Here is a 127,500-nt window from a genome sequence, read left to right as displayed (position 1 = left end):
TAACACACACACATATATATCCTTTAAATATTTTTATATGACCTTATTGATCATATATATGTATGTATGTATGCATGTATGTATGTATATAAAAGAATAACAGAAGGGACCTTAGAGGTCATGTAGTCCAACCCTCTGCTCAAGCAGGAGACCTTTTAACCATTTAACACAAATTGCTGCCCAGTCTCTTCTTAAAAACTTCCAGTGTTGGAGCATTCACAATTTCTGGAGGCAAGTTGTTATATTCGGGCACCAGGGACCAGTTATATGGAGAGAGGTTTTTCTGCAGACCAGAGGGGGCATGGTTTTGTGTACTGCCTGCATCCCATGGATGGGGCTTTGCTTTTCTGTGTGGACCGGTTGCTGGCATGCCGCAGCCCAGTACTGGTCAACAGACTAGGGTTTGGGGACCCCTGTTGTAAAGGCTGGCTGGTTGGGGCTATGTGTATAAGAGCCACTATTTTCCTCTCTGTGGAGAGCTGTCAGCATTTCCACTGGCTAGGGGTAAATGCACCAGGAAGACAGCAGAGTGACTTTGGAGGTGGATTGGGCCCTCTTTCTCAGCCCAGCCAACCTCCCCGGTTTATAGCATTTTCTAATTTTTCAGAATTTCAGAACCTTTCTGTATACTTCTTTCAAGGACATTTGAGGGGGTTTTGTTTTGCACACACACCCATCCACCTGTTTTGTCCATCGCCACCTTGGGTTTCAGAAAAGGACAGGTCTTCTCCACATACAGACACATCCTTCTTGCTCCTATCCCCTTCAATTTTCCTCCTCGCTTTTCTACCTTCCGAATCATCCCAGCAGGTCTGGACCGCTTCCAACCACTTCAGAGATGAAGTCTCTTGAAGAAGGTCAACAGAGGTTGACCTCCACCTGACCACAACACACATTGTTTGAAGTTCTTCCTGTTAACATTCCTCAAGACTTTTTTTTTGTCAAGTCTCTCCCTCTCTCTCTCTCTCAATGGGTACTTCCAATTTCTTTTTCAGTTCAGCCCTCTCCTTAATCATGGTTAATGGGTTAACCTCTTGACCATTAAATCTCATCAGGATGTTCCCTCTCTCAGTGCTACTCTGATGTTTTTTCCATTGTTTGTATGATCCTATTGATTGTAAGGTTGACCTAAGTCCAAGGAATGCATACGTCTTTGTATCTGTCTGCTGTCAGACAAAGATATGGCAAGGTAAAAGAGAGAAAGATCTGTGTTGTCCTTTTCCTGCACATCTTTGAGTTGCCAAGCCTGGCAAACCCTGCCATACGCAAACCCAACTCTCTAAATTCCTTAGTTACCTCTGATCTTTTCTCAAGTCTAAACACAACCACTGCCATCCTCTTAACAATTTTTCTGATCTGTCCCAAACTGTTAGCAAACAAATTAAACCTTAAAAGCCTTGTTCCTAAGTTTCCTTAAAATATTCACCTAGTTCTTTGTGCTGGGAAAATTGCCTGAAATTTTAACAAAATGCATTTTTGTGCATGGAAAGGGTGTGGGGGAAGGAAGTAACCACTTAAGGAACTGTTAGTTGCTAGGGTTCTTCTTCCTGTCCAGGTAATAGAAAATTTTAATGAAATCTCCTGGACTCTTAAAAAGAAAATTTGCAAACAGTTTAGTCTAGTAGTTAAGATATCAATCATCATCATCATCAACAACATCATCATCATCTGCTACAAGAAGATCGCACAGACTGACTACAACCAGCGGCATGACAAAGTAGCAACAATGGTGCATTGGAACATCTGCAAGAAATATCATTTGCCTGTAAGCAAGAACTGGTGGGATCATAAAATAGAGAAAGTCATAGAAAATGATAATATTAAACTGCTCTGGGACTTCAGAATTCAAACAGACAAGCACCTGCAACATAACACCCCAGACTTAACAAGGATAGTACTAACAGTTAGAGATACCTTGGGTGCAATCCCAAACAACTTGCAATCCCAAGCACCATTTGAACACCATTGGCATTGACAAATTCACCATCAGTCAATTGCAAAAGGCGGCCTTACTAGGAACTGCTTCCATCCTGCGACGATATCTGTAATACCATCAAACATCCACATCTGCCTATCCCAGGTCCTTGGTAAGGACTCGATAGGTAGACAAAAATGCCAAATCCAGTCTAAACATCTGGCTGACTGTGCAATTATTATTATTATTATTATTATTATTATTATTATTATTATTATTATTATTATTATTAATAATAATAATAATAATAATAATAATAACAACAGTCCAAAAACTTTGCAAAATACATCAAGAAATTGCAACTTCCTGCAATAACTCCAGCAAAGCTACAAAAAACTGCCCTACTCGGAACATCTTACATTTTAAGGAGATACCTACCTGGTTGATACCTAGGATGCTGGCAGCAACCTGTGTCAGCCATTGGTGCCAGTCAATTTGAGTATTCAGTTGACTGAGTTTCATGTTTTATGAATAAAAGCTTTATAATAATAATATAAAAGTTGGAAGGGACCATGGAGGTCATCTGCTCCAACCCCCTGCTCAGGAAGGAAACCCTATAGTATATATTTCAGACAAATGGCTGTCCAGTCTCTTCTTAAAAACCTCCAGTGTTGGAGCATTCACAGCTTCTGGAGGCAGGTGGTTCCACTGATTGTGATGTTGATTCTATTCCTCTGTTAATGCAGTCTAGCACTGCATTGGCTTTTTTGGCAACTGCAGCACACTGCTGGCTCATATTGAAGTGATTGTCCACCAGGACTCCGAGATCCCTCTCACAGTTACTACTATTGAGCAAGGTACCCCCTGTACTATACCTGTGCATTTGGTTTTCCTGCCTAAATGTAGAGCCTTACTTTTTTCACCATTGAATTTCATTTTGTTAGATAGTGCCCAGTGTTCAAGTCTGTCCAGATCCTCCTGTATCTTAAGCCTGTCTTCTGGAGTATTGGCTATTCCTGCCAGCGTTGGTGTCGTCTGCAAATTTGATGAGTTCCCCATCTATCCCCTCATCCAAATAGTTGATGAAGATGTTGAAGAGCACTGGGCCCAGAACAGAGCCCTGGGGCACCTCATTTGTAAAAATAATAAAAGCAGAATATTAGATAGATAGATAGATAGATAGATAGATAGATAGATAGATAGATAGATAGATAGATAGACAGACAGACAGACAGACAGACAGACAGACAGACAGACAGACAGACAGATAGATAGATTTGTCTTTCTTTATCTTGCTACATCCCCCATCCAACAGCAGACATATAAAAAGAACCCATAAATTTAAATGTAAATTAAATTTTTATCTAGACGGTGGTTGGATGATCTAGGTGGGGGCTCTCCATTTATTATGCCCCTGTCATGGACCGATCATCATCTCCTGCGGCTGGTCTTCTGTTTTGCCACCCCCCGCCGTGGGGGCACGGAGCCAATTAGATGGTACCGCCCCAGACGCTTAATGGATCCTGATAGATTCCAAGCGGCGCTGGGGTCCCCACCTGCCTCCACTGCTCACAGCTCGGCGGATGCCTTAGTGGAAGCCTGGGAAAGGGCAGCCACTGAGGCACTTGACCGGGTTGTACCCTTGCGGCCCCTGACCCGGCGCAGATCCCAGCGAGCTCCATGGTTTTCCGCGGAGCTCCGGGAGATGAAGCGTCGGAAACGGGGCCTAGAGAGCTGCTGGAGGTCTAGCCGATCCGAACCCGACCGGTTGCGGTTAAGAACCTACATTAGGTCTTATCTCGCAGCGATGAGGGTGGCGAGGTGCAATTACTTCTCCACCCTCATCGCGTCCGCAGATAATCGCCCGGCCGCCTTGTTTAGGGTGACTCGCTCACTTCTTAATCAGGAGGTGAGGGAGGATCCCTTGCAGGGTCGTGCCGAGGAATTTAGCCAACATCTGTCGGATAAAATCGCTCGGATTCGGACCGGTTTGGACTCCAGCTGGGCAGAGTCAGGCGATCAGGACACGGGCGGTCTTGTCAATGTTACCTGGGAAGAGTTTGATTCTGTGACCCCTGATGAAGTGGACAGGATTATGGGGAGGCTGAGCTCCTCCACATGTTTGTTGGACCCGTGCCCTTCCTGGCTGGTTTATGCAGCTAGGGAGAGGACACGAGGCTGGCTCCAGGCGGTTATATCTGCTTCTTTGAGTGAGGGTTATTTCCCCACCGTCTTGAAGGAGGCGGTGGTGAGACCTCTCCTCAAGAAGCCTGCCTTGGACCCAGCTGTTTTGAACAACTTTCGTCCAGTCTCCAACCTTCGCTTTCTTGCGAAGGTTGTCAAGAGTGTGGTGGCGCATCAGCTCCCTCTGGTCCTGGATGAAGCGGATTATCTGGACCCCTACCAATCGGGTTTCAGGCCCGGGTACAGCACGGAGACGGCATTGGTCGCTCTGGTGAATGATCTCTGGAGGGCTCGGGATAGGGGATATTCCTCTGTCCTAGTCCTATTAGACCTCTCGGCGGCTTTCGATACCATCGACCATGGTATCCTGCTGCGGCGTCTCAGGGGATTGGGAGTGGGAGGCACAGTTCTTCAGTGGTTCTCCTCCTATCTCCTGGGACGCTCGCAGTCGGTGTTGGCAGGGGGGCAGAGATCGGCCCCTAGGTCTCTCGTTTGTGGAGTTCCTCAGGGGTCGGTTCTCTCGCCTCTCCTGTTCAACATCTACATGAAACCGCTGGGTGAGATCATTCGTGGTTTTGGAGTTGGGTATCATCAATATGCTGATGATACCCAACTTTTCTTTTCGACCCCAAACCACCCCAGTGATGCCCTCGCTGTGATGTCCCGTTGCCTGGAGGCGGTTCGGGTCTGGATGGGGAGGAACAGACTTCAACTCAACCCTGACAAGACTGAATGGCTGTACATTCCGGCATCCCGGGACATTCAAAATGTTCCATCTCTTTCTATGGGGGGTGAGCTCTTACCCCCCGTGGATAGGGCTCGCAACTTGGGAGTCCTCCTAGATTCACGGCTTACCTTGGAAGATCATATAGTGGCCGTGACTAGGGGGGCTTTCGCCCAGGTTCGCCTGGTGCGCCAGTTGCGGCCCTATCTGAACCGGGATGCCCTGTGTACGGTCACTCATGCGCTCGTGACCTCTCGCCTTGACTACTGTAATGCTCTCTACATGGGGCTTCCCTTGAAGACCACTCGGAGGCTCCAACTGGTACAGAATGCGGCCGCGAGAGTTGTCTTGGGAGTTTCCCGGTACTCCCATGTTACACCTTTGCTCCGCGAGCTGCATTGGTTACCAGTTGTCTTTCGGGTGAGGTTCAAGGTTTTGGTTACGATCTTTAAGTCCCTACATGGCATGGGTCCGGGATACCTCAGGGACCACCTGCTGCCGGCGTCAACTCCCCTCCGCCCTGTGCGTTCCCACAGAGAGGGCCTCCTCAGGGTGCCGCCAGTCAAGGAATGCCGACTGGTGGCCCCCAGGGGGAGGGCCTTCTCTGTGGGCGCTCCGGCATTATGGAACCAACTGCCGGTAGAGCTCCGGACGGCATCAGACCTCCGAACTTTCCGTCGTGGCCTGAAGACCCACCTATTTGAAATGGCTGGTCTGGCCTGACGGGGGATTATGGGTTTTAATTTGTTGTTTTAGATTTGTATTACTGTTTTAATTGGGCATGGGTTTAATCTTTTTTAATTTTTGTATTGTCTTTTTATATATGCCCTGTGAACCGCCCTGAGTCCCTACCAAGGAGAAGGGCGGTATACAAATTAAATAAAACTTAAACTTAAACTTAAATTACACTGAAGGCTAGAAAGGAAGATGGAAGGAGCAGCTCGTTCCCTTTCTGCCTCTGAAGGAGAACGAGCTCTCCCTTGATCTCTTAAATACTCGATGGACTTTTTTTTTTAATTCTACGGGCAGCCTTTCAGCTTTACCAATTTTTCTTTTGTCTTCTTCTGTGGTAGGTGCACATGCATTGGAATTTCTAACCAGTCTAAGCCACATCCTGTTTCTGATTCACACACCGTTCCTCCTGGACCTATTCTCAGCTGCTTATCTTTTTCTCCTCAGCCCCTCTCCGTTTGCAAAACCTCTTGCAAAATTGAATACATTATTGTGACTGGTCGCAGAGTCATCCCGACGTTTAGGCTGGACTTGGCACGTTTGTTAAACTGCAGGATGTAAGCTGTTCCAAGTAGAGCTGCCTTTTGTAATTGATGGCTGTAATTTCTGTCAATGCTGATGGTGTTCAAATGGAGGTCTTCTATCTAGTCCAAACCCTTGCTGAAGCAGGAAAACCTATACTAAAGTGGACAAATGGCTGTCCAATCTCTCCAGTGCTGGAGCACTCACAACTATTCTCCAAAGCACCTGAAGCAACGGATGGAAACTAGTCAAGGAGAGAAGCAACCTAGAACTAAGGAGAAACTTCCTGACAGAACAATTAACCAGTGGAACAACCTGCCTCCAGAGGTGGTGAATGCTCCAACACTGGAGGTTTTTAAGAAGAGACTGGACAGCCATTTGCCTGAAAGGGTATAAGGCAGACATGTCAAACACAAGGCCCGGGGGCCGGATGCGGCCCGCAACGTGGTTTCATGTGGCCCGCGAAGCCATCCTGGAAACAGTGAGGGAACGGCCCCCACTGCCTTGGCCCTGGCCCAGAGACCCTCAGATCTGTCCCACTCCTGCCCAGGCCCCCATAGGCACCCTTGATGCGAACGATGTAGAGCTGGCCACGCCCACCCAGTAGGCCATATGCACTCTAGCCATGCCCACCCAGTAGGGCACGCCCACTCTGGCCATACCCACCCGGCCCCCTGAGGGCAACCGCAATGCTGATGTGGCCCTCAATGAAATTGAGTTTGACACCCCTGGTATAAGGTTTCCTGCCTGAGCAGGGGGTTGGACTAGATGACCTCCAAGGTCCCTTCCAACATTATTATTATTATTATTATTATTATTATTATTATTATTATTATTATTATTATTATTATTATTATTATTATTATTATTATTATTATTACTTCTGGAGGCAAGTTGTTCCATTAATTAATTGTTCTAACTGTCAGAAAATTTCTCCTTAGTTCTAGGTTGCTTCTCTCTTTGGTTAGTTTCCATCTGTTGCTACTTGTCCTGCCTTCAGGCGCTTTGGACAATAGCTTGACTCCCTCTTCTTTGGGGCAGCCCCTGAGATACTGGAATGCTGCTATCATGTCCCCCCTCGTCCTTCTCTTCATTAAACTACTCATACCCAATTCCAGCAACCATTCCTAATATGTTTTAGCCTCCAGTCCCATGATCCTCTTTGTTGCTCTTCTCTGCACTCTTTCTAGAGTCTCAACATCTTTTTTACATCGTGGTGACCAAAACTAGACGCAGTATTCCAAGTGTGGCTTTACCAAGGCATTGTAAAGTGGTACTAACACAGGAACATTAGACTTTGTTCAATTTTTATTTCAGCTTTGTTCTTATTGTACTCTTTATAGTAAAATATGCTTTACAGTGTGAAAAATTGAAAACTGTTATCCGTCTACAATAGATAGATTATGGAAAAGCTCACAGATTCATCAGCAGAATATTAATTAAGCCATATATTTTAATACACAGAGGAGAGAGATGGCTGGGGCAATGTTATAGTTCTATAAAATTTCTAATTTTTGCTTTTAAGGTGTTTCTATTTTTTTTAATCATTTTTTTAAAATCTTGGTTATTTTCTTATTCTTTTGTGTTTTTAATTGCTTTGAGATGGGCGACTGCACCAATAAATAAATGATTTTTGTAACTTTTATGTGACTGTAGCTTTTAGAAAATAATAATAATAATAATAAATAAATAATAATAATAATAATAATAATAATAATAATAATAATAATAATAATAATAATAATAATAATAATAATAATAATAATAAGTTGGAAGGGACCTTGGAGGTCATCTAGTCCAACCCCGTGCTCCGGCAGGAAACCCTATACCATTTCAGACAAATGGCTGGCCAGTCTCTTCTTAAAAACCTCCAGTGTTGGAGCATTCACCGCTTCTGGAGGCAGGTTGTTCCACTGCTTAATTGTTCTAACGGTCAGGAAGTTTCTCCTTAGTTCTAGGTTGCTTCTCTCCTTGCTTAGTTTCCATCCGTTGCTTCTTGTCCTGCCTTCAGGAGCTTTGGAGAATAGCTTGACTCCCTCTTCTTTGGGGCAGCCCCTGAGATATTGGAACACTGCTATCATGTCACCCCTAGTCATTCTCTTCGTTAAACTACACATAACTCTTTTCTCCTTTCCCTTATTTTATCCATTGCCATCTGGGGTTTTAAAGGAGGATAGGTCTTTCGTATGGACCACCGTCTTCTTCCTACCCCCTTGAATTTTCCTCCTTGCTTTTCCACCATTTTTCCAACACATTCTTAGTTTGTTTGGATCCCTTCCCACCACTTCAGAGATTGAGTCTCTTGAAGAAGCTCAACTAAGATTGACCTCTACTTAACTACAACATACATTGTTTGAAGTTCTTCCTGGTTTTGCTCCTCAACACTTTTTTGTCATCTCTCTCTCTCTCTCTCTCTCTCTCTCTCTCTCTCTCTCTCTCTCTCTCTCTTCCTCTGATTTCTTTTTATGTCCAGCCCTCTCCTTAATCACGGTTAATGGGTCTTTCTCGGTGCTTCTCCGATATTCTCTCTGTTGCTTGTACAGGTGATCCTCAACTTATGACCACAATTGAGGCCAGCATTTCTGTTGTCAAGTGAGACATTCGTTCACCTTTTTTGCCTCGGTTGTTAAGTGAATCACTGCAGTTGATATGTTAGTAACCTGGTTGTTAAGTGAATCTGCCTTCCCCATTGATTTGCTTGTCAGACGGTCACAAAAGGGGAATCACATGACCCCCAGACAGTATAACCGTCATAAATATGAACCAGTTGCCAAGCGTCTGAATTTTGATCGTGTGATCGTGGGCATGCTGGAAAGATCATAACTGTGAAAAATGGTCATAATCATTGCCATTTTAGAATCAAAAATCAGAATAGGAGCTGGAAGGGACCTTGGAGGTCTTCTAGTCCAGCCCCCTGCTCAAGCAGGTGGACCTATACCATCTCAGACAAGTGATTGTCTAACCCAGTGATGGTGAACCTTTTAGAGACCAAGTGTCCAAACTACAACCCAAAACCCACATGTATCGTTGGGTGTGGGTGGGCGTGGCCCACTGGGTGGGTGTGGCCCATTGGGTGGGTGTGGCCCATTGGATGGCTGTGGCTGCAGTGGTAACGGCGGACTGGGTGGGACTAAAAAGCTCAATCAATCAATTCCAACTTTGCGATATCTTTCTTTTTCCTGTGAGAAGTTGAAATTGATTGATTGATTGAACCTTTTTTTTTTTTGCACACGGCAGCCTAAAGTGAAAAGGTTTTATAAAACCCAACTGAAGGCCTAGGACTGGGGCAACGGCATGTGTGCCCACAGAGAGGGCTCTGCGTGTCGCCTGTGGCACACGTGCCATAGGTTCACCACCACGGGTCTAGCCTTAAAGACCTCCAGTGATGAAGCGCCCACAATTTCTGGGGGTAAGCTGTTCCACTGGTTAATTGTCCTCACTGTCAGAAAGTTTCTCCTTAATTCCAGGTTGCTTCTCTCTTTGGTCAGTTTCCATCCATTGTTTCTTGTCCTGCCCTCTGGTGCTTTGGAGAATAAATTTTCCCTGTCTGCAAATTTCCAGAACTTCTCCTAAATCCTGCTCATTGCAGATTCCTAGCCATACGTCTACCCTGATTCAAATCAAACATGTGGCCTGTTACGAGAACATTTTATCTAACTGCATACAGGTCGTCCTTGATTTACAACAGTTCATTTAGAGACAGTTCAAAGTTACAACAGCACTGAAAAAGGGGACATATGACCGTTTTTCACGCTTACAACCATCGCAGCATCCGCATCAAAATTCAAACGCTTCGCAACTGACTCGTATTTATGACGGCTACAGTGTCCCGGGGTCATGTGATCCCCCTTTTGCGACCTTCTGACAAGCAAAATCAATGGGGAAGCCAGATTCACTTAACAACCATGGTACTAACTTAACAACTGCAGTGATTCACTTAACAAACTGTGGCAAGGAAGTTCGTAAAATGGGGCAAAACTCACTTAACAAACGTCTCGCTTAGCAAGAGAAATTTTGGACCTAATTGTGGTCGTACGTCAAGGACTACCTGTAGTCAGAAATATTTGTTAAGAGCTGTTTTAGCTCATCCCAGAGGGCAGAAGGCTGAATAATGAATTTAAGTTATAGAAAAGCAGATTTTAACACAATACTTAGAAAGCCGGGGGGGGGGGGGAATCACCAGCTTTTGCTTTAATGGATGAATCTCTATCCTGCCCCCAACCTTGACAATTTGCCCACATCATCTTGCCCTCGTCCAGTGCGCTCCCACAGAGAGGGCCTCCTCAGGGTGCCTCCGATCAAAGAATGCCGATTGGTGACCCCCAGGGGGAGAGCGTTCTCTGTGGCCGCGCCAGACCTATGGAACCGCTTGCCGGTTGAGCTCCGGACAGCCCCCGACCTTCGCTCCTTCCGGCACGATCTAAAAACATATCTATTTGAGCAGTCTGACCTGGTCTGATGGGTTAGGGTTGGGGTTTTAAATACATCTTAATTATTGTTTTAACCTTGGGCATTTATTTAATCGCTTTTAACTTTTGTATCTTGTTTTTCTATTTATTGCCCTGTACACCGCCCTGAGTCCTTCGGGAGAAGGGCGGTATAAAAATATAATAAATAATAATAATAATAAATAATTCCATGATTTTTCAGCTGGTGAAATCTATCAGGATTGTGATTCGTGCCTCCTATTCAAAGAAGGCTTCCACAGATTATGAGAGGACGTGATGTGGCATCCAGGGTGGAAGGTGGGTAGGTCCTTTGTAAGGAGAAACAGAAATGCTCATCCATCTTGGAAGACATCTGAAATCTGCTTCCAGATGGCTGCTGTGCTGAGATATATCAATCCAAGGGTTTCACAAATTCCTAGCAAAAGAGGAAATGAGCATTTTACGTGGCATCTCTGCTTTAAGCTCCTGTTTTCCTTTCAGAGGAAAGGAGAAGGGCGGGGAAAAAGAACATTTGAGTATATGGGTTATAGGGTTTCCTGCCTGAGCAGGGGGATGGACTAGATGACCTCCAAGATCCCTTCCAACTCTGTTATTCCTATTCTTATTCTGTGTATGTAAAAAGAGTGAAAAAGAAGCAAGCAAAATAAAAAAGATTCACTGAGTAAACAGAATTATAGAAGGTCATCAGCCTGTTTCACAAGGGGAGGGACCGATTAACCAAATAAAGAATAACAGAGTTGGAAGGGACCTTGGAGGTCATCTAGTCCAACCCCCTGCTCAAGCAGCAGACCCCATATCATTCCAGACAAATGGGTGTCCACTCTTTTCTTAAAAGCCTCCAGTGTTGGAGCACCCACAATTTCTCTCCACTGTTTCATTGTCCTCACTGTGAGGAAGTTTCTCCTTAATTCCAGGTTGCAACTTTTCTTGATTAGTTTCTTGTCTTGCCTTCAGGTGCTTTGGAGGATAGCTTGACTTCCTCAGATACAGAGATGGATGAAATTAGGCTGCAGGTCAAAATCACAATAGAGTTGGAAGGGACCTTGGAGGTCTTCTAGTCGAACCCCATGCTCAAGCAGGAGACCCTGGACCATTTCAAACAAGTCTTTTCTTGGAAACCTCCAGTGATGGAGCAAGCACAACATCTGAACAATTTGATTGTTCAGTTGACTGAAGTTCATGTTTAATGAATAAAAGTTTAATAAAAAATAGCAATAATAAAAATATGCATTCCAAACCCTTCCTTGTATCTGAAATGTTTCTATTTTCAGAACTTCAATTTCAGTTTTATCCTCAAAAGGTTCAAAAGCAAATTCATTCTCCCAAACCAACGGATCAATAATTTTCATTTGTGTGTGTGTCTCTCTGTGTGTGTGTGTGTATCTCAAATGAATGAATATTATTATTAATGAAAATTATTGATCTGTTTGTTTGGGAGAATTAATTTGCTTTTGAACCTTTTAAAGATACTGAAATTGAAGTTCTGAAAGTAATTTGTGTGTGTGTGTGTGTGTGTGTGTGTGTGTGTAATAAAACAAAGAATCATGGAAACGTATGTAGAAAGTTGAATGTTGTAATTAGTTTCTGGAATGACAACTTTATCATATTAAAAATTAAAATTGGAAAAATATATAAAGGGGGACTTTATATATTTTTTCAATTTTAATTTTTAATATGATAAATGTGTTTTTTTATTTATTTCTTATTTCTTATTTAGTTACATTTATATACCGCCCTTTCCCTGAGGACTCAGGGCGGTTTACAGGGAATTAAAAAATCCAACATACAAAAGTTAAAACCAAATTAAAAAAATATTAAATTGACCCTGTACACAATTAAAACCCCAATTAAAAATTTCTCCTCAGCCTGGGCCCGAGAGCTCAAAGAGCCAGGTCTTCAGGCCCCGGCGGAATGATCGGAGGTCGGGGGCAGTTCTCAGCTCCACCGGCAGCTGGTTCCAGAGGGCAGGCGCTCCCACTGCGAAGGCCCTATCCCTGGGTGTCACCCGCCGGCAATCTCTCACCGGCGGAACCCTGAGCAGACCCTCCCTGTGGGAGCGCACTGGGCGAAGGGCATTTGATGCCGGCAGCAGGTGTTCCCTCAAATAACCCGGACCCAGGCCATGTAGGGCTTTATAGGTAATAACCAGCACCTTGAATTTCACCCGGAGGGCAACCGGAAGCCAATGCAGCTCGCGGAGTAGAGGTGTTACATGGGAGTATCGGGAGACCCCCATTACAACTCGCGCGGCCGCATTCTGCACCAGTTGAAGCCTCCGTGTGGTCTTCAAGGGCAGCCCCATGTAGAGAGCGTTACAGTAGTCCAAACGGGAGGTCACAAGCGCATGAGTAACTGTGCGTAGGGCGTCTCGGTCCAGATAGGGACGCAACTGGCGCACCAGGCGAACCTGTGCAAAAGCTCCCCTGGTCACGGCTCCTATATGGTCTTCAAAATTGAGCCGTGAATCCAGGAGGACGCCCAGGTTACGAGCCCTATCAACGGGGGGTAACACCTCACCCCCCATCATTAAGGATGGAATAACTTGGTTAACCCGAGATGCCGATATGCACAGCCACTCAGTCTTGGCGGGATTGAGACGAAGCCTGTTTCTCCCCATCCAGACCTGAACCGCCTCCAGGCACCGGGACATCACGGAGAGGGCATCACTGGGTTGGTTCGGGGTGGAAAGAAAAAGTTGGGTATCATCAGCGTACTGGTGATACCCCACCCCAAAACCACGAATGATCTCGCCCAGCGGCTTCATATAGATGTTGAACAGGAGGGGCGAGAGAACCGACCCCTGAGGAACTCCACAAATGAGAGACCTCGGGGCGGATCTCTGCCCTCCTGTCAACACCGACTGCGAGCGGCCCTGGAGGTAGGAGGAGAACCACCGTAAAACGGTGCCTCTCACTCCCAGCCCCCTGAGACGCCGCAGCAAGATACCATGGTCGATGGTATCGAAAGCCGCTGAGAGATCTAATAGGACCAGGACAGAGGAACAACCCCTGTCCCTAGCCCTCCAGAGATCATTCACCAGCGCGACCAATGCCGTCTCCGTGCTGTGTCCGGGCCTGAAGCCCGATTGGTACGGGTCCAGATAATCAGTTTCCTCCAGGAACAGAGGGAGCTGATGCGCCACCACACTCTTTAAATAATAACTCTATTCAGTTTTAATGTAAAAAAGTTAAAAACTAACAAAAACCCATTAAAGATTAAGAAGGGAAGGAGTAAAGAGGATAGAATAGAGAAAAAAAGAGTAAGAAGTAGATCTGTGGAATAAAATAAAAAAATATAACAAGAAATCAAAATACACCAAAAAATAATGACTTCCGCCTCTTTTTATAGCAGATACAAGTAAACCTTAAGTTCCTCTTTAACTCTAAAATTACAACTTAACATTTTTTATGATCTCTGAACGTTGCTAGTCATTAAATCTGTATGTCATAATTTCATTTTGTAATCTCTTTCCCACAAAAAGTCCAAAAGGGCTTTCCAATCGGTAATAAATTTAGTCAATATCTTTTTTTTTAACCAAAGCTGTCAGTTTTGCCATCTCAGACAACTCCATCAGCTTCACAACATCTTTTCCATTGTGCGATGTCAATGCACTATGGATAAATACCCTTATGCAATTGTTTTGTCTCTTATCATTTAACATTTACTTATCATTATCTGGATGAATACAGTGATAAAAGGATAGCTGTTCTTGTCCTTGGAACCCAGCGGTTGTCAAGGTGTGGTTGTGATTATGTAACGCGCATAAAACACACAGGTGGAACTTGCATTGGCCACACCCTGTTGAAACTGGAAGCGTTTCGCTAAAGCATATTGTATGTTGTTAAGTAATTCTGTACCCGCTACCTTCTAGCCAAGACTGGGCACTGGCTAATATAGGTAGTCCTCAACTTACAACGGTTTGTTTAGTGCCGTTCAAAGTTACAACAGCGCTGAAAAAAGATCCCTATGACCGTTTTTCAGTTGCTACTTTGCAACATCCCACTGATCACGGGATCAAAATTCAGACGCTTGCCCAGTGGCTCACATTTATGATGGTCACTTTAGCAGCATAGATTTTGGGCTCAGTTGTGGTCATAAGTCGAGGACTACCTGTATCACTGAATACATGTGATCCTTGACATGACTGTTATCTAGCCCCAACTTTCCTTTCCTCAGCAAGTGTTTTCCCCCATTTTGCAAACTTTTCTTGCCACAGTTGTTAAGTGAAATCACTGCAGCTGTTATTTTAGCAACACGGTTGTTAAATGAATCTGGCTTCCCCATTGACTTTGCTTGTCAGAAGGTCGCAAAAGGGGAACACGTGACCCCCGGGGACACTGCAACAGTCATAAGTACATGCCAGTTGCCAAGCGTTTGAATTCTGATCATGTGACCACGGGGATGCTGCAATGGTTGTACATGTGAAAAACAGTCGTGTCACTTTTTTCAGTGTCATTGTAATTTTGAGCGCTCACTAAATGAATGGATGTAAGTTGAGGACTACTCGTTTGCCAGGGGTTAAGCCGGAACTGAGAAAGTGTTTGTCTCACTTACGTAAAGAGCAAACAACCCGATAAATTTGGCTTAATGGGTTACTTGTCTTTCAAGTATGCTGTTTGTGTCCAAAAACAAAATACGTAAAATATGTTTCTACAGAAAGTCAGGGCGGCTCCACAATTTGCCATTGCTGCTTTTGGGAATTGGAAAAGAAATAGCAAGGCAGGGATAGTGTTGTGGAATTGGCTGATTTCGTTTCAAGAGAAAAAGAAACGTGTCAAGCGTTTCTCGGGAATACAGTTTAGTCCCAGAAGATACAGCACACAACTACGGAAAGTGTGCTCTTTGCAGGTCTTTGGGAAAAAACAGTGGTTCCCCCCACCTACAGAAAAAATGAAAAATGTTCTAACCATTTAGTCAATTTATACCAATGATGGTCCTAAAGGAAATTTGGAAATGATTTCTTTATATTTTCCTCCTGCCCTCCCTCCCTCCGTTTCCCCATTCTTTCCTGCCCCTTTTTCTTTCTATTCTTTCCTCCCTCCCTCCCTCCTTTCCTTCCTTTTCCTTTTCCTTTCTATTCCTTCCTTCCTTCCTTCCTTCCCTCCCTCCCTCCCTCCCTCCCTCCCTCCCTTCCTTCCTTCCTTCCTTCCTTCCTTCCCTTTGTCCTATCTTAATTATTAATTTCTGTTAGTTTTTTATCTTTCCGGTTTACCACATTTTAGTAAAGTTATCATTAAAAAAGGTGGGGAAGAAATGGAGGTAGTGACAGATTTTATTTTCCTGGGCTCCAAGATCACCGCAGATGGGGACTGTAGCCAAGAAATTAAAAGACGCTTGCTCCTGGGGAGGAAAGCCATGGCAAATCTAGACAGCACACTAAAAAGCAGAGACATCACCCTGTCAACAAAAGTGTGTATAGTCAAGGCTATGGTCTTCCCAGTTGCAGTGTATGGCTGTGAAAGTTGGACCATAAGAAAGGCCGAGCGCCAAAGAATTGAGGCCTTTGAACTCTGGTGCTGGAGAAGACTCCTGCGAGTCCCTTGGACTGCAAGGCGATCAAACCGGTCAGTCCTAGAGGAGATCAACCCTGACTGCTCTTTAGAAGGCCAGATCCTGAAGCTAAAACTCAAATACTTTGGCCACCTAATGAGAAGGAAGGACTCACTGGAGAAGAGCCTAATGCTGGGAAAGGTTGAGGGCAAGAGAAGAAGGGGACGAGAGAGAACGAGGTGGCTGGATGGAGTCACTGAAGCAGGAGCTGTGAGCCTAAATGGACTCCAGAAGATGGTAGAGGACAGGAAGGCCCGGAGGAACGTTGTCCATAGGGTCGCGATGGGTCGGACACGACTTCGCAACTAACAAGAACAAATAGGAAGCAAATTAAAAAGACTTTGCTGACTTTTATGCAAATCTCTCCAGCTGTCTATCTATCTATTGCCTCCCAATTTTATAATGAAAACCTCAAGGGCGGAGGGAATGGATAGTCAGTCAATCGGTGTGAACTTGCACAGCCACCCTTTTTCTGCAGAATTCAGAATTTCCGCTGAGCGTCAACAAAAAAAATGCCGGTGAGTTTTCGGTCAGATCAATTCCCCGCCCCATCTAGTTCATCTCTTATCTATTCTAGAGAAGTATTTCCTTTCCCACGTCCTCCCCATTACCTGTTTTTTTGGATGTTTTTCCAGCCTGTCCATCCCTGAACTTGGGACTTTTTGCATGTTGTTTTTTTAAAAAAAGAAGTTTCTTGCTAAAATGGTTGTTTAAGTTTCATCTGATGTTTTTAAACCAGAAATAGTTGTTGCTGGTTTGGGGAAATCCATAAGAAAGAAATATAGGTAGTGCTCGATTTACACCACTTCATTTAGTGATTGTTCAATGTTACAATATCACTGAAAAATGCGACTTAGGAAGGCCTGGAGGAACGTTGTCCGTGGGGTCGCGATGGGTCGGACACGACTTCGCAACTAACAACATCATTAAAAAAGAGAAGCAGTGTTCCCCTGAAAGAGAAAACTTCTCTCTGTCTCTCTGTCTCTCTCTCTCTCTCTCTCTCACACACACACACACATATACGCTGCTTTAGATAAATGCATCTGATCAGAATTTCATGCAAAAGCTTTGGAATACCATTTAATAAGTCTCTTTTATAACACTGAATGGAAAGGGGGGGCAGGGGAAAAATGGTGAAATACCCCAACCGCAGCTGTGTCTAACTTGTGACTTTTATCCAGCAATAACCGCAGAACAGGGAAATAAGGGAGAACTTTCAAGGCTACGCATCAAAGTGATTTGCAAATGTCATGTCAGTGCTTATCTCTGCCACAGTTAATTCATCATAGGCGATGAACTGTGCATCCTTTTACCAACTTTTATTTTTATGGCAATTTATTGCCCTGGTTGCCAGCAGGTTTATTCCCCAGAAATAGCCTTATCTCTCTGGATGGAGCCCTACGTTTGCTGTAGGCAGTTTGGTTTTACAGCTGGGAAGCCGAACTGGGTGATAAGGAAACACAAAAGGTGATTAAAATTAAGCCTCTTTCAGGTAAGACCTGATGGTTAAAGTGTGTTAGCTTGGATTTCTGAAGACGGGCGGGGGGGGGGGCGGTTTCCTTTGAATTGGGGAAGGGTATCACCTCACTCAGATGCCTGCATGGAGAATTGGCGGTGGGCATGTGAATTCACACAGTGTCTGGATGAAGGCTGCACAGAATTCTGCCCAGCTGCAGGATTCTTCCCATGCAGATAGTCCTCAGCGTGCAACCATTCACTTGGCAACTGTTCGAAGATGCAACGGCACTGAAAAAAGGGGACTTGCAACTCATCCTCAACTTTGCAACTGTTGCAGCATCCCCAGGGCTGCTTGATCAATATTTGGTTGCTTGGCAACTGGCATGGATGGTTGCGGCATCCTGGGGTCGTGTGATCACCCATGTGATCACCACAGCTGGCACCAGAATTTCCATTGCTAAGCAAGACAATTGTTAAGTAAGTTGCACCCAATTATATCCCGCTTCACAGTGCTTTACAGCCCTCTCTAAGCGGTTTACAGAGTCAGCATATTTGCCCCCAACAATCTGGGTCCTCATTTTACCAACCTCGGAAGGATGGAAGGATGGGTCAACCTTGAGCCAGTCAGGATCGAACTGCTGGCAGTGGGCAAAATTAGCCTGCAATACCACATTCTAACCACTGTGCCACCATGAGAAGGAAGGAAGGAAGGAAGGAAGGAAGGAAGGAAGGAAGGAAGGAAGGAAGGAAAGAAGGAAGGAAGGAAGGAAGGAAGGAAGGAAGGAAGGAAGGAAGGAAGGAAGGAAGGAAGGAAGGAGAAATGGGGGGAGAGAAAAAAGGAAGGAGTGAAGGAAAGAAGGAAGGAAGGGAAAAAGAGGGAGAAAAAGAAGGAAGAGAAGGAAGGAAGAATAACAATAGCCCTTAGACTTATATACCGCTTCACAGTGCTTCACAGCCTTCTCTAAGCAGTTTACAGAGTCAGCCTATGGCCCCCAGCAATCTGGGTCATCATTTTACCGACCTCGGGAGGATGGAAGGCTGAGTCAACCTTGAGATGGTGAGACTCGAACTGCTGAACTGCTGGCAGCCGGCAGGCAGCAAAAGTAGCCTGCAGCATTGCATTCTAACCGCTGCGCCACCATGGTTCTTTATAACCTTTTTGCCATAGCTGTTAAGTGAATCGCTGCAGTCCTTAAGACAGTCACATCCTTGTTAAGCCAATCCATCTTCCCCCATTGACTTTGTTTGCGAGAAGCCATATTTCATGACCCAACTAGGTAACATTATCAGTGCTAGAAGGGAGTGGGTTTGGGAGGAGGAGGAGGAGGAGGAGGAGGAGGAGGAGGAGGAGGAGGAGGAGGAGGAGGAGGAGGAGGAGGAGGAGGAGGAGGACTGGGAAGACCTTGATGCTCTCTGAGCTTGGTTGTTTACTTGCAGATATTTCATGACCCAACTAGGTAACATTATCAGTGCTAGAAGGGAGTGGGTTTGTGAGGAGGAGGAGGAGGAGGAGGAGGAGGAGGAGGAGGAGGAGGAGGAGGAGGAGGACTGGGAAGACCTTGATGCTCTCTGAGCTTGGTTGTTTACTTGCAGATATTTCATGACCCAACTAGGTAACATTATCAGTGCTAGAAGGGAGTGGGTTTGTGAGGAGGAGGAGGAGGAGGAGGAGGAGGAGGAGGAGGAGGAGGAGGAGGAGGAGGAGGAGGAGGAGGACTGGGAAGACCTTGATGCTCTCTGAGCTTGGTTGTTTACTTGCAGATATTTCATGACCCAACTAGGTAACATTATCAGTGCTAGAAGGGAGTGGGTTTGGGAGGAGGAGGAGGAGGAGGAGGAGGAGGAGGAGGAGGAGAAGGAGGAGGACTGGGAAGACCTTGATGCTCTCTGAGCTTGGTTGTTTACTTGCAGACATTTCATGACCCAACTAGGTAACTTCATCAGTGCAAGAAGTGGGGTTGTTTATATACCGGGGCTTGCCCTATCATTGTTGGTGGGAGTGTTCTTGGTGGTTCCTTGATTAGGCTGTTGTTTACTGTTAGTTTGTCTGTGTTGTTAGTTCTTTCATTGGAGTATTGTTTACTGTTTGATTGTTGATCTATACTGCTCAAAAAAATAAAGGGAACACTTAAACAACACAATGTACTGTATTTAATAGTAGGATGTCTTATCTTGTGTTCCCTTTATTTTATTTTTTTTTGAGCAGTATAGTATTAACCTTGGTGTTAATCTCTGCTTATCTCCAGGGGTGAAAAGGAGCTAGGCCTCTTTAAAGAAAAGGTAGAAGAGTCCTGATCAGAAAAAGGAAAGGAGGCGAAGTTGTGGTGCAGGAATGCAAGCTAATTAGAGGGATAATCCACATGGAGCTCCATTTCCAACTGTCTTGTTGGCCATCGTTCACTCCCTAGAGACTAAAATGGACGATCTGAAACTTCAGCTGGCCACGAACAAGGAGTGTATATTGGAGGTGTTGGCCCTTTGAGAGCTGTATGCAATAAATTTCTTTCTGATGTATGCCGATTGGTGTACATTCAAAGTGACAATAAGGTTGTTGTTGTTGTTGTTATCTGCGTGTTGATTGCTGGTGAAGAGATGACAGGGCAAGGCCACTAGTATATAAACAGAGAGCTAACTGCCACCCCTTCTAGCACTGATGATGTTACATAGTTGGGTCTTGAAATGTCTGCAAGAAATCTGCCAAGCTGAAAGAGTACCAGGGACCCCACAGAGAAATTTTAATTGTGGACTTCCAAGGATGTTTGCAGGAGAAAACTCAAAACTACACCATGACAAGAATGACGTTGCCCTTACAATCTGGAAAGTGTTGACCTTCCTCATACTCTGGTATGTTGCGACATCACGGGATCCACCTACAGGCCACTTTCTACTCCACAAAATCCTAGTGTCCAAGTCTAATCTTCCTTTCTTGACCTTTGGAAGCAGAATCTGCTTTTCCTGAAGCAACCAAGAATCGAAAGGTCACGTCCTTCAAAGAAGGACGTGGGTTTTTTTTTAGATGTCAGTGCTGATCATCGTCTTTTAAGGACTGTGTGTGTCACCTCTGGGTGGACTTTCCTCCTATTGGCAAAGGACATCCTGGTTTTCAGCAAGCCCACTTCTTGGCTGAAGAGCGTTTCCTTTCACACTCCAACTGCAATGTCAGTTTTATTTCCCCAAATAGCCATTGCAGCAGTCAAATCCGACAGTTTTGATAACTGAATGAAGTCACGTAAAAAAAGCTGGTGCCAAGAACTCAGCAGTAAACCACCAGCTGTTCCGTGTATTTTTATGGCATGTCTGCTCTGGAGTGACAGGATGATTGTGACTTTGATAGTTGATCTATCTTTCCTGGGAAAAAATGTAACATTTCCCTGGGCAGTCCCAGTTGTAACAGACGGAAAAGAATCCCAAAGGTGCTTTTTCATGAGGGATTTCCTACTGGTCTCCCATCCAAATATACATCAACTTTCTGAGATCAGCCAAATTAAATAGGTGGTGCCACCTGCTGGTCCAATACAAGCATAATCTTTTGTTGGATTGTTATACAGCAGGGGTGTCAAACTCAATTTCATTGAGGGCCGCATCAGCATTGCGGTTGCCCTCAAGGGGCCGGGTGGGTATGGCCAGGGTGGGCGTGGCCTACTGGGTGGGCGTGGCTAGAGTGCGTATGGCCTACTGGGTGGGCGTGGCCAGCTCTACATCGTTCGCATCAAGGGTGCCTAATAGGGGGGCCTGGGCAGGAGTGGGACAGATCTGAGGGTCTCTGGCAGGAGGAGGGTCTCTGGGCCAGGGCCAAGGCAGTGGGGGCCATTCCCTCACTGTTTCCAGGATGGCTTCGCAGGCCACATGAAACTACTTCGCGGGCCAGATCCAGCCCCCGGGCCTTGTGTTTGACATGTCTGTTATACAGTATGCCACTCAAGAGTCACAGGTAATCCTCGACTTACAACAGTTCATTTAGTGACCATTCAAAGTTACAACGGCACTGAATAAAGTGACTTATGACCGTTTTTCACCTTACAACCATTGCAGCCTCCTCATGGTCACGTGACTTACATTCAGATGCTGGATATCTGGTTCATATTTATGACGGTTGCAGTGTCCCAGGGCCACGTGATCAAATTTTGCGACCTTCTGACAAGCAAAGTCAATGGGGGAAGTCAAATTCACTTAACAACCAGGTTACTAACTGAACAACTGCAGTGATTCGCTTAACAAATGTGGCAAAAAAGTCATAAAATGGGGCAAAACTCACTTAACAAATGTCTCACTTAGCAACATAAATTGCGGGCTCAGTTGTGGTTGTAAGTTGAGGACTACCTGCACTGTGAGATAGAAACATAGAAATATAGAAAGCTAATGGCAGAAAAAAGACCCAGTGGTCCATCAGGTCTGCCCTCTGAGTTTTTTGTGTGTCTCTTTTTGTTTTCTTGAGCAGTCACATATATTTTATTAAGACATTAAAAAAATGAAATAAAATACCAATGTTGCTCCCTTGAGTGGCTACTCAGTTGAACTTTCCAAAGGGCTACAAGATTTACATTGCTGGAAGTTTTTAAAAAGAGACTGGACAATCACCTGTCTGAGATGGTATAGGTCCTCCTGCTTGAGCAAGGGGCTGGTCTAGAAGACCTCCAAGGTCCCTTCCAGCTCTTATTCTGTTCCGTTCCGTTCCGTTCCATTCTATTCTCTATTCTCTATTCTCTATTCTCTATTCTCTATTCTCTATTCTATTCTATTCTATTCTATTCTATTCTATTCTATTCTATTCTATTCTATTCTATTCTATTCTATTCTATTCTATTCTATTCTATTCTATTCTATTCTATTCTATTCTATTCTATTCTATTCCATTCTATTCTATTCCATTCCATTCCATTCCATTCCATTCCATTCCATTCTATTCCCGATATTGGCCAGATTCCATGTAGGACTTTGTAGGTATTTTAGATTACCCCCAACATCATTGACTGTCATAAGCTAAGTTGAAGCTAATCATAACAATCAAAAGCAGAGAAGGTAGGACAAACAGGCAGAAGACTGGCAGGACGCATCCATGAACACCAGCTGGCAATCAAAAGGCAGGATGAAAATTCTTCAATTTCACAACATATAGGCTGATTTAATTATAGTTTCAATTGGGAAAATGTGACCACCCTAGACCAGGCCAAGTCCATAAATGCCAGGGAATTTCTAGAAGCCTGGCACTCTGACAAATCAGCCATCAATAGGCACATAGACACGTGAGAGGGATCTAGTGGGCAATCACTTAAATAGGAGCCAGCCGTGTGCTGCAGCTGCCAAAAAAGCCAACGCAGTGCTAGGCTGCATTAACAGACGGATAGAATCAAGATCATGTGAAGTACTAATACCACTTTACAATGCCTTGGTAAGGCCACACCTGGAATACTGCATCCAGCTTTGGTCACCACGATGTAAAAAAAGATGTTGAGACTCTAGAAAGAGTGCAGAGAAGAGCAACAAAGATGATTGGGAGACTGGAGGCTAAAACATATAGGGAACAGTTGCTGGAATTGGGTATGTGTAGTTTAATGAAGAGAAGGGTGAGGGGTGACATGATAGCAGTCTTCCAATATCTCAGGGGTTGTCCCAAAGAAGAGGGAGTCAAGCTATTCTCCAAAGCACCTGAAGGCAGGAGAAGAAGCAACGGATGGAAACTGACCAAGGAGAGAAGCAACCTAGAACTAAGGAGAAACTTCCTGACAGTTAGAACAATTAACCAGTGGAACAACCTGCCTCCAGAAGCGGTGAATGCTCCAACACTGGAAGTTTTAAAGAAGAGACTGGACAGCCATTTGTCTAGGGTTTCTTGCCTGAGCAGGGGGTTGGACTAGACGACCTCCATAGTGGACTAGATGACCTCCATAGTCTCTTTCAACATCATCATCATCATCATCATCATTGTTGTTGTTGTTGTTATTGTTGTTGTCGTTGTCATCATCATCATCATTGCCTGATACCTTAACTACTAGACTAAACTGGCTAAATGTGCCTGTTTGCAAATTTTCTTTTTAACTGTCCAGGAGATTCCATTAGAATTTTTTATTACCTGGACAGGAAGAAGACTTAACAGCCCTAGCAACTGACAGTTCCTTAAGTGGTTGCTTCCTTCCCCGCCCCCTTTTGTCTGAAATGATATAAGGTTTCCTGCCTGAGCAGGGGGTTGGACTAGATGACTTCCAAGGCCCCTTCCAACTATTATTATTATTATTATTATTATTATTATTATTATTATTATTATTATTATTATTATTATTATTATTATTATTATTATTATCATCATCATCATCATCATCATCATCACCATCATCATAGACTATGCAAAAGAGACAATCAACCAGCCCCAAGGAGAAAAAGACTCCAGCACCTCTCCACCAGTAATCAGCACCCAGATCAGCATAGATTAACTCCAAGGTCACCTTCAGATGAACAATGAAGGAAGCAATACCCCCATTCGAGAAACTTCCAAAGAGCCATTAGTAAACAGTCCAACCAAAGAATCCCTAAGACCCATCTAGACAGGCAAGACACAAGAATATAAATTGACAGCAAATAGCACACCTTACTAGCACTAATGATGTTACCTAGTAAGGGTAATGAAACATCTGCAAGAAAACAAGCAAGCTCAGAGGGCACCAAGGACCCCTCATGTCCACCCTGAGCTACAAATATTCTCCTTCATTGAAGGTAGAGATATCCAGCCTTGGCAACCTTAAGACTGGTGGACTTCAGTTCCCAGAATTCCCCAGCCAGCGTGAAGTCCACCAGACTCAAAGTCGCCAACGTTGGACAGCCTTGATCTAAGGGACATCAGCTTGGTGACAGCTGAAGGTACGGAAGGAATGGAAATATCTCTGTTTGCTTTTCATTAGCCATATTTGTCCTTTAATTAATGTCATTCCTGTGTAGGCAGCTCCACCGGGCAGAGATTAGCTAGAACCTATTGGATACCTTTGCTACGTGAGATCAACCTAGCAACCTTGGAGTAAGGAGCTGATAGCCCTCCTGATTAGACGTCTGGGAGTTAACGTTTAACTCACTGTTTGGGTGATAACAAGGAAAACAGGAATGTGTAATGTTGAGTCTTCTCTCCTCGGATCAGCAGGACAGGAGGTCATTGTGCCCATTGCCGTCGTGCTGCAGAATAGGAGATGAAAAAGAGGCTGTTGCACCAGACACAGAATCATAGGGTCAGAAGGGACCTTGGAGGTCTTCTAGTCCAAACCCCTGCTTATACCATACTGGACAAATGGCTGTTCAATCTCTTCTTGAAAACTTCCAGGGATGAAGCATCCACAACCTCTGAAGGCAGGTCATTTCACTGATAGATTGTTTTCACTGTCAGGAAACTTCTCCTTAGTTCCAGACTGGATATCTCTTTAATGATCTTCCACCCATCTTCTCTTGCTCTAAGATGCTTTGGAGAATCTTCAAATCTTCAAGTTTATCTACGTCTTCAGCTGGGTGAGTTGTGGTCCCATATGACGAACAAGGACCACGGCTTGGAATATGTTCAATGGCAGTAAGGATCCCAGCTCTTCAATCAGAAAAGTTTCCTTCCAAGGTCCAGATAGCGCATGAATAAGAATCTGTGGGTCTCCTGATCTCGCTTTTGACCTGGGTTCTTGGCTTCCGCCTTCCATTCTGACATCTTCCTTCTCAGCTTCAATGGTGGCCTAAGGCTCAGGGCTGATCCTCACCATGATCCGAAAGCATGATTGTTTATACAACATCACTGCTCCCGTATGGAACGTCCACCTGGTGCTGGCATTGGGCATCCCTCAACTTGTCATCACCTTTATCTCGGCCATCTTCAACTCTGGCGTGGTTCTTGGGGTGGTGTTCTCCAAGGACTTGCACAAACCCATCTTCATCCTTTTCTGCAACTTGGCCATCTCCGACTTCCTCTGTGGCTCTTCGGGCTTCTGGATTGCCATGCTGTTCATCACCGACCCTCAAAGCACCGTCGTGGGGTCCAAGCAACTCCTCAGAGCTTACGCCTTCTATGCCATGTCAATCCTGGCCACCATTTATAACTTAGTCGTCATTGGGATCGAACGCTACTTGGCTGTATCCAGATGCTTAAGGATGAGATACCGAATTACCAGGAACCAGATTTTGAGTACCACGTTGGTTATCTGGGCGTGTGCCTTCTCCTTGGGTTTCATGCCTCTCATGGGGTGGAACTGCTTGGAGAAGGATAAAATTTCTGCCTTGTACAGTCCGTTGTGCATGGACTACCTCACCTTCATCACCATTCCTCACTGTCTAGTGGTGCTAGTTCTACCGCTCTTCACTTATGCAAACATCATCATCTTTTTGAGGAAACACAAAGGAACTATGGAAACCCTAGGACAGTGCCAGGCTACCTACCGTCTAGCTGAAGTCCAAGTGGCCAGAACCAGTGTATTGATCTGGGTTTTAGCTTTGTTTTCCTACGCGCCTTTCTTTGTCGGGGTGGTGTTTGATTCAGCCACTCAACAGTGTCCCAGTGAGCATTCTCAAGCTATCTATATCTTCAGAAACCTCACGGTGATGATGATCACCATTAACTCACTGGGAGATCCCATCATATATTCTCTGAATATGAAGAAGCTGGGACACAAGCTCAGGTTTCTAAAACTTCCTTCCAATAACCGCATTCAAGTACAAGCCATTGAACAGACCTAATTTGGGGTGACTTTCTGGACCTGTGAATGTCCATCTCTTGTGAATTATCAACAACCGTTGTGATAGATGGTGCTGTCCTTTACAGGTCTGCTCAGAAATAAATCCCATTTTTTAAGTCCAATGGGGCTTACTCCAAAGTAATAGATTGGAAAGGGAGTGGGTGGAAGACATGTAAAACTTCGTACAAAGGAGCATGACAGAATACAGGTAGTCCTCAACTCACAACCATTGGTTTAGTGACCATTCAGGGTTACACCATCATAAAAAAGTGACTTATGGCCAGTCCTCATACTTACGACCATCGTTGCATCCCCATGATAAATTGGAAGATTTACAATTGGCATGTAATAGCAATGTTTGCTGCAGCTTCCTGGGGTTATTTTCCAATAAGCAAAGTCAATGGGGAAAACCAGATTCACTTAACAACTGTATGATTCACTTAACAGCTGCAGTGATATGTTTAATAACCATGGCAAAAAAGATCATAAAAGCAGGCATGACTCATTTAAGAATTGGAGATTTTTAGGAAGAGGCTAGGCAGCCATAAGTTCTCCTGTTTAAGCAGGGGCTGGACTAGAAGACCTCCAAGGTCCCTTCCAGCTCTATTCTATTCTGTTCTGTTCTGTTCTTTCATTATTCTATTCTGTTCTGTTCTGTTATTAATTGCCTTGTTTAGCAATGGAAATTTTGGTCCTGATTGTGGTTGTAGGTCAAGGGCTATTTTTTATGACATCTCTCTGTGTGTGTCTCTCTCTCTCAGATCTTTTGGGAAGTACCTATCAATCTGATTTATTCTGATTGAGTTTGTAGTCCTCCCTTTCTTTAAATAAGATGATTAAAGATAAAAATGGTTGATTTTCGATGGGTTCTGAATGCAGATTTACAATACAGTTATTGTACAGTTACCCAATTTCAGCACCTGAAGGGGCGGACAGTTCCCCGGCAATAGAAAACGGGAACGACTAAAATTGCTTTAAAACTTAAATCTCAGGGGCAATCAAAGAAACACAGTACAAATTCAGGTTGAAAATTCAAGATTTTCATGTTAATTACTTTAAAACTTAAATCTCAGGGGCAGTCAAGGAAATACAGTAGAAATTCAGGTTGAAAATTCAAGATTTTAATGTTAATTGCTTTAAAACTTAAATCTCGGGGGCAGTCAAGGAAATACAGTACAAATTCAGGATGAAAATTCAAGATTTTAATGTGAACTTCCTCCGTAATGAATTATTAATCAGAATAATTCTCTGATGACTACAAAAGCTTGCTTTATTCTTTTGCCTCTTCCTACAGTAAGTATGTTACACTTGGCTTTAAAAAGATCGTTGTATTGGTGGTTATTTTCCATCAATTATATCTGTTTACTCAACTAAATTGCCTGTATGATGGATCTCAGCCAGATAGCACCTCTAATGATGAGTTATGACCTACAATAGCTTACCCAATAATTACCTTTGCTGTGCCCCAAAATTGATTGCTGACATCTGAGAAAAACGGCTTGGATTGGCATCCAGTGGTGAACATTGGAGGAAAAGACAAGATTTTTTAAAAAAATAAGATTTAAATTTAAAACAGGTAACCTTCACAAAACAATGCTTGACCTGGATTTAGAAATATAAATATTGTTTTATACACGTTCGTGAACTCAAGAAATCAGGAAATGTGCATAGTGTGTTTTTATAAATTAATAAAAAGGCTTTGCTGGAGGCTGCATATTGCACCTCTGTATGATCCTCCATTCCTTTCTCATCTTTGGGGCTGCCTAATGCATCTCTGTATGATCCACCATTCTGTTCTCCTTTCTTTGGCTATTATTGTTTATTGATCGTGCTAATAATTGTGCCCCTATCTTGCATGGATTGTGACTGGCTCCCTTCATTGTGACTGTGGGAGAACACTAAGAGGAAAAAAAACTCATGCTGTGCAGTCCTCTATACAACTACTCAGAAGGAAATCCCATTCAGTGGGACCCACTGTGTGATAGGATTGTTTCGGACAGTATCAGAGACATCAGAATGGAACTGACACTTCCTACCACAAGGCAATCTTCTTCTAACATTGGAGCTCCGAACAGGGGTGTCCAGGGAGGGCAAAAAAGTCAAGATGGCAGTTGCAGCTGCCACACAGAGACATAGGGCAGAAGACCCAGCTGATGACTTTTGAATTTTGGCGTCTTCCTGCAAGTTCCTTTGAAGAGCCTTGGTGGAGCAAGTGGGCTAATGCCTCCTTAAGTAACACCAGCTGCCTGCAATTAGTGCAGGTTCGCATCCCACCAGGCTCAAGGTTGACTCAGCCTTCCATCCTTCCCAGGTAGGTAAAATGAGGACCCAGATTGTTGGGGGCAATTAAGCTGACTTTGTAATAATGCCGCTTGTGGAGGGGTGTGAAAGCCCTAATAAGCAGGCATATACATAGAATGAAGGCTACTGCTAAGCTTGTAAGCCGCCCTGAGTCTTCGGAGAAGGGCGGGATATAAATGGAATTTAAAAAAAAACTGATCTCCAGACTTCAGCTGTTTCTCTGGGCAGATTTCATTTTATTTTGATTTATACCTGCCCATATTGCTATCCGGAACAGACAGCCAGAGGAACGCGAAGGAATTAAGTTTCCCTCTGTGGAGAGAGGAAAAGAGAGAGAGAATAGTTGTTTAGTGCTGGGGAAGGAGAAAGGGTGACAAAAAGACTCAGAACGGCCCCGACTTGATTGTATTGTTCTTCAAAGGGGTAATGAAGATTTGGATTAAGCTTTCGAGATTCTGCAAACAGAGAAAATGAAAGAAGCATTCTTGGAATCCTTGAGGTGTCTGTTTTCTGACCTGGCCTACCTCAAAGGGCTGGCAGGTAAGCACCAACAAATCTGCAAGAAAGAGACCTATCAAGGCGGATCGCGATCGGCTGTGCAGGCTGCCGAAAGGCGGGGACTCGGGGTTGCGGCTTCTGGCGTGCTGTTCACAGAGTCTGACCTGGACGAGCGCGTCGTGGGGACGCAGCTCTTGCGTGTACTCCAAAGGGTGGGTGGAAGGAAAAGCCCCCTTTGGGCTTTAAAAGGGCCGGCTTTGCACCCTGCATCAGACGGGGCTGAATTGGGCTTGTGTTGTACGCGGGACTCCCACGTGTTGTGAAAACGCAGCCCGACTCCTCGCATCTTGCGGAAGCAAACAACAAAGTAATCCTCCTTCCTCTTCCTCCTCCTCCTCCTCCTCTTTTTTCCTCTTCCCCTCCTCTTCCTCCTCCCTTCTTCCCCCCCTTTAATGAATTAACTTTGTCTTTTTGCGCTTCTCACAGAAGAAAAGGTTTGGGTGTCTTTCTGTCAACGGATGCCCTCTGGATGCCCCCTCCCCATTGTGTAAATACCCCTTCGCTTCTTGGCGCTGCTTGTCTCCAGCTTGGCTAATTACGTCTGATTCCCGTCCACGGGGATTACAAGATTAGTTCCTTGTGATTCACTGTTTGAAATCCAAACTTTTTATATTCGGTGGCGGGTGGGTGGGGTTCTTTTTCCTTTTTAAAAAAATGTTGGCTGTTTATTTTATTATTATTATTATTATTATTATTATTATTATTATTATTATTATTATTGTTGTTGTTGTTGTTGTTGTTGTTGTTGTTGTTGTTGTTGTTATTATTATTAGAATAGATTCTCCTGAAATCTCTTCCCAGTCTTTTCAAGCAGCTTTTTATTTCCATCCCCATTTTTAAAAAAAAAAAAACACCCACAAACAAAATGCTTATTTCTGCATTTCAGCCAGATTCAAAATCCTGCCAGCTTCGGGAGGTGCCTGGGAATTTTCGGGGGCTGCTTGGAGCACCGCATGTTGTGTCAACTTACTACAGGTAGTCCTCAACTTATGATGTTCCCTTTAGTGACTGAAGTTACAACAGCACTGAAAACAGGTGACTTCTGACCAGTTTTAACACTTGGGACCATTGCAGCATCCCCATGATCATGAGATCACATTTTGTGACATAATAATAATAATAATAATAATAATAATAATAATAATAATAATAATAATAATAATAATAATAATAATAATAATTTATTTATTTATTATTTAAACTTGTATACCGCCCTATTCCCGTAGGACTCAGGGCGGTTTACAGGGAAAAATTAAAAATACATAACATACAAAGTTAAAATCGATTAAAACTAAAATTAAATTAAGTCCCTGAATTTAAACTAAAAACCCCATTAATAAATAATTAAAACCCCTCAGTCTGGGCCAGACAGCTCAAAAAGCCAAGTTTTCAAATCCCTGCGAAATGAGCGAAGGTCGGGGGCGGTCCTAAGCTCCGTGGGAAGATGGTTCCAAAGGGCCGGCGCGCCCACAGAGATAGTAATAATAATAATAATATAGTAATAATAATAATAATAATAATAATAATAATAATAATAATAATAATAATAATAATAATAATAATAATATAGTGATAATAATAGTGATAATAATAGTAATAATAATAATAGAAGAAGAAGAAGAAGAAAAAATTATGAAATACCACGACCTAGCCATCAAAACTATAATTATGGATGAAACGTGTAACAGTGATACCCATTGTCATCGGGCACTGGGAAATATGTCCCAAAACTTTGCAAAATACATCAAGAAATTCCAGCTTCCTGCAATAACTCCAGCAAAGCTACAAAAAACTGCACTTTTTGGGAACATCTTATATTTTTAAGGAGGCACCTGGTTGATACCTAGGATGCTGGCAGCAGCCCGTGTCAATCATTAGTGCCAGTCAGTTTGAATGTTCAGTTGACAGAGGTTCATGTTTAATGAATAAAAGCTTTATAATAATAATAATAAGGTTGGAAGGGACCTTGGAGGTCATCTAGCCCAACCTCATACCGTTTCAGAGAAATCAATAAGGGAAGCCAGACTCACCCAGCCACCTTGTTTATAACTTAATAACTGCAGTGATTCACTTAACAACTGTGGCAAGAAAGTTCATAAAATGGGGCAAAACTCACTTAACAACTGCCTCGCGTAACAACGGAAATATTGGGTTGCGCTCGTAGGTTGAGCACTACTTGTAAAGGAAAATAAAGCAAGGAAGAACAAAAAGCAAGCAAGAGCAAAAAAATCTTTTGCATATCGGGTGCAACTGGATACGCGTGCATATTGGCATAGATATTTCTCCTTATCTCTTACAGAGAAAAGCAAACATTTTAAATATCCCGATTCAACATTTCTACCCAGAACACGTCGTGTAAATGATGTTAATGGGTATAAGAAACATGGTTCATTTTGCTGATCGATGCGGATCAGTCCTGAATAAAATTTATCTTTCATTATAAGGCGGTTACATATTTTGTCTACTGTGTAATTTTTCCTTCAGCCGAAACAGTTTTCCACGGTTTTAAACATCACCGGAGCCAATTAAATAATTCATTTTGCAGCGTTGGGAGACCCTTCTCCCTGCCAGCTAGAAAGAGGAATTAAACAGATTTTATGGCTGGGCCTTAAGAAAGGCGGACAATAAATAAATTAGCAGCAGGATTTATTATCTGCCCTTTCAGGAGAGCCAACATTACTTAAAGTGCAGAAAAGAGGTAAGAAAGAGGATAAGCAAAAGAGAAATGCGATAACAAAAAGGAAATACAGTTAGTCCATGACTCGCACCCACAATTGAGCCCCAAATTTCCGTCGCTAAGCAAGGCAGTCGTTAAGTGAGCTTTGCCCCATGTTACGATTTTTTTGCCATGGTTGTTAAGTGAATCATGTGATCGTTAAGCGAATCTGATTCCTCCCCCCCTTGAATTAGATAATGTGATTAATTAGACTAATCTTATTGGGCATCTAAACAATTACTCTTGGAATACTGTGTACAGTTCTGGTCACCCCAATACAAAAAAGTTGTTGAGACCTTTGGAAAGTGTGAAGAGAGGAGCAACAAAGACGATGAGGGGGTCTGGAGGCTTAACTGTGTGGTGAACAGTTAAGGGAACTAGTTATAGCTGGTCTAATGAAGAGAAGGACAAGGGGTGACATGATAGCCGTTTTCCAGTACTTGAGGGGCTGTGACAAAGAAGAGGGGGTCAACCTATTCTCCCAAACACCTGAAAGCAGGACAAGAAGCAACTGATGGAAGATTGTCAAAGCAAGATCCAACCGGGAAATAAGGAGAAACCTCCTGACAATGAGTACAATTAATCAGGGGAATGGCTTGTCTCCAGATGTTGTGGGTGCTCCATCACTAGAGATGTTTAAGAAGAGACTGGGCAACCACTTGTCCAGAATCCCAAAGATGCTTTTTCATGAGGTGACTGGACTTTGTTTTTACTTTCATTTACAAAGTTTTATTAGTTGATAATATATGATATAATAGAAATACAAATGAAATACAAAATACTTCCTTGTTTTTACTTTGAAGATGTTTCGCTTCTCATCCCAGAAGCTTCTTTGGCTCTGACTGGATGGAGGGGAAGGGAAGGATTTATACTCCTTGCAGACAGCTGGTCATTTGCCTTCTTTTAGAGAGTCGTTGAGGCCACTTGGAGGTTTATCTGTGTCCTCAGGGTCACCTGAGTGGTGCAAATGGGTGGGGAGACTTCTTGGAACTGCTGAAAGGACTGTGTTGTAGACTGGAGATCGACAATGTCATATCCCTCCCCCTCTGTTGAGTGAGGGCTGTTCAATTTTGACATAGATGGCCTCTTTGACCCCTCTTTCAAACCCGCGGTCCTCTCTGTCCAAAATGTGGACTTTGCTATCTTTTAAAGAGGAGCCTTTGTCTTTTAAATGCAGATGGACTGCTGACTTTTGTCCTGGTGAGTTTGTTCTCCTATGTTCAGCTCCAGTCAGAGCTGAAGAAGCTTCTTGGATGCGAAGTGAAACATCTTCAAAGAGATGTTTAACCAAAGAGAGATACAACCTAGAACTAAGGAGAAAGTTCCTGACAGTTACAACAATTAATCAGCGGAACAACCTGCCTCCAGAAGCGGTGAATGCTCCAACACTGGAAGTCTTTAGGAAGAGATTGGACAGCCATTTGTCTGAAATGGTATAGGGTTTCCTGTCTGGGCAGTGGGTTGGACTAGATGACCTCCAAGGTCCCTTCCAACAACATCATCATCATCATTAGCAAGAAAGTCCAATTGCCTCATGAAAAAGCATCTTTGGGATAACTATAATCTGGATGACTGAGAATCTCCATAAACACTTGTCCGGAATGTATAAGATCTGCTCGAGCAGCGGGTTGGACACTAGAAGATCTCCAAGATCCCTTCCAATCCTATGAATATTTTAATAGAAGCGCAGACAATATAAGAAGTGAACAGAAACACCATACATCAAAATATAACATATCACTTTATTACTGACACAGAAGACACTGTAGGATGGTAGTCCTCAACTTACTACAGCAAATGAGCCCCAAATTTCTGCTGCTAAGTGGGACATTTGCTAAATGAGTTTTGCCCAATTTTATGACCTTTCTTGCTTATGGTTGTTAAGTGAATCACTGCAGTGGATAGGTTAGTAACACGGTTGTTAAAGGAATCTGGCTTACCATTGACTTTGCTTGTCAGAAGGTGGCAAAAGGGAATCACGCGACCTGGGCACAAAGCAACCGTCATAAAAATGAATCGGTTGCCACAGGATCACAGGATCATGGGGATGCTGCAAAGACTGTAACTATGAAAATGGTCGTAAATCACATCTTTCACTGCTGTTGTAACTTTGAATGGTCACCAAATGAACTGTTGTTAAGTCGAGGATCACCTATACAGATGCCTCCTATTTTATTGCATGTTAAAGACGCTGGCCTGCCAACAAAAGTGTGTATAGTCAAGGCTATGGTCTTCCCAGTTGCAATGTATGGCTGTGAAAGTTGGACCGTAAGAAAGGCTGAGCGCCAAAGAATTGAGGCCTTTGAACTGTGGTGCTGGAGAAGACTCCTGCGAGTCCCTTGGACTGCAAGGTGAACAAACCGGTCAGTTCTAGAGGAGATAAACCCTGACTGCTCTTTAGAAGGCCAGATCCTGAAGCTAAAACTCAAATACTTTGGCCACCTAATGAGCAGGAAGGACTCACTGGAGAAGAGCCTAATGCTGGGAAAGATGGAGGGCAAGAGAAGAAGGGGACGACAGAGAATGAGGTGGCTGGACGGAGTCACCAAAGCAGTAGGCGTGAGCTTAAAGGGACTCCAGAAGATGGTAGAGGACAGGAAGGCCTGGAGGAACGTTGTCCATGGGGTCGCGATGGGTCAGACACGACTTCTCAACTAACAACAACAACAACAACAAGATGCTGGAAAGATTTCATTACAATATTCTGCATTTTCTTTTCCTTGCCAATCTCTCCTTCCTGATGAATAAATTTGAATAGTGATTTCCAAAATTCAGTTCCAAAATTTCCAAAATTCATAGCACTTAAGTTTCAGCTAGATTCGACTTTCCCCGTCTCTCTTCACTACATAATGCTTTATTTTATTTTTAAGGCCGCAAACCAACCAGTGTTCTCAATTTCTTTACCGTGCCTCTAAGTTTTCTCTCTCCTCTTGTTTCCTCCTTTTTTTTGCTTCTCTTTAAATGTAACTTGCCACACTTAAAAAATGCATCTAATAATAGCGTTCAGAGCATCCACTGCAATATTCAGATGCTGCAGGATTATTAACTCAAAATTAATTTTATGTTTTCAGTGAAATTTTATCTTTAGCTCAAGTGCTGCTTAGAAACAAAAGCCATCTTCACTTTAAGCTGTAATGAGATTAACATAGTGCGTTATTGATAATAAACAGAATTTGGGCATGGTCAAAATTGCTTACTATTCCTATTGCACATCTATTAATATATGAGTGTAGCTACTGTTTCCTTAGTAGATTTCATATTAAGTAAATAAGATATGTAATATTTAACAAGGGGTGTCATGGCTCTCAGCTCCAATACGCATGAATTTTAAGCAAAGCTTGACGTTTGGCAATCCTGATTTAACCCAAAGGTGTTTTTTCAAGAGGCAGTTGGACATTCTTGTTTTTTCCTTGAAGATGTTTCACTTCTCATCCAAGAAGCTTCTTCAGCTCTGACTGGATGGTGGGGGAATGGAAGGATTTATACTCCTTGTAGGCAGCCAGTCATTTGCATTCTTTTAGAGAGTCATTGAGGCCACTTGGAGGTTTACCTGTGTCCTAAGGGTCACCTGAGTGGGGCAAATGGGTGTGGGGCCTTCTGGGAACTGCTGAAAGGACCGTGTTGTAGACTGGAGATAGATGATGTCGTATCCCTCCCCCTCTGTTGAGAGAGGGCTGTTCAGTTTTGACATAGATGGCCTCTTTGACCCCTCTTTCAAGCCAGTGGTCCTCTCTATTCAGAATGTGGACACAAACATATGAGCCTTGCAGTGTCCATACAGTTGCCCCAAAGAAGAGGGAGTCAAGCTATTCTCCAAATCACCTGAAGGCAGGACAAGAAGCAATGGATGGAAACTAATCAAGGAGAGAAGCAACCTGGAACTAAGGAGAAACTTCCTGACAGTGAGAACAATTAACCAGTGGAACAACCTGCCTCCAGAAGTGGTGAATGCTCCAACGCTGGAAGTTTTTAAGAAGAGACTGGACAGCCATTTATTTGTCTGAAATGGTATAAGGTTTCCTGCCTGAGCAGGGGATTGGACTAGATGACCTCCAAGGTCCCTTCCAACTTTATTATTATCATTACCAGGGCTTTTTTTTGTCACAGAACACTCAGAACGGAGTTCCAGCACCTTTTTTGGATGGAACCTTGCAAGGCGGGTTGTATGACATGTGTGAGTTCCGGCACCTTTTTCTTTTACAAAAAAAGCACTGATCATTACTATCATATTATTGTTGTTGTTGTTGTTTACATCATCAAAATTGGGGGGGGGGCTTGGCAAGTGGCATGTATTTTTGATGGTTCATGTGATCCCCACTTGTGACTTTCCCGGCTGGCTTCCAACCAGCAGTCAATGGGGGAAGCTGGATTCATTTAACAAATGCGTGATTCACTTAGCCATTGCAGCGATTCACTTAACAACCATGGCAAGAAAGGTAGTAATTGCAGCACAACCTGCTTAACAACTGCCTTACTTAGCAACAGAAATCCTGATCCCAATTGTGATTTTAAGGCTTTTATAGGACTCCCTGTAATGAACGTTCTATTGCTACTGTATTGAAATTGAATATCTAGTGCCTCCTGGTGGTCAAGAGTTGTCATGACTTGCTATTATGCCTTACAGGTAGTGCTCGACTTAACCACAAATGAGCCCAACATTTCTATTGCTAAGTGTGACAGTTGTTAAGTGGGTTTCGGCCCATTTTACACCCCTTCTTTTTTTTTTAATTCCATTTATATCCCGCCCTTCTCCGAAGACTCAGGGCGGCTTACAAGCTTAGCAGTAGCCTTCATTCTATGTATATGCCTGCTTATTAGGGCTTTCACACACACCCCCAAGCGGCATTATTACAAAGTCAGCTTAATTGCCCCCAACAATCTGGGTCCTCATTTTACCGACCTGGGAAGGATGGAAGGCTGAGTCAACCTTGAGCCTGGTGGGACTCGAACCTGCAGTAATTGCAGGCAGCTGGTGTTACTTAAGGAGGCATTAGCCCACTGCTCCACCAAGGCTCCTATTTTGCCACAGTTAAGCAACTCACTGCAGTGGTGAAGTGAATCATGTGGTCATTAAGCAAATCTGGCTTCCCCCATTGACTATGCTGGTCAGAAGGCTGCAAAAGGGGATCACATGATTCCGGGATTCCGTCCTAAGTACATGTCAGTTGCCAAGTGTCCGAATTTTGGTCACGTGACTGTGGGGTTGCTGCAACGGTCCTAAGTGTGAATATTGGTCCTAAGCTTTTTTTTTTTTCAGGGGAGTTGTAATTTCAAAACGGTCACTAAATAAAAGGTTGTAAGCCGAAGACTACCTATCTCTCTCTTGACAGCCTAGGAACCCCTGCAAATCCTGCATTTTCATTTGATCTGCTCTTTGCATCCAAACCGCTGCCCTGCAAGATGCTGTTTTAACCTTCTCCAGTCTCAAATTTTTTTAAATCAGTTTCTTCAACCCACCAAGCCCAGTATAATAATAATAATAATAATAATAATAATAATAATAATAATAATAATAATAATAATAATAATAATAATAATAATAAAGTTGGAAGGTACTTTAGAGGTCATCTAGTCCAACCCCCTGCTGAGGCAGGAAACCCTATACCAGACACGTCAAACACAAAGCCCGGGGGCCAAATCCGGCCCGCGAAGTGGTTTCATGTGGCCCACGAAACCATCCTGGAAACAGTGAGGGAATGGCCCCCACTGCCTTGGCCCTGGCCCAGAGACCCTCCTTCCGCCAGAGACCCTCAGATCTGTCCCATTCCTGCCCAGGCCCCCATAGGCACCCTTGATGCAAAGGATGTAGAGCTGGCCACGCCCACCCAGTAGGCCATACGCACTCTAGCCACGCCCACCCAGTAGGCCACACCCACCCAGGCCACACCCACCCGGCCCCCTGAGGGCAACCGCAATGCTGATGCGGCCCTCAGTGAAATTGAGTTTGACACCCCTGCCCTACACCATTTCAGATAAATGACTGTCCAACTTCCAGTGTTGGAGCATTCACCACTTCTGGAGGCAGGTTGTTCCATTAATTGTTGTAACTGTCAGAAAATTTCTCCTTAGTTCCAGGTTGCTTTTCTCTTTGGTTAGTTTCCCTCCGTTGCTTCTTGTCCTGCCTTCGGGGGCTTCAGAGAATAGCTTGACTCCCTCTTCTTTGGGGCAGCCCCTGAGATATTGGAACAGGGCTATCATGTCCCCCCCCCTTCTCTTCATCCAGGGGTAGACAACCTTGGCTTTTATGACTCGTGGACTTCAACTCCCAGAATTCACTCCTTCTTCTTTGGGGCAGCCCCTGAGATATTGGAACAGGGCTATCATGTCCCCCCCCCTTCTCTTCATCCAGGGGTAGACAACCTTGGCTTTTATGACTCGTGGACTTCAACTCCCAGAATTCACTCCTCCTTCTTTGGGGCAGCCCCTGAGATATTGGAACAGGGCTATCATGTCTCCCCCCCCTTCTCTTCATCCAGGGGTAGACAACCTTGGCTTTTATGACTCGTGGACTTCAACTCCCAGAATTCACTCCTCCTTCTTTGTGGCAGCCCCTGAGATATTGGAACAGGGCTATCATGTCTCCCCCTCCTCCTCCTCCTTCTCTTCATCCAGGGGTAGACAACCTTGGCTTTTATGACTCGTGGACTTCAACTCCCAGAATGCACTCCTTCTTCTTTGGGGCAGCCCCTGAGATATTGGAACAGGGCTATCATGTCCCCCCCCCCCACACACTTCCTCCTCTTCATCCAGGGGTAGACAACCTTGGTTTTTATGACTCGTGGACTTCAACTCCCAGAATTCACTCCTTCTTCTTTGGGGCAGCCCCTGAGATATTGGAACAGGGCTATCATGTCCCCCCTCCTCCTTCTCTTCATCCAGGGGTAGACAACCTTGGCTTTTATGACTCGTGGACTTCAACTCCCAGAATTCACTCCTTCTTCTTTGGGGCAGCCCCTGAGATATTGGAACAGGGCTATCATGTCCCCCCTCCTCCTTCTCTTCATCCAGGGGTAGACAACCTTGGTTTTTATGACTCGTGGACTTCAACTCCCAGAATTCACTCCTTCTTCTTTGGGGCAGCCCCTGAGATATTGGAACAGGGCTATCATGTCCCCCCCCTCCTCCTCCTTCTCTTCATCCAGGGGTAGACAACCTTGGCTTTTATGACTCGTGGACTTCAACTCCCAGAATGCACTCCTTCTTCTTTGGGGCAGCCCCTGAGATATTGGAACAGGGCTATCATGTCCCCCCCCCTCCTCCTCCTCTTCATCCAGGGGTAGACAACCTTGGTTTTTATGACTCGTGGACTTCAACTCCCAGAATTCACTCCTTCTTCTTTGGGGCAGCCCCTGAGATATTGGAACAGGGCTGTCATGTCCCCCCTCCTCCTTCTCTTCATCCAGGGGTAGACAACCTTGGCTTTTATGACTCGTGGACTTCAACTCCCAGAATGCACTCCTTCTTCTTTGGGGCAGCCCCTGAGATATTGGAACAGGGCTATCATGTCCCCCCCCTCCTCCTCCTCCTCTTCATCCAGGGGTAGACAACCTTGGTTTTTATGACTCGTGGACTTCAACTCCCAGAATTCACTCCTTCTTCTTTGGGGCAGCCCCTGAGATATTGGAACAGGGCTGTCATGTCCCCCCTCCTCCTTCTCTTCATCCAGGGGTAAGACAACCTTGGCTTTTATGACTCGTGGACTTCAACTCCCAGAATTCACTCCTTCTTCTTTGGGGCAGCCCCTCAGATATTGGAACAGGGCTATCATGTCCCCCCCCTCCTCCTCCTTCTCTTCATCCAGGGGTAGACAACCTTGGTTTTTATGACTCGTGGACTTCAACTCCCAGAATTCACTCCTTCTTCTTTGGGGCAGCCCCTGAGATTTTGGAACAGGGCTATCATGTCCCCCCCCCCCTTCTCTTCATCCAGGGGTAGACAACCTTGGCTTTTATGACTCGTGGACTTCAACTCCCAGAATTCACTCCTCCTCCTTTGTGGCAGCCCCTGAGATCTTGGAACAGGGCTATCATGTCCCCCCCTCCTCCTCCTTCTCTTCATCCAGGGGTAGACAACCTTGGCTTTTATAACTCGTGGACTTCAACTCCCAGAATTCACTCCTCCTTCTTTGTGGCAGCCCGAGATATTGGAACAGGGTTATCATGTCCCTCCTCCTCCTTCTCTTCATCCAGGGGTAGACAACCTTGGCTTTTATGACTCGTGGACTTCAACTCCCAGAATTCCGTCTGATGCAGATGGGGCAGAGCCGCCCTTTTGAAGCCCAAAGGGGCTTTTCCTTCCACCCACCCTTTGGAGTGCACGCAAGAGCTGCGTTCACACGACGCGCTCTTCCAAGCCAGACTGTGCAAACTGTGCAAACCACCAGGGGAACTCCCTAGTCCCGTCCCCCCCGCCTTTCAGCAGCCTGCACGGCCCAGCGCGATCCGGCTTTGAGAGCGGATTTGCAGAAGAAGCAGCCGCCGCGTCTGGAGCCAAGCCCCGCCCGGGAGGCGGTCGGCCAGGCGGGCCCAGAAGAGGCGCTGGAGAGCCGGGCTTGGGGCGGCCATGCCGAGGCCGGCTGGCGAGAGCCGCTGCGTGGTCTGCGGGCGAGAGGGGCGCCAGGCCGCCAAATACCGCTGTCCGGGTTGCCGGGAGAGATAGTGAGTAGCAGGGCGCGCTCTGCTTATGCTCAGATGCTGCTTGGGCGAGGGGGAGGGGCTTCCTGCCGCTCTCGGGGTCTGGCGTTTGCAAGGGGGAAGGGAAGGGGCTTAGAGGCTCTTGGGGGGGTGGGAGGGGAGGGTCACGTTGGAGGGGGGACTGGACTAAGGAGGCTTGAAGTTGCTTTGCAAGATTGATTGATGTATATAAAAGAATAATGTCTATCAGGGCTTTTTTTTCTCATAGAACGCTCAGAACAGCGTTCCGGCCCCTTTTTTTTTTTTTTGCAAAACAAAATACAACAACAAAAAAACCCCAGCTCCCTTATTGGCTTTGCTAAGCCTATTGCAGGGCTAAGCAACCTTGGCTCTTTTTTATGACTCGTGGACTTCAACTCCCAGAAATCCTGAGCCAGCCATGCTGAGGGGAAAGGGAGAGGTTTCCAAGCTGAGCCATGCTGGCTCAGGAATTCTGGGAGTTGAAGTCCACAAGTCATGAAGGGGGCCATAGTTCCCTCATGGTGGCTCAGGAATTCTGGGAGTTGAAGTCCACGAGTCATGGAGGGGGACACAGTTCCCCCATGCTGGCTGAGGAATTCTGGGAGTTGAAGTCCACCAGTCATAAAGGGGGCCATAGTTCCCCACTCCTGTACTAGACAATACCCTAAACCAGGGGTAGGCAATCTTGGCTCTTTTATGACTCGCGGACTTCAACTCCCAGAAATCCTGAGCCAGCCATGCTGAGGGGAAAGGGAGAGGTTTCCAAGCTGAGCTAGGCTGGCTCAGGAATTCTGGGAGTTGAAGTCCGCGAGTCATAAAAGAGCCTGCACTAGAGGAGGGCATTGGAATTATTTTTTACAGGATTACTTCTTTGGGAACTAAACTTTTTTAGAATCTAAAACAGCTAATTCAGAAAAGCCAACAGGAAAGGACCTCACATTTTTCATCTGCTTCTGTCTTTTGGAAGGTAAAATATAATATGTCTAATTTAGCTGATTCTAGGGGGAAAAATAGTATCTTTTGTACACTCTTGAAAACTATTTTGAATCTAAACAATTCTTAAGAATGAAATATTCTTAATTTGGACTTTACTTTTACTGTTTGGACTGTTGTGTTTTGAAAAATAGATTATTTAGAATCTAGTTATGTTGCACTTCAGTCTTTAAATAATTAACCTAGTATATATGTATATAAATATATGATGTTTTCCCTGGTGAGCTTAACATCAATAACAACATTTATTAAAAAGGCTAAAATAATTTCTGGGGGTATTATTTGTATAGTAAAATTTTGGGCAAGCAGTGATCATGTTACATATGTGCATAAGCGTAGTCAGTAGCATATGCCTTTTTAAAAATATCAAACATGCAAAGAAACAAAAATAAGTCCAAAATATCTGTATTACATCCAGAAATGCCAACTTTGCAACCAATATTTTTCATCCATAACTATGGCACCCTAAGGATACCTGCATACATGCAAATGTTTCTCTGGGATCAGTAACGCAACAGGGATTGCTTTTTCCTTCCAGTAACATACCTAAAACCAGTTTATTTCATTTGGCAATTGTACTAAAAAAAATCTCATTCATTTAATTTGAAATCAAGTGAAAAATTGCTTTAAATTATTTTATTAAAACAAATTAATGACAATTCTTTTATAAAAAGTTGCCTCAAACAAAATGAGTTTGACATGCCTGCTCTAGATAGTTGAATGCTCCAAAATAAATTCTAGACCAGGCCTGTACATGCATCCTACCAAGCACCCTTGGACAGAGCACAGACTTTTTTTTTTAAAGTAATAAAATCACCACCACTGCCCTGAAAGTCATGTTGCCTAGTGCCTCCATGGCTTACCATGACCACAAGCTCCAACACTGTAGATGCTCCTCTAGTCACCAAATCATCGATTAGCCCACCAGCATTCCTTTGCAGACCACAAAATTTTTTAATTTATCAATGTGGGCCTTTCCTTTCTACAAGATAATAATAATAATAATAATAATAATAATAATAATAATAATAATAATAATAATAATAATAATAATAATAATAATAATAATAATAATAATAATAAGTTGGAAGGGACCTTGGAGGTCATCTAGTCCAACCCCCTGCTCAGGCAGGAAACCCTATACCATTTCAGACAAATGGCTGGCCAGTCTTTTCTTAAAAACTTGCAGTGTTGGAGCATTCACCACTTCTGGAGGCAGGTTGTTCCACTGGTTAGTTGTTCTAACTGTCAGGAAATTTCTCCTTAGTTCTAGGTTGCTTCTCTCCTTGACTAGTTTCCATCCATTGCTTCTTGTCCTGCTTTCAGGTGCTTTGGAGAATAGCTTGACTCCCTCTTCTTTGTGGCAGCCCCTGAGATATTGGAACACTGCTATCATGTCACCCCTCACCCTTCTCTTCGTTAAACTACACATACCCAATTCCAGCAACCATTCCCTAAATATTTTAGCCTCCAGTCCCCCAATCATCTTTGTTGCTCTTCTCTGTACTCTTTCTAGAGTCTCGACATCTTTTTTACATCGTGGTTTACCAAAACTGGATGCAAAATTCCAGGTGTGGCCTTACCAAGGCATTGTAAAGTGGTATTAGTACTTCACGTGATCTTGATTCTATCCCTCTGTTAATGCAGCCTAGCACTGTGTTGGCTTTTTTGGCAGCTGCAGCACACTGCTGGCTCATATTTAAGTGATTGTCCACTAGGACTCCGAGATCTCTCTCAGAGTTACTACTATTGAGCAAGGTACCACCTATACTATACCTGTGCATTTAATTTTTTCCTGTCTAAATGTAGAATCTTACTTTTTTCACAATTGAATTTCATTTTGTTAGATAGTGCCCAGTGTTCGAGTCTGTCCAGATCCTCCTGTATCTTAAGCCTATCTTCTGGATTATTGGCTATTCCTGCCAGCTTAGTGTTGTCTGCAAATTTGATGAGTTCCCCATCTATCCCCTCATCCAAGTCGTTGATGAAGATGTGGAAGAGCTGCACAGACCTCTTCTAGATTTTCCTCTTGCCTTTCCGAGTTAACTCCTTGGTCTGTCATTGAGCAAGAATTGACTTTGTAGGGAAGCATATTATCATTTGATGTATATTTAACATATGTTCTACCTTTATTTACCAGTTATATAATATTTGTATGCAATCCACATGGCGAGGTTTGGGGAAACTTACAATAGAAAAAATATATTTTTAAAATCATAAGATTAAAACATCGCCCGGCCTGCACCACCTTCGCTGCCCGCATTGCGCAGCCCCACCATATAGAGTGGGCTCTGCTGCTCCCACAGCACAAGCTGCGCCGGCTCCGGCCCCAGGGAGGGGAGCCCGCCGCCAACACCCTTCGCACCTGTGATTGCAGCAGCACCGCCCCCCCCACCCCCCTGCCTCCTGCGCCCGCCAAGATGAGAGTTCTGGCACCTTTTATTTTTTTAGAAAAAAAGCACTGATGTCTATAATCTATATATCTATATCTGTCTATCCATCTATCCATCCATCCAAATCAGTGTTTCCCAACCTTGACAACTTTTAAGATGGCTGTCTGGGGGAATTCTGGGAGTTGAAGTCCATCCATCAGAAAGTTACCAAGATTGGGAAACATTGCGCTCTCTCTTTCTCTCCCACTATCGTCTCCCTTCCTTCCTACCTACCTACCAATCATCTATCACAGGGGTCCCCAACCCCTGGTTCGTGGACTGGTACTGGGCCGTGGCATGCCAGCAACTGGTCCGCACGAACAAGCAAAGTCCCATCTGTGAGATGCAGGCAGCACACAAAACCAGGCCCCCTCCAGTCCATGGAAAAACCTCTCTCCGTGGAACCGGTCCCTGGTGCCCCAAAGGTTGGGGAACTCTGATTATCATCTATCTATCTATCTATCTATCTATCTATCTATCTATCTATCTATCTATCTATCTATCTATCTATCTATCTATCTATCTATCTATCTATCTATCTATCTATCTATCTATCTATCTATCTATCTCTATCTCTATTTAGCTATCCATTTCTATCTATCTATCTAGCTATCCATCCATTTCTTTCTGTCTATCTATCTAGCTATCCATTTATTTATTTATTTATTTATTTATTTATTTATTTATTTATTTATTTATTTATTTATTTATTTATTTATTTATAAAATTTTTATACTGCCCTTCTCCCGAAGGACTCAGGGTGGTGTACAGGGCAATAAATATCAAAATGTAAATACAAAAGTTAAAAAAGAGATTAAAAAGAATTAAATAATTATGCCCAATAATACAATACTAAAAATGTGTTAAAACTTATTTAAATCCAACCCCAAACCCATCAGACCAGGCCAGATTGTTCAAATAAATAAGTTTTTAAATCACGCCGGAAGGAGCGCAGGTCGGGGGCCATCCGGAGCTCAACCGGGAGGCGGTTCCACAGGTCTGGTGCCATCCATCCATCCATCTCTATCTAGCTATCCATCCATTTCTATCAATCTATCCATCCATCCATCTCTAGCTATCCATCCATTTCTATCTATCTATCTATCTATCTATCTATCTATCTATCTATCTATCTATCTATCTATCCATCCATCTCTAGCTATCCATCCATTTCTATCTATCTATCTATCTATCTATCTATCTATCTATCTATCTATCTATCTATCTATCTATCTATCATCTATCGCTATCCATCCATTTCTATATCCATCCATCTCTATCTAGCTATCTATCCATATCTATCTATCTGTCTGTCTGTCTGTCTGTCTATCTATCTATCTATCTCTGTCTAGCTATTCATCCATTTCTATTTAGCTATCTACATCCATACATCCATCCTTTCTTCAAACATATCTAACCCACTTTCCTCCTCCTATCTGCTTATATCTATAATATCCTATTATATATGCTCAGGGGATCCCTTGCAAGGGCTGGAGGAGTATGTTGTGCATGATTCTGGGATCGCTGGCAGGACGGGCGGTCTTCCCTGCCTCTCTCCTTCGCCCATGCTGTAAAGCGATGGGAGGTTACTTGGGAGCCATCTCTTCTAAACCAGAATTGTTTCACCATTTCAAGAATGATCCGTTGGGATGTTTCAGGAGAATTGTGGGTTGATTCAGGTTGAAACATAACAGCTGTATGTTCACACAAAGGTTAGGGAGAGATCTAGCATAGTGTTTTTTATACTTAGGAAGATATGTGGACTTCAACTCCCAGAATTCCCCAGTCAGCTATGCATTCTATTTTCTGGCAAAAAAACAAAACACTCATTGGATAAAATTGATTTATCAGCTGGGGAATTCTGGGGGTTGAAGTCCACACATCTTAAGGTTCCTAAGTGTGAGACACTCTGACTTAGCAAATGCATTCCCAGAATGTGGCAGTCTTGGTTAGAGTTTTGTTTAGTTGCTCTTTCTTTTGTAAAGAAATTCCTGTGTTGTACAATTCTAGCTCTTTGGCCTAATGCAGGGGGTCTTCAAACTGGGCCCTTTTATGACTCGTGGACTTCAACTCCCAGAATTCCTGAGCCAGCATGGCTCAGCATGGAAACCTCTTCCTTTCTCCTCAGCTATGCTGACTCAGGAATTCTGGGAGTTGAAGTCCACGAGTCCTAAAAGAGCCAAGGTTGCCTACCCTTGGCCTAATTATTTTATTCTATTATTTTATTCTAATTCTATTATTCTATTCAATTCTGATTCTATTCTTATTCTATTCTATACTAATTCTATTATTTCATTCTATTATTCTATTCTAATTCTATTATTCTATTCTATTCTAATATTTATTCTATTCTATTCTATTCTACTCCTATTCTTTGTTCTATTATTCTATTCTATGCTGACTCAGGAATTCTGGGAGTTGAAGTCCATGAGTCATAAAAGAGCCGAGGTTGCCTACCCCTGGCCTAATGGATACTTTGGTTTATAATATAAATCTTGAAAAAGGGGTAAATTTGATGAGCCAATTAAGTGAATTCTGTGAATCTCAGCCTCTGGATTCAAATTACTTTTCCCCTTTAACTGGTTAGTATTTGCTTTCTCTCTTGGCATTCAGTCTTGCATCGTCTGAAGGAGCAACAAGAAGACCTCTCTGCCCATGTGCAGAGTGCATCCCTCCCACTGGATCCCGAGATAGGTTGAAATACAAAAACTTGGGATCAATCCCTATTTTTCTTATCTAACTCTTTTGCTCTTAAAACTTCTGCCCTGATGGGTAATTCCCTTGTCGTTTCAGTTGTTCCGTGCCCTGTTACAAGAAACACAAAGGTAAATTATGTTGTCTTTTCATCTGCGTCCCAATCAAATTAATCCAAATTGTAATTCTGTGTCTCAGCCTCTCCAAAGTCCATATTGGATGGGGTGTATGGGGTCTGAAGTCCCATAAATTCAAGAAGCATCAATTTTTGTTTTCCTATTTGCATTGTTTCTCCTCTGGTCACATTCTGTACTGTTTTTTTCTTGTTTTCATCCTGGGGAATCCATTGTAAATTGATCTGATTATTGACCACTGTGTTCACTTAACATCTGTGGTATTTGTTTAATGACCATTGCCAAAAAGGTCACAAAATTGGACCCAGTTAACAACTGCAGTTCTGGGCTCAAGTAATCTGTTGAGGACTGCCTGAGGTCGATTTCGATTAAAGTCTGTGAACTTTGCAATTGTGGCCTTAAGAGATGGAAAGCAGGGAGCATTATCTGTAACTCCAAACTAGGTACACTGAGGAGAATAGAATAGAATGGAATGGAATGGAATGGAATGGAATAGAATAGAATAGAATAGAATAGAATAGAATAGAATAGAATAGAATAGAATAGAATAGAATAGAATAGAATAGAATAGAATAGAATAGAATAGAATAGAATAGAATAGAATAATGAAAGAACGGACTAGGATAGGATAGGATAGGATAGGATAGGATAGAATAGAATAGAATAGAATAGAATAGAATAGAATAAAATAGAATAGAACGGAATAGGATAGGATAGAAGAGAAGAGAATAGAAGAGAAGAGAATAGAATAGAACAGAACAGAATAATGAAAGAACGGAATAGGATAGAATAGAATGGAATGGAATGGGATAGGATAGGATAGGATAGGATAGGATAGGATAGGATAGGATAGGATAGGATAGAATAATGAAAGAACGAAATAGGATAGGATAGAATAGAATAATAGAATAGAACAATGAATAGAATAGAACAATGAATAGAATAGAATAGAATAGAATAAGAATAGAATCAGAATTGAATAGAATAATAGAATTAGATTAGAATAATAGAATAGAATAATAGAATTAGAATAGTAGAATTAGAATAGAATAATAGAATAAAATAATAGAATTAGAACAGAATAGAACAGAATATAATAGAATACAGTAAAATAGAGTATCTTTATTGTCACTTTAAATGTACACTAATCGGCATACATTAAAATGAAATTTCATTGCATACAGCCCTCAAAGGGTCACCACCTCCAATATACACTACATAAATATGACCAAAAAATCATAAACCCACATGCCCACATAGATTCTATGACACAGAGAAACAGCACAGTCTAGTTCGGGTATATAGATGTACATGGCGAGAAAAACGAGTCTTGCGTGTTTACCAGACGGGTGGCATTGGGAACAAAGCCGTTACCGAATCTGGTAGTCCTGCTGGAAATCCTTCAAAACCTCCTCCCAAAGGGGAGCAACAGGAACAGACTGTGAAGTGTGTGTGTGTGCGGGGTCACTAAAAACGTATGTTTGGGATTTTAATAGAAGAGTGCACGTCCAAAGCGGATCCAACCACACGGCCTGCAGAGTCAGAGGCTTCCTACCCCATTCAGAGAGAGGAATCACGGAGGACGGAAGGTATATAATTTTTTTTAGTAGTGAGTTGGAAGGAAAATGGGTATTCTTTCTGTTCGGGGTGGGCGAGGAAACCATTTTATTTGGAGCAACGTTTCCGAACCTTGGCAACTTTTAAGATGGTAGACTCTCAACTCCCAGAATTGAAGGGTGGCTGAGGAATTCTGGGAGTTGAAGTCCACCCATCGTAAAAGTTGCCAAGGTTGGGGAAACACTTGAGTTGGAAAGAGAGTGCAACGGGAATGCAAGAACTGAAATTTTGCAGCTTAGTACTACGTAATTTTTCAAAACAAAAACGGAACATCGAAGAATAGCGCTGGAAGGGACCTTGGAGGTCTTCTAGTCCAACCCCCCTGCTCAAGCCGGAGACCCTCTATCATTCTGAACAAAGGCCTGTGTCACGATGGTAAGATCCTTGCAGATGCTTCTTCTTCTGGACCTCTTTAGTTGTCTCCTTCTTTTTAGGCAGTCCTTGGTCTCTGGATGACATTTTGACCGAAGATGACGAAGGCGATAGGGTGCCTCTGCAGAAACTTCAGCTGTTGAGTAAGTTTTCGGCATAAAATACTCAACGTTTGCCTTGCATTTGAGGAAACGTTCTTATTTCAATCCCCTGTAAAATATTTGTTTCAATGAGGTTGCTAATGAAATCCTGGTGGTTTCCTTGCCACGAAGGGAACTGATTAAAAAATAAGCAATTTCTGATTGCACAGGCACAGGAAGTCCTCGACTTACAACAATTGAGCCCAAAATTTCTGTTGCTAAGCAAGGCAGTTGTTAAGTGAGTCTTGTCCCATTTTACGGCTTTCTTGCTAGAGTGGCTAAGTGAATCCCTGCAGTTGTTTAGTAGAATGGTTGTTAAGTTAATCTGGCTTCTCCGTTGACTGTGCTTAATGGAAAGTTGCAATATCTCAGGGGCTGCCCCAAAGAAGAGGGAGTCAAGCTATTCTCCAAAGTGCCTGAAAGCAGGACAAGAAGCCATGGATGGAAACTAATCAAGGAGAGAAGCAACCTAGAATTAAGGAGAAACTTCCTGACAGTTAGAACAATTAACCAGTGGAACAACCTGCCTCCGGAAGCTGTGAATGCTCCAACACTGGAAGTTTTTAAGAAGAGACTGGACAGCCATTTGTCTGAAATGGTATAGGGTTCCCTGCCTGAGCAGGGGGTTGGACTAGATGACCTCCATGGTCCCTTCCAACTTTATTATTTTTAAAAGTTGATCACATGACCGTGGGATACTACAGTCATAAATATAAGCCAGTTGCCAAGCAAAATTCACTTAACAATTGTCTCACTTAGCAACAGAAACTTTGGGCTCAATTTTGGTCGTAAATCAAAGACTACCTGTATTTGACTTGCCTCTGATCCTCAGATATGTTAGTTGCTGAGACCTTTCCATATCTAACTCCTGAAATCATCTTTCATTTTTTTATATAAATTTATTGATTTTTTTCATACATTCAATAGTACTTGTTGAACAAACGTGTTGTCTGAGTTTTACATTCACCAATACAAATTTATTTCCTAATCCTTTATTCTTTCTCTAGCCATTGATAAGTGCCAAGTTTGATAATATTCTTTTTCTTCTTTTTCTTTCAACTTCAAAGTAAGTCTGTCCATCTCCGCATATTCTAGTATTTTTTTAATTATTTCTTCATCTGATGGTATTTCTGCATTTTTCCAGTATTGGGCAAATATAATTCTTGCCGCTGTTATTCTATGTAAAATCAAATATATGTTTTGTCCTGTCAGTCTTTTCTGGCATTATACTTAATAAAAAAAAAAGTTCAGGTTTAAAATCTACGTCTTTTCCCAACATCTTTTCTAGCCAAGTATGTATTTTCCCCCCCAATACCTCTTTGCTTTGGTATACGTCCACCAAACATGGCAAGAAGTAGCTGACTTGTGTTTACATTTCCAACATCTATCGGACATGTTTTAAAACATTTTTGCTAATCTTGCTCAGCTCATCTTTCTTCCTCCCCCCCTCCCTTTTTCTAAAAACAGAAGAATCGGAAGAGCTCCGAGACATCCTTTCGAATCCTCACCTCCGCACGCTGCTGCTTACCATTGACCAAGCCAAGGACAAGAGCGTTCTCATGAGAAAATACATGCAGGAACCGGTCTTTGTGGAGTTTGCAGATTGTTGCCTAAGGGTTGTCGAGTCGGAGGGGGAGGAGAAGGAAATTCCAGAGTGAATGTCTAAGTAGAGTTAAGTAGAGGTTTCTCCAGCCCTGGAAGACAAGCTAGCAAATTGGGAAATGCTTTGTCTTTTATTTACTGCTGACTGTGTTAGAATCCCTTGGGACAGAATGAGCCAGGCTGCGCCCAAGAACAGTTGATCCAGGCATGGTGTGTGTGTGTGTGTGTGTGTGTAATTTTCACAAGCGGAGGTTTTTTCAACTACAAATCCTTGCCGGTTTCAGAAGGTGGCCGGTTTTTGAAAGGGAGAAAGATGGCTTTTATTCTTTAATAAATTCTTTAATAAAGTCTACTTTTTGAACGTTGGCCTGATTTTATATTACCTGGGAATGGAAGGAGAGTTAAGATTTAAGATAGAATCAAGAAGTGTTAATTAACACGTGAAGTGTTAATATCACTTTACCATGCCTTGGTAAGGCCACATTTGGAATACGGCATCCAGTTTTGGTCACCACGATGCAAAAAAGATGTTGAGACTCTAGAAAGAGTGCAGAGAAGAGCAACAAAGAAGATCAGGGGACTGGAGGCTAAAACATTTGAAGAACGGTTACTGGAATTGGGTATGTCTAGTTTAATGAAGAGAAGGACGAGGGGGGACATGATAGCAGTCTTCCAATATCTCAGGGGCTGCCCCAAAGAAGAGGGAGTCAAGCTATTCTCCAAAGCCCCTGAAGGCAGGACAAGAAGCAACGGATGGAAACTAACCAAGGAGAGAAGCAACCTAGATTGAACTAAGGAGGAACTTCCTGACTGAACAATTAACCAGTGGAACAACCTGCCTCCAGAAGCTGTGGATGCTCCAACACTGGAAGTTTTTAAGAAGAGACTGGACAGCCATTTGTCTGAAATTTTATAGGGTTTCCTGCCTGAGCAGGGGGTTGGACTAGATGACCTCCAAGGTCCCTTCCAACTTTATTATTATTTTACTTCTGGAGTGTAAAACCAATGAATATAAAACCAACAAGACTTATAACAATCTCAAGTTTATTACATCTTAATTTATACAGAATATAATGTAACCCAGAAATTAGGAAGAGTACTCGGAGAATATTGTTTTGTACTTTGCCTTTTAATAATTTATTTTGTTTCCTGACATTTTAAGAAATATTTTGAACAAAACAGTTGCATCTCACAAGAAATTTTTAAAATAACTTTATATATATATATATAAAAATATGCCCAGGGCATTGGGCTTTTCCCTCATTATGTTGGTAACACTGACAAGTGTGGTAGATTTATTTTTTTAAATATAAAGTTCTCGCTACATTAAAATGGTGACTTTAGTAATAAATGAATATAATTATGTGGCCGTTAAAAAAAACCCTGAAGATTATCTATCCAAAGGAAATAGATTTGTTGTATAGGAAATCTACAGCACCCTTTTCAAATAAACATTGCGATATGGACACTTTTTAAAAATATAAATATGCACACCCCCCCCCAAAACAAGCAGGCTTGAAATTCTACTGGCTACTGGCTTTAATAAGATTTAGAGCTGTACGTTTCAAAAATGATTTGGAAGAACAATTTTGTGCCCACCCTGGTCCAAACACAGCACTTCTTTGCAATTTCTTAAGAGTCTTGTTTTGACAGGCTTCTGCAAAAACGTAAAACAAAACTGTGGTTGCTCTAAAGTTCTAATTAAAGCCAACGGATTCCTTAAAGTATCATTATTCAAAGCCTTGGGTGAAAACCTGGGAAAAAAGCTGGGCTGTTTTATTGAATAGTAGCAAAGTAAAGTGCAGTGCTTCCAGCACTTCTGAATCATTTTTAAAGCAAGCACAAGCCTGGTTAAGATTTGCTTCCAGATTCTGAAAATAAAGGATCAGACAATGAAGGGGATGGGATCCTTTTGCTGCACTAGGTTGCCGGCTGTTATCAGCCCAAATAAGGTATTGGAGGTAGCTCAGTTTCTGCTATATGCATACAACCTCCCCAAATGGGGAATACAATTTCTTTTAACAACTTGATAGATTGAATGAGTGGGCCAGGACTCTTACTTCTGCATCTAGTGCTTCTCAACCTTGCCTGCTTTTAAGACGTGTAGACTACAACTCCCAGAATTCTGGGAATTGAAGTCCACACATCTTAAAAGTGGCCAAGGTTGAGAAACACTGTTTTAGACCATTTCTGTATGTGGAAGAAGTGCTTAAGTTAAGTTTGCTGGTCCTTCAGGAAGCCTCCTAAGAAGAAGATATTACACGGAGCAATAAATACAGGACAGATCAAGGATCCCAAAGGACCCTTTGCAGACTTCACGGTATTGCACATGGATCAAGGAGAATCTGGTTGAATCCAGCCACTATGCAGCTGTGGCTGTATGGCCTGGTGTCGGCATAAAGCAGCGGGGACTTTCTGCAGTGGAACTTGATGGAGCCCTGAGGGGCAAAAAAAAAAGATACTAGGTTACCAAGCCATTATAATTTTTTTTTAAAAAGTCAATAATTGCAAAACGCCATCAGACGTGAAGCCAGTTAGATGGTTATTTACAGCGAAGACAAACTGGGGCACAGCTAGCATACTTATCTAAAACAATGCCCAGTGATTAACAGCAAGTGTGCGATCTATTTAACTATTTTATATGGATATATTCATTTGTTAAATTTATTTCTGCCCACCACCCCCATCATTAATGGGGCTACTCTGGGTGAGTCATAAAGAGATGGTAACAGAATAAAAAATAAAGAATGGAAGTACAATAATGTTAAATTAAATATGGATATGTTCATTTGTTAAATTTATTTCCCCCCCCCCATCATTACATAGGGCTACTCATGTGAAATTAAAAAGAGATGGGCGGGGGGAGGGGAACTGGGAAGCACAGGGGAGGTGGGGCCAGCTAATTAATCCAGTAGGCTCCATATATATGTACATATTCCATAAGATAAAGATAAGAACCTTTACTGTCATTTTTTTTTACTGTCGGCACAACAGCACACATCAAAAATGAAATTTAGTTGCCCACTCTCAAAGTGGAACACATACAAGACACACACCTAACCATACTATAGACACATATGTACAGAAAACAGCTACAGTTAGCCCTTGACTTACAACCATTGGCTTAGTGACTGTTTGAAGTCATGACAGCATGGGAAAAGGTGACTTACAACCATCTCAGCATCCCTGTGGTCACATGACCAAAATTCGGGTGCCTGGCAACCGGTATGCACCTATGATGGTTGCAGCATCTCTGGGTCAGGTGATTGACATCTGCCACCTTCCCAGTCAGCTTCCGCAAACGAGCATCAACGGAGGAAAATGAATTCGCTTAACAGCTGCATGATTCTCGTAAACGCAGTGATTCACTTAACAACTATGGCAAAAAAAAAAGTCATAAAATCGGGTGCGACTCAAGAACGGGTCTGTCTTAGCAACGGAAATTCTGTTGCCCATTGTCATAAATCAAGGACTACCTATACCAGGGGTAGGCAACGTTGGCTCTTTTTACGACTTGTGGACTTCAACTCCCAGAATTCTTGAGCCAGCACGGCTGGTTCAGCAATTCTGGGTATTGAAGTTCACAAGTCCTAAAAGAGTCAAAGTTGCCTACCCCTGACCTATACTATGCTAGGCAAGGCTAACATGGGAATTATTTTAAATTCACGGGGTCTCCGTGTATTAAAAATAAAAATAAAAATTGGTGGTGCCTCAGTGTTTGGTGGAAAAGGATTTAAGCCTGGCTGTTTTCCAGGGATGTGAGCATGTGAGTGAGCAAAACTCTTACGCCAAACCTGGAAGCCTGTGTAACCATCATCCTTACCTGCGGGGGAGCTCGGATGGAGCTGACACCTACTACAGGGAGCTTGGCCTCTGCCTTGGTCCAGCTCATCTTCTGTAAGACTTGGAGGCACGTTAGGAGAGCAAGGTCCCTCTGGAGCCCCCCCAGTGTCATCGGGGCGCTTGATAGAACAAGACTGAGAGGCCAGGAATGGATGATGGAATTCAGAGGCCGGGACCCATCCAATTTTCTAGCAACCTGGCTTGAGGACGCCGCTCTCCCGAGGAGAGAGGGAAGGGGATGTTCTTCCACGCCATCCAGTTCTTCTGCAGCTCTCACAGCCATCTTGGTCTACGGAAGAGGCATAAAAAATGCTCCAGTTTATCCACCCAGTCATCTTTGAGAAAGGGACGCGTCAACGTTGCTTCAGCCAAGATCATCTTTGTTTCATTTTCGGTGGCCGCAGTACGAGGAGGAGGGACGAGTGGTTTCAAAGTTAGTCTAAACCAGCGATGGTGAGCCTTTTAGAGACCGAGTGCCCAAACTGCAACCCCAAACCCACTTATTTATTGCAAAGTGCCAACACGGCAATTTAATCTGAATACTGAGCTTTTAGTTTATAAAAAAACAACTCGTACATTAACATCTTGCATCTTAAAAGTAAAACACCATAGCAAAGCTTTCAATGTTACAAACCACCTTTTCCTGAAAGGTAAAAGTTTGCCTTTGGCATGTTTTTGAACAATGAATGTGATTTTTGCTGTTGTGTGCATGCTGATAATTTGTCTAACCTTGTGTCAGAATCCATTTATATCATATTCATAAATGGAATGTTTCAAACATTATCCCATGGATTCTGTCATCTCCCGAAGAGAAGAGGATAGATGTGTATTGAACCGGCAATAGGCATTTCAAAGGAAAGGAGAAGCCTTTTGAACTGGGGAAACAAAAGGGGGGGTTAGCATCTGGTTTTTGTCACGGTAGACAGCAATAAACAAAAGGGTCCTAACTTCCTCTTTCCCACGAGATGGATGATACGAGAGGAAGGATGGGGGGACTGACCAAATGGGGATTAAGGGGGGTTAAACCGGGAACTCTTTATAAGGGTTTACATCGTGGAAATATTAAGCCCTGTCTCATTTCCTACAACCGAGCACGTCATAGTAAAGATTTCTTTTGGACTAAAATCCTGACTCCAAGAGTTTTTGTCTTCCTAAGACGTGGTTTGGGGTGGGTCCTGACATTAGACAGGGCTTGCAACGAAAGTCAACCCGGGAAGAAGAACCTTACCGGGGGATTTTGCAAATAAATATGATGTCTGACGATGAAGCAAGAAGGGAAGAAAGCCCCACGGAGAAGGAGCCTTCCCCCCAGCCGAACTCCCAGAAACATTGGGAAACTGAGGCATCATATTCCTCCTGGGAGGAAACGGCGGAGCAGCACGAACAAAAACCCCGGTGGTCGATGGGCGTTGGAAGGAAAAGTGAGTGGAAAAAGGCTTCGAGAGAAGTGACCCTGAGACGGAGCGACCACCAACCGGAATGGAAACAAGAGATGGAGAACTCCCTGCACGCCAGTGAGGAAGAGCGGATTCTGGAAAAAGCTATTGACTTGATGAAAACAACCCTGAGCTCACTAAGGGAGGAGAGAGCTGGAAACCACAACACCTGGGGTCGCAACTGGAGGGGTAACGGAAGGGACCCAACACCTGAAACCCCAGGGCTGTCCAATGGAACAGGAGCCGCTGACTCAGCGGTACCCACCCCCCCCAGACCCACAGATGGGGATCGAGATGAGGAGCGATACACTCCGCGGCGCAGACAACGATCCAGCCAAAGATTCCCACCCCTGGAAGCAAAATTCAAGGGGGAGCCATCACGACTGGGATTTTTCCTAACCCAAGTCCTCAGCTACATGGAAGAGTACGGACGGGACATCCCCAGTGACAAAACACGCATCCGAATTGTGCAATCTGCCCTGGACGGGACGGCCGCAGACTGGGTGGTGAACCTGCATGACTCCAACGCCCCAGAACTCAACGACTTCAACCGATTCATGTCATCCTTGAGGCGACGATTTGAGGACCCTTTGGCTGACCGGAAGGCCCGGGAGAGAATCAAGACGGTGAGGCAGGGCAGGAGAACAGTGGCCGAATATACCCAAGAATTCCGAGCCATCGCCAGCAAGCTGAACTGGCCAGAAGACATCCTCCTCAGCCATTTCAAAGACGGTCTAAACTACGACCTGTATGACACTTGCCTGCCTCGGGGAGACCCCTACCATCTCGATGACTGGTATGTCCTGGCAGAGGAAGTGGAAATAGACCTATTGAAAAGACAACGCAGAGGAAAACCATGGGGCCGCCCGCCACTCGAGCAAACACGTGAGGGGGAAAACCCACCGGCCACGGCTAAAAAATCAAAGGGATGTTTCAATTGCGGGAGAGAGGGCCACCGTGCTGCAGAATGTCGTTCGAAAGCCCCTCCACGCAAAACAGAGGCACCATCTTCCAAAAAGTCTCAAGGCAACCCAAAAGAATCTTCCATGAAGGGGACAGAGGCTGTAGAGTCCACAATTTCTGCCAAAACCTGGGATTGGACTCCGGCCTACACTGCAGGGGCGGTGGACACCTCGGAAGACAGCTCAGAGGGAGAACCTTTGGTAAGTGGACCTCTTCCACCCATACTTAAGACAGTAACTATATTAGCTTCCTCTGCACCAAAAGCAAATGAAATAAAAGCTTTGATAGACTCTGGCTGCATCCGCTGCCTCATCAGCCCAACACTGGTGGAGGAACTGAGCATCCCAGTGAGGAGGCTAAAACAACCAATCTCCTTCAGTCAATTAGACGGGTCTATAGCAGGCGGGGGACCAGCTACCCTAGCCACTCTACCACTCCACATGTCCCTGGGGTCCCATGAGGAAGACATAACATTTATAGTGGCCCCAGGCATGGCATGCCCAATGATTTTAGGACTGGAATGGCTGAAGAAATGGAACCCCGGGATAAACTGGAGGACTGCAGAACTCAACTTCCCAAAAGGGGAACAGGAAAACGTAAAACCCCCAAACACCCCCCCAACCCAGAGGGAGGAAAAAGCAGCAGTGGGGGAAGAGAAGGGGCTAACAGAGATACCGGAGGAATACAGGGACCTGGCTGAGGTTTTCAGTGAGGAAAGAGCAGATGAGCTCCCCCCCCCACCGCCCCACAGACTGCACCATAGAATTCAAACCTGGGGCAAAACTCCCAAAACCCAGGATGTATGCCATGAGCCCAAGGGAAATGGCAGAAATGGAAAGATTCATAAAGAAAAACTTAGAAAGAGGATTTATTGAGCCCGCCAAACCCAAAGTAGCCGCCCCGGTTCTGTTCAGGGAGAAGAAGGATGGTTCCTTTCGTTTGGTTGTAGATTACCGGAACCTAAATACAATTAGTGAATGTAATCTATACCCCCTTCCCCTAATGAAGGATATGCTATCCCACCTATCGAAAGGAAAGATCTTTACCAAACTAGACCTGAGGGAAGCATACTACCGTATTAGGATTAAGGAAGGAGACGAATGGAAAACTGCATTCAACTGCCCAATGGGGTGCTATCAATTCAAAGTATTGCCATTTGGACTGCAAGGGGCCCCCGCAGTCTTTATGCAATTAATTAATGACGTACTGAGAGAGCACCTATATAAGGGGGTCCTGGTTTACCTCGATGACATCCTTATCTTCACAGAAACCAAAGAGGAACATATCAAACTAGTCAGAGCAGTCCTGAAGAAATTGCGAGCTGCCCATTTATATGCTAAATTATCGAAATGTGAATTTCATAAGGAAAAAATCGACTACCTGGGATATCGCATATCCCCAGAGGGCATCGAAATGGACCCAGAGAAGGTCAGGGCAGTACTAGAGTGGGCACCCCCCCGCACACGGAAGCAATTGCAAAGTTTCCTGGGGTTTGCAAATTTCTACCGCCAATTCATCCCTGCATTTGGCCAAATAGCCATGCCCCTCACAAATTTGTTGAAAACGAAGGGGGGGTCACCCGTGAAACCCAGCCAGCCTCTGAAATGGTCAATGGAATGTCAAGCAGCATTTGAGAGGCTAAAGAGACTCTTTTCTGCGGAACCTGTACTTAAACACCCAGATCCCAACAAACCTTTTGTAATACAGGCAGATGCGAGCGACGTAGCAGTCGGAGCCGTATTACTACAAGAAAATGATGAGGGGGCGTTGCAACCTTGCGCATATACATCCAGGAAACTTACAGAAACTGAACAACGATGGCCAATATGGGAGAAGGAAGCATTCTCATTAAGGTGGTCATTATTAACTTGGCGTCAATTTTTGGAAGGAAATAAAATACCTTTCCAAGTCTGGACTGACCACAAAAATTTAGAAGCACTAAAAACGCCCAGGAAGCTCACTCCTAAGCAAGCCCGCTGGTCCCAACACTTTCACCGATTCAATTTCACTCTCAAACACTTACCGGGGGGAAAGAACTTCCTGGCAGATGCATTATCCCGCATGCCCCAATATAACAGCACAAGAGTTACTGACTTTAAACCACTTGTACCGGAACAACAACTGGCAGCACCAGTCACCACCAGGGCACAAGAAAAAATGAAACCGAAGGTAGATAGCCAAACTGGAATAGAATTCAGGAAATCTTTGGAAAGTGATGAATGGTTCCAGAAAAATAAACATGTGTGCACAATTAAAGATGGACTGCCGTGGGTGGGGGAGAAGCTATATATACCTGCCACACAGAGAATCAATTTCATGCAACTGTGCCATGATACAAAATCAGCAGGACACTTTGGCTTTGTAAAAACCTTACACTTAACTAAAAGGCAATTTTGGTGGCCATCTATGAAAAAGGACATAGAAAGCTATGTGGGTAGCTGTCAAATTTGCGCAATGGCCAAGAGGTTACAAGGGAAATCGCCAGGACTGTTACAACCAGTGGCGAATCCCTCAGCCCCATGGAAAGAAATAGCCATGGATTTTATTGTGGAACTACCAGAAAGCAACGGAAACACCGTTATCTGGACTGTTACTGATCTGTTCTCTAAGCAAGTCCATTTCATACCTTGCCCAAAAATTCCTACTGCAAAAACATTAGCAAAACTTTTTGTACAACATATTTACAGATTGCATGGAGCACCACTACGCATCATATCTGACAGGGGGGTGCAAATTACCTCAGCATTCTGGAAGGAATTTTTATCTCTGTTAGGAACCACCCAAGGACTGACATCTAGTCATCACCCTCAGGGTAATGGGCAAGCAGAAAAGGCTAACTCTGTACTTGAACAATATTTAAGATGTTATGTACATTTTCAGCAGAACAATTGGACAGACCTGCTGCCTTTCGCAGAAGTGGCATATAACAACGCAATTCACTCCAGCACAGGTTACACTCCTTTTCAAGTAGCCACAGGCCAGAGCTTCAACCCCATACCTGACCTAACCCCAAAAGAACCGGTAATTCCAGAACTAAAGGAATGGATTGCTCAGTTACAATACACCTGGCCTATTGTCAGAAAAGCATTAACAGAGGCTAGATTAGCACACAAGACACAGGCAGACAAGAAAAGATCTGATCCCACACCGTTCAAGGTGGGAGAGATGGTATATCTGTCTACAAAATACCTTAAGTCTCTCCAACCCTGTAAAAAACTAGGACCAAAATACATTGGACCTTTTCCAATTAAAAGAATCATAAACCCAGTAACAGTTGAATTAGAACTACCTAAAAATCTTAGACGAATACACCCAATCTTTCACTGCAGTCTAATAAAGAGAGAACAACAATCTCCCCTACGAACAAAAATTCCACCACCACCACCTCCCATCATGGTGGAAGGAGAACAACATTTCGAGGTGAAGGAAATTCTGGATTCCAGGAGACATCATGGAACAACTCAATATCTAGTGGCTTGGAAACACCTCCCCTCCTCAGAAAATGAATGGGTCAGCAAACACCACGTTAAAGCACCAAAGCTGCTTAAGAGATTTCATACAGAATATCCAAACAAACCGAGTTAACATTTACACATGTTATTTTTTCTTCTCTTTTCTTTTCTCCCCCTACAGATGGACACATCTTTCTTCTAAGGAGAGCGGACTGTCAGAATCCATTTATATCATATTCATAAATGGAATGTTTCAAACATTATCCCATGGATTCTGTCATCTCCCGAAGAGAAGAGGATAGATGTGTATTGAACTGGCAATAGGCATTTCAAAGGAAAGGAAAAGCCTTTTGAACTGGGGAAACAAAAGGGGGGGTTAGCATCTGGTTTTTGTCACGGTAGACAGCAATAAACAAAAGGGTCCTAACTTCCTCTTTCCCACGAGATGGATGATACGAGAGGAAGGATGGGGGGACTGACCAAATGGGGATTAAGGGGGGTTAAACCGGGAACTCTTTATAAGGGTTTACATCGTGGAAATATTAAGCCCTGTCTCATTTCCTACAACCGAGCACGTCATAGTAAAGATTTCTTTTGGACTAAAATCCTGACTCCAAGAGTTTTTGTCTTCCTAAGACGTGGTTTGGGGTGGGTCCTGACACCTTGGCTTATACTTTGTGAGAGTTTGAGAGCAACGCATGCACCCTTCAGGTCATCTGTTAGTCTGTTTCTGATGTCAGATTTGATATAATTCAAAGCTGAAAACAGCACGTTCGCTCCGGAGGCTTGTTTTGGCTAGGAAGGGGCTTAAAAAATGGCTTTTTCTGCGAAAACAGCCAAAGAGCGAGGTCCGCGTGCCCACAGTGAGGGCTCAGAGTGCCCCCCCGGCACGCGTGCCATAGGTTCGCCACCACTGGGACTCTAAACAATACAGTATTTTGTCCCATGGGAACCAAGGTCATTGCTGCCTGATGATGTTTGGCTGGCTGAACCTTCCGTTAGAAAGCCCACTGAAGTATTTTATTGGGGGAACCTAGTTGATTACATAGCGCTGGGGTGGGGAGTTCAACTTTGTAACATTGTTAACATCTGGGAGGGAACTCCAGACTTTGGTTTCATTTTTGACTGTGCCAATACTTTGTAGCCAATAAACATGTTCTCTAAGGAAACCTTTTGCCTTGGACTTCTGCTTTTACTGGTCTCATCTATCGGAGCCATGACAGGAAGATTTATTTCTCTTCTGGATTAAATAATCTGGAAGCAGTACAGCTGCATAATCTCAAGCGTGCGACCATTAAAAAAAAAGAGAGAGATTACAGGTAGTCCTTGACTTATAATCACTCATTTAGTGACCATTTGAAGTTGCAACAGTGCAATTCTTTATGATGCTGTTTGCATCATTTTTAGGAAAGCTCTGTCAATGCCTCTACCCAACCTCTTTATAGACTCTTCACCAACATGCTTTAATTCATTTGCAGTCATAAGGACTAGAAACTCTTGAAAAACACTTTAAAAAAAACACCCTTGCTTGGGTCTTTGCCCAGAACTGCAGCATGCACCTCCTTTTGTTTCCAGTTTTCAAAAAAAAAAAAAAAAGAAAAAAAGAAAAGTCCTGGATAATTATTTTTTTTTACCTTGTCAAACTTGTTTCTCTTACCTTCCATTTCTTCCAGGCCTGTTTTATAATCCTAACAGCTTTACGTAACTTCTGGAAATGTTTCCTAGTTAGCCACTGGCGAACAGCTACCAAAAGAGAGAGGGGGAAAAAAAGTGCTAGAGCAATCTTTCTCAACCTTGGCAACTTTTAAGACTCATGAACTTCAACTCCCAGAATTCCCCAGTCAGTTATGCTGACTGGGATTTGAAATTCCACACAACTTGAAGTTGCCTCAAGTTGAAAACCGCTGTGCTAGTGGGACACAAATAGCAACTCTTTTATACGAGGACAAATGGCTCTCTCTGACTTTCTTGGGACTTGGGAAAATAACAGAATAACACAGTTGGAAGGGACCTTGGAGGTCGTCTAGTCCAACCCCCTGCTCAAGCAGGAAATCCAGTATCGTTTCAGACAAACGGTTGTCTGGTCTCTTCTTAAAAACCTCCAGTGTTTTTAAGACTTTCCAATTGGTCCCTTTAATTTGAAATGTCAGGGATTGAACCTGCAAAGCAAACCTTTCACTCTGAGCTCTCTCTCAAAGGACATGTAGAAATTCTTCCAGACCTCTCAGTATATAAGCTTTCCCCCCTCACCTGATTGGATGATGGTTGCAGACCATCTCTGCCTGGCCATTTTCTTCCTCCTAAACCTTCTCCAACAGCATTGGATGCAGTACGCTTTCTCGGATAAGATAGAAGCCCTTTGGAATTCGAGAAGCTCTAACTATGAAAAAGAATGCAAAAAAAAAAAAAAGATTTTCTTGTTGGACCTGGGTGTAGCCAAAACAAATTCCTACACACATACTGTCAGAGCATGCACAGTCTTATTGCACTGAGGTAACATAGGAGTAAATACAGTAAACAGTGGTTTGTATTAAATGGTGGCTTATATTACACCGTATCTACAATATACACTAGAAATAAAATACATACACGTGGTGAAACAGCAAACGTAGAGCAGGAAATGGACAAGAGAAACACAGCAGCAAAAAGCCTTCCCTTTTATACTCAGACTCTTAAAGGGATACACACACCTGCTGAGTCATTCCTATTATTGCATCATCCACCTTATATTGCATTACATCATTACATAAGCTCTTTAGCTTTTAAATTATTATCCTGACACATACACACATACAACCTTATTTTTCCCCAGAGTCAACAATTAATCAGTGGAACAACCTGCCTCCAGAAGCTGGAGGTTTTTAAGAAGAGACTGGACAGCCATTTGTCTGAAATGATATAGAGTTTCCTGCCTGAGCAGGGGGTTGTACTAGAGGACCTCCAAGTTCCCTTCCAACATCATCATCATCATCATCATCATCATCATCATCATTATTATTATTATTATTATTATTATTATTATTATTATTATTATTATTATTATTATTATTATTTATTATTATTAGTCAAAGCTACATGCTCAGGGCTAAACTTCATCCTCCTTTTTTTGGTTTACAAAACAGTTATGCCAATCAAGATGATTTTGTTTTGTTTTTTCCACATTCAAGGCAGGTGGAGACGAGGAAGAATGGGAAGACCTGAACCTAAGTTACCAAAGTGCTTTGCCTCCATCTCCCAGTCCTGTGTTTCATGTATCCTCATGAGGGCTAGAAACCTTCGATGTTACAAAATTCTATCTTGCCAAAAAATAACCATGACTCCACCCCTGGCCAACATTTTCCTTTCCTTTCCAAAACTCGCTGGATGCTTCTTACCATGGAGCTGGTCAAAAATATTTTGGTCTTGCCGCAAAACATTGATAGTGATTTGGTTTCTCCAGGTTTGACAGAAGAATTACTGGGTTTCACTTGCTGAAGGATATCTTGGACATTAGCCTGCAAAATGTCACATGCTTCTTTTACAGGAGGGGTCCCCGATTTGTCTGTTTAAAAGAATTTTAAAAAATCAGGAAAATGTTGTAAAATATTAGCAGTCACTGTGGGCCAAACTACATGGGCTTGTACCTAACAAGTACTAAATAAAACAGGACTAATTAAAATGACTTGGAAATGGCAAAGCAGATGATGCTCTGAGATTTAAATATACACACTCTTTCCCCTCCGGCATAGAATGGGTGCAGCGTTTATGGATTCTGTCTTCTTTACTGAATCTACAAGTAGTCCTTGACTTATGGCTGGTTGCATAGTGACTGCTCAAAGTTACAACAGATGCCGAAAAAGGGACTTATGACCTGGATTCAAAGTTACAATAGTTCTTCCCCCCCCCCCATTATCATGTGACCATATATTGGCCATTCGCAGCATCTTGTAATCACGTCATCATAATTTATGATCCCCCCCCCTGAAACTGCCACTCACGACCATGGCATTTTATTTATGACAGGTGCCAACATGATAGTAAAACCATGTGTGACCTGCTTAACAACTGTCATGACTTGCAAGAGTAATTGCAGGCTCAGTTACCCACAACACTCCTTAGTTCTGTGAGCTAGAGTAGAGTAGAGTAGAGCAGAATAGAGTAGAGTAGAATAAAGTAGAGTAGAGTAGAATAAGAACAGAATAGAGTAGAATAAAGTAGAGTAGAATAAGAGTAGAATAGAGTAGAACAGAGTAGAGTAGAATAGAGTAGAATAAGAACAGAACAGTAGAATAGAGTAGATTAGAGTAGAGTAGAACAGAACAGGAGTAGAGTAGAATAAGAACAGAATAGAGTAGAATAGAGTAGAGCAGAGTAGAGTAAAATAGAGTAGAATAAGAACAGAATAGAGTAGAGTAGAGTAGAGTAGAGTAGAGTAGAGTAGACTAGACTAGACTAGGAGTAGAGTAGAACGGAGCAGAGCAGAATAAGAACAGAGTAGAGTAGAATAGAATAGAGTAGAATAAAGTAGAGTAGAATAAGAACAGAGTAGAGTAGAATTAGAATAGAATGGAACAGAGTAGAGTAGAACAGAACAGAATAGAACAGAGTAGAATAAAATAGAACAGAACAGAATAGAATAGTATAGAGCAGAGTAGAATAGAATAAAGTAGAGTAGAATAAGAGTAGAGTAGAGTAGAGTAGAGTAGAGTAGAGTAGAGTAGAGGAATAGAATAGAATAGAATAGAATAGAATAGAATAGAATAGAATAGAATAGAATAGAATAGAATAGAATAGAATAGAAAATAGAGTAGAAAAGAATAGTTGGGTAGAGTAGAATAGAACAGAATAGGAGTAGAGTGGAGTAAGAGTAGAATAAGAATAGAGTAGAGTAGAGCAGAGTAGAGTAGAATAGAATACCTTTATTGTCATTGTGTATCTCATAACAAAACTGAGTGCTATCCACAGTGCACACTACACACCAGTAAAAACCACAAATAATATACATACATCCTTCACATACATGCATCCTCCGCTACGTTGAGAGAATGGCCCTCTTAGAGCTCCACGGCTGAGTTAGAAAATCAGCCTTCCAATCTTGCTGAGATTACACCTTCCATCGTGAGTGACCACCAGTCATGTTGGATGGGCAATGAGAATCCCAACATCTGTAGAATAGGTTCCCCCTACCATACATGGACAGAAGAACTATGGAATACCCACCAACCTCCCCTCCTCTCCTGTTTTCTCTCATCGTTGCTTTCTACCCAACCAGACTTGGAAGTGGCCCTTGGGTTTGGCTGGAGCTTGCAACACACCACACAACGTCCCCTCCTGTTTGAATGGGTGCTACCAACCCATGTAGTTTGGCCCGTGGCACGGAAGTTCTAATCTAAGCTTACCTCTACCAGCCAGCCTTGTTTTGCTAAAGGAAGGAGAGAAGGGTGAAGCGTGTTGCTTGGAGAGAGAGAGAGAGACAGAGGCTGCCGTAGAGAGAAGCAAGTTTGGTCAAGAGTGGAAGAAGAATCCAAGGAGAACTAGGAAAATCAAAAAGAGAACCAAAACCCAAAGCGAAAAGTTGGAATGATAGCGGGCAATTCATTCGATTCGCTGACGACAAAAGCATACCAAAACTAAATCAAACGCTCAATAATCCTTCCCAAATTAGTACGTTCGGGGCTTATTTTTCTAAAAAAAATGGTGATAAATGAGATCTACGTCCCTACCAAAAGGGACCACTGATTTATTTGTAAGTGTAATTCTTCAAGTGGCCATCTGTGAAGTCATACATATTTGGCTATATTTTTCCAGAGGTTAGATTTTTTTTTTAACCAGAAACCTACTCTGCTTGTATTGCATACATGCTACTAGATGGATAGGGCCTGTGCTATTCTTCTGAACCTTGAAATTTAAAAGGGTGAATTTACAGATAACTCCAAGGATAAGACAGCAAGGGGAAAGCACTGGTTCTTCATCATGGTTTCTGATTTACATATCCAGGTGATTACTCTGTCCATTATCTGGAGGCAAGTAGATGCTATCAGGCAGAGGTCCCCAACTCTTGGTCCATGGACTAGTACCCAACCCTGCCCTGTTGGGAATTGGGCCGTCCAAGCCACAGGTGAGTGTGCAAAGCTCCATTTGTGCAAGGAGCAGGCGTGCACGTGAAACCATTCCCCCCCACCACATACACACACACACACACACACCAGTCCAGAGAACTGGAAAGGCTGGGGATGACTGCTATAAGGAAACAGAAGATAGAGCTTTTCCTGAAGCAAGTTTACTCTGGGCATGAAAGTCAGCATTGTAGATGTTTGCATTTCAGGACCCACTTAATACAATGATGGGGGATATAGTTCAGAAAAGCTAGTTTCTTACAATTAAGAAAGAGAGGCAGCGTGGGGTTGGGGTTAAGGCACCAGGTTCGAAATCAGGAGACCATGAGTTCTAGTCCTGCTTTAAGCATTCTTGGCCCAGTCACTCTCTCTCTCAGCTCTAGGAATGAGGCAATGGCAAATCTCTTCTGAAAAATGTTGCCATGAAAACTGCAGGGAGACCTAGCCAGGCATTTGGCAGGAGTCAAGACTGCCTAGCCCAGGGGTAGGCAACCTTGGCTCTTTTATGACTCGTGGACTTCAACTCCCAGAATTCCTGAGCCGGCATGGCTCAGCTTAGAAACCTCTCCCTTTCGCCTCAGCATGGCTGGCTCAGGAATTCTGGGAGTTGAAGTCCACGAGTCATAAAAGAGCCAAGCTTGCCTACCCCTGGCCTAGACCAAGAACAAAAACCCGGAAAGTGCTACAGCCCTCATAAAATGTCCCCAAATGAAAATCTGGAAAGGTTGCATCATGACAGAATATCCACAATCCATTTGGTGAAGCTCTGCAAGAAGATCTCTCCTTCTACAGCTCCAGGACTTTATGCCAGCCTTTCTCAGCCTGAGCAACTTTTTAAGCTGTGCGTATTTCAACTCCCAGAATTCCTCAGCCAGCCAGGAGATTTCTGAGACTTAAAGGTGCACACAGATTAAAATTTCCAACACTGCTCTATACCAGGGGTGTCAAACTGCCGGTCCATGGGCCGGATGCATCATGCCGAAACCGCGCCCACCCCAGCTCCGGGAATGGGGAAAAAGTCGCGATATGTCGCAACACATCACATGACGTGGCGAGTTTGACACCCCTGCTCTATGCTAACAACCCAATCGTGATACATATGCTGAAACTGTTTCGTGTTAAGTTGGAATTTTCACTCCTGAAACGTTCTCTGGATTGTTGTTGTTGTAAAGTTGTGAAGTTGTGTCCGACCCATCGCGACCCCATTGACGTTTCTCCAGGCCTTCCTGTCCTCTACCATCTTCTGGAGTCCATTTAACTCACGCCTACTGCTTCAGTGACTCCATCCAGCCACCTCATCTTCTGTCGTCCCCTTCTTCTCTTGCCCTCAACCTTTCCCAGCATTAGGCTCTTCTCCAGGGAGTCCTTCGTTCTCATTAGGTGGCCAAAGTATTTGAGTTTCCACTTCAGGATCTGGCCTTCTAAAGAGCAGTCAGGGTTGATCTTCTCTAGGACTGACCGGTTTGATCGCCTTGCAGTCCAAGGGACTCGCAGGAATCTTCTCCAGCACCACAGTTCAAAGGCCTCAGTTCTTTGGCGCTCAGCCTTTCTTACGGTCCAACTTTCACTGCCATACATTGCAACTGGGAAAACCATGGCCTTGACTATACGCCATGGCCTTGACTATCTCTGGATAGATTAACTGATTATGTGCCATTTAGTCCAGGGGTCCCCAACTCCCGGTCCGTGGACCAATACCAGGCCGTGGCATGCCAGCAACTGGTCCACACAAACAAGTAAAGCCGCATTTGCAGGATGCAGGCAGCACACAAAACCATGCACCCTCTGGTCCATGGAAAAAACTTTCTCCAAGGAACCGGTCTCTGGTGCCCAAAAGGTTGGGGACCTCTGATTTAGTCAATATCAATTCTTATCAACTATATGGGTAGATTTTCTCCATGATAATCTCTGAGTTGTCTGTGAGTTTTTAGGTCTTCTGATGGTACAGCTTTTTATAATTAAGGACTGCCATAAGTATATAAAGCATGCAAATGCAACCATTCCTTACTTATTCACTGAATTGGTCGAATAGTTGAAAAAGAATTTTAATAAACTATTAATGGATCAGAGAACTCGAAAGAATATACTATCCCTACGATGAATGGAAAAAATTTAAGAGTAATGGGAAATTTTGCACCTAGGAACATGTTGTACTTCTAATATTTTTGCATATAAACAGGAATGTTTTGCAAAATGTAAGCCAACTCACCCTGCAGCTCAATCCCGTATATACTATGACTTCTACAATCTGCAAATTCACAAATTTTTCAGAAAATTCAAAAGGAAAGGCAGGAATGTAAAGAGCAAAGAAAGTGAACAAAACATTAAAAAAAGGAACAGAAGCTTAAAGGCCTTGAATACCCCAAGCTAATAAAGTCAATTAGTATTAGAGATAATCCATGCTATTACCAGAAGATGCAACCTTAAAGAACTTACCATGTAAAAAGGTTAAGGCCTTTTGGATAAAAGTTTGGTGGAACATGCAGAAGATTTTTAAACAGAGGATAAAGTTTTGTCCGCAACTTTTTTTGTTGGGAATAATTACAGATGCTACAGTTGTGGACACTAAGTTGATGTTGAATTTAATTACGGCAGCAAGACTCTTGATAGGTCAGTATTGGAAGAAAGAGGAATTGCCGTCTATAGAAGAGTGGACTTTAAAGGTTTCCGACCTGGCAGAGATGGCGAAGATTTCGGCCTATTTGCAAGATTACTTGCAGGAACGCTATATTATGGAATGGAGAAAATGGATTGAGTTTATCCAGAATAAGTATAGGGTTAAGAAGTTTTATGTAGCATTTGAATAAGTCTTCTTTCTTTTTTCTTCTTTTTTTTTCTTTTAGTTTTTTTTTATATATATATTTAATATTACTAAGGTTTGTTTTATCCTATATAAGCTAGAGAGTGATGGATTTTAGAGCTTATAGTTGTTAGTATATGATTGTTTATGATTGGTTTTCTTTTATATATACCTTGTATTTAGCTCTGGGAAGTCGGGGGGGGGAGGGGGGGAGGGGGGAGAGGTAGGGGGGGAGGGTGAAGGGAGGGGGAGGGGGGGGTTTAAAGAAAAATTGTATGTTAAAACTTTTCAATAAGAACTTACCATTCCCTGCATCAGGCAAAAAGCCATTTTCTTGACTGGATGTGCCTTTCAGATTTTGTTTCTTTAATTTCTTCAGCAGCCCATAACGTTCTAAAAAGCTTCCGAAAGAAATCCTGTCAGGAAAACAGTAAAGGGGGGGGGGGGAATTGATCTGATGCACAACCCAATACTGTATACTTCTATACCAGGGGTAGGCAACCTTGGCTCTTTTATGACTCATGGACTTCAACTCCCAGAATTCCTGAGCCGGCATGGCTCAGCATGGAAACCTCTCCCTTTCTTCTCAGCATGGCTGGCTCAGGAATTCTGGGAGTTGAAGTCCACGAGTCATAAAAGTGCCAAGGTTGCCTACCCCTGTTCTATACAAAGAGTCCTCAATTTACTGCCATAGCCAAGTCTGGAATGGTAATAAGTCATGTCAGAATGTTAAATAGGTCACCAGGTGACGATGCCCGATTTTATGACCCTTTTTCTGATAGTTGTTAAGTGAATCCATTGTCAGGAGTGTGTGGGGGGGTTTGCCAGAAACCAGAAGCGAACGCTGGTTTCAGGCAACAAATGTAAATCATGATGACGGTGGGACAGTGCAGGTGACCATCAATGCAGGCCAGTTGCCAAACACCCCGAATGTGATCACGTGGCCAGAGGGGGGAAAGGGAGAAAAAAGTCAGAATTTGAAATCCTGGTTTTAATTAGCCTTGCAAAGGTGCGTCATAACTTCAAACAGTTCCTAAATGACTGGTTATAAGTCAAGAACTACCTGTATACAGGTAGTCCTTGACTTACGACCACAATTGAGCCCCAAATTTCCATTGCTAAGCAAGGCAGTTATGGGTTTTGCCCCATTTTATGACCTTTTTTGCCACAACCATTAAGTGAACCATGTGGTCATCAAAGCAGCCACATGATTCCTCCCCATTGACTTTGCTTGCTGAAAGCCAGTTGGGAACGTTGATAACAACAACAACAACAACAGAGTTGGAAGGGACCTTGGAGGTCTTCTAGTCCAACCCCCTGCTCAGGCAGGAAACCCTATCCTATTTCAGACAAATGGCTGTCCAGTCTCTTCTTAAAAACTTCCAGTGTTGGAGCATTCACAGCTTCTGGAGGAAGGTTGTTCCACTGATTGCCCTCACTGGCAGGAAATTTCTCCTTAGTTCTAGGTTCAATGACCTCTGGACAGGGCAACTGTCATACATACTTGCCAATTGTCAAGCACCCAAATTTTGATCCCATAACTGAGAGGATGCTGCAACAATCGTGTGAAAAAACGGTTGTAAGTCACTTTTTTCAGCGCCATTGTAACTTTGAACGGTCACTAAATGAACCCTTGTACGTTGAGGACTTTGAAACTCAAATACTTCGGCCACCTAATGAGAAGGAAGGACTCACTGGAGAAGAGCCAAATGCTGGGAAAGGTTGAGGGGAAGAGAAGAAGGGGACGAGAGAGAACGAGGTGGCTGGATGGAGTCACTGAAGCAGTAGGCGTGAGCTTAAATGGACTCCAGAAGATGGTAGAAGACAGGAAGGCCTGGAGGAACGTTGTCCATAGGGTCGCGATGGGTCGGACAAAACTTCACAGCTAACAACAACAACAAAGTTGAGGACTAGCCGTATGCAACTGATATGTCCAACAGATGTAATTAAATGAATTGCAGAAGCATAACTTTCTCTTTTACTTTCTTGCTCTCCACCCTCACCCCCGCCACTCCTATACCCCACCCCCACCCCCATTCCTCAGCTACCCCTTTGCATCTGGCTCTGATTAAAGATGGGCCTTTCCAGGTCCTCCTAAAAGAAATAATTCTCACAGCCCTGAGAAATGTGGCATTTATGAAGGACCTGGCTATGATAAAAGGGAGATGCATAGGGGTAGTTATTACTACATTCGATCTATTTTAACAATGAGTGTATCCTTGGGCAATGAGTGATTCAAAATCAAAGAATCTGTCAACCTAGCTGCTTTAACTAGTTCTATTTCTAAAGTTCAGGATGTTGCAAATGGGACCCGCAGGCTTGAGAGAATCCCAAAAATTTGCAGAAGTACAAAATAGTACATACTTAGAAAAATTACCAGTAATAAACTAACAGCTTTCTTTGACGCTATCAGGAATGTTGCTGTTGCTGTTAACTGCAGTCATGACCGACCCATCGTGACCCCATGGACAACGTTCCTCCAGGCGTTGTCCTCTACCATCTTCTGGAGTCCATTGAAGCTCACGCCTACTGCTTCAGTGACTCCATCCAGCCACCTCATTCTCTGTCGTCCCCTTCTTCTCTTGCCCTCAATCTTTCCCAGCATGAGGCTCTTCTCCAGTGAGTCCTTCCTTCTCAATAGGTGGCCAAAGTATTTGAGTTTCCACTTCAGGATCTGGCCTTCTAAAGAGCAGTCAGGGTTGATCTCCTCTAGGACTGACTGGTTTGATTGCCTTGCAGTCCAAGGGACTCGCAGGAGTCTTCTCCAGCACCACAGTTCAAAGGCCTCAGTTCTTTGGCGCTCGGCCTTTCTTATGGTCCAACTTTCACAGCCATACATTGCAACTGGGAAGACCATAGCCTTGACTATACGCACTTTTGTTGGCAGGGTGATGTCTCTGCTTTTTAGTGTGCTGTCTAGATTTGCCATGGCTTTCCTCCCGAGGAGCAAGCGTCTTTTAATTTCTTGGCTACAGTCCCCATCTGTGGTGATCTTGGAGCCCAGGAAAATAAAATCTGTCACTACCTCCATTTCTTCCCCATCTATTTGCCAGGAATTGAGAGGGCCGGATGCCATGATCTTGGTTTTCTTAATGTTAAGTTTCAAGCCAACTTTTGCACTCTCCTCCTTCACCCGCAACAAGAGGCTCTTTAGTTCTTCTTCACTTTCTGCCATTAGATATTCCATCAGGAATATCCACTGAAACTTACTGTATGTTACGTTAGTAATGTAGCCAAACGGCCACATTAATCCTGGGGTTAATTTGGATATAAACAAAAGCCCTCTAGTGTAAAATGAAACCCAATGACCCAACCTGCAAATAACAAATAAATACCTTAAGAGCAGAAAGGTGCTGGAAACTTTGTACAGCTATGGTGTGGGTTGGGCTTGCAGTAAAATTTATTTTTTTTTAAAAAAAAGAAGAGAGAGAGGGAGGCATCCTCACCCACCACCCACAACCCAACAGGTGATGTTTGGGAATGAGACGACCAATAATTAAGCACATAAATCATGTATTATCTCATTTCCAAATGTGATCAGGGCAAGGAGAGAACAATGCAGGAAAAACGCAAGCCGGGGTAATCACAGATGAGGAAAGAAAAGCAAACTCTGGCGTTAGCTTTACCTAACTGGAAACCCAGCTGCACTGATGTGGACACTTTCTACAATGCCGCACGCCTCCAGCTGATTCAGCACCTGGAAGAAAAAGAGGCTTTGAAGAACGCATTGCCTGAAGAATTGAGATAAGTTAACCTTTATTGTCATTTTTTACTACGGGCACAATGGCACGCATCAAAAATGAAATTTAGTTGCCGGCTCTCAAAGTAAAACACATACATGACACACACCTAAAACATGCTACATGCAACACATGTACAGACTCACACCCCTGCATATACATAACAATAAAATATTAAATACTGTCCCATCTTGAATATATAACGGAAGGAGGAAGCCTGAGCGTTCACAAGGTTAATGCTGTATGGAATGAAACTATGGCTGAATCTGGATGTTCTGCTACGGATACCACGAAGCCCCCTCCCCTCCCAGAAGGGAACAAGGAAAACAGGTCATGGAGAGGATGTGTAGCGTCCCAGACAATTATCCGGACCCTGCTCAAGCAACGCTTCTGTGCCATGTGCTGGATGGGAGGGAGGGAACTGACAAGGATCTTTTCAGCCGTCCTCACCACTCTCTGCACCGCCTTCCTGTCTGAAGCAGGGATGCTTCCAAACCAGACTGATGCTGTACGACAGGATGCTCTGAGTGATTGCAAACCTTTTAGAGACCGAGTGCCCAAACTGCAACCCAAAACCCACTTATGTATCGTCGGGTGCCGGGTGGGCGTGGCCCATTGGGTGGGCGTGGCTGTGGTGGTAACAGCAGACTGGGTGGGACTAAAAAGTTCAATCAATCAATTCCAACTTTGCGAGATCTTTTTTTTTCCCTGCTAGAAGTTGAAATTGATTGATTGAACCTTTTTTTTTTTTTGCACACAGCGGCAGAGGCCTAAAGCGAATTTTTTTTATAAAACCCAGCCAAAGGACTGGGATTGGGGCGATGGCGCGCGTGCCCACAGAGAGGGCTCTGCGTGCCCCCCTGTGGCACCCGTGCCATAGGTTCGCCACCACAGAATCATCCCTCTGTAGAAAGTGGTCAGAGAGGGCTTCACAGATAATAGGGTCTGAGAAAGGGCCATAAAGACAACCAGTAGCGTAGAGACTACGCTTCTACAGAGGGAAACTGAAAGACCTGGATAGGTTTGACCTAGATTAAAAATTGACCAGCAGGTGATCGGATGAATAGCTGAAAGGAGCCCACAAGAAGAAGGTCAAGACAGATTAGGCTAGACCAGACTAGAATGTAAAATGGCAGAGTTGGAAGGGACCTTAGAGGTCTTCTAGCCCAACCCCCTGCTCAGGCAGGAAACCCTCTACCATTTCAGACAAGTGGCTCTCCAGTCTCTTTTTGAAACCTTCTAGCGATGGAGCATCCACAACTTCTGAAGGCAAGCCGTTCCACTGATTCAACTCTTCTGATTTCTCCTTCATTCCAGGCTGCTTCTCTCCTTGATTCGTGGAGCGCTTAAATTTGGATTCCGATTCTGAGCCTTAATGCTCCCTTCCAACTGTATTACTGGAGAGTTAGGTAGCTATTAACATTACCTCTGACACATGCTAAAACAAGAGATTCACTTTATAAAAGGTTGATCCAGGAAAGAGTTGGTGGTATCAAAAAACCCCAACAGACTGTTTATAAATATTCCTGGGATAAATGGGGTTATGCCTTAATTTTGAAAGAACGAACAAACTTAAGGAAAGGACTCCGTAATGTAGAAGATATCTGACATCGATAGAACAGAATATTTGTAGCTCAGGGTTGAACTCTGGGGATCCTTGGTTGTCTCTGAGCTTAATCACTTTCTTGCAGACATTTCGTTACCAAACTAGCTAACATCATCAGTACTAGAATGCTCTCCCCACTTCTGCTATTACCAAGTGACGGCTTAAAAGTCTTCCTTCTTTTATAAATTAGTTGTTGCAACCCTTAATGGCTGTGGTAACAACTGCTAGGTTAGTAAGGTAAAGGTAAAGGCTCCCCCGCACGTGCGTGCTAGTCGTTTCCGACTCTAGGGGCCGATGCTCATCTCCGTTTCAAAGCCGAAGAGCCAGCGCTTGTCCGAGGACGTCTCCGTGGTCATGTGGCCAGCACGACTAGATGCCAAAGGCACATGGAACGCTGTTACCTTTCCCACCGTAGTGGTCCCTATTTTTCTACTTGCATTTTTATGTGCTTTCGAACTGCTAGGTTGGCAGAAGCTGGGACGAGTAACAGGCGCTCACTCTGTTACGCGGCACTCGGGATTCAACCCGCCAAACTGCCGACCTTCTGATCGACAAGCTCAGCGTCCTAACCCACTGAGCCACCGTGTCCCTATGCTAGGTTAGTAACCTATAGTAAAAAAAGATTACTTGGGTTCAGGCTTTCTCCAATGAGACTTGCCTGGCATCACCTGGATGAGCCTTCAGCACCAGACAGAGTTGACGTATTTCCTTATACATTTTAATATCAGCATCTTAAATTTCTGGGTGGTTTAAAAGCTTCTTATATTACTGTTTCTGCTCATAAGCTTTTATGGAGTACAATTTTAACTACCGTTTCAGGTTTCAAAAAACCCCATGGTGATTCATAATATCCTGTAAGGCAGCGATGGAGAACCTTTTAGAGACCGAGTGCCCAAACTGCAACCCAAAACCCACTTATTTATTGCAAAGTGCCAGGGCCGCATCAGCATTGTGGTGCCCTCGGGGGGGGGGGGGAAGGTAGGGAGATGCCTCTGAATGACGCCTCTGGCATACAAAAGCTGGGCCGCGCAAAAATGGGCCACCATGCTGCAAGGTGCAAAAATGGCTGCCGCGGGGGTGCAAATACAAGGTGCTGCACCACACAAGAACGGGGCAGGGCTAGTATCACGCAGGCCCTAGCCCCACCCCTTTTCCAGCGTGTGTGTGCTTGCGGCCCCATGCGTGCATGCACGCATGTAAAATGCTTCCCCCTCCCTTTTCTTCCAGTCCACCAGTTGACAGTGGTTGGTGACCTCTGCTCTACCACTTCTACTCGAGCTTGTTAGTCGGACGCTTCACCTCCTTTGTGCTGGGTGGGGCTCCTGCGGCAGTGGTGGCCTGATGGACCTGCTGCTGGCGGCGGTACGCGTGCCAACAGAGAGGGCTCTGAGTGCCGCCTCTGGCACGCGTGCCATAGGTTTGCCACCACTGTTGTCAGGTGTCCTGGGGGAGTGGAGGGGAAAACATAAAATAAAAATTAGCGTGCAGGTCACCTCCTCTTTTCTGAACAGGGCCGCCTGGCAGTCTGCATTGGGCTTAATGCACCGGATGTAGTGCGGCGTGGTGCTGTGCAAGATCTCCATCAGCCGCTCAAGGGAACCCTGCAAGAATAACAAGAGAAATAGGCCCTTGAGGGTTTTGAAAAGGAAGAAAAAAACAACAACCCTGATCTGCAATCAAACATTGCAGCGTAAATGCATTACTCAAAAGTTGCAATCCATTAGCCTGGCTCTTTTCTGAGGTAGCCCAAATATACATTCTCTCCTGCTATATTCTATTCTATTATTCTATTCTATTCTATTCTATTCTATTCTATTCTATTCTATTCTATTCTATTCTATTCTATTCTATTCTATTCTATTCTATTCTATTCTATTCTATTCTATTCTACTCTAAAGGTAAAGGTAAAGGTTCCCCCGCACATGCGTGCTAGTCATTTCCGACTCTAGGGGCCGGTGCTCACCTCCGTTTCAAAGCCGAAGAGCCAGCGCTTGTCCGAGGACGTCTCCGTGATCATGTGGCCGGCGTGACTAGACGCCAAAGGCGCATGGAACACTGTTACCTTCCCACCGTAGTGGTCCCTATTTTTCTACTTGCATTTTTATGTGGTTTCGAACTGCTAGGTTGGCAGAAGCTAGGACGAGTAACAGGCGCTCACTCTGTTACGCAGCACTCAGGATTTGACCCGCCAAACTGCCAACCTTCTGATCGACAAGCTCAGCATCCTAACCCACTGAGCCACTGCGTCCCTCTAATTCTACGCTACTCTATTCTAATTCTAATTCTAATTAGGATTATTTTCATTTCTGAAAAGCTTACTGTTTTTTGAATACGTGGCCTGGTAAAGGTGAGGAAAAACTAACTCTAAAATCCCAGGGTGTCAGACCACAGTATATATATATAACAATGATTTCCCCAGGCAAACCGCCCACATGTCCACGTAAACAAGTTCACTTTGTTATGGGAACCGTCTGCTATCTTCTTCACACCTGCCAGAATGTCCTTGAAAGGTTTCCAGACTGCTGACTCTCAGCAAGTTTCCAAGAGAACGGGAGAGGTTTCATTTCTCTACCTAACCCACTCAAAAGCAACATCTCCCCTCCTCCATTTTAATGGCAAGATGAAAACAGAGAGGGGCACATAGCTGCCAAATTTTCACTCTTGACATTTACTGGAATAACTTGCAATAGATATTTCCTGCTGGCTTCCCCTTTGTCTTTGCTTATGGGAAGCCGGCAGGCAAGGTGGCAAATGGTGATCACATGACTGTGGGGTGGAGCAGTCATCGTAAGCGGGAGCTGGTTGTCAAGTGCACAAATTGTGACCATGGGACTGCAGGGTCTTGCGATGGCCAGAACGTCAAGGACCAGTCAAAAGTACAGGCAGTCCTCGACTTACAACAGTTCTTTTAGCGACCGTTCAAAGTTACAATGGCCTATTAAAAAGTGACCTATGACCTTTTTTCACACTTGCAGTACCCCATGGTCACAGCATCAAAATCCAGATGCTTACCAAGTGAAAAAAAATCTAGACAGCACACTAAAAAGCAGAGACATCACCCTGCCAACAAAAGTGCGTATAGTCAAGGCTATGGTCTTCCCAGTTGCAATGTATGGCTGTGAAAGTTGGACCATAAGAAAGAATTGAGGCCTTTGAACTCTGGTGCTGGAGAAGACTCCTGCGAGTCCCTTGGACTGCAAGGCGATCAAACCGGTCAGTCCTAGAGGAGATCAACCCTGACTGCTCTTTAGAAAGGCAGATCTTGAAGCTAAAACTCAAATACTTTGGCCACCTAATGAGATGGAAGGATTCACTGGAGAAGAGTCTAATGCTGGGAAAGGTGGAGGGCAAGAGAAGAAGGGGATGACAGAGAATGAGGTGGCTGGATGGAGTCACTGAAGCAGGAGGCGTGAGCTTAAATGGACTCCAGAAGATGGTAGAGGACAGGAAGGCCTGGAGGAACATTGTCCATGGGGTCGCGATGGGTCGGACACGACGTCACAGCTAACAACAACAACAACCACCAAGTGACTCATATTTATGACGGGTTGTCGTGTCCCAGGGTTATGGGACCACCTTTTGTGATCTTCTGACAAGCAAAGTCAATGGGGAAGCCAGATTCCCTTAACAGCCATGTCATTAACTTAAAAACAGCAGTGATTCGCTTAACAGCTCTGGCAAGAAAGGTCATAAAAACGGGGCAAAACTCACTTTACCACCGCCTCATTTAGCAACAGAAATTTTGGGCTCAATTGGGGTCGTAACTCAAGGACCACCTGTATTACTTAATCAGTTCTGTCACTATTTCAAAGGGCCAAATGAATTAATGGTTGGTAAGTCAGGAGTACCTACACTTTAATGATTTCTCCTTTACTCGCACAACATCACAGAAGACCATCCTGCCTGTCTTACCTGTGTCTCCTCTCCTTACTTCTCCTCTGGTTTAACAAACACAGGTTTGGGGCTCACTGTTGTGGGAGAAAAGCCTGTGGGGAGAGAGGGGGGGAAAGGAGGCACAACCTAAATTGAAATCTGCAAATGGGACAAACCTTAAATTTTGAGACGACTGTGACAAGTGCAGGTTTTGCTTGAGTCTTTATATCATTTTCGTCAGATTTAGTGTTCGTCTCTTCTACAGGAAATAACTTCTGAAGCAAGGCATCCTCGGATTGTTGCAGCAACAGGACTAATTCTGGGGGAACAGGATCCTGAATTTTTTTTAAAGAAAAACCAGAAGCAGACAGATTCTCAGTCTTTGTCATAATGAACCATAAACATACTGAACAAGACTAAATCCATCTAAGGCACGGGTGTCAAACTCACCACATTTAATTTAATTTAATTTAATTTAATTTAATTTAATTTAATTTAATTTAATTTAATAATATTTCTATACCGCCCTTCTCCCTGAGGACTCAGGGCGGTTCACAGGGCAAGAATAAAATACAAAGTTACAAATATTAAAAGGAAATTAAATAATTGCCCGATTTTAAAACAATTGATATATTACAATTATAAAACCCCAAAGATAATATTAAGAATACAAGAATAAAAAACCCCACCAATCCCCCATCAGGCTAGGCCGGCTTGTACAAACAAAACCGTCTTGAGATCGCGACGAAAGGAGCGAAGATCGGGCGCCATCCGGAGCTCTACCGGTAACTGATTCCATAGTTCCGGAGCGCCCACAGAGAAGGATCTCCCCCTGGGGGCCACCAATCGACATTCTCTGATCGGTGGCACCCTGAGGAGACCCTCTCTGTGGGAACGCACAGGGCGCAGGGAGATTGATGCCGGCAGCAGGTGTTCCCTGAGGTACTCCGGCCCCCTGCCATGTAGGGCTTTGAACACCATTACTAGTACCTTGAATCTCACCCGGAAGGCAACTGGTAACCAATGCAGCTCACGGAGCAAAGGTGTAACGTGGGAGTATCAGAAGACTCCCAACACAACTCTCGCGGCTGCATTCTGTACCAGTTGGAGCTTCCGGGTGGTCCTCAAGGGCAGCCCCATGTAGAGAGCGTTGCAGTAGTCCAGACGAGAGGTCACGAGCGCATGAGTGACCGTGCATAAATCATCCCGGCTTAGATAGGGCCGCAACTGGCGCACCAGGCGAACCTGGGCGAAAGCCCCCCTAGTCACAGCTCCTATATGGTCTTCCAAGGTGAGCCGTGAATCTAGGAGGACTCCCAAGTTGCGAGCCCTATCTACGGGGGGTAATAGTTCACCCCCCATAGCAAGAGGTGGAATGTCCGAATAAACCCGGGATGAAGGTATGCAAAGCCACTCAGTCTTGTCGGGGTTGAGTTGAAGTCTGTTCCTCCCCATCCAGACCCGAACCGCCTCCAGGCAACGGGACATCACGTTGAGGGCATCACTGGGGTGGTTTGGGGTCGAAAGGAAAAGCTGGGTATCATCAGCATACTGATGATACCCAACTCCAAAACCACGAATGATCTCACCCAGCGGTTTCATGTAGATGTTGAACAGGAGAGGCGAGAGGACCGACCCCTGAGGAACTCCACAAACAAGAGACCTCGCGGTCGACCTCTGACGTGTCACGACTTTTTTTGTATTGCTAGAGCTGGGGTGGGCTCAGTTTCCATATGATGCAACCGGCCCGTGGGCCAGCAGTTTGACACCCCTGATTTAAGGGTGACAGCAGAAAGGGCTTCTGATAAAAATTCCAGAAACTTGCCGCATCCCGAATGTGTCTTGGGGGGTGTGTGTTTCAAAGAGCAGGTTCCACTACAGAGCAGGCCACTTCCTAGCTCCTATCAGACGTCATTGCTTAATGGATGGAGTATGTAGGCCAGGCAAAAACTATGAAATACAGAAAGGTTTATATCTGTCTTAACACTTTTGTGGGGTGTGTAAGCAAAAGCTATTGCCACAAAAGCTTCAGAAAGGGGACCCAAACCCACAGCCAGAGATAAAATATTTATGTCTGCAGTTCTAAAATTTTATGTCATATTATTGTTGGGCAAACTGCAGGAGAATTTTTTTGCAGTCCTTTACAGAGAACAGTGTGAAAAAAACATACACACACACACACACACACACACACACACACACACACACACATATATATATATATATATATATATATATATATATATATATATATATATACACACACATACACAATACACACACACACACATATATACACACATATACACACAAATATATACATACACACACACACATATGAATGTTATATTCTGCATTCTTTTGGCTCTAGGATCAATAGATGATGGCTTAAATTTACATTGTTCCCTGTTACCAAAGATTCGAGCGCTTCTCTTTGGCAGCACCCTTCCGATTTTTACAACTCTCTTTTGAAAGGAATTTGGAATTTGATTTTAGCCTCATTTTCAGATGAGACTTAGAAAAAAAAGGGACCCTCTCTCATTTAAATTAACAAACCCAAGTGATAACCAGACATACCTTATTTTTTTCCACCATACTCTCAATTCGATAGCAGACACTGCCGGCATAATGGGATACAATGAAGTTTGGATCTTTCCTAAATTTGTCTCGGCTTATACAGGCATTCTTGGACAGAGCAAGCTCAATCCGACTTTGAAACTGGGCTGCGTTGGAACTCCAGTTAAGGCGACAGGCCTGGCAAAGAAAAAAGAGAGACACAGTGGGGAAAGGTTGGCTGGGAGGAGGAGGAGGAGGAGCAGCAGCAGCAACAAAGCCAACCAAATTTAGGCGCAGATGAGTAATTTGGTGCAGTCCAAACAGAGGAGAATCCAATGATGGCGTCTTTAAATCAGTCACTCCTTTATGCCTTTTAGAAATTCTTTTTCCCCCCTTATGTCTTGTATTACACTGATATTGTCTTACGGTGCCAGTTTAGCCTCTTCTGCTTTGGAGAGCTCCAATTAAGATTAAATGGACTTTATTTGAAAAGGAAGCTTTGGACCCACCTCATTGAGCAAGGAGAAGATGCTAACAGGATTGCCCTCAATGGCGTCCAGACAGGTTTGATTATCTTGGTAGTTTACAAAGGACCACTCAAGACCTTCTTCAGCATATTCTTCCTTGAGGAACAAGAATAACCAAGGATGAAGTAAGATGGTTTCAATTTGCCCAAAGACCCCAGAATACAAAAACTCATTTTCTTGCAGAAGAGCACCCAGGGAAAATTCACTTGCAAAACGGTTACCTGTTGAGCTTTTAGAAAATGGCTGACAAAATGCTGCTGCAGCTTCTCATTAGCATAATTGATGCAAAGCTGTTCTAAGTGGTTTTCCACAAAGGATTCAAAACCGTAAACATCTAGTAAACCTGGAGGAGAGGAAAGGAAAGGTTGCACCATCATCCTGGGAACATTATCAAGGCAGCCTTTCTGCTTGCTCTTCTTCCTAGTTGGTCTTTGGGTTTCAGGTAATCCTCGATTTACGACAGCAAGAGGGACTGGGATTGCTGTCACTAAGTCTACTACGGTCATAAGTTAAGTTACTACATGATTTGATCCAATCTGACGACCGTTTTTTTATGATGGTTGTAAAGTGGATCGCCATGGTTATTAAGCGAGTTTTTGTGGTTGTTAAGTGAATCCAGCTTCTCTAATGGATTTTTTTTTGGCTGGAAAAGGTTGCAAATCGCAGTCATGGGGCCACAGGACGCTGCAACCAGTTGTAAATTTGATCTGGCTGCAAAGCACCTGAAATCACAGGAGTGCAGGGGTGGTGCAACTACATGTTGTAAAAGTGCACTTTTTCCAAGGCTGTTGTAACTTCAGACTATTGTCAAACATTAAGTTGCAAGCCAGGGACAACTGTACAGTTTATAGTTTTGTGAGGTTCAACCAAAAACTCTTTGGGTATCCTTGGGAAGATAATGTTTAAAAATAACAAATCTAGATTGATTAATTGATTGATTGATTGATTGATTGATTAAGAGCCTTATATAGCTGCTTATGTTACAAGAAAAACACTGGGCAGCATACAAAACAGTAAAAGAAATCAACCCCCCAAAGCATAAAATAAGAATCCATAAAAACTGTATTTAAAAAAGCTATGACATCTATTTAATATTTATTTGTTATGTATATGTAGAGATGTGGGTCTATACATATGTTATATATAGTATGTTTAGGTGTGTGTTGTGTATGTGTTTCACTTTGAGAGCAGGCAACTAAATATCATTTTTGATGTGAGCCATTGTGCCCATAGTAAAAAATGACAATAAAGGTTATCATCTTATCATATCTTGTTGTTGTTAGTTGCGAAGTCGTATCCGACCCATCGCGACCCCATGGACAATGTTCCTCCAGGCCTTCCTGTCCTCTACCATCTTCTGGAGTCCATTTAAGCTCACACCTACTGCTTCGGTGACTCCATCCAGCCACCTCATTCTCTGTCGTCCCTTTCTTCTATTGCCCTCAACCTTTCCCAGCATTAAGCTCTTCTCCAGTGAGTCCTTCCTTCTCATTAGGTGGCCAAAGTATTTAAGTTTCCACTTCAGGATCTGGCCTTCTAAAGAGCAGTCAGGGTTGATCTCCTCTAAGACTGACCGGTTTGATCGCTTTGCAGTCCAAGGGACTCGCAGGAGTCTTCTCCAGCACCATAGTTCAAAGGTTACAATTCTTTGGCGCTCAGCCTTTCTTATGGCCCAACTTTCACAGCCATACATTGCAACTGGGAAGACCATAGCCTTGACTATTTGCACTTTTGTTGGCAGGGTGATGTCTCTGCTTTTTTAGTGTGCTGTTTGTCATGGCTTTCCTCCCCAGGAGCAAGCGTCTTTTAATTTCTTGGCTACAGTTCCCATCTGCAGTGATCTTGGAGCCCAGGAAAATAAAATCTGTCACTACCTCCATTTCTTCCCCATCTATTTGCCAGGAATTGAGAGGGCCGGATGCCAATGGTCTTGGTATCTTATCTTATCTTATCTTATCTTTATCTTTATCTTATCTTAATCTTATTCGATATTTCATGAATAATCTGGCTGGGCTCCAGCCTACCCCAATGCTTATGAGAATAGCTAGGAGGACTTCAAAAAAGCAAAGACGAGGGGTAGGGCAGCTGGTTCTCTTGTGGAAGGGTGTTCCACAGGGCAGGGGCAGCTACAGAGAAGGAACACTTCTTAGGTCTCCTTAGATTACATTTAAAGGAAGGGATCTGCAGCACATCCACCCTATCTGAAACGATGAGGGGTAACTATCCTCAGAGAAAGATGGTCCTGCTAAGTAGGCTCATTCCAAACCATTTAAGGCTTTAAAGATAATAACCAGCATCCTGAATTGCACCCAGAAAGAAACTGGAAGATTCCCTGACTGCAGAAGATTTAATGTACAGAACATCCGGCCCTCTCAATTCCTGGCAAATAGATGGGGAAGAAATGGAGGTAGTGACAGATTTTATTTTCCTGGGCTCCAAGATCACTGCAGATGGGGACTGCAGCCAAGAAATTAAAAGACGCTTGCTCCCGGGGAGGAAAGCCATGGCAAATCTAGACAGCACACTAAAAAGCAGAGACATCACCCTGTCAACAAAAGTGCGTATAGTCAAGGCTATGGTCTTCCCAGTTGCAATGTATGACAGTGAAAGTTAGACCATAAGAAAGGCTGAGCACCAAAGAATTGAGGCCTTTGAACTATGGTGCTGGAGAAGACTCCTGCGAGTCCCTTGGACTGCAAGGCGATCAAACCGGTCAGTCCTAGAGGAGATCAACCCTGACTGCTCTTTAGAAGGCCAGATCCTGAAGTGGAAACTCAGATACTTTGGCCACCTATTGAGAAGGAAGGACTCACTGGAGAAGAGCCTAATGCTGGGAAAGGTGGAGGGCAAGAGAAGAAAGGGACGACAGAGAAGGAGGTGGCTGGATGGAGTCACTGAAACAGTAGGTGTGAGCCTAAATGGACTTCAGAAGATGGTAGAGGACAGGAAGGCCTGGACGAACGTTGTCCATGGGGGTCGCGATGGGTCGGTCACGACTTCGCAGCTAACAACCACAAAAACTAGTTCTGTCAGGAATATGTACCCAAGATGCCCCCAAATAATACCTATGAAGTTGTTCCACACGGAATTAGAGGAACAGATGCTTCCATTGATCACGGACACCAGCCAGTCAAAGATCCTGCAAGGAAGGTGGAGAATTGTGCCATTCAGGTCATCAGAGAAGCAAGGTTACATAGCGACAAAGCAGCCCGAAACACAGACCGATAATGAATCGTAGGTGTGTGTTGTGAGCAGGACTGAAGACCCAATGCAAAGCTAATCGATCGCAAAGGTTATGCTTTCTCTTCCAAGTTAGCTTACCTTCCAGAGGGGCTTCAACGACAGAATGAGATTTTAAGGAATAGGATAGCGAGAGATGTAGCAAAAGTCATGAGGATACATGGCATCTTAAAATGTGACACAAGGAAAGAAAACATAAAAGCTTTGGAGGACACTTGATGAACTTTTGACCCTTTTATGAATGATCTAAGGCAGGGTTTTTCAACCTTGGCAAGTTGAAAATGTACGGATTTCACTTCCCAGAATTCCCCAGGCAGCCACGCTGGTCTAAGGACTTACCTGGCGTAAATCACCTTGGCCAGACAGTCCCTCCTTGTTTCACACTCTGCCTTGAGGCAAGGCTTCCTGAACACCTGCCGTTGTCTCCCAGCAGTTATCGTCCGGATCCTGAGTGTGTCCAACAAATTCTCCCCAGGCACTCTTAAAAGCCGGGAAGCAGACTCTGCAAAGCCTTGTTTTAAAAGAATCATTTAAAAAAAAAAAAGTCAGCCAATTTTCTTAAAACAGCCTGGATACATTTCTGTTCTACAGTATGAAGCTTAGGCGGTTCAGAAATATGAAAAGTGAAAATGTCATCCTAAAATTGCACACGCATACACAATTTATACACACACACACACACACAGGGGACGCAGTGGCTCAGTGGGTTAGGACGCTGAACTTGTCGATTAGATGGTCGGCAGTTTGGAGGGTCGAATCCCGAGTGCCGCGTAACAGAGTGAGCGCTTGTTTCTCGTCCCAGCTTCTGCCAACCTAGCAGTTCGAAAGCACGTAAAAATGCAAGTAGAAAAATAGGGACCACTACGGTGGGAAGGTAACAGCGTTCCGTGCGCCTTTGGCGTCTAGTCATGCCGGCCACATGACCACGGAGACGTCCTCGGACAAGCGCTGGCTCTTCGGCTTTGAAACAGAGATGCGCACCGGCCCCTAGAGTCGGAAACGACTAGCACGCATGTGCGGGGGAACCTTTACCTTTACCTATATATACATACAAAGATCTGTTGGATAACCGATTGGGCTCCTACATTATATTATGATGTACTTTGCTGAATAAGCTCCAGCTGTCTGGTTTTACACCACCTTCGGTGTTAAACCAGGATTCGGCAAAGCTGAAATTAGGTTCTTTTTGAGATTGGAGGACCTTGCTCTCGGGCAGCTCACCTTTGGCCAGGTCTTCTAACTCACAAAGCTGTGCCTCATCTTCTGACTCGCAGAACTGAATATTGCCCAAATGGAGAAGACCAGCTAGTATCTGTTAAAACAAAAAGAGATCGCAAATCGGTTAGTTTCTCTGTATTCTGTACAGGTGATTGTAAACACCCTAGTATAAAAGACCCCAATGGCAGGAAGCCAATGTCAAGAACGATTCGCCTTTTCACCTAGAATAGATTTTCTCTTTTGCTCATATCTTGACAATGGAATGCAAAGGTGAGAGGAGTGATGTCTGGGCCAGGGGTCCCAAACCCCCGGTCCATGGACCAGTACTGGTCCGAGGCATGCCAGCAACTGGTCTGCACAAACAAGCAAAGCCCAATCCGTGGGATGCAGGTAGCACACTAAACCACGTCCCCTCTGGTCCGTGGCAAAACCTCTCTCCACGGAACCGGTCCCTGGTGCCCAAAAGGTTGGGGACCTCTGGTTTAGGCAACCGAGAGTCAAGGCCAGCTGCTCGGAGAAGTGGACTGTTTCCATAACCAGAAGAAATATTACTATTGGACAAAGTGAACACCCGGTGGGTGGGAGTGAGGGAGTCTATCATTTGACTAAGCAAGCCTTTGAGGGGCGAAAACCAGAGCTGGCGTCGTTTTCTTCTGTGCCGATGTAATTTTTCAGTAAAGTATTATGACTTTGGTAAAATCATGCCCCAAGAGTTACTTTTTCTGGAAATGCCAACCAGACAGTTGACAGCCAAGCTGTTGAAATTCAGGACATGCTGAATCAACCTCAGAGATCAATACATGCTGATTAGGTGGCCTTACCCATCCTATCGATCGATCAATCCAACTGCTACTGAGCCAAGGTTTAACTGACCTTAAAAACATTATTCTGGGTGAAACTGTCAATGCCCAGGTGGGTCATGGCCTCCCGAGTGACATCAAAACAGTCTTCTACAAGGCAAAGAGAGATTCGTTAGACGGATTTTCTCTCCCGAAAATCAGGTGGCTTTAATGCAGTCCCAGATCATGGTTTGTAAGGCCTAACAATGATTTGCTGCTACAGCTGAACCAACAGCCTGAGATAACATGCAATGGTACTGAATCAGAACCAACCTAGTAAGGCCAAACTGCTCAAGTGCAAGAACAGCATTTAAAAATTGAAACTGCAGGCAGAGACTGTACTTGATCTTGCCTGCTTAAAAAAAAGGGCAGAATCATGAAAAACGGATGAGACAAAAGCACATTTGTTTTCTCTTTCGTGAAGAAAGAAAATATTGTCCTTTTTCCTGCACTTAAAAGATTTTTCCCTACCTTTTGACATTAAACATTGACATTCAAGCAGTACTGAAAGAAATGGGGGCGTGGGGGTTTTCCCATTGGATTTTTATCCTTGTAAGCTGCCCGGAGTCACTAAGAGTGAGTTGGGCAGCCATATACATTATCTTAATAAATAAATAAATTTTCTAAAAACAAACCAAAATCCCAAGCACTTGCTGGGGGAATTAAGCTCCAGTGAAATAATCCTACCGAAGTGCCTCAGAAATGATGTAAAAATCATTTCAAGTGGATATGTTTGAGAGTTTAAAAAAAAAAAAAAGGCCACAGGAGTTCCTTATCGTCTTTGTTTGAATGCTAATCTCAGAATTTGTTCCAGCATTTTTCATCTACTCCTCTTTTCTGTAATAGCAATTCAACTTGAAATTATATTAATTACATTACATTTTATTTATTTAGGCTTGTAGTCAATTTCCTCCTTTTTTTTAAAGACGCCTAAGGGTCTTTACAAGATCTGGGCTTTCAAATGCTACCTTCTAGAGTCTTTTCAGAATTTGGAAGCCAACAGAACTGTGCACTCTCCAGGAGATCCCATTCTTGGCGCTCATCCAGCGTGGCTCCTTTTGCAATCTGTAAAGTAAGAAAAAACAGCTTGGCAATTTCCCCCAAACCTACATTGGTGTCCTAGGTACTAACCGTCATTCCCTCATACAGCTGGGTTTACAGAACGTGCTGAAGGGGCTTACTGAATTAATCCATTTACTGAACATGTACAGTGATGGTAGTCTTGTTTAAGTTTAAATTTGGCACATGGCAACTTCTAGCTTACATTTCTGGAATCTCCTGGTGGCCTCCTATCCAAAATCTAAGCAGATCTGAACCTTCTTCGTTGTTGTTTTTTTTAGACCAGCCAATACCAGCTAAGTGGTGGCATCTGCTGGAAACAACTCAAACCAAACAAGCTGTACAACATGCCATCCTTTGCACCCCAAATTAATACTGATGGGTCCTTGATGCTCTCCGAGCTTGCTTGTTTTGCTTGTTGCAGACGTTTCATTACCCTAACTAGGTAACATCATCAGTGCTAGTAAGGTGTGCTATTTGCTGTCGATTTATATTCTTGCATCTTGCCTGTCTAGATGGGTCTTAGGGATTCTTCGGTTGGACTGTTTACTAATGGCTCTTTGGAAGTTTCTCGAATGGGGGTATTGCTTCCTTCATTGTTCATCTGAAGGTGACCATGGAGTTAATCTATGCTGATCTGGGTGCTGATTACTGGTGGAGAGGTGCTGGAGTCTTTTTCTCTTTGGGGCTGGTTGATTGTCTCTTTTGCATAGTCTATAAATGTTGTTAATGTCTATGTGCCTAATGATGGCTGATTTGTCAGAGTGCCAGGCTTCTAGAAATTCTAGAAAGTTAATACTAATCAGGCATATTGTATTGAAAGAATTCAGAAAATAGGTTGAAAAGCCCTGGATTAGATAGCCTTTATTGTCATTTTTTACTGTGGGCGCAGAGCTCAGTGGGTTAGGACGCTGAGCATGTCGATCAGAAGGTCGGCAGTTTGGTGGGTCGAATCCCGAGTGCCGCGTAACAGAGTGAGCGCCTGTTACTCGTCCCAGCTTCTGCCAACCTAGCAGTTCGAAAGCACGTAAAAATGCAAGTAGAAAAATAGGGACCACTACAGTGGGAAGGTAACAGCGTTTCCGTGCGGCTTTGGTGTCTAGTCATGCCGGCCACATGACCACGGAGACGTCCTCGGACAAGCGCTGGCTCTTTGGCTTTGAAACGGAGATGAGCACCGGCCCCTAGAGTCGGAAACGACTAGCACGTATGTGCGGGGGAACCTTTACCTTTATCTATTGTCATTTTTTACTGTGGCCGTAACGGCACACATTACAAATGAAATTTAGTTGCTTGCTCTCAAAGTGTACACACTCATAACACACATTTAAACATACAATATACAACATATGTAAAGACCCACACCCTTACATATAAGTAACATATAAATATTAATCACTGTCCATCTTGAATACATAACGGAAGGAGGAAGCTTTAGAGTTCACAAGATTAATACTGTATGGAATAAAACTGTGACTGAATCTGGATGTTCTGCTTCGGATACCATGAAGCCCCCTCCTCCCAGAAGGTAACAAAGAAAACAGGTTGTGTAGTGTCCCAAATAATCTTACGGACCCCCTGCTCAAGCAACGTTTCTGTGCCATGTCCTGAATGGGAGGGAGGGAACTGCCAATGATCTTTTCGGCTGTCCTCACCACTGTCTGCACCGCCTTCCTGTCTGAAGCAGGGATGCTTCCAAACCGGACTGTGATACTATATGACAGGATGCTCTCCATCGTCCCTCTGTAGAAAGTGGTCAGGACAGGGGAAGGAAGATGTGCTTGTTTTGGATTTGGCATTTTTGTCCATCTATCGAGTCCTTCCCAAGGATCTGGGATGGGCAGATGTTTTTGTCTGATGGTGTTAAAAGTATCATTGCAGGATATAAGCCAGGGGTCTTCAGACTTGGCCCTTTTATGACTTGTGGACTTCAACTCCCAGAATTCCTCAGGCAGACACTGGCTGAGGAATTCTGGGAGTTGAAGTCCACAAGTCATAAAAGGGCCAAGTTTGAAGACCCCTGATGTAAGCTGTTTTATGTAAAGCTGCCTTTTGCAGCTGACTGGTGGGATTTTGTCATTGCCAGTGGTGCTCAAGTGCCCCTCCAGATGTTTTGAAATTGCACCCAAGACACCTATGACTATTAGTACTACCTTTGCTTTCTTTTGCCACAACGGTTGTGCATCTATTTGCAGATCTTTGACTTTTTCTTTTATTTTGCTGTCTCTAGGTATTACAATATTTGCTAATTAAACTTTTTTTATCAACAATATCATTAGTTTTTAATACCTTTTCATATTTATGTATGTGTGTGTGTGTGTGTGTGTGTGTGTGTGTGTGAACACAAGGCAATGAATATACAGGTAGTCCTTGACTTACAACAGTTCATTTAATGACCATTCAAAGTTACAGCGGCACTGAAAAAAGTGACTTATGACCGTTTTTCACAATTATAACCTTTGAAGCATCCCCATGATCATGCGATCAAAATTCAGACACTTGGCAACTGACTCACATTTAAGACGGTTGCAGTGTCCAGGGGTCATGGATCCCCTTTTGCGACCTTCTGACCAGCAAAGTCAATGGAGAAGCCAGATTCACTTAACAACCGTGTCCCTAACTTAACAAGTACCATGATTCACTTAACAAATGTGGCGATAAAGGTCATAAAATGGGGCGCAATTCACTTAACAAAGCCTCATTTAGCAACATAAATTTTAGGCTCAATTGTGGTCGTGCGTCAAGGACTACCTGTACCTAATATTCCTGCTTCCTATTTTCCCCAAAACAGTTGAAGCAAACAGGTTGTTCCATTAAAAAAAAGGATATTTCTCATATTGTGACCCTCAGCAACAAAGCAGAACTATTTTTCCGAGCATCTTTAAAGGTAAAGGTTCCCCCGCACATGCGTGCTAGTCGTTTCCAACTCTAGGGGACGGTGCTCATCTCCGTTTCAAAGCTGAAGAGCCAGCGTTTGTCCGAGGACGTCACCATGGTCATGTGGCCGGCGTGACTAGACGCCAAAGGCGCACAGAACGCTGTTACCTTCCCACCGTAGTGGTCCCTATTTTCCTACTTGCATTTTTACGTGCTTTCGAACTGCTAGGTTGGCAGAAGCTGGGACGAGTAACAGGCGCTCACTCTGCTACGCGGCACTCGGGATTCGAGCCGTCAGACTGCCGACCTTCTGATCAACAAGCTCAGCGTCCTAACCCACTGAGCCACCGCGTCCCTTCTAGCATCTTTATGTGCATACAAATTTTCAAAACGGAAGTTATTGATTCACATTAAACAAACCCGATAGAAACACACACACCTGGTAAAAAATATGGAAATTCCTTTCCTGAGTGGCTTGATAGGCAACTCTTGTTTTCTCCAGAAGAAAAGTCTGAATGGATGCACTTGTTAAAAGCTGAGATCTGCAGAAATGGTAGCTTAAAATTAAATTCACGGACTCTAGGAGCAGCGGCGGAGCAGCAAAATTACATTTCCCATTCTATTCCAAAAGGCCTTTCAACTCAGTGGATAGCAAAAAGCAAGGATCATAACTTCAAGAATCTGCCAATCAATGGCCATAATAACTGAAGATTCTGAGAAATGTAGTCTCAACATATTTGATGGGGCATTCAAAATAAGACAGGCTGGCATGCGTGACGCAAGCTCCACCCTTCTACCTTAATTAATTAATTCCGCATTGGTGGTCTTGCCTGTTTTGATCCCTCCCCTGGATGCAATGCATAACAAATCCTTGCCCAGAATACAGGCAGTCCTCGACTTACAACTGGTGGCTTAATGATTGTTTGAAATTATTACAGGCAAGGAATGGTGCTTTGTGGCTCCTAAAGCAGGGGTCCCCAACCCCCAGTCCGTGGACCGGTACCGGGCCACGGCATGCCAGCAACCAGGCCGCACAAACAAGCAAAGACCCATCCATGGGATGCAGGCAGTAGACAAAACCACGCCCCTTCCGGTCCGCGGAAAAATCTCTTTCCACGGAACCGACCGCTGGTGCCCAAAATGTTGGGGACCTCTGTCTTAAGGCATTTATGCCATCATGAAATGTACTAACTTCCATGGCAGTCATGTGACCATATTTTGGGCACTTGGCAACCAGTGTGCCTTTATGATCAGATGCAATGTGCCACAATCATGTGACCTTGTGAATTATTTATTTATTTTGGTCGGTTTCTGGCATTTTTTAAAGCTGGTTTCTGGCAAAAACAAACAAACACCTGTTTGGAAGAATGGCTTCAGACTTATGACATCAACATCCATATAACGATTGTGGATTTGCTTCACAATCACAGTGAATTGCTTAACGAAAAGTATCATAAAATCAGGTCTGATCACATGAGTCCCTTGACTTATGACTGTATAATGATTTCAAACCAGCAACCCAGTTGCAATCTGGGTCATAAATTGGGGACCGCCGGTATGGCATCTTACAAAGATATTTTCCAGAGCTTCAGATTGGATTGGACTTCAAATCCATTAACTTTTTTTTTAAAAAAAATAATAATTTAAAAGTCCTGGAAGAAATGCTTAAGATCACCAGGAGGTGAACGGGAGACTCAAAGGAGAATTTATCTTTTTAACCTTGAATCTGAAACTTGATCATTGCAATATGTCAAAATAGAACATCCTGTAGGCGAAGCAGCAGACGGTACCTATTTAAGTGAAGTTGGATGTATTTCCCAAAGCGGCTGCTGTTGTTATTCCGAAGGGTGCATGCGTTTCCTGTGAAATTAACAAAAACTGGCATTATGCAAGCCACATGTGTCTATCACAAAGGTTAAAGGAGGTATGAACTAATGTAAAAGAGAGATTGGGCATTATGCTAATATGCAAGGGAATTTGACATAGCATGCATGTAAACTTTGCTGTGATTCATTCATTCATTCATTCATGCATTCATTTAGTGCAGGGGTGTCAAATTCAATTTCATTGAGGGCTGCATCAGCATTGCGGTTGCCCTCGGTGGGGGGGGGTGGCCTACTGGGTGGGCATGGCCAGCTCTACATCGTTCGCATCAAGGGTGCCAATGGGGGCCTGGGCAGGAGTGGGACAGATCTGAGGGTCTCTGGCAGGAGGAGGGTCTCTGGGCCAGGGCCAAGGCAGTGGGGGCCGTTCCCTCACTGTTTCCAGGATGGCTTCACGGGCCGCATGAAACCACTTCACGGGCCGGATCTGGCCCCCGGGCCTTGTGTTTGACATGTCTGATTTAGTGTGTGTCTCTGTGTGTGTATGTATAGCTTAAGATTCTGTTTCTTCTATAGTGTAGCTAATAATGCTGAAAACGGATTGCACAATTTCTCACTGTTCAAGGCAGGAAAGTAATGCAAGGCTCAAAAGTTGGACTAATATAAATGAAAAAATGTCTCCATCTCCCAAACCAGTTTTACCCAATTAGTTTAATTGCTTTACATCTTGGGGCCCACAAGGTCCCCAAATGTGGCCACTCCTATTTATAATTTAGTGCCTTGTGTAAATCAACCAGTTGTGGGGTGGTTTTCCCCCCCCCACAAAACATAGCTTAGGGCAATGTGGAAACCCAATTTCAACTTTTTTTATTCATGACTGGTTTTAGGCAACTTTACTTTGGTATGTCTGACTTCATAATCAGCTGGAAGAACTAAAGGACAAGGACTATGCCCTGAGCAGTATTTTTAAACAAGGAAGTAAGTTTCTGCTTTTTCACAGGTATCTGAGCAACACAGGGTGCAATACAAATTTTACCTTTGCGTTACAATGCTGCACACAGGTACAAAAAGAACAAAGCTTGTTCAATGACATCACAAAGCGCGTTTGATGAAACTTTAGCTTGCTACGGATAACTACGGTTTGGGATGATTTGAACAGACTAGAGTTTAAGACAGGCAGGGCTTTTTTTCTCATAGAACACTCAGAATGGAGTTCTGGCACCTTTTTTGGGTGGAACCTTGTAGGGTAGGCAAGGCAGGTTGTGTGACATGTGGGAGTTCCGGCACCTTTTTCTTTTACAAAAAAAGCATTGAAGACAGGTGGGCTACAACTCCCAGAATTCCCCAGCCAGCATGGGGAATTTTGGGAGTTGAAGTCCACCTGTCTTAAAGTCATCAGGCTTGAGAAGGGTTGGATTAGATTTATGGTTTATTTTAGTTGCATGGTTCTATTGGATAGAGCAGGGGTAGACAACCTTGGCTCTTTTATGACTCATGGACTTCAACTCCCAGAATTCCTGAGTCAGCATGGCTGACTCAGGAATTCTGGGAGTTGAAGTCCATGAGTCATAAAAGAGCCGAGGTGGCCTACTCCTGGGCTAGAGCAAAATTTTTGTTGATTGAAAAGATCATCTTTACCAAAAGCTTCCATGACAGGATTGGAATCCAACACGCGTTGCTCTATCCTCTCCACCGATATACTGCCGTCTGGGAGGTCAGGTGAAGCTGCAACAGTCGCATAAAACTTCATCAGGCAGCGGGAGGTCCATGTCTAGAAAGAGACCCCTGAATATCAGCCACTGATTTCTCTCTCCACTTATAATATCTCAGAAACAAGAGAAAGGCAGTGTCAACGCTGCTAACATCTGATGTCCTTGCTTCGACAAAAGATGAAGAAGCAGCCATTTTGTATTTCTACCTGTGTATCACTTTTAGAGTTAAAGTTAGATGAAGAAGGGAGGGGGAAGGAAGAATATGCATGGGGGATTAGTTAGACATAATAACAGAGCAGTGGAGCATGTTCAAGGTTGAATGTCATAAGAGGCTAAGAAAGAACTGGGGGTTAAGCTAAGGAGGGAGAACCTACCCTTCCAACTAATTGGAGAATGTGATTTATGACAGCAACAAAAGGAGGGAACTATGTTTTAATATTACTGTGCTTAGGGGAGGGGAATCCAGATTCCGGCTTTAACCAAGCATTGTCATGTTATATTGCTGTAATAAAAGACTTTTAAGGTAAACAATGCCTCAGAGTTCTTTGAAGAGCTCATCCATCGGAAACTTGACAGGCAGTTTTGACAAGGTCTGATAGGGCAGCGGTCCCCAACCTTTCTGGCTTGATGGACCGCTGGGGAGAAGACGGGATAGTTCCGTGCGAGTAGCATGTGTGCGCACCTGCCGTTTGCACAAATGTAACTTCATGTGCGAACGCGCCCGCCCGCTGTTCATGCAAGTGAAGGTTCGCACGCAAGCGTGCCTGCCCACCGCTACTGCGGCCCAGTTCTGAATGGGCCACAGTCTGGTAATAGGGCGTGGCCCAGGGGTTGGAGACCCCTGTAATAGAGAGTAGGGAAATATATTACAGGTAGCCCTCGACTTACAACCATTCATTTAGCGATCATCTGAAGTTACAACAGCACTGAAAAAAGAGACTTATTATTGTTTTTCACATTTATGACTGTTGCAGCATCCCCGTGGTCACATGATCAAAATCTGGGTGCTTTGCATGTATTTGTGACGGTTACAGTGTCCCAGGGGTCATGTGATCACCTTTTGAGACCTGCCGACAAGGAAAAAGTCAATGGGGAAGCCGCTGGATGATCACTTAACAACCGTGTGACTAACTTAACAACTGCAGTGATTCACTTAACCAGGAAAGTTATAAAATGGGATACATTCAGTTAAGAACTGTCTTGCTTAGGCAGTGGAAATTTTGGGCTCAGTTGTGATCTGGGTTCACCTGTCTCGTAGAGTAGAGTAGAGTAGAGTAGAGTAGAGTAGAGTAGAGTAGAATAGAGTAGAATAGAATAGAATAGAATAGAATAGAATAGAATAGAATAGAATAGAATAGAATAGAATAGAATAGAATAGAATAGAATAGAATAGAATAGAATAGAATAGAATAGAATAGAATAGAATAGTTGGAAGGACCTTGGAGATCTTCAAGTCCACCCCTGGCTCAGGCAGGAGACTATACCTTGAAACATCACATGACATGTCGCGATGTATCACTACTTTTTTTGCCATTGCCAGCAATGGGGTGGGCACGGTTTTGCTATGATGCATCCGCCCCGTGAGCCAGCAGTTTGACACCCCTGCTCCATACCATTTCAGACACATGGTTGTCTAATCTCTTCTTAAAAACTTCCAGTGTTGGAGCATTCACCACTTCTGGAGGCAGGTTGTTTCACTGGTTAATTGTTCTAACTGTCAGAAAATTTCTCCTTAGTTCTAGGTTGCTTCTCTCCTTGATTAATTTCCATCCATTGCTTCTTGTCCTGCCTTCGGGTGCTTTGGACAATAGCTTGACTCCCTCTTCTTTGGGGCAGTCCCTGAGATATTGGAAGACTGCTATCATGTCACCCCGTGTCCTTCTCTTCATTAAACTGGACATTCCCAATTCCAGCAACCGTTCTTTATATGAATGGTAGAATGGTAGAGGATTATGGGGCAATGCTATTTAATGTTTTGCGGTAGCTGTGACAAACTGTGATGATGTGGACGTGATCACAACCTGAGTGGTGACACTGTCATGTAAGTGATGCCCTAGGGGTAGGCAACCTTGGCTCTTCTATGACTCGTGGACTTCAACTCCCAGAATTCCTGAGCCAGCCATGCTGAGGAGAAAGGGAGAGGTTTCCATGCTGAGCCACGCTGGCTCAGGAATTCTGGGAGTTGAAGTCCACGAGTCATAAAAGAGCCAAGGTTGCCTACCCCTGCCCTTTCAAACATGGAAAGGGTGGCATTTGTGGGGTGTCAACCTCAGGCACTTTTTACCATTTGATCTCCCAGGTCCAGCTACAAATGACACAAAATGGCCAATTCTGCATCTTCCCACATTAGACTGGAGCAGAGCCCTTCCGGGTTTGAATCAAGCACCATCTTTAACAGGATCTGGATTCTCTCTTTAATCCCGATTCAGTAATTACAGTTATGCAGATGCAAGAACAAACTGATTTCATCCAAATCAAAACTGGAAGGGGATGAAACTCAAAGCCTTAACTTCTAACGTGGAAAAATAGGTTAAGGTGCCAACCTTCAGAAGGCAGGTCGAAAAAAAAAATCTGCTGGTCACACAAACGTGTAGGTCAATTCAACCAGAAATGAGCATGCAAAATTTCCCCAAAGCAATTTTAAAGAGATCTCAGCTTACTTTACCAGCACCGCTTTCCCCACTAACAATGATGGACTGATTGACTAATGGAATCTGGCTCTGGACATTTCGGTAGCTTTCTTCTGCTACTGTGAAAATGTGAGGTTTTAATTCCTAAGGAAGAAAAAGAATACACAAGCAATTGGAAAGGAAAAATGGAAACAGACAATTCAACAGCAGACTGTAGCATTTTCAGCAAAAGGGAATCGACAGTAACATCTTGGATGGGTGATGGAGGTAGTGCCACAATTGCCATCCTGCCCATTTTGATACACACATGGACACACAAACACACGGACACAACTGGACGTGAACCCTGTACACCAAACACAAGGCTGAACCAGAACTGGGAAATTAGCAAAAACCAAGGTAAGCCGAGTCTTCATGTGCACGAGCACACCTTAAAAAGGTAAAGGTAAAGGTTCCCCCGCACATGCGTGCTAGTCGTTTCCAACTCTAGGGGCCGGTACTCATCTCCGTTTCAAAGCCGAAGAGCCAGCGTTTGTCTGAGGACGTCTCCGTGGTCATGTGGCCGGCATGACTAGACACCAATGGCGCACGGAACGCTGTTACCTTCCCACCGTGGTGGTCCCTATTTTTCTACTCGCATTTTTACGTGCTTTCGAACTGCTAGGTTGGCAGAAGCTGGGACGAGTAACAGGCGCTCACTCTGTTACGCGGCACTCGGGATTCGACCCGCCAAACTGCCGACCATCTGATCGACAAGCTCAGCGTCCTAACCCACTGAGCCACCGCATCCCTTGAGCACACCTTGGTCCTTATCAATTCCCTGTCTTCTGGTCTTCCAACAGTAGTTGTTATTGTAGTTTTTTTCTTTGAATTTGTCCCACACTGCAGGATCTGCTTGCTTTTACACTATGCACTCTGATTTCTTACAGTGAAGCTAGCAATATACGTTGTGATGGGATAGTTTTGTTTACTATAGGAATCCTGGTGGCAAAGTGGTTAGAATACAGCATTGCAGGCTAACTCTGCCCACAGTCTGGAGTTCGATCCCGACGGGCTCAAGGTTGTTGACTCAGCCTTCCATCCTTCCGAGGTCAGTAAAATGAGGACTCAGATTGTTGGGGGGCCATATGCTGACATTTGTAAACCGCTCGGAGAGTGCTGTAAAGCACTAAGGTAAAGGTAAAGGTTCCCCCGCACATGCGTGCTAGTCGTTTCCAACTCTAGGGGCTGGTGCTCATCTCCATTTCAAAGCCGAAGAGCCAGCGCTTGTCTGAGGACGTCTCCGTGGTCATGTGGCCGGCGTGACTAGACGCCAAAGGCGCACAGAACGCTGTTACCTTCCCACCGTAGTGGTCCCTATTTTTCTACTTGCATTTTTACGTGCTTTCCAACTGCTAGGTTGGCAGAAGCTGGGACGAGTAACAGGCGCTCACTCTGCTACGCGGCACTCGGGATTCGACCCGCCAAACTGCCAACCTTCTGATCGACAGGCTCAGCATCCTAACCCACCACGTCCCTTGTAAAGCACTACGGAGCGGTATATAAGTCTAAGTGCTATTGCTATTTCTTAGATGGCCTGTCACAGAGTCCATGCCTGTTAGGGCTAAGCAAGAGTACTGACGTGAAGTCGTTCAGGCACTTCCATGTTAGGCATGGGTCTCTCCATTCCTAACTCATCACCCCAACCATGCACTGCACTGCTCCTCCCTGGACTCGCCCTATATATTTCAGAAAATTAAAGAATAGGAAGCTTCAGTCCAGTGCTTTGTTCTAAAATAACATTACTAGCAACATTTTTATTATATGCCTTTACCAAGGTGGTGTACAAGTCAGACAAAATAATTGTGAAATTCCATGCAGTAAAATTAGTTTGAAACGTGACAGCTGAACGAATACACAGGTATTTAACAAGTAAAATATTAAACAAGTAAAACAAATTTCAAACTATATAATTTATGCAATGATGCCCATGGCGCATGTTGTGCTTAGTACTGTATGCTGACTGAGGAATTCTGGGAGTTGAAGTCCATACATCTTAGACCAACAGAAGAGAATATCCATAGCTGAGGGTTGATCTGTGGGGTCCTTGGTGCTCTCTGAGCTTGGTGGTTTTCTTGCAGACATTTCATTACCTAACTAGGTAAAATTATCAATGCTAGCACTGATGTTATCTAGTTCGGTTATGAAACATCTGCAAGAAAACCACCAAGCTCAGAGAGCACCAAGGACCTCACAGTCCTCCTCCTTCTCTCCACAATCCCCACTTCCCCTTCTAGTACTGAGGATGTTACCTAGCTGGGTCATGAAATGTCTGCAATAAAACCACCAAGCTCAGAGAGCACCAAGGACCCTACAGTCTTCCTCCTCCTCATACCCCACTCTCTTCTAACACTGATGGTGTTACCTAGTTGGGTCATGAAAGGTCTGCAAGAAAACCACCAAGCTCAGAAAGCACCAAGGACCGCACAGTTCTTCTCTGCCGCCTCCTCCTCCCCACCGCCGCAAACCCCATTCTCTTCTAGAACTGATGACGTTACCTAGCTTGGTCATGAAACATCTGCAAGAAAACCACCAAGCTCAGAGAGCACCAAGGACCCCACACGTATTTTAAGAGTTGCTAAGATTGAAAAACATTAATCTAACATAACATTAAACCCAGTTTGTTTTTCCAGAAAGGCGGCAATCAGCCAATGCGGCACACCCTCTCACCTGAAGACCGGCAGCAGTGTGGTATTCTTTCATGAGCTCCTGGGAGTAGAGAGGCTGAACAGGACGGAAGGGATTGATGGCCACAAGGCTGCACCCCGCTTTTGTATAAAACACATCGACAGCATACCTCGCTTGCAGACACTTCAGAACTAAAGGCAGCAGAAAATTTTGTCAGTATTTACGACCTGACTCTTTTGACTGATCTATTGTGGATACCGTTTTCAAAATGTAGAACATTAAGTCTCTGCCTCATTTGCTAATCTCTTTTTGGGCAGGCTGCAATTTCATTTGAGCAAGCTGATTTCATTTCATGGGCTTCAGTTCCCCCAGCAATTGCCATGTTGGCTTGGGAATTCGGGAACCTTGAAGTTCATGCGTACAGATCCAAAGACTCTATACATACAGATAGTCCTCGACTTACAACCATTTGTTTAGTGACTGTGTGAAGTTGCAACAGCCCTGATGGCTTTCACATCTGCGACTGTTGCAGCAATCCTCATGAACTGCCACAAAGAAGAGGGAGTCAAGCAATTCTCCAAAGCGCCCGAAGGCAGGACAAGAAGCAACGGTTGAAAACTAACCAAAGAGAAAAGATACCTAGAACTAAGGAGAAATTTCCAGACAGTGAGAACAATTAACCAGTGGAACTGCTTGCCTCCAGAAGTTGTGGGTGCTCCAACACTGCAGCTTTTTAAGAAGAGAGTGGACAGCCATTTGTCTGAAATGGTATAGGGTTTTCTGCCTGAGCAGGGGGTTGGACTAGTTGACTTCCAAGGTCCCTTCCAACTTTATTATTATATTATAAAACTTTTATTCATTAAACCTGAACCTCAGTCAACTGAACACTCAAATTGACTGGCACTAATGGTTGACACGGGTTGCTGCCAGCATCCTAGGTATCAACCAGGTATCTCCTTAAACGTAAGATGTTCCGACTAGCACAGTTTTTTGTATCATCATCATCATCATCATCATTATTATTGTCGACTGGTGGCCCCCAGGGGGAGGGCGTTCTCTGTGGGCGCGCCGGATTTATGGAACCATCTTCCGGTCGAGCTCCGGATGGCGCCTGACCTCCGCTCCTTCCAGCGCGATCTCAAAGCCTACCTTTTCGAACAAGCTGGCCTGGCCTGATGGGATGGGGTTGGGTTTTATTAATCTGTTTTAACCTATTTTTTAATGTGTTTTAACTTATTCATGGGCATTTTGTTTAATCATTTTTAATTTTTGTATCTTGTTTTTTAATATGTATTGCCTTGTTCACCGCCCTGAGTCCTTCGGGAGAAGGGCGGTATACAAATAAAATTAATAAATAATAAATAAATAAATAAATAAATTATTATTATTATTATTATTATTATTATTATTATTATTATTATTATTATTATTATTATTATTATTATTATTATTATTCGGTTGCAGGGTCCTGGGGTCATGTGATCACGATTTGCAACCTCCCCTGCAGGCTTCCCACAAGCCAAGTCAATGGAGGGAGCCAGATTTGCTTAATGACTGCACGATTCACTTAACAGCTGCAAGGATTTGCTTAACTGTGGCAAAAAAGATCACAAACGTGGGGCAAAAACTGCCTTGGTTTGCAACAGAAATTTTGGACTCAATTGTGGTCCAGGAGTACCTGTCATTCAAACTCCTGGAGGTGACAGGGGTGGAACCTTAATCAGCTATATTGGAAAATAAACGTTCAGCATTAAAAAAAAAAGGCTGGAATAAGCAGATCTTCAAACGACAGGCCAAATGGAACAATTTCCCTATTTTCTTGCTGTGGAAAAACATTAGTTGCTTGTTTTTCAAGGCAGTCAAACTTGCTGCAACCTGTTTCCAGAGCAGGGGTTTTCAAACCTGGCCCTTTTATGACTTGTGGACTTCAACTCCCAGAATTCCTCAGCCAGGCACGCATGCCTGGCTGAGGAATTCTGGGAGTTGAAGTCCACAAGTCATAAAAGGGCCAAGTTTGAAGACCCTGGTTCTAGCATGTCTCTAAATTTCTTGAAGTCCAGGTGGATCTCACTTAGCAACCACAAACTGGATTGGCAACTCTGTCACTAGGCAAAACAACGAGCTGACAAGTTCGTTTCTATTTATTTATTCTTTTTAAATTATTTATTTATTTATTGTTGTTGTTGTTAGTTGCGAAGTCGTGTCCGACCCATCGCGACCCCATGGACAACGTTCCTCCAGGCCTTCCTGTCCTCTACTGGCCAAAGTATTTGAGTTTTAGCTTCAGGATCTGGCCTTCTAAAGAGCAGTTAGGGTTGATCTCCTCTAGGACTGACTGGTTTGATCGCCTTGCAGTCCAAGGGACTCGCAGGAGTCTTCTCCAGCACCAGAGTTCAAAGGCTTCAATTCTTTGTATCCCACCTTTATTATTTTTACAAACTCAAGGAGGCGGACCTAACTCATGCTCCATCTTCCAGCTGTTTTCCCTCACCACAACAACCCTATGAGGCGGGTTGGGCTGAGAGAGAACAACTGGCCCAAAGCCACCCAGCTGGCTTTCGTGGCTTAGGCGGGACTCGAACTCATGGTTTTATTAAGCGAAACATTTGAGGGACAGCGATTCGCGATTTTACTGCAGGCTTCACCAACATCTCTTGTGTGAAGGGCACAAATGGATTGCATGGGTTGCTGCAACCATGGTAAGCATTCGCTGGTGTCAAATCACATGACTGCAGGGATGCTGTGATGGTTAAATGCAAGGACTGGATGTAAAGGTACTTTTCCAGCTCCATTATAGTTTCAAACGGTTGCTAAACAAGGTCGTAATTAAGTGGGCACTACCTGTTGAAAGCATCCATGATTTTCCAGGCTTCACTGCAACAGGCTACAAGGGTCATATTTCCAGCATACAGCTAGTCCTCGACTTACAACAGTTCATTTAGTGACTGTTCAAAGTTACAACGGCACTGGAAAAAAAGCGACTTATGGCCGTTTTTCACCGTGAAGACCGTTGCAGCGTCCCCACGGTCACGTGATCAAAATTCAGACGCTTGGCCACTGACTCATATTTACGACGGCTGCATGTGATCACCTTTTGCGACCTCCTGATGAGAGTAGTCAGTGGGGACGCCCGATTCACTTAACAACCGAGTGACTAGCTTAAAAGCTGCAGTGATTTGCTTAACAACTAAATAAAAGGTGGTAAAATGGGGCCAAGCTCACTTAACAAATGTCTTACTTAGCAGCAGAAATTTTGGACTCAGTTGTGGTCATTAAGTCGAGGACTACCTGTAATTTCTGCATGTTATTATTGTTCGAATGACAAATATTATTATTATTATTATTAATTTAATTTCTATACCGCCCTTCTCCCGAAGGACTCAGGGCGGTGAACAGGGCAATACATAAAAACAAGATACAAAAATTAAAAATTATTAAAAAGCATATCTCTGTATATCTCTGATGTACAAGAGGCAACTGAGTCTATTAAATCAAAGCAAACATTTGAGTTATTTAAATGTGACAATAAGAAAAGCATAAAAAATGTGTTTTGAATTAGGGTTAAAGGATTAGATCAGACATGTCAAACACAAGGCCCGGGGGCCGGATCCGGCCCGCGAAGTGGTTTCATGCGGCCCGCGAAGCCATCCTCGAAACAGTGAGGGAACGGCCCCCACTGCCTTGGCCCTGGCCCAGAGACCCTCCTCCTGCCAGAGACCCTCAGATCTGTCCCACTCCTGCCCGGGCCCCCATAGGCACCCTTGATGCCAACGATGTAGAGCTGGCCACGCCCACCCAGTAGGCCATACGCACTCTAGCCACGCCCACCCAGTAGGCCACGCCCACCCTGGCCACACCCACCCGGCCCCCTGAGGGCAACCGCAATGCTGATGCGGCCCTCAATGAAATTGAGTTTGACACCCCTGGATTAGATGATTAGATCTACTGAATGGAATGCTTCAAGTTTAAAGAGATTAAATGTATTCTTAGCTATGGTTAAAAAGAATAAGAAATTGAGGGAATAAATATATATATTAAGTTAGGAGGGATACATATTTTAAGTAGTATGTTATTTTTTGTATTTTATTGCTTTTGTCTTTTTTTTCCTCTTTTTCTTTTTCTCCTCTTTTTCGTCTCTCTCTTCTTTTCTCTTTCTACTTTTTTATCTATTGCTTAAGAAATATAAAAGTATGAGAGGGCTTATATGGAAAAAATAGAATTAAATCCACCAATGTAAATGTAATTAATTGTTGAGAAAACTGTCACCAATAAGAATATTTAGAATTTGGGGGGGGGGAGAAATAAACTGAAATAAGCACGGCAACAGGATTTACGATAAGGCAACTAAAATGATTAATAGGAATATTGGAAAAACTATATACTTAATTGTTGTTTATCAAAATAATGAGAATTGTTTTAATCTAATGTTTGCAAGAAGGATACTTCGGGGGAAAGGGAAATCCACTGAAATTAACATATGGAATATGGATTATAGAAATCAATTGTTAAAGATTGTTTTATAAATGTTACCCAGACAACATACTGTTTACTAATTACTGATTTATGTTCTGTTAAAAAAACCAATAAAATATATAAAAAAGAAAAACTTTCATGAACAAGCAGTAACGTGTGTGTGTGTGTGTGTGTGTGTGTGTGTGTGTGTGTGTAAAAGAGCACTTCTGAAGCAAAAGTTTTCTTTAAGAGTGTTTTAGCTCTTACCAGATGTGGTGGTTACAGGATTCACTTTGGTAAGGTTACTGATGCAAGAGAATTGTTGTTGGTCACTCAGAAATGATTCAACTTCTTTGCCCAAAGTGTTATCCTCCCCATTGTGATGGGCCGTGAAGCCATTAACCTAAAAGCAGAGATAGAAGAATTAAGAGACTAACACAAGCAAGATATTATTCCAAACATGTCAGGATATCGTTTGCAGGAACCTAAATTTAAAACATTATTTTTTAAAATAATAATAATAATAATCCGCATGAAGTCGTGAGTTTTGCATTCTGGTGCGATTTCTGCCTTGTCATTTTACAGGAATTTTGCCCTTCTGGCTTCATGCTAGCTTGCATAAAAGGGTGCCCAGCATTGCAATACAGGTAGTCCTTGACTTATGACAACTGAGCCCCAAATTTCCATTGCTAAGCAAGACAGTTATTAAGTGAATTTAGCCCCATTTTACGACCTTTCTTGCCACAGTTGTTAAGTGAATCATTGCAGTTGTTTAGTAACATGGTTGTTAAGTGAATCTGGCTTCCCCATTGACTTTGCTTGTCAGTTGGTTACAAAAGGTGATCATGTGACCAACCGTCATAAATACAGTTAATCAAGCATCTGAATTTGATCATGTGACCATGAAGATGCTGTAATGGTCATAAATGTGAAAAATGGTCATAAATCACTTTTTTCAATGCTATTGTAACTTCACTCTCTAAATTATTATGATAATGATAATGATAATGATAATAATGATAACAATAACAATAATAATAAAGTTGGAAGGTACCTTGGAAGTCATCTAGTCCAACCCCCTGCTAAGGCAGGAAACCCTATACCATTTCAGACAAATGGCTGTCCAGTCTCCTCTTAAAAACTTCCAGTGTTGGAGCATTCACAGCTTCTGAAGGCAGGTGGTTCCACTGATTGCCCTCACTGTCAGGAAATTTCTCCTTAGTTCTAGGTTGCTTCTCTCCTTGATTGGTTTCCATCCATTGTTTCTTGACCTGCTTTCAGGTGCTTTGGAGAACAGCTTGACTCCCTCTTCTTTGGGGCAGCCCCTGAGATATTGGAAGGCTACTTTCATGTCACCCCTCGTCCTTCTCTTCTAGACATACCCAATTCCAGCAACCGTTTCTTATATGTTGAGATATGTTAATATCTCAACAATGATATGTTAAAGATAGGAAAATGGATAGGTCATCTCTGCCTGATGTTCTAACTCTCAGGAAGTTTCTCCTTAGTTCCAGGTTGCTTCTCTCCTTGACTAGTTTCCATCCGTTGCTTCTTGTCCTGCTTTCAGGTGCTTTGAAGAATAGCTTGACTCCCTCTTCTTTGTGGCAACCCCTGAGATACTGGAAGACTGCTGTCATGTCCCCCCTCATCCTTCTCTTCATTAGACTAGACATACCCAATTCCAGCAACCGTTCCTTACATGTTTTAACCTCCAGTCCCTTCATCATGGTTGTGCGTTTAGGATTAACTGTAGTTACTAAACCCTTAGTTTCAAGGTTTCTTGACAAAGGAATTTGGTACAATGAAATCACATGCATCATAACATGTACACGTGTCTGGCAAATTCATGATACATGCAACATCATTTGCCTCCCTGAACTGCAATTACTAGGTTGATGAATCACTGTAAACCAAACTGCATTCTGGTTCAGTAAAATGTAGGTTTCATACAGTGATTGGATTGAATTGGATTGATGAATTAGATTCACACAGGGGTCTTCAAACTTGGCAGGGGAATTCTGGGACTTGAAGTCCACAAGTCACAAAAGGGCCAAGTCTGAAGACCCCTGCTCTAAGGCATTCACTAGTATAATCTGTAGGGTTTAGTTCGGCACCAATTGTATGAACCTTGTGAACCATAGTGTTGTATAGTTGCATAGTGACCATTCAAAGTTACAAGGGCACTGAAAAAATGTGACTTATGACTGTTTTTCACACTTACAATTATTGTAGCATCCACAGGGTCACGTGATCACTTTATGGCAGTTGCAGTGTCCCAGGGTCATGTGATCACATTTTGCAACCTTCTGACAAGCAAAGTCAATGGGCAAGCCAGATTCACTTAACAACCAGGTTATTAACTGCAGTGATTCACTCAACAACTGTGGCAAGAGAAGTCGTAAAATGGAGCAAAATTCACCTAACAAATGTCTCACTTAGCCAACAGAAATTTTGGGCTCAATTGTGATTGTAAGTCGAGGACTACCTGTACAGTATGAACCTCTTGCATTCCGATTTCAACTGCCACATATCTACCATTTTCATCTGTTAATAACGGTTTCAGTTTTAGCTCTGGATGAATAATCAAAATTACTCTATCAGGGCTTTTTTTTTCCAAACCTGCAGGTAAATTTTATTCAGTTTTAATTTGCTTCCAAAACTTCGGTGTATTTTGGTAAGTGTTATGAAAGGAGGAACCAGCTACCGGTATCCATGTTAATTCTAACCTGAAGCCAAACTAAGCAAAGCAGCTGTTTAAATTTAAAACATATACATCACATTGCTACTATTAGAGTTGGAGATAATCCAGTGATTTTTCTCCAGTAAAACAGATCTGTTTGCAGGTTGTTACACATACGTTAGCAGAAAGAGGAGAAAAGCCTAAAGGGAAAAGGGAGGCAGGACAATTTTGCCTGGGTGTGGTCCGTGGAAAGTTTTATGAGAAGGGCAAGGAAAAAAAAGTCTGAAAACATGCTTTTTGATTGCTAGCTTCATCCCACTCCAGAGCAACTGGCGGATAATAGCCTTAAAGCCACACAAAATGCTGGCTTACCTATGATTACATGCACACAGCACATTTATATTTCCTCTCCTGTTATTTTCTCTCTTAAGATTCTTCCCTCTCTTTACGAAGAATTAGGTGGTACAATAATGCAGTTTCTATTAACTGCTTTCTGTTATACAGTGACCATTATTTATTTATTTATTATTGGGACTTATATGCCGCCCTATCTCCCAAAGGACTCAGGGCGGCTAACAACAATAACGTACAATAAATACAGAAGATTAAAATAAAAATTAAAAATAAAGGCCCCTGTAGAATAAATTAAAATTAAAATTAAAATAAATTAAAAATTAGAGTTAAAAATTAAAAACATAATTAAAATCCCTATCAGTCCAGGTCAGCCAGGTGGAAAAGGAGTGTTTTGAGGCCGCGGCAAAAGGACCGGAGATCCGGGGCCATCCGAAGCTCAGGGGGGAGCTGGTTCCATAGGGCTGGCGCTCCCACAGAGAAGGCTCTCCCCCTGGGGGTCGCCAGCCGACATTGTCTAGCCGAGGTACCCTGAGGAGGCCTTCTCTGTGTGAGCGTACTGGGCGATGGGAAGTCGTTCCCGGCAGCAGATGGTCCTGCAAGTATCCCGGGCCTAAGCCATGTAGGGCTTTAAAGGTGAGTACCAGCACCTTAAATCTCACCCGGAGGACAACCGGTAACCAATGCAGCTCACGCAGGAGGGGTGTATATTTTAAGCAGAAAAGGGGCTAGAAAAACAGCACTTTCTTTTCCTAAAAGTCTTATATCTGCCAAGAAGCAGTTTCCCTTCTTCAGCATGGAAGAACACTAAAAATGTGAGTTCCAGTCCTGCTTTGGACACAAAGCCAGCTGGCCAGTCACTTTCTCTCAGCCCTAGGAAGAAGACAATGGCAAACCAGTTCTGAAAAACCTTGACACAAGAAGACTAGAAAGACTTATCCAGGCGGTCTCAGAGAATTGGACACCACTGAATGGAAGAAGAAAAAAAAGTCTAATTTACAGCCTTAGGGTCCTTCGAGTCTCCCCTACAAAAGCTAACTGGGTCTACTCTAAACTGTGAAGTTTCCTGTGCCAAAATAAGGTCAGTGTTGTTGTTGTTGTTGTTGTTGTTGTTGTTGTTGTTGTTGTTGTTGTTGTTGTTGTTGTTGTTATTATTATTATTAGGCAAACACTAAATTCTCTGCAAATTTCCCAGGAGAAAATGCTTACCGTCTGATCACAAAAATCTTGATGCCCTGAAAGCTCTTACTTGCATTACCATTTTTAAGCAGGCAAGAAACAAGACATATAAACTACAATTGAACTAAATATTGCACTTTGTATACCAGAGTTTCTGTCTTAGAGCTATGTAGGAGCCAAGCAATATTTGTTGGGCTAATATAATTCCTTAGAATAAAATATGGTAAAACATGGGAAAGAATGCTTATGGTTGGTTACGTGTGCTGAGCAAATCCTGGCAAAGTGCTAATTCTGGAAACTTTAATAGTATTAACCATTAATCAAGCATAGTGTACAAGCAGAGCCTATGGGATCAACCTTAAACTGAACCATGGTTTATCCAGGGGTAGGCAACCTTGGCTCTTTTATGATTCATGGACTTCAACTCCCAGAATTCCTGAGCCAGCTCAGGAATTCTGGGAGTTGAAGTCCACGAGTCATAAAAGAGCCAAGGTTGCCTACTCCTAAATTGCCAATGGATAGGGCAGAATTGTACAAATCATAATGGCTGAGTTTATCAATCAAATTAAGCCCAGAGGTCTTTTTTATTTTTATTTTCTGGGTTTTGAAAAGCCACCCAATGCAGTTAATATACTCTGCATTGGGGTTTACCATGGGCAGTTTTTGATTATTGGAAGCTGATTCCTGTATCCCATTCCATTCTATGCAAATGAGGTCACACTTTGCCTCTTATCAACCTGGACAGTGGAAAGAAAAGGATTAGTACTGACCACAAGTATTGGCTAGGAGGGAATGAACAAATCAACACATACTGACTTTGGATTTTATAATTTAATTTAAATCAAGCTAAACCCTAAAACACCGAAACAGCCAACAAGAACAAAGTACTGTCCTGTTTATACTTGGTAACAATAAAGCTACTCTGTCCTTAACATTGAAGATCTATTGCTGTGTACTAGCGGTTTTTTTTAATGAATCACAGCTGTCCTTCAAATAACCTACAATCTATACAAAGAGTTGTAAACAAGATTTCTTCTCCTCATCCCAAACTGGTTTAAAAGAAAACACGCATTCAAAATTCAGGATTTACGGGTATAAAAACAGTCTTCTTGAATCAGAAAAAAATATTAAATTCTTAGTGCCTGCCTTCTTTTTTCTGCCTCAGATTAGAATTTCCATTTAGAGGTCACAATATTACTTGGACACACAGACATACACACACACCATGAATAAGACTTAGTGGAATTGCATTATAAGCACTGGGTAGAAGCTCTTTGACTGGAAAAAAAAACCCCTCCACTTTGATGGATGTATTGAGAAGCTGATGGACACAGAAGACTACTACAGCATTGTAGCACAAGGTCCAATTAAAAACAAAAACACAGCAATCATTCTTTTAACGATCAGTCTTAGCCTTAGGACAAATTTGCCCACTGCATATTCATCAAGAAAGAAAAAGTTAAGTAAAGAAAGCCACAACAATTGCAAAGGGACGTAGCAACAAGGTCTGGATTAAAGTAGAATATTGGGGTCCCAATGTTAAACAACCCAGTCCAGGCTTGGCAACACGTTGATTTGGGTTAGAAGAGTTTTGTCCCAAATTTTTAGTTGGAAGCATTCCAGATAGCAAATATGAGGCTATAGTCATGATTTATCAAAATAATATATTTAATTGGGTTCATACACCATGTGTAGCCATAAACCAAGATTTTGTCAAGATTTGACATTTCACATGTTATGCCAGCCTTTTAGATAACAACTTCAAACACTTAAAAATCCTCCAGTTTCCTTCACCCTTTTCATTAAGCCTAAATCTTTAATGTCAGAAAGTCCTATTGAAATCTATGGAACTTCTCATATAAACATTTCATTTTTTAAAAAGCCACTTGCTTCTGGCTTTGTACCTTTAAAAATTTACCACCAGCTGACCAAGCAGGATTATTTCAGTTTTTCACATGCTGGTAGTAGATTATCCTTGTGTATAAAGGTTCCATTGAATTATGACATTGTACTCATCAAAAGAACTATCATGCAGACTTCGTGACTGAACAAGCTTATTTTGGACCTTGGCAAATTTTAAATTTGGCATTTATATTCCAGCACTTTTAGTTTGACTGCAAAGGTTTGTGTACAAATACAGACAGGGTCACCATTAAAGGTAAAGGTAAAGGTAAAGGTTCCCCCGCACATGCATGCTAGTCGTTTCCGACTCTAGGGGCTCATCTCCGTTTCAAAGCCGAAGAGCCAGCACTTGTCCGAGGATGTCTCCGTGGTCATGTGGCCGGCATGACTAGACGCCAAAGGCGCACGGAACGCTGTTACCTTCCCACCGCAGTGGTCCCTATTTTTCTACTTGCATTTTTACGTGCTTTCGAACTGCTAGGTTGGCAGAAGCTGGGACGAGTAACAGGCGCTCACTCTGCTACGCGGCACTCGGGATTCGACCCGCCAAACTGCCAACCTTCCGATCGACAAGCTCAGCGTCCTAACCCACTGAGCCACCGCGTCCCTTAGGGTCACCATTACACTATACCAAAAGAGGGTTTTTTATGTGTATTATGTGAACTACAGTCAGTCAGTATGGTTTTAAAGTTAGGATCAACTTTAATGTATTGCAGTGACCTATACTCATTTCCTATAAAAGGGCCCTTACCTGTTATTACCTGCTATTGTTACTATTGGATAACGTGCTACAAAACCCCAAGTATTTTTATTTTTTTTGGCAAATGTTGGGATTAAAAGAAAGCCAGGTCTCTTAGCTGTCGCTTCTCGATTTACACAATCTGGTAATTACTTCCCCCCCCCCAAAAAACCCCCCGCTGCTTCTGCCAAGATTTCTTCCCTCCCATTGCTTAAGCTTCGCCGTGGGAAGGAAGAAGGAACTTCGTAGATGCGCAGCCGAACTCTTGCTCCGTTTACACCAGGGGTCTTCAAACTTGGCCCTTTTACGACTTGTGGACTTCAACTCCCAGAATTCCTCAGCCAGGCATGCTGGCTGAGGAATTCTGGGAGTTGAAGTCCACAAGTCGTGAAAGGGCTAAGTTTGAAGACCCCTGGTTTACACCTTTTTCTCAAAAGTTGAGGGCACATTACGGGGGCAGACCGAGCAATCAGTGCTCTGGTTTAGTTATGGAGATTGGGGAGGGGGGGAGTCCGGGGGGGGAGAAGGGAAGGGAGAAAACAGAGCGACGTATTGCCCAATCGGACTCACCCGCCGCATATAGATAAGAGATGGAAAGCGGAGCCAGCTATAAATCGGAGTTTCGTGGCGGTCCTGGGGAAGCCGAAGCAAACGTCCTCTAACGACAACCGGGGAAGGAAGGAAGGCTGAGGTCGCTCCCTACCAGTCCCAGTCCAGGCAAAGGCGGGGCAGGAGGCGGGGGCGGCTGAATTTGAATCGGCGAGGCTCGATTCCCGGGATTGAGCGTCCCGCCTGCCGGGTGCGGAGCCCAAAGCCCTGGGCCTTTTTTCTTTTTTTTTCCTGGGGAGGGAAGGAGAGAGAGGAACGGTGGCGGAGGGCTCTTTCCTTGCGGAAGTGGGGTGGGGAATCCTGGATTCCTGGCAAAGTTTAAACCTCCCCCTCCCCACCCCGAAAGAGGCAACCCCTGGGAAAAATGCAACACGTGGCCCGTAAGAGGAGCCGGTCTGGAGTCGCATCGCGTGCTCGAGCGCTTTGCGGATGCCGCGCGCGGTTCGGCGTTTTTCGCCAAGCGAACTTCGCGGGAGGCGCACAAACTTCACTGTCCTTTATTTATTTATTATTGTTGTTATTGTTGTCGTTGTTGTCGTCGTTGTTGTCGTCGTTATTATTATTATTATTATTATTATTATTATTATTATTATTATTATTATTATTATTATTATTATTATTATTATTATTATTATTATTATTGCCTTGGTGGAGCAGTGGGCTAATGCCTCCTTAAGTAACACCAGCTGCCTGCAATTAGTGCAGGTTCGCATCCCACCAGGCTCAAGGTTGACTCAGCCTTCCATCCTTCCGAGGTAGGTAAAATGAGGACCCAGATTGTCGGGGGCAATTAAGCTGACTTTGTAATAATGCCGCTTGGTGTGTGTGTGAAAGCCCTAATAAGCAGGCATATACATAGAATGAAGGCTACTGCTAAGCTTGTAAGCCGCCCTGAGTCTTCGGAGAAGGGCGGGATATAAATGGAATTTTTTTAAAAAAAATTATTATTATATTATATTATTATTATTTATATTATTATTTATTTTATTATTATTATTTATATTATTATTACTACTACTACTAATTATTACTACTACTACCACTACTACTACTAATTATTTTGGCCTGTAAATTCTTCGCATTGCAAGGATGTACGCGCGGTCCTTCAAATGAAGCAGCTGGCCGATTAAAAGGGTCGTAAAGTGCTAGTTGTCCACCCGAAGGGACTCAGTTCACGTAAGGGGAAGATGTCACACTCAACGTCTAAAATCTGGAGGAAGCGCTTCTAAACGGGCGGAGACGCCAAGCGCAGGGTTTGCTGGCCTTGGGTTGTAACTTCAGAGTTGAAGGAAGGGCAGGAGGGAGGCTAGGGATGGCTGGTTAGGGAGTAGTCTCGAAGCCGTGGTCTGTGTAGGTCTATTAACCCAAGTAGTGTTAGAATTAGAATTACAGAGTTGGAAGGGACCTTGTAGGTCATCTAGTCCTTCCCCCCCCCCCCCAAGCAGGAGACCCGACACCATTTCTGACGGATGTTGAGTAGAGCTGCTCCGGATTTGATGAATGTCAGGTGGGAATTTTTTCCTTCCGTGCAAAAAAAAAAAAGAGAGAGAGATTTGGGTCCAAGTTTTAACAAGCCTAGAACAAACCCTCTTGTTAACGGGACCCCTTTTCGGTGTTTTTTGACCTTATCTATGGGTTCACTTTAAGATTCAGTAAGGCTCTGGCTTAGATGGACGTGAAGGAGTTTTCATACATATGATCGGAACGTAATTTTGCATTTATTTTTTTTGCAACGTTTCAGTCCTCCGCTTAACAGGTAACGAGCGTGCGTTGCTCAAACGGCGTGGTGAATCAGGCAGTGCCGTTTCGTAGGATATTTGCTGATGAAAATGTCGCGAGGAAACGGATTCCTTCTTTACTTTTTGGGGTGGGTGGGTACGGCATTGTAGCAGCAGGAAGTTTAGAATAGTCCGCAGCGGAAGGCAAAAGAAGAAACTGTATCCCAGGCTTCCAAAAGTAATATTCTTTTGAAAGGGCAATTCTCTTAAGTGCGTCATCCTGTAGAGGAAATATTCTCATTGAACCAACTCAAATCCTGCTTGTTATTATTTTTTTTTAAGGAGTTGGTCTCCCTGGTGACTCATGCAGGTTATTCTTTCAAAGCATGTCCGGGTGAATATTTGAAAAATGCAAAGAAATGGATAATTCAACTGGGTTTTAAACTGCTTTTCTCTCTTCCTGTTGCCGTCTCCCAGCCTGTCTGAATTAATATCCAAAGTCTGGGGATAAGCTCGTATTTATCTGTTAATTGCTTCAGAAGGGCAGGTCCTAGACTCGCTCGCTGCCTAGAGAGCAGCTTCCAGGGGGATTTGGTTTAAAATTTAAATTTAATTATTGTAACCGTTCCTGTTAAAAGGAAATTAATTTTAAATGTTTTAAATTTTCTGTGATTCTTGTCACAATTGGGCAGTGCAGTGCCTGATTGAAATTGCTTGTTTCATTTTACTGTTTTTTTTTAATTTTTGTTGTCAGCAGTTCAACGAAATGTCTTGATTGATTTACAAATAGCAAAAAATATTATTCTATGTATTGACATTTTATTCATTCTCTGCCCCTTCCTCCTTTACGGGAGAAAAACCTAAACTCCAAATTTCATGTTCAGTAATGAGCCTAAAAAAGAGATTAACATTTCAGCACTCTAGACCATTTTGGGAATAAACAGAATTGAAATGGAATGGAGTAAAACTGGATGTGTTTACTGGAACACTATAACCCAGCTCTTCACATTTTGTACTGCAATGTTTTGTTATAAGTTCAACATGCCTTGTCAATCAGAATGCATTGTAAAAAAAATTGAATTTGTAGATTCCAAAGAATAACTTATTTGTTTTTCAGCAGTGAGAAGGAATTTCTAAGGAATCGGCTAGCTAGAAAAAAAACATGCTGAGAACAGCGACGAATCTTCCTTGAATTATCTCCTTATGCAAAGAAGTACTTATTTTTTATTACTTTTATCTCTCTCTATTTCTTAGACTTCTACTCTACCTTTTTCACAGGGTATTTTCTGTTCCACCAGTTATATGGAGAAATAATGAATAGAAATGTGCCAAGGGATGAATGAAAAAGGAAAAAGGGAATAGCTTTATTAACTGAAGGGCAATTAGTTTTGGTCGTTCTTTTTTGCTTCTAGATCACAATATCTTTGGTTGGAAGATAATTTCTCGCGCAAATCTTTCTCGTCTGCTTCCCAAAATTGTTTATAGGGCTGGAGGAAGCCTTCAGCTCAGCAGCCCTGGGCAGAAAGTAGAAGTGAAAGCTGTTCCCTTGGCTCCTTTTCCTAGACAGCTTTCTCAAAACGGGTGGACTTTAATCCTCACCGTTTTTAAAAATGGCCCTGCTGAAGAATTCTGAGAATTGAAATCCAACCAATCTGGAGGCTGTTGGAGACAACTTGAGAAGGTCAACGACTACCAGAAAAAACAGGCTCACATTTCACTTAATCACATCTGAGGTTTGGTGAGTTGCTGAAGAATGGTCCAGTGCTTGAAATGTCTTACACAGCGCGCAAAAGTCTTCCATGCCATTCCAATCCAATAGATGCCAGCTGAGAGAATGATAGTATCTGTGGTGGGCTACGGAGATACTAGCCATAGACCGCATGATCTCTCATCTCCTAAGTGTTTCAAGTTATGGCATGATGATACATCCTTTCATTTATGGACAAGTTGAAATAAGATGGCTGGGATGTCCATATCCAACTTCAATTCCCAGCATAAGTGTCTGCATAAGAGGGAGTGAGCAGAGACAACAAGCAATGATACATTCTGCATGATGACACTGTAGCTGAATGTCCATAGTTTGGGTTGTTGAAAGCCATTAGTGGATATTAATGCGTTAATGTAGGGTGATTTGGATATGGGGGGAAAATGGACTTGGGTACATTACTAGAAGCTATTTTTCTACCTCAGCTCTTACCAAACGGTTAGAATTCTATGCTGCTTCTCAAAACTGTGATCTTCCAGATATAATGAGAATGACTGCTTGTTGGGGATTCCTTTGTATCTGGTATATGTTAATGTGGAGAAAGCCAACCTAAGGATTATTATGGTTGAACCAACTGAGAAATTAAGAGTTCAACAAAGAGAAGATGGTTCAAGATGGCTGTTTATAGTTTCACCTTTTTGTCCAGAGATTCTGAGTTGAAAATAAACGGGGTACAAGGCTTGCTGTACATGTAGTTATCAACTTGAAACCATTCAGTTATAACAACCTCCCGAAAAGATACAGTACCTAAAAATCCAGATTTGAAATTCAAATGGCCACACTCTCCTTGCATGATTGCGTTTCGGGTCATTTGCAGCAAGCCATGACTGCAATGTATGACTTTATGGCTGGAAACTGGTGTATGCTTCCTGTTTCTGGCAATAAATGCCCATTACGGACAATGGACTTGTTTAATTTATTATTAGATTTATTAGATTTAATGACCACAACCATATAGTTCACTCTATGACTGTCACATCTGCTTAACAGCCATACCAAAAAACTAATACAATTAGGCACAGTCACGTGATGAATCCCTTAATGACTTAGTCATAATTTTGGGGTTCATTACGACCATAAGTCGAGGACTGCCTGAGGAGATAATACATTACTGCTACCTGACATTTTTCATCAATGGTTCCCAAAACAATGTCCATTGTTTTATCCAATAAATCCTCTATTGTACATTGAGAAACTGGAAAGTAATCTCTGAAAGGTGGGGATCTATCTTGAAGTAAACTCAGTTGCTTGCTTTTGACTCATTTTACTTGCTTGCCATTCTGATTTTTGTTTTAAATGTAACTTTGCAGAGGCTGAAAAATGTCACAGCAACTGGTAAAAGAAGCCTTTCTAAGTAACCTGAATGGAACAACCTTACTTGAAATTTCTGTTGGCTTACCGCTTGCACCATTATGTATTCTTACCAGAGGGTTGCTCCTAATTTTCTATTTTCTCCATTATGGAAGACCTTTATGCTCAATGTATGGTAATTTTTTCCTAGACTTTACTGTTTTAATCGTCCCTCCAGTACTTTCCTATACAATTTTAGCTTCCATGTTCCCTTTTGTGATCCTCTCCATTATGGTATTCTGCGTAGGCTTGATTTCTGTCATTTATACTAAACGGACAAATTATGCCCAAGTGTCACGTAAGCAAATCTCAGATGATTTCCTGAGAACCAAATTGGACCCAGACTACATTCCCTCCGTAACTTCGCTTCGAGTGTTCATCAATTTGTGGACATCCATTAGTATCCTGGCTGTAGACTTCCCACAGTATCCCCGGAGATATGCCAAAACCGAGACTTATGGGACAGGAGTGATGGATTTGGGAGTTGGAATATTTGTTTTTGGAAATGGTGTGGTTTGTCCAGAGGTTCGGCTGAAACCCGGTGCAACGCAACACAAATTCTTTTATCTCTCAAGGCAGTTGTTGACCGTATGGCCCCTCGTTCTCCTTGGCTTCGGACGACTAATGAGTGTTAAAGCAGCTGACTATTATGAACATGTCACTGAATACGGTGTGCACTGGAACTTTTTCTTCACTTTAGCTGCTGTACGGATGGGTGCATCACTGCTTCTGACTGTGTTCCCTGTGCACAAAGCCTGGGTTGCCGCAGTGACGCTTGCTGTAGTTTATGAATGCTTTCTTGACGTTACACCCCTGAAAATGTTTATTTTGCATGGAAGCAATGGGCAAGATTCAAGGACTGGTTTTCTAAATGCCAACAGAGAGGGCATATTTTCTGTCATCGGTTACCTTGCTATCTACCTGTCCAGTGTGCAAGTAGGTTTCTATTTGTTAGGAAAAAGAACAACAGCAAAAGAGTGGCTTAAAGTAATCTGCTACTTTTTACTGGCAATTTTTCTCCTTTTTATATGCCTCCACATTGCTCAGTTGTACACTGACACTGTGTCCCGAAGAATGGCAAACCTTTCTTTTTGTATATGGATTGTTACTAGCTGCTTGATTCTCTTTAGTTCTTTTTTAGTGGTTGATCTCATTCTCGTATTCACAAAGCTTCTTGTGGGTGGGGCTGATATTCCTAGTAGTTGGAATGTTCTGCACTCATCAACATATAAAAAAACTAATTTGGAATTCCGGCACAGAAAGACCAAATCTCAGAGTATGTGTATGATCAATGCGGTAAACAAAAACCAGCTTCTGCATTTTTTGCTAGCCAATGTTTTAACTGGTCTTGTAAATATGCAGGTTGATACAGTACACAGCAGCACACTCTCTGCCATGTTAATAGTGCATTTATATATGTTTACAAACTGTTTGGTTATGTATTTATTGGAAGCAAAAAATATAATTTTAAAATGTTGGTAATTTATAAAACTGCAGGAACATGTCTAGACAGTCCCCAGGCGTGAACATTGACTTGAAGGCACAAAAATATTGCCAATAAAAATGATAAAAACTGCAGTTTATGAAATATAAACCTTGGTGTTTTTCGTTAGATTTATATGCATGAGATAGTGTAATTTTTTTACTGGGATATTTAGCAACCGATTTATGGGAAATGGAAAAGAATTATTTTTAACCAGAGGCTTCTTGCCATGTGATAGTTTGCAAATTTTTGTGACGTCATGAAATATAAAAGCCATTATCATTGGGCTGGGACAATTTTTTATTTTGTAAGGATAAAATTTATAAAGACAAAGGCACCTGTTTTGATTTTTATTTTAGAAAAAATAATTTCATGGTGCAATCTGAGGTCCCCAATATGAGTGCTGGGGGTGGGGGAAATGGTGTGGCTTGAAGGTTCTTGTATCTGTTTTATTGTTTCTGCTTAGCCCAACTGACATATATAAATTTAGCCTGCCCCAAAATCAAAATGCCATTTTATGTGTTACTGTAGAGCAGTGGTGGTGAACCTATAGCACACGTGCCAGAGGCGGCACTCAGAGCCCTCTCTGTGGGCACGTGCACCGCTGCCACTAGCAGCTCGCGCCGGTCCCTTAGGGCGCTGCTGCCACTGCCCGGAGCAGCAACCCCACCCAGCACAAAGCAGGCAAAATGGCCGGCCAGCAAGCTGGAATAGAGGTGTTAGAGCATTGAGATGGCCACACCCACCCAGTCTGCTGTGACCACCCTGGCCACGCCCTCCCAGAGGGCACCACAATGCTGATGTGGCCCTGGCACTTTGCAATAAATAAGTGGGTTTTGGGTTGCGGTTTGGGCACTCGGTCTCTAAAAGGTTCACCATCACTGCTGTAGAGGGTGAACCCTATCACAATATATTATGCTGATAAGTGATCAGCATTTGCTAATACTATGACATACATAAATATACGCATGTCAGATGCTCTTACAGACTTAATTTAAAATATATTAAAAATCCATGAAGAAAATTCATGTTTCCAAAATAAAACATGCAGTGCCAAGAGCCAAATCTATTTGTAGCAATATAGACAAACAGCATGTAACCTTAGATGTAAAAAAAAAGTAAAGATTCTGAAATCAACTTTTTACAAATTACTAATAAAACACATCACTGGTTTACAAAGAAAAATTCTTATTTTTCTAAAGGTCATATATTTTTATTAGAACAACGGCTCCCAACCTTTTCTATACCCGGCACCCCTAGAACGCTTCCGATATATTTTTGCACCCCTTACAAAAGTTCAAAAGAAATTATGCATATACACTATAATTTTGAAACGTCTAAACCCAAGTTTTCGCACCCCCTGGAATGTTGTCTTGCTCCCCCAGGGGGTGCAAGCACCCCCCAGTTGGGAACCCCTGAGATAGAAGATCATAAAGATGCATTGCTTGTTAAGTAACAAGCTCTGAACTCTCAAAAGAGTATGGGGAAGGTAGATTGCAATATAGAAAATGAAGACAGCCGTTCTACTTAGGATTGTGGAAATGGATCAAATGCTACCTACATTACCTTTGTTATAATTTACCATTGATTAGGGAAATAAACATCAACTAATATAAAAATACTGTAATTTAAAAATTAAAGATCTCGTTTCTGAGGTCATCACCTCAGCAATGAAGTTTGCAATGGAGCCATGCCCAACAAAAGTCATTATACAATAACGTGCCATTTTCAAGTTGATGCAATAAAACAAGCCATTTGTTGTACTTGTTCTGAGACACCATCAATTTATGCAAAAGTACCAGTACTTATGCAATTGAAACTTGGCAATCACACTGAAAAAATGTAGTGCATACAGATAGTACTTGAGTTACAACCATTCATGACTGGTATCTAATTATTACTAGAAAGAAAGTCAAGAAGAATGGAAGTCACACTAAGATAAAACTCTTTCATACCTCCATGTAATGTTACAATGCACATACAAAGGAATTTTCATGGCAACACTGTTAAGACTGCTTTCACCATTGCTTGTAATTCTCTGCCCCACACACAAATACATTTTTGAGACAGGTGAAATATTTTCAAATATTTTCAAATTCTGGACTCCAGCTCTTGCTGGGGTTTTTTTCTAAATAAATTTATGCTTCACATTGTTATATGCCACTTCTCACTTATAATGCTAAAACATTAGTTCAATTGATTTCAAATGCTAGATTTGAAAGGAATCATAATCATAATTTGAAGGGAATCATAATCCCTGGAGTTACAAATGGAATGGCAAAAAAACACTGGGCAGGCTGGAAGCTAGTGACTGGCAACTCAGGTATAAGCCAAATTTTGTTAGCCGGCCGTCAGCCCTATAGCTTGGGTTGCGCTTAATGCCAGATTGATCCATATTATGATTTCCATAATATAACCATGAATTAAAAGTCCATAAGATAACCTTTCTTTCCAAAGGGATGCAAACTGTTAAATGTTTTCAGTTTGAAAGGTCCTTAGTGCTCTCTGAGCTTGGTTGTTTTTAGGCAGGCATTTCACTACTCAAACTACGTAACATGCTAGTTGTCTGCATAAAAACTACGTAACAGTGCTAGTTGTCTGCATAAAAACAAGCACCAAAGACACCTCATTTCAGTCCTGAGCTACAAATATTCTCCGTTGTTGGTCCCTTCTGTTTTACCCGAATGCTGGTACCCAATCACTGCTAGTATGAGCTTGGATTGTAAAAGAAGAGTTCTATCTTTTGGCTTCAGATTCAGGGCTGTTATCTAGTGCTGGAGACAACCTTGTATGGAATATTTTCCTGCTCTTATTGCTGTGCCATTTCTCAGTTCAAATTACAAGAAAAAGTCCCAGATTTGGCATTGTGCATCTCCAGGCTTCTTTTAAATATTGATAATGTATATTTATTATGACTGCCGGGATTGAGAAGAGCCTTCTCGGCCGCAGCACCCTTCCTTTGGAATCCCAAAGGTGCTTTTTCAAAAGGCAAGTGGGACAACCATGACCTGGATGACTGAAAATCTCCATAGGCATGCTGCCGTCCAGTGTAAGATCTGCCCCCAACCTCCTGTCATTCCTTAAGGGCTAGAGACTTGGCTCTGCAAGTTGGCATGGAGACCCAATGGAGAAATTCAATCCTGGAGGTGGCTGTAAGATTGATAACAAGCTCCCCTACCCCATTCTCTGCTCCCCACTTGTCCATCTTTTTTTTGCTGATCCTATTGACCTCTTTTCTTTTCGTTTTCTTTCTCCTTGGTTATTTTTACTGTTCTATTTTACTTTCACGTCGTTTAAACTTCCTATTTCTTCTTCATTTATGATTGTGAGCCGCCTAGAGCAGCCCCATGACCGGAAAGGAAATGAAATGAACCTTTATTGTCAAAGTACAACTATGTGTACATTGAGATTAGCTGAGAAATTTAATAATCATAATATTGGGGGGAGAGAGCAAGAATATTTATTATCCCTTCTTTTAAATATTGATAAAAGATAGTTTTTTTGGGGAAAGAAGGCATATATTATCGCTTCTTTTAAATATTGATGAGCAGATATACATCATACGCTTTAAATACTGAGGTAAATTTTGAGGGGAAAGCAGGTACACATACCTTAACTACTGATACGGTATGTTTTCGGAGAAAGCAGGTATATTTTATGCCTTCTTTGAAACATTGATAAGGCAAGTTTTGGGGAGAAAGGTTTGCGTCATCCGTATTTTTAAATATGGATAAGGAATATTTCGGGTAAAAGCAAATAGGCATTATACCCTTTTTAAAATATGGTTAAGGTATATTTCGGGGGGAGGGCAAGTTTACCTCACAAATAATTTTAACTTTTTGGTCTAAGAGATCCAAACGGCTAAAGAAGCCAAGGAAGTGAAAGGAGCAGCTCCTACTTAAAATAAGTGTGGATTTCTTCGGTAAGGCTTCCAGAAGCGAAGTCTTGCCCTTTTTTTTATTCCGAAGTAAGCCCGTTTAAAGCAATACGAATCCACTCCCGCCTCAGGGCGAGCGCGAGACCGGCTTCGCCACATCCCCGCTTTTTCCCGCTCGAACTATTTCTCGAGGCGGAAGAAAGGGCTTACTGAGCATGCGTACAACCTCAGCCCTCTATTCGCCGCGCCGGCGGCAGGGCCTATTTGTGACAAGTTTCCAAGAAAGAAAGGCGGAGAATGGGCGGGCGGGTTCCACTTCACGTCCGCGTTCCTTCTCACGCACGCGCAGAGAGCCGCAAGCCGGACCCTCTTTCCGGCCTACCTATATAAAGGAAACGCTCTTCCACCCTCCTTTCTTCGATTTGAGCCCGCGGCGGAAAGAGCGAAGGGGAAGGACGGAGGCAGGGGGCGGGCCGCACAAGCGTTATTTACATAAAAGAGAAAGGGGCGGAGCTTGGGCAGAGGTGACAGCTTGAGCCGAGGCACGCCCCCGAAAGAGCAGTTAGTCGCCGGGGTCGAAAGAGGGCGGGGATTGAGAGGCCGGGAGGGCGGAGCCCGGCGAGCGGTTGGTGGGGCTGGTGGGTGGGGCAGGCGGGGAGGGTTACCGTCTCCGTCTCTCGCGAGAGGAGGGGGGCAGGAGGAGGGGCGGGGGCGGAGCCAAAGCCGGACGAGGAGGCTCCATGTTGCCCTCCTGAAAGGGGAGGGAGGGGAAGGCAAGAGAGAGAGGCCAAAAAAATCGCCCGTTTCGGCGCTTCGAGGTGTGGCAGTCTCCTCCTGCAGCTTCAGTCGCTTCAACCAATAGGAGAGACGGGCTGGGGGGAAAGGAAGGTAAATTTAAATATAGGTGGAGCCTGTCGGAGCAGTGAGTGGGGGCGGAGGGAGGAGGAGGAGGCCAGGCGAAGGTTATGCTTTGACCTACTCAGTGCCTTATTAATTTATTTTCTTCCACATGCATTTATGTCCTGGTGGGTAGGATTTCTACTCCTAACCTGCCTCCTTTCGAAAAGCAAAAAGAATGCCCCCCCTCTTCCCTAGAAAAAGGGGGGGAGAAAGCAATTTTCCCCTTCCCCCCATTATTTGAGGATTCCCTGGGAAAACTTCCCTTGCAAAAAAAAAATGAAATGCAAGGAGGCAAAAGAACGTGGAAAAGTCAAAAGGAGAGAAAGTGAGAGTGAATCAGTCCCTGTTTAAGGGAAAAAAACACCCCTCTTTGGAAGGAGTAGGCAGGCTGCTAATTATACAAGGATTTTATGCTTTGAAACGAGCTTTTGCTTTTTTTTTTGCCCCCTTGGGCATATTGGCTGAGTGGTGTAGGTGTACAGGTTAAGCTGAACCATAATTGCTGGCCAAGCCCTTGATTTTAGTTGCTAAAATAGGTTGCAAGTTGGCCTGCCTGCAATTCCGGGTTGCTTAGTTCTAGAAAATTGAATATGTTTCGCGTAGGTAACTTTAAAGCTGTTTCGGGCATGGCTTTTGTGTTGCCCTTTACTCACAGTCTTTATTTAGCTGAGTAGCATGGAGTTTTGTGTTTTTATTTGGCGTCCTACTTATATCTCTGCATTAGTAAAACCCAAAGGCACTTTTTTTTCCAGGAGGCAACTGGACTTCCTTCGCTTCATCCAAGAAGCGAAGTGTCTTCAAGAAAAACAAAGTGCAGTTGCCTCGTGAAAAAAGCACCTTTGGGACAACCATGACCTGGATAATAATAATAACAATGATAATGATAAAGTTGGAAGGGACCTTGGAGGTCTTCTAGTCCAACCCCCTGCTCAGGTAGGAAAGCCTTATACCATTTCAGACAAATGGTTGTCCAGTCTCTTTTTAAAAACTTCCAGCATTCACAGCTTCTGGAGGCAGGTTTTTCCACTGGTTAATTGTTCTAACTGTCAGAAAATGTCTCCTTAGTTGACTGAGAATCTCCGTAGACATCTGCATAGTAAAAGTTATTTTTCCTAGAAAACATGCCCTTCCCCTCTGTCACCTTGTTTGCAATTAGTTGATCTTGGCAGACATGCTAAAGAGTTGTGGGTGCCTCAACACTGGAGGGTTTCAAAAATAGATGGGACTACCATTTGACCAGAATGGTATAAGGCATGGGTCTGCAACCCACGGCTCCGGAGCCGCATGCGGCTCTTTCAGCTGTCTCCTGCGGCTCCCAGTCTTTTGCTATGTGTAGTCCAAAAAAAAAAGTGGGATTAAAAAAGTTCAACCAATCAATTCAAATATGCAGGGTAGGTGCATATCTCGCCTTGGCTCCACTCTTCAGTCAAACCCTGTTCTGCGCATGTACGCGCATGCGCACACATTTTTTGCGGCTCCCAGTTTTTCCTTGTGTGAGGGAACCGGTTCCGAGTGGCTCTTTCACTGTTTCAGGTTGCTGACCCCTGGTATAAGGTCTCATGCTTTGAGAATGGGGTAGACTAGAAGACCTCGGATATCTCTTCCAGCCCTATGATTCTGTGTTCTTTGTTGTAAACAGTAAATTGGGATTGTGGTCTGAAGTTGTTTTGGCTTAGCCCAGGGGTAGGCAACCTTGGCTCTTTTATGACTCATGGACATCAACTCCCAGAATTCCTGAGCCAGCCATGCTGAGGAGAAATGGAGAGGTTTCCATACTGAGCTATGCTGGCTCAGGAATTCTGGGAGTTGAAGTCCATGAGTCATAAAAGAGCCATGGTTGCCTACCCCTGGCTTAGCCTATTGTGTGAACCCAGCCAACATGTGACCTTGAATAAGGTAAACTCAACTCTGGTACAAATTGTGATGCAGGTAGTCCTCGACTTACGGCCACAGTTGAACCCAGAATTTGTGTTATTAAGTGAGAAAATTTTAAGTGACTTGTGCCCCATTTGGCCACTTTTCTTGCCACATTTGTGAAGCGAACCGTTGCAGTTGTTCAGTTAGTAACACGGATATTACGTGAATCGGGCTTCCTCCGTTGACTTTGTTTGTTGGAAGGTCACAAAAGACGATCACATGACCCCGGGGCACTGCAAGCGTCATCGATAGGAACCAGTGGTCAAGCACCTGAATGTAAATCACATGACCACGTGGGATGCTGCAACGCTCACAATTGCAGAAAATGGTCATGCCACTTTTTTTTCCCCCAGTACCGTTGTAACTTCGAAGAGTCACTGAATGGAACTGTTGTAAATCTAGGAGTATCTGTACTGGCATACGACAGAGTGTAGCTGTTTTTTGTGTTCTGGGCAAATCACTGCAATTTTCTTGGGAAGGTTTCTCACAACTGTTTTGCCTCTTTCCCAGAACTGAAAGTGACTGGCCCAAAGTAACCCAGCTGGTTTTCCGTCTAAGGCAGGACTGGAAAGTCAGTCTTCCAGTTTCTCGTCTGGTTGCCTTAACCACTAGACCAGGCTGGCTCTCCTGATATAGCTCTCGGTGTCCAAAATATTTCCACATACATTACAAATATGTGGTTGGCCCCGAGCGTAGGTAAGGCATTTTATGAGGATGGTTGTGAATATGCATTTCAGGACTGTGTTCATCTATGGTGGCAAAGATTCAGCAGGAGTCTGGCAGCACCTGTCCTGCCTGACCCTTTTTATTCAGAGACGTATTTACTTGATGGCGAGATAAGTGGCTATATAGATATGAATAAATTAAGCTTTTGTGCACTGCATCTTGCTTTAGCAGAGACACAGTGAGCGGCAGCTCACAAAAGCTTGTATCTTTGAATATTTATTTAGCACATGGCACATCATACGTGGACTAGCGATATTAACATTTCACCTATATTAGTAAAACACAATAAAATGTCATTGTTAGAAAGATCTGTGTTCAAATAACAGTGTCTAGGCCATCCAACCACTGAGGCACAGCATCGTTTATATTCTTAAAAATATATCAGATACTGCACCAGCTTACAGCCCATCATAATGTGATCTTGCCGCGGGACTCCCGAATAGAATAAGAGAATAGAATAGAACTGGAAGGGACCCTGGAGGTCTTCTAGTCCAGCCCCCTGCTCAAGCAGGAGAACCTATGCCATCTCAGACAGGAGAATCTCCAGTCTCTTCTTAAAAATCTCCAGTGATAGAGCACCCACGATTTCTGGTGGCAAAGCTGTTCCACTGGTTGATTGTCCTCACTGTCAGGAAGTTTCTCCTTAATTCCAAGTTGCTTCTATGTTTGATCAGTTTCCAACCATTGTTTCTCGTCCTTCCCTCTGGTGCTTTGGAGAATAACCTGGCCCCCTCTGCCTTGTGGCAGCCCCTCAGATAGTGGAACACTGCTATCATGTCTCCCCTATTTCTTCTTTTCTTTAGCCAAACCCAAGTTCCATAGCTGTTCTTCGTATGTTTTAGTCTCCAGGCCTCTGATCATCTTAGCATACTACGCCCCACTTATACAGAGAGTCTCGGCAGACGCAATGTGAGCTGTGAATCCTATTCAGGATTGTCTATATTGCTGGTGTGGTAGTTCAAAGCCTGGCGCCTTTTTTTGTGAGGTCACTTATATGTCTTCCTTATAATTGGGCATCCAGCAACCCATTTGTCTCTCCATTGGAAATCAGTGTTAATGTTGTTGGGCAGATGTTGTGCCAATGCCAGTGGGGGCTTCCTAGATTTGAGTTTTCCAGCTGATAAATGGGGAAGGTTGGCACTCAAAAAATTTATCCTTAGTTCTAGGTTGCTATTCAAGGAGAGAAGCAACCTAGAACAGGGCTTTTCAACCAGTGGTACGGGTACCACCTGTGGTACATTGGCACCTGGCAAGTGGTACGCGACCATCCTAGAAAAGTAGCGGGGGAGGGGAATGAGCTGAACCCGTGGCAGCACTGCACAAGCCCTGAGTGAGAGATGGCTGGAGCTGCAGGGTTGTCAGGGTTCAGCGGAAGCCCCAGGATCAGTGCTTCTTCGGGACTGTCAGGGCTCAGTGGAAGCGCCAGGATCAGCGCCAGGCTCCAGCTGGAGCTCGGCGCTGATCCTGGCGCTTCTGCTGAGCCCAGAAGAAGCGCCGATCAGCTGGAATGTTGCAGCATCTCCAGGGTCTTGTGATTTACATTCAGATGCTTGGCAACTGATTCATATTTATGATGGTCACAGTGTCCCAGGGTTGTGTGAAGTGACCAAAACCTGCTGCAACCACCCAGCAGGGGTGGGGGGAATAGAAACCAAACACCCTCCCCCCCTCCTCCACTGCCAATCCTCAACAGAAATGCTCACAACAATGAAAACCTCGGACAGGAGGAAGAGCGCTGCTGGGTGGGCAGGCAGGTGTCTTGCTCGGCTGTGGCTTGGGGGCCACATTTTTCAGTGCCATTGTAACTTCAAACCCATCACTAAGCCAACTGTTGTAAGTCGACTACCTGTACTTCATCACTTTTTTCCTTTATGTGTGTGTGTGGGGGGGGTCATCAAGTGTTTGACACCTTGCTAGGCGACTGGTGGTACTCGGATGTTGCCATATCCTAAAAGTGGCACAATGGGTGAAAAGGTTGAAAAGCCCTGCCCTAGAACTAAGGAGAAATTTCCTGATCCGTTAATCCGTGAATCAACCTGCCTCCCGAAGCCATGGCCACTCCAACAGTGGAGGTTTTTAAGAAGAGATTGGACAACCATTTGTCTGAAATGGTACAGGGTTTCCTGCCTGAACACGGGGTGGGGGGACTAGAAGACCTCTAAGGTCCCTTCCAACTGTTATTCTGTTAAGGTGTTACTGAACTGTTGTTTTTTTTGGCAAGACTGCATTACTGCATCTATTGCATCTGTGGTGAGATAAATTTCTTTCAGGTAGGTAGAAATGGGAAAAGGCAGAATTGGAGTGAAGTTAAAAGTTGAGGACTTCAGTAAAGAGAACTGTAATTTGTGAGTGTGTAAAGACGCGGTGGCTCAGTGGGTTAGGACACTGAGCTTGTCGATCAGAAGGTCAGCAGTTTGGCGGGTCGAATCCCGAGTGCCGCATAACAGAGTGAGCGCCTGT

The 127,500-nt window shown here is 43.5% G+C and overlaps 5 protein-coding genes across 8 annotated transcripts in view; 4 read left to right on the top strand and 1 right to left on the bottom strand.

Annotated features, from left to right (window-relative positions):
• Nucleotides 1–25,255: 25,255 nt before the first annotated feature.
• On the top strand, nt 25,256–26,224 carry LOC308659539 (lysophosphatidic acid receptor 1-A-like; the record flags this gene model as incomplete). The annotated part of the gene is made up of 1 exon (XM_081313211.1): nt 25,256–26,224. One exon carries the CDS (start codon nt 25,256–25,258, stop codon nt 26,222–26,224), a length of 969 nt encoding a protein of 322 aa, XP_081169337.1.
• Nucleotides 26,225–40,312: 14,088 nt separating this feature from the next.
• Nucleotides 40,313–51,672, top strand: ZNHIT3 (zinc finger HIT-type containing 3). Its single transcript, XM_081346629.1, has 5 exons — nt 40,313–40,455; nt 46,671–46,702; nt 48,202–48,294; nt 48,757–48,837; nt 50,302–51,672. The coding sequence occupies exons 1-5, from the start codon at nt 40,361–40,363 to the stop codon at nt 50,490–50,492; spliced, it is 492 nt and encodes a 163-aa protein (XP_081202755.1). The 5' UTR covers nt 40,313–40,360; the 3' UTR covers nt 50,493–51,672.
• A 248-nt stretch (nt 51,673–51,920) lies between these two features.
• Nucleotides 51,921–111,695, bottom strand: MYO19 (myosin XIX). The gene is made up of 24 exons (XM_081346579.1): nt 111,266–111,695; nt 104,112–104,247; nt 99,435–99,583; nt 96,756–96,869; nt 94,022–94,154; nt 92,351–92,420; nt 91,000–91,102; nt 87,593–87,689; nt 86,659–86,735; nt 85,789–85,879; nt 84,907–85,078; nt 84,393–84,466; nt 81,549–81,670; nt 81,310–81,423; nt 80,822–80,998; nt 78,421–78,579; nt 75,865–75,972; nt 72,652–72,722; nt 69,329–69,441; nt 63,505–63,671; nt 62,381–62,510; nt 61,788–61,873; nt 54,260–54,568; nt 51,921–52,874 (listed from the first exon to the last, which is right to left on the bottom strand). The coding sequence occupies exons 1-24, from the start codon at nt 111,272–111,274 to the stop codon at nt 52,752–52,754; spliced, it is 2,904 nt and encodes a 967-aa protein (XP_081202705.1). The 5' UTR covers nt 111,275–111,695; the 3' UTR covers nt 51,921–52,751.
• A 1,303-nt stretch (nt 111,696–112,998) lies between these two features.
• On the top strand, nt 112,999–118,698 carry PIGW (phosphatidylinositol glycan anchor biosynthesis class W). Of its 4 annotated transcripts, XM_081346602.1 has the most exons (3): nt 112,999–113,260; nt 114,140–114,235; nt 114,508–118,698. In XM_081346602.1, the coding sequence occupies exon 3, from the start codon at nt 116,108–116,110 to the stop codon at nt 117,617–117,619; it is 1,512 nt and encodes a 503-aa protein (XP_081202728.1). In that variant the 5' UTR covers nt 112,999–113,260; nt 114,140–114,235; nt 114,508–116,107; the 3' UTR covers nt 117,620–118,698. The 4 variants fall into 4 exon arrangements, with proteins under 4 accessions (XP_081202728.1, XP_081202730.1, XP_081202727.1 ...); XM_081346604.1 differs by lacking the exon at nt 114,140–114,235; XM_081346601.1 differs by having other exon boundaries at nt 112,999–114,235.
• A 3,567-nt stretch (nt 118,699–122,265) lies between these two features.
• The window catches only part of GGNBP2 (gametogenetin binding protein 2), a 57,963-nt gene continuing 52,728 nt past the window's right edge, over nt 122,266–127,500 (top strand). The window contains exon 1 of the mRNA XM_081346585.1: nt 122,266–122,385. The gene's annotated coding sequence lies outside the window, so the exon portion shown is untranslated. The remainder of the gene's footprint in view (nt 122,386–127,500) is intronic.

The sequence above is a fragment of the Vipera berus genome (assembly GCF_964194415.1).
Source record: "Vipera berus genome assembly, chromosome: 1".
Classification (NCBI taxonomy): domain Eukaryota; kingdom Metazoa; phylum Chordata; class Lepidosauria; order Squamata; family Viperidae; genus Vipera; species Vipera berus.
This window is presented reverse-complemented; position numbering and strand designations above follow the sequence as displayed.

What these genes read in the sequence shown, in the direction of transcription:
- PIGW (XM_081346604.1), top strand. Translation starts at nt 116,108, where the DNA reads ATGTCACAGCAACTGGTAAAAGAAGCCTTTCTAAGTAACCTGAATGGA.
- MYO19 (XM_081346579.1), bottom strand. An exon ending in CCCAGAATAATGTTTTTAAG is followed by an intron (nt 85,880 to 86,658) that starts GTCAGTTAAACC and finishes TTGTTTTAACAG; the next exon opens with ATACTAGCTGGTCTTCTCCA. An exon ending in CCATCCGAGCTCCCCCGCAG is followed by an intron (nt 52,875 to 54,259) that starts GTAAGGATGATG and finishes TTTGCCCCTCAG; the next exon opens with GGCTCCATCAAGTTCCACTG.
- ZNHIT3 (XM_081346629.1), top strand. Translation starts at nt 40,361, where the DNA reads ATGCCGAGGCCGGCTGGCGAGAGCCGCTGCGTGGTCTGCGGGCGAGAG. An exon ending in CCGGGTTGCCGGGAGAGATA is followed by an intron (nt 40,456 to 46,670) that starts GTGAGTAGCAGG and finishes TTGTCGTTTCAG; the next exon opens with TTGTTCCGTGCCCTGTTACA. An exon ending in GCAGAAACTTCAGCTGTTGA is followed by an intron (nt 48,838 to 50,301) that starts GTAAGTTTTCGG and finishes TTCTAAAAACAG; the next exon opens with AAGAATCGGAAGAGCTCCGA.